Source organism: Oryx dammah, unplaced genomic scaffold (assembly GCF_014754425.2).
Source record: "Oryx dammah isolate SB20612 unplaced genomic scaffold, SCBI_Odam_1.1 HiC_scaffold_4, whole genome shotgun sequence".
In the NCBI taxonomy this organism is placed as follows: Eukaryota; Metazoa; Chordata; class Mammalia; order Artiodactyla; family Bovidae; genus Oryx; species Oryx dammah.
Window position 1 is genome coordinate 74,579,290 of NW_024070188.1, and position 144,179 is coordinate 74,723,468.

General features: G+C 42.4%; 2 protein-coding genes and 2 non-coding genes across 4 annotated transcripts in view; all 4 read left to right on the plus strand.

Annotated features, from left to right (window-relative positions):
• Positions 1-13,516: 13,516 nt before the first annotated feature.
• PLEKHG1 (pleckstrin homology and RhoGEF domain containing G1) lies at positions 13,517-119,376 on the plus strand. The gene is made up of 15 exons (XM_040238681.1): positions 13,517-14,313; positions 46,178-46,278; positions 64,748-64,817; positions 74,123-74,169; positions 78,371-78,521; positions 83,101-83,232; positions 85,647-85,829; positions 85,921-86,016; positions 86,200-86,286; positions 92,007-92,040; positions 95,111-95,197; positions 99,155-99,193; positions 100,610-100,632; positions 108,304-109,924; positions 115,965-119,376. Exons 1-15 carry the CDS (start codon positions 13,906-13,908, stop codon positions 117,026-117,028), a joined length of 4,143 nt encoding a protein of 1,380 aa, XP_040094615.1. The 5' UTR covers positions 13,517-13,905; the 3' UTR covers positions 117,029-119,376.
• Positions 111,799-111,870, plus strand: TRNAS-GGA. Its single transcript has one exon. It is a non-coding gene; the product is annotated as a tRNA-Ser (tRNA).
• Positions 119,377-124,653: 5,277 nt separating the features above from the next.
• Positions 124,654-144,179, plus strand: part of MTHFD1L (methylenetetrahydrofolate dehydrogenase (NADP+ dependent) 1 like) — a 177,148-nt gene continuing 157,622 nt past the window's right edge. The window contains exons 1-7 of the mRNA XM_040238682.1: positions 124,654-129,088; positions 134,048-134,132; positions 135,513-135,563; positions 135,658-135,711; positions 138,586-138,710; positions 141,329-141,429; positions 143,117-143,253. Coding sequence (XP_040094616.1) covers positions 128,868-129,088; positions 134,048-134,132; positions 135,513-135,563; positions 135,658-135,711; positions 138,586-138,710; positions 141,329-141,429; positions 143,117-143,253 — 774 coding nt within the window. The 5' untranslated portion in view covers positions 124,654-128,867. The remainder of the gene's footprint in view (positions 129,089-134,047; positions 134,133-135,512; positions 135,564-135,657; positions 135,712-138,585; positions 138,711-141,328; positions 141,430-143,116; positions 143,254-144,179) is intronic.
• LOC120863150 lies at positions 142,390-142,524 on the plus strand. The gene has a single exon (XR_005720947.1). It is a non-coding gene; the product is annotated as a small nucleolar RNA SNORA70 (small nucleolar RNA).

The following is a 144,179-nucleotide window of genomic DNA, read 5'->3' on the forward strand; positions in this document are numbered from 1 at the left end:
CCCTTCTCCTCCTGCCCTCAATCTTCCCAGCATCAGAGTCTTTCTCCAATGAGTTGGCTCTTTGCATCAGGTGGCTAAAGTATTAGAACTCTAGCTTCAGCACCAGTCCTTCCAATGAATATTCAGGTTGATTTCCTTTAGGATTGACTAGTTTTTATCTCCTTGCTGTCCGAGGGATTCTCAAGAGTCTTCTCCAGCACCACAGTTCTAGTATACTAGGATTCTAGTATTTGTGCCTTTTACTTGTCTTGGGATTAATTTTGTTGCACGGACAAAAGTCTAGTGGCAAGACAATAGGGCAAGGACTTCCCTGGTGGTCCAGTGGTTAAGAATCCATCTTCCAGTGTAAGGGACTAGGATTTGATCCCTGGTTAGGAAACTAAGATCCCACATGCTATATAGCATGGCCAAAAAGAAGAAGCCAAGAGCCTATGCATATACCATCCCATCCCATCCCATCCCATCCCATCCCATCCCTGAGTGTAGATTTCTGTGTCTCCCACGTGAATATCAAATCTACAGCATAGGAAGCTTCCTTTCTCTCTAAATTAATAATCCAGGGTAGGACAGAGATGATTAGAAAATAAACATAAGACCACGTGACTCTCTAAGTGTAATAAACAGTCATTTAACGGATGGAAAGAGCAGTGGACTGGAGTGGTTGTGGAAGGTGAGATGAGGCTCATAACATTTCAACTGATTCTTAATTAGGCAGAAAAAGAGAACTTGGGACACAGGTAGGGTGGACATCATTTTGGAGGGCAACAGAGGTCACCATGGAGGACAGACAGAGGGTTAAGAGAGTCCAAACAGCCCAGGGAGGACCCTTCCTCTCAAACTGCTCTTTTAGCATCAGTGATTTCCATCAAACTGGTAAATTTTGGCGGGGAGCGGATCATTCCAAGTTGTCTTCTGAACTGACTGATAAATTTCCATCAGAATGGCCCACTGAAGTAACCCTGTATATGTTCAGCTTTATTTGAGAGGAAACGGGCATTAAAACAAATTATCCTATTATGTTGTTAGTTTAAAATCACTTAATAGGTATGATAGAAATAACTGTATTAAAGATGATCAGCTAATGTTATTTTTCATAACCACAAATGAATGCTTTAAATGGAACTTCTATTTAAAGGATTTTGATGCTCTGAAGTAGTTTAGTTTTAGGTATCTATACATGGGCATAATCCAAACCTTGAGTTTTAGCTCCACAGTGCAGTGGTATCAGTTTTCAAGAACATTTTTGTACTTCTGAAGACCTTCATCTAAAGAACTCAATATCTTTCTCAAATATGAACTTTTGAATCTTGATATAAAAATAGATGTAGCATTTTGAGAAAGACGGGTAGCCTTAGGGAAATGGAAACCCAAAATAATTAGAAGTTCTTTCCTACTGAAGTGTGCAAGTTAGATCATTCTGTCTCTTCACTACTTAGTATTTATGAATATAAAATCACAGAACTAAACTGTTTGTCTAAGAAATGCCTGTAAGTTTACGTTTTAGCTATTTGTCTTCAGATAGATTTTTCAGTACTGTTTCTAAAATACTCGAGCTTAAATGTATTCTTGGGTAACCTTGCTTACTTGATACTGTATTTATTTTCTCCTTAAGAGAAACTAAGGATTCAAACTTCTGTCAACGGTGTTATTCTCTGCCCCACCCCCACCCCGAAACTTCACTTTAAAACTTATAGGAGACATGTGTCCACTTCCTTTGAAACAGCCTTAAAAGTCGGGGGATGCACTTGAAAATAGCAGAGCTCTGAGATCTTGCTGCTTTTGTGGAGCTTAAAGAGAACGGTGGCTGGAGCCAGGAAGGTAGAGCCTGAGCAGCTGTAGGCGAGTGTGGGTTGTATTTGATGTTGACAAAAGAATGTCAGTGGCAGGGTGTTGCTCAGCGAAGTGTGCATTTTCAAGTTACCCACAGTGGTGTCTATTGTCCTGTTTCTCAATTGAATGATGTCATGTTTCATTTAAGGCTCTTAGTGATGCTGAAGTCTGTGGTCTGCACACCAGGGGGAAAAAGGCAGGGAGAAAGTTGCCAATCAGGTTTTCGTAAAGCCTTTGTGTGTTGGGTTTTGAGAGATAAAAGCTGACTCATGCAATATTTCTGCGGAAGGAGCTGCACAGACTAGTAAAGGCTTCTGGTTTTACCTGACTGAGCTTCCAGTGAGGTCAGTGCATCAGCTGAAGTCAGACGGTGTGGCTCCGCCTGGGCAGAGCCCAGGTAGGTGCAAACGTGGATGTGTCTGGGGAACCGATGTTCAACACCCTTGGTCCCTCCTGCTGGAGCAGCTGAGCCCAACCGCCTCGGTGAGAAACTGTCGTGGAGATTTTCTCCACCACACTGTGCAGGACCAGCTGCTTGCTTGAACATATTACAAGTGTTCTGTTATTACTGCTATGGACTGAAAAGAGTTCTCCAATAATAGAATTAATCTAGAAGGTGATTTTTTTTTTTCCTCCCTCTGAACTGCATTCTGCCTTCAAAGGTTTTTGTCTTATTTTGGTTTGAATTTGATCTCCCCTTAAAGATAGGTTGAAATAATCGAGAGAGCTTGATGTTGGTGACTCTGGGGAGAAAAGTAAAACCTAAGTGTTTCGTGCAGTGACTGCTGAGTATTTTCATGTGCTTTCTTTATGAGGTTCACGCAGGTTAAGCGGGGGAACAAAATAAATGTTTGCAAGCTTTATACTTAGCAACTGTAGTGATGGAATCTAGTCTGAGTCTAGTGGTCACCAAAGTTGACGGAGTAAATGCAGTTTCCATGTTGAGTGCTTATTGGTAAGAAATTCTTTTGTTAGGAGGAATAATTGGAGAGAAAAAGGCATGGATTGTAGTCAATGCTTTTGCACAGTTGAGTCTGACTTTTATTTTGTTTTTTTTTAATTTTAATTTAGTGATACTAATATATTTGAGAGAAGATGTATGTATTTGGCATTCCTTTTCATTAATCATATGAATGTAGAAATTAATTCTTTTAATTGAAAATATTTAAATATTTGTTACACTGATGTTGTGATTTTTGGTTTCTTTAAATAACTTTTGCAGATTATAAAAGTGGTACACATTGAGGAAAAGTAGTATTAGGAGGTAAATATCAAAGGAAAAACCATCCATTCTCCTACTTTGTAAAACCAAGGTCAATATTGTATTCTGTGTCTTTTGGATCATTTTTCTAATGTGGATAATAAATAAGGGGCATTTTTATTTCAAATTTAGGATCACTTTCTACTTATGTTTTATAAACCACCCATTTTACTCAACTGTCTATTATGACCATTTTCTGCCCTTAAGGATTTGAAAGGGCATGACATTCAATAGTTTTATATGGTACTTTCTAGATGGATTTATTTACTCAGATCTCTATTGTTAGACGCTTTGAATTCTCTTCCTCCTCTTTTTTCCTCTGAGAAAATGTTTAGTGTACTTTATGGATGGTTTATTTTCTCAGAGTGCTATTGTTAGTTACTTGGGTTTCTCCTTCTCCTTCCTCCTCCTTTTTCTTTAAGAAATGTTATTTAACCTAATCCTGCCTCTCAAGTGAGCAGAGATGTTTTGGAAACTGAGCATGCTCAGTGCAGAGGGAACCTATGCATACAGCTATCATTGTTGCTTTACTGCCTTGAGACTGATATTTCCACAAAAACAAAAAAGAAGCCAGAGCATAGATTGTGATTTAGTCTAAGTGAAAAAAATAGACGTTTTTTAGCCTTTAGCAAAGTCAGTGATATATATATTTCATCATTGAAGACCTGGCATTAGTAGAATGTAGAAGAAAATTGCTCTTTTGTGGTTACTGCTTGTCTTGTGATTCCAGCTAGGAATGGACTATGCAGATGTGGCATCCATGCAACTTGGTGTTTATTTCAGGGTTGGGACTGCATCCCTGCAGTTGGATGGGACCTGGGGAGGTCAGCTAGTCCAGCTGCCCCACTAACCAGCGAGGAAACCAGAGACTCAAAGGCTGCAATACAGTGACTTCTCTGGTGGTCCAGTGGTTACGATTCCATGCTTCCACTGCAGGGGTGAGGATTCAGTCCCTGGTCAGGGAACTAAGATTCCAATGCCAAGCAGCAGTACAGCCAAAAAAAAAATAATAACAATTGCAATACAAACCGCCATGGTACAGAGCCAGGGCACAAGTGCAAATCCTCTATAGGAGAGACGCCTATAACTTGACTTTTGGCTGGTCCACTGAGCTCTTTCTGTACACACAGTTGGGCATGTATTCATTCATTCCTACACACACACACACACACACACACACACTATTGGCACATTGGTATTGTGCACTTTATACAAGTAGCTTACATTTAGTGCATCATTTCCTGATCTCTAAGCTCTTTTTCTGCCCTATTCTGTGAATCTATGCTATGTGTGTAATACTTAGCAGCTCAATCATCTGACTCTTTGTAACCCCATGACTGTAGCCTGCCAGGCTCCTCTGTCCATGGGGATTCTCCAGGCAAGAATATTGGAGTGGGTTGCCATGCCCTCCTCTAGGGGATCTTGCCAACCCAGGGATCGAACCCAGGTCTCCCACACTGCAGGCAGATTCTTTACCGTCTGAGCCACTAGTGAACCTATAACCAAGTATCAGAACTAACGGGCCAGAAATCAGAAACCATAGTCTCTGATTCACAGTTCAACTTTGAGCATGATGTAACCTAACCTATCTTTTTTTCCCATCCATAAAATGTTCCAAAAGTAATGACACATGTGAATGAACTGTGAGGCTTTGTGTGTAGGGTCAAGGGGAGGGACATGTGTGTTTTGTTTTGTTTTTAAAGGATAATTGTCATAGCGTTAAAGACCTGGCATATATGGTAAGGCTGATCTGTTATAATAGAGGCTGTTTGGGTTATCTCTTGCTGCATTACAAATCACTCCAGAGCCTAGTGGTTTGGAACAACAACAATCATTTCTAATCTTTCAAGGTTTATGTGAGTCAGGAGTTCAGGAGAAGCTCTGCCAGGTGGTTCTGGCTCAGGGTCTCCTGATGTTGCAGCCAGATATGACAGGGCTGGGGTCATCTCTAAGGCTGTTCTTTCATACCATCTGGTGCCTGGGCCAGAAACACCCAGTCTGTAGGGGCCAGATCAGCCAGGGTCCCTTCAGCTTCTCTCTGCATATCCATGTGGTCTCATTCCATGATTTCTCCAGCATGTCAGCGTCAGGATAACCAGACTTTTTTTATATGGTGGCTCAGGGCACATCCAGACGCATTTATTGCAAGGTCCTTCTGTCTTCATGCTCTGCCATATTCTAGGGCTTTGGGGTCATGTTCATGGCTTGGGCAAGGTCCCCTGCCACATCTGGGTCCCAGTGGGAAGGGGAAGGATGTGGAGGAATAATGTCTGATGCTGGAAAAATGGACCACCAGAGGGGCATGTATCTTTTCCATTGGTGAGAACTTGACCACAAGGCCACATCTAATGGCAGGGAGTCTGGAAAGTGTGCTCAGCAGAAATTTTGTTCACTAAGGAAGAAGGGGAGTGGGTTTTTGTGGACATCTGCCAGTCCCCCTGAAAGTGACAACAACATTTTAATCCTGCTTTAACCCTGCTCTGTCATCACCATCACCTCCCACACTAATTGATCTTCCAAAGCAGATAATAAAGATGAAAAAAAAAGCCTTAAGTTCCCCTAGGTCCTCTTTTTTTTTTAACTGTATGTTTTCTGTTGGGGTAAGGCAAAACGGTTGTCTGAGGAGGACTTACAAATAGCTGAGAAAAGAAGAGAAGCGAAAGGCAAAGGAGAAAAGGAAAGATATACCCATTTGAATGCAGAGTTCCAAAGAATAGCAAGGAGAAATAAGAAAGCATTCCTCAGTGACCAACATAAAGAAATAGAGGAAAACAATAGAATGGGAAAAACTAGTGATCTCATCAAGAAAATTAGAGATACCAAGGGAATATTCCATGCAAAGATGGGCACAATAAAGGACAGAAATGGTATGGACCTAACAGAAGGAGAAGATATTAAGAAGAGGAGGCAAGAATACACAAAAGAACTATACAAAAAAGATCCTCACGACCCATATAACCACGATAGTGTGATCACTACCTAGAGCCAGACATCCTGGAATGGGAAGTCAAGTGGGCCTTAGGGGAATCACTACGAACAAAGCTAGTGGAGATGATAGAATTCCAGTTGAGCTATTTCAAATCCTAAAAGATGATGCTATGAAAGTGCTGCACTCAATATGCTAGCAAATTTGGAAAACTCAGCAGTGGCCACAGGACTGGAAAAGGTCAGTTTTCATTCCAATCCCAAAGAAATGCAATGCCAAAGAATGTTCAAATTACTGAACAATTGCATTCATCTCACATGCTAGCAAAGTAGTGCTCAAAATTCTTCAAGCCAGGCTTCAACAGTACATGAACCATAAACTTCTAGATGTTCAAGCTGGATTTATCCCATCAGAGGAACCAGAGATCAAATTGCCAACATCTGCTGGATCATCAAAAAAGCAAGAGAGTTCCAGAAAGACATCTGCTGCTGCTGCTGCTAAGTCGCTTCAGTCGTGTCCAACTCTGTGCTACTTCTGCTTTATTGAATACGCCAAAGCATTTGACTGTGTGGATCACAACAAACTGTGGAAAATTCTTCAAGACCACCTTACCTCCCTCCTGAGAAATCTGTATGCAGGTCAAGAAGCAACAGTTAGAGCTGGATATGGAAAAACAGACTGGTTCCAAATCAGGAAAGGAGTACATAGAGGCTGTATATTGTTACCCGGCTTATTTAACTTACATGCAGAGTATATCATGCGAAATGCCAGGCTGGGAATCAAGATTGCTGGGAGAAATATCAATAACCTCAGATATGCAGATGACACCACCCTTATGGCAGAAAACGAAGAAGAACTAAAGAGTCTTGATGAAAGTGAACGAAGAGAGTGAAAAAGCTGGCTTAAAACTCAACATTCAGAAAACTAAGATCATGGCATCCGGTCCCATCACTTCATGGCAAATAGATGGAGAAACAATGCAAACAGTGACAGACTTTCTCAGGCTCCAAAATCACTGCAAATGGTGACTTCTGCCAAGAAACCTAGACAGCATACTAAAAAGCAGAGACATTACTTTGCCAACAAAGGTCTGTCTAGTCAAAGTGATGGTTTTCCAATAGTCATGTATGGATGTGAGAGTTGGACTATCAAGAAAGCTAAGTGCCAAAGAATTGATGCTTTTGAACTATGGTGTTGGAGAAGTCTCTTGAGAGTCCCTTGGACTGCAACAAGATCCAACCAGTCCATTCTAAAGAAAATCAGTCCAGAATATTCATTGGAAGGACTGGAGCTAAAGCTGAAACTCCAATACTTTGGCCACCTGATGCAAAGAACTGACTCATTAGAAAAGACCCTGAAGCTGGGAAAGATTGAGGGTGGGAGGAGAAGGGGATGACCGAGGATGAGATGGTTGGATGGCAACACTGGCTCAATGCACTTGAGTTTGAGCAAGCTCTGGGAGTTGGTGATGCACAGGGAAGCCTGGTGTGCTGCAGTCCATGGGGTCGCAAAGAGTTGGACACGACTGAGCAACTGAACTGAGCCGAACTGATAGCCAATTAACAAAGTTGTGATAGTTTCAGGTGAACAACAAAGGTACTCAGCCTTACAAATACATGTATCCATTCTTCCTCAAACTCCTCTCCCATCCAGGCTGCCATATGACATTGAGCAGAGTTCCCTGTGCTATACTGCATGGCCTTGTTGGTTATCCATTTTAAATATAGCAGTGTGTATCTGTTCAGCCAAAGCTCCCTAACTATCCCTTCTCCTCATTCTCCCTTAGGCCCTCATTTAACCAAACTGACATACCTGTGCCCTCAAATGTAGAAATTCTGGAGTCACCACTTAGCTAAGGCAATTTAGCCAATGCACTAGCTGCATTAATTAAGAGTATCTATTACAACTCAATTCTTGCCTAACTGCAGGAGCCATTGTGCTTCTCAGTTTTCACTAACATAGGAATCAGTTAGTAAATGATCTGAATATTTAGTAGCAGACTTTACAGCTCAAAGAATTTTTTGATCCTCTTTCAACCCCTCACCTCTTGTTTGAACAAGAACATTTTTGCAAAGCACCCCTTCCTATCTTTGACTTTCTTATCCAAACTTTAGTAATAAGATCTTTTTTAATTATTTATTTTAGAAAATGTTTAAACTTACAGAAAATTTGCTAAGCTAGTTTAGAGTTTCTATACACCCTTCATCCAGCTTCCCCCAGTCCTCACATCTTGCACTACCAGAGTACATTGGTCAAAACAGAAATTAACATGGTAAGAGATTTTTTTTTTTTTTACCTCTTTATTACCAGACAGCTACAAATAAGAATGAAAACCATGTTCCCTGGATTGAACACTCGGAGCAGCAAAGAACAGGTCTAATTGTAGTCCTGGATCTATTAATAATACAGAATCATGTTATTTTAGAAAACCAAGAGGTAGAAATTCACATTGAAATCCGGTGGCTTTTATCTATTGAGCCCTCCACTATTATCTCAGAGATGGGTAGAGGATGATTCCTCAAATACTTGGTACCATCTTTGAAACATATAAATGAGTACCTTTTATAACTTTGACTCTTAAAAATGTGTGTGTTTTTTGAATCATGAAATCAGCTTACAACTTTAGGCTATACTGAAGACTTGCTGGGTATTAAATGAATTTTTCTGGTTGATAGAATAATTTCCTGCTTTATTCCCTCTGTTTCCTCCTCTTCACAGACAGTATCATAAGGAACATAATTTTATTCATTGATCCTGAGCACTACACATTCTCTCAATGTCCATGACTGTCCTGCCAAGGAACTCCAATTAAGTATTTAAAGTCTAGAATAGCCATGAGCAGAATTTGAAAACCCTGATCACCCCTCCTCCCTCACTGTGCATATAGCCCTCCCTTGCCTTGTAAAGCTCTCCTGGGGGCTGGTGACAGGGCGTGGTCGGTTATGACCTGATGGGTTCCCCATGTAGCATGAAAACATGGTCAGAGAAGCCTGGACTTTTCCTGCCAATGAAAGTTCTGCTTCCCCCTTAAATCAGCCTCAGAGGCAAGTTAGAGCCAAGAAGTGCTACTTTTGATTCTGGCAGTGACATTCCAAAGGAGGGCAATTAAAATAATGGAGGTTTGAGGAGCAAACAAAGAAAGGCCAAGGAATTTGAGCTCTTTCTCCTAGAAAAAAAATTAGAGACTTGCCATGAAGCAAAACGTGTGGGAGCTGGACAGCCATATTGTTCATTTTTTTGAGGATGGCACAAGAAGGAATATTTTTATGTTGATGGCTTTAGACTACAGTACTGCTGGTTGTAAGCGTCAAGCCCCACCCCCACCCCTGCCCCCACCTCCATCTCCAGGTTTACCAAGGGTCAGATGAACCAAGGCCCTCGAGCTGGGAAAATCAGCTTATTTAGGGTTTTCATGGTCAAAAGAGCCACTGACATAGGCCATTAGCAACAACTGGCAAGTTCTCCTAAGTTGCTATATTATTAGCCCTGTGTTTGAGATTTGGTAAGAAAAACAGGTTTTGAGAAGGAAAGCAAAGCAAAGCAACAAATTACCCAAGTGTTAACACAGGTGCTAACATCTTTCACGCAGAGCAGAGGATAAAGCTTTCTTGCTCTTCAGTTTTCTCTGTGGGTGTTTCAGTTTATCATGGAAAACCAGCCACCCCAATATCCAGTACACAGCACTTGTCTCCAAATGCTGTTGCTGCTAACTCATAACAATATTGTCTCTAACCATATTTGTCTATTAACGAACAGAGTGAAAAAAGATACACTTCAAACTGTACATACCTTTTCATTCACTATTATTGGGACAAAGATTGATAAGGAAGTTAAGTTTAAGTATTAAATATATATAATATTTAAAATAGTGTTAGTTGCTCAGTCATGTCCCATTCTTTGCAACCCCATGGACTGTAGCCCGCCAGGCTCCTCTGTCCATGGAATTCTCCAGGCAGGAATACTGGAGTGGGTTGCCATTCCTTTCTCCAGGGGATCTTTCCGACCCAAGGATGGAATCCAGGTCTCCTACATTGCAGGCAGATTCTTTACTGTCTGGAAGTGAGCGTATATTTCACACTTGTAGCACATCTCAATTTGGATGAGCTGCAATTCAAGCACTCAATAGTCACATGTGGCTACTGGCTACTATGTTGAACAATGTAGCTCTGGAGATAAATATTAATAATTGATTAATTGTATTAGGAAGAATAAGCCAGAGAGGGTGGAAATCTGAAATTATTTTGAAGGAGGTGAGAGCAAGACTAGACAATTTTTATGAAGAACATTTCCTTATGTGAGAAAACTAATTATCTTCCAAGCAATGAATCAGCATAAAAATTGTTGTCCACCTGCAGTCTCCTATTATATGCCATTAAATGACCTAGCTTTAAAGGTTTCACTTCTGTCATTAGTAATTTTGGAAGGTATTTAATTTGGGGCAGTAAGTTTGGCTAAATACTAGCACTCCAAATACTTCATATATTCTATTTTACAAAATGTCTGCTTGGCAGTCTGAATAGGCTGATTCAGTGTCCTAGAGCACGTGGCCTGGTATTGAAACATATGAAGTCTTCCTTGCTAGGGTCCAATTCATGTTGCCATGTAAGATTCATCCATGAAGTGAACCCTGTTGACTTGAGTTTCTTGTCCCACTTTCTCCTGCCTTTAAAAGTATGAAAGACACTAGCAGCCCTAGTAGGCCAAAGTGGATTCTCAGTCCCAATATTGGCTGTCTAACTTGCAATGGAAGTAAGTAAAACAAAACATGAGTCTCTCTGTTGTGTTCATTTTTCACCATCCTGATAATGAATATTTCCCAAGAGTTATGTAACTATCAAATATGGTTTTCTCAAATGAGACTATGACTTAGGACCAAACAGAAGTTGGGGAGAGGGGTGGATACTACTCTATCTGAAAATCAGAGCATCTGGAAAGGGAGGATGAGATGGCTGGACAGCATCACTGATGCAATGAACATGAACGTGGGCAAACTCCGGGAGATGGTGAGGGGCAGGAGGGCTGCAGTCCATGGGGTTGCAAAGAGTCGGACACGACTGGGCAACTGAACAACAACAACAACACGGTCTCATTGCCCTTTTGGGACCGTAAAGAATCCTTATAGACTTCCCAAGTCAGCACCATTCCAGAAAGGGACATCAACCTCATGGTTATGGTTGTGATAGATGCCAGTGTGTGTCTGCTCCTAATCTTAACTACCCAGGACTTTCTTAAAAAAAAAAAGTTATTTGTTTGTTTATTTATGGCTGTGCTGGGTCTTTGTTGCTGTGCACAGGATTTTTGCTAGTTGCACAGAACTGGGACTACTCTCTAGTCGCCACGCTTGGGCTTCTCATTGCAATGACTTCTCTTGAGCACAGGCTCTAGGGTGTGCAGGCTTCAGTAGCTGTGGCTTGTGGGCTTAGCTGCCCAGCGCCATGTGGGATCTTCCCAGACCAGGAATCAAACCTGTGTCCCCTGCATTGGCAGGTGGATTCTTAAGCACTGACCCACCAGGAAAGCCCTGCCCAGGACTTTCTTAACACCAGTCCCAAACATAAGTAAGTATCCTTTGCTGCAAACACACCTAAATGCCTGGCTGTTTCTTGGATTTTCCAACATTCAAGTTGGACCAGGATTTTTCGCACAAGTACATTTTAACTACTATAACCAATCCAAGTTTTATAGGCCATAAAGTTGTTACAGAGAAAGCAGAAAGAATATCACAAAAACTTTTTAAAAATTGTGGGAAATATACCATGTGGTAGTGGTTATACTGATAATTTACTCATTTCCTACATGTTTCTTACCATTCCTTCTTATTGATCCAAGTTAGTTTCTTTATTTTATATTCATAGTTTTCCTATTTGCAGTACACTCTTAACGCTAATATTTGCCATGACTGTAAACCACCAAGAGGACTTCCCTGGTGACTCAGAAGATAAAGCGTCTGCCTACAATGCAGGAGATCTGGGTTTGATCCCTGGGTTGGAAAGATCCCCTGGAGAAGGAAATGGCAACCCACTCCAGTACTCTTGCCTGGAAAATCCCAAAGGACGTAGGATCCTGGTGGGCTACAGTCCATGGGGTTGCAAAGAATTGGACATGACTGAGTGACTTCACTTTCACTTTTCTAAACCACCAAGAAAAGTCTGAATGTTAAAGGATACAGACTTGATGAGTTCTTTTATATTCTAGAAATATTGGTACCAGCTGTTTGATGATCTTTATTATTGAGTCAAACCAAATTCACGTTCCTTTTGAAAAGACTGTCATTGATCTATATTCTTGTTATTGTGTTTGTCTTATTACAACCTTCCATACCTGAGTTTCACTCTCCTATTTTTCTAACAAGGTCTAGAAGCACGGATTTGGGGGGATTTTGAAATGAAGCAAACTTCTTTATTAGTCACACTATTGCAAGGCATTTTGCTTCTATAAACTTGGGATCACATTACTAGGGGGATAAAGTGCAGATCCTGCCTTACAAATGAAGAAGATTGGAACTTTGTGTTTTATCTGAATAGCTTCTGAAAGTTTAAATTCCATACCAGGCCTGTTTTGAACCCAAGATTTAAGTGCTACAGGCTTTGAATTTTCTCTTCTTATTCCCTTTTCTAAACACTAACAGCCCCATTTCTTTAGAAACAGTTCTGATGTTTATTATTTAATTGCATATGGTCACACTGCCATGTTATCTACCTGGACACATGGAAAGTAGTAGTTCATCAGATATACGCTGTAACAGTGTAACCCCATGTACACAGCAAATGGAAAGCCAGCTTTCGAGAAGCGATTTAGAGAAATGTTGTGATAGGATGATTATGTTTTAAAGAGGATGTGGGTCTCAATATTTTGAGTTTTCTTGTCCAGTACTGGAGAATTATTGTCCACGGAACACTTTCTTTAATGCTATATACAAGTAAAGTGTAAAATTGTCAGCGTCACTAGGTAGTGGTGTTTCCAGGTTGGTATTGTAAAGTTTTGTGGAATTGTAGCAGAATACTTAAAATCTAGAACAGTGGTTCTCAAAATACTCTAATATTTCAATAGTAATAAATATTTTATTAATCTAATAAAACATAGGATGTGGGGGGGTTTTGTTTGTTTGTTTTTTAAATACAGAAGCATCCCCTTGGTGCTTGTTGAAGCTGTAGATTCCTTGTGCCCTGAGCGCTGAGCCTTGATTTAGTAAATCTGGACTAATTGCTCTGTCCTCAGGTGCTCATACTTTGAGGCCAGGCGCAGTGCTTTTCAAGCTTTAAAGCACTTGCACATGGCATTTGCCTCTTGGTAAAAAGCAGACTGGGAAAAAAAAAAAAAAGCAGGTCTAAGGTAGCACAAAGGCTTTTAGTGAAGTCGCTCAGTCGTGCCCGACTCTTGGCGAGGCCATGGACTGTAGCCTAACAGGCTCCTCCGTCCATGGGATTTTCCAAGCAAGAGTGCTGGAGTGGATTGCCTTTTCCTTCTCCAGGAGACTTTCCCGACCCAGGAATCAAACCCGGGTCTCCCGCATTGCGGGCAGACGCTTTCCCATGGGAGCCATCAGGGAAGCCCAAAGGCTTTTAAGTCTGACGCAATTCCAGGCGACGCTTTAAAAACTCCGCCTTTGCCATTCAACGTCCCATGGGTATCTTTGCATTTCCGTCTATACCTAGCGTGCTTTTTGCTTTTGACCGTGTCCCTTGAGCTAGGTTTTAAGCACCTTCAAACCTTTTCTGTTAGCTCTAATTTTAAATACTTGCCTATCTTGCTTATCTTGTCCGTTTCTTTATTTTTCTTCACGTGTATAGATGCGCACCAGTTGCGTCGTGAAGTGCGGTCAACTGTAACACAAGCTCCTTATCTCAGAACCACAGCCAGGCACTCCTGCTCCGGGGACCTCGGGGCCATGGAGCTCTCCGACAGTGACCGCCCGGTCAGCTTCGGCTCCACGTCGTCCTCGGCTTCCTCCCGGGACAGCCATGGTTCCTTCGGCAGCAGAATGACCTTAGTTTCAAGCAGCCATCTGGGCTTGTTTCCTCAGGATAAGGAAGCAGGGGCCATAAAACTGGAGCTGATGCCAGCCAGGCCGTTTTCCAGCAGCGAGCTGCAGACGGACCGTGCGGCCGGGCAGCAGAGCACAGACGAGGGCGGTGAGAGGCAGCCCAGGGCACAACGCAGAGTGGAAGCCAACGGGACGACCAAAACGGGGGCCGAATCGGCCACCAGCCCCAAGCTGCTCTATGTGGACAGAGTTGTGCAGGAAATTCTGGAGACCGAACGGACTTACGTGCAAGATTTAAAGAGCATAGTAGAGGTAAGATGCACTGTGTGTGTGTTTCGGGGGGGGGAAGGGGGGGCGGGGGGAGGTAGTTTACAGTTTGTCCTGCAGGATCAATATCTTCCCGAAATAAAGGGCAAGGAAGGGCCTGCAACAAAGGGCTTCTTAGGAAGCCCGCTGTCTCCTGAGAGGCAGAGATGGTGTGAATGTTTAAACAGATCATCACTTAAGAGGAAACCCTAGGGCTATTATCACTGGGTTAAGATCCTCACTGTTTGCATTCGTGAATTGATACATGTTGGGAGTCAGCATGGTGATATCAGTGCCTACACTGGGGTGTTGTGCTAGCGTCTCCTGCCCCAAAGATCTGTGAGTCTCTGGCAGGCAGACAGACAGAATGCAAGCTTCCTGACTTGCAGGTGTCAGGGTGTGTTGACTGACCCCCTTGGGTCATCTTCAACTTAAACACAGTTGTCTCCTGGTGTCTGGGGCTTCCAAAGCTGCCAGTGTCTCACCTCCAGAGAAGGATTTCATTGGTTTGGGGTGTGGCCAGGAGGTGGGCGGAAGATCCCCAGGTGATTTCTTCTGCGCAAACAAGCATGGGAATTAGGTTTGATGCTGTTTTCTGTGTTGGTTGCTGTTTAGGGGAAGATGGTGAAAGGGAGAGAACCACCCTGGACTTGGTCTTAGGTGTTTACCTTTTACTTTTATACTAAACAAATTCACGTAAATTATTTGACTCTCTGCAAACTGAACTTAGCTCAGGTACCAGATCCAAGACTCTGGAAATTCATTTATTAATTTGTTATGATTGTTGTTTCCCTGTATTATTTCTTTTTTAATTTTTATTTTATGCTGGAGTATAGTTGACTTATCCAGTTATTAATTTGACTTTGATTATAGCTAGGTTTTTAAGGATAAAATGATAATTATCAGAACAGTTCAGGTGCTAATTCATTCTCAGTGATTTAAAATATTATCTTTCAAATTGATACATTATGAAGCTATACTCCCTACGCTGCTTGGTACTATCCCAGGTTCTTTCATGTGTTAGTGCTCATTTCCTGTTCTAGATTTTTAATCTAAAATGTGTTTCAGAATAAACTGGTGGAATATTTGCTGATGAGGACATTCTCCACCAAACACATACACTCTTATAGTTTTAGGGGAAAAAAAATTCTAGGAAACAAATTGTGTTTTCAGTTCCACAAATGATCAAACCAGACAGTCTTCTAAAAATAGTTATGACATAACTTCCCAGTAAAAATAGAAAAAAATCAATTGATGCTCAACCAAAACAATATGTGATACCAAATGTAGAGTAAACCAGGCCAATTGTTTCTTGAATTTCAACAATGATGTCATTTGTACTTGAGAAGAAATACCTGTGAAACTGCCAAAATTTGTGAAACCTCTCAGGAAATTTATGGTTGTCAAAGCTTTCTTTGGCCTTTTTTCTTTGTTTCTTATTTGGAAACTTTACCACTTCATCGAAAGTCACCATACCTACAGAGAAACCTTTAGTGTCTGAGCTGGAATTCTATGAACACTTATTTTTTTCTGAGGCCAGTTAACAAACTTCAGGTGAGAAGAAATACAATAAGAGATCTATGAAAGGAAATAGGTTAAAACAGGATTTTTTGCGTCAATAAAATACCTTAAAATTTTTTTATTTTCTAATAATTTCAGCAGAAATTTTATTCTAAACTGTACAAATATTCTTGCCTTATTTTTTCCACTTATCAAGGAATTAGCCAATGTTTTGCACTATGGGTTGGTGGACTTTTGCTATAAAGGACCAGATGGTAACTCTTTTCAGCTTTCTGGGCCCTAAACTGTCAATCCTAACTTCACTTCTGCCACTATAGCCCAAGAGCAGCCCCAGACTCTACATCAATGAAAGGGTGTGGAAGTTCAAGGAAAACTTTAGGGCCATTTTTGACCCAAGGACTATGGTTTGCCAAACCCCATATTTGCTTATAAATCTGTGCTTTCATTTCATCAACTGTGAAATGAGACTAATAAATGATCCTTGCCTAATAAGGTTGGTGTTACGATAATTAGATAATATATGAAAAGCTCATACAACAGTGCCTGGCATGTGGTAAGCAATTAATAAATGGAAACACTTATCATCTCAGGCCTCTTCTGAATTTGCTGGCGGAGACTGAGCACCATTTATAGCTATCTTCTGTCTTATCTGAAGTCTTTTACAAAAATAAATAGATTTAGTCATATACTACAGTAGAAATTTCATTAGGAAAGAGTAATTTTTAAGTGGGTGATTCCAACATTATTATTTTGAAGGCAATTGGATTATTTATAAAGAACCCAGGGAAAATCTAAGGTGACACATAATTAGGGAGAAGAAAGATGAAGAAGGGTGTTGGAAAGGAGGGTAGTTGGAAGAAAATGTCCCAAATAGAGAGGGAAGCACCTGGGCAGGAAGAAGATGCCGCTTTGTTCAGGAAGTCTCTGGAGTGCTTTGAGTCACTTCCCCTCCCCACCTAGAAAAGTGCAGAATCTCTTCAGATCACGATTGGTCGCTGCAGCCTCTTCTTCACACACTTTTGTATGTGACCACCTCTGTTTCTCAAGATCACAATTTTCACAGAATGGTTAGACTCGTTTTATGTAGTTCTTTGCTTTAGGGAGGCTTCCCAGGTGGCGTGAGTGGTAAAACTCCACCTACCAATCAACACAAGAGACTTGCAACATGAGTTCAATCCCGGGGTCAGGAAGATCCCTTGGAGTAGGAAAGGGCAACCCACTCCAGTATTCTTGCCTGGAAAATTCCATGGACAGAGGAGTCTGGCAGGATACAGTCCATGGGGTTACAAAGAGTCAGACAAGACTGAGCATGCACCCCTCCTTTATAGAGTATAACCAATTATTTTCCACCTTGCAGCAACTTTACCCAATAAGGACTGTTATGAGTATTCTTTTAAAACACAAGATGTCAACTCCTTTAAAAATCTGTTTTCCTTAATCCATTTCCAATCTGTTTTAAAAATTCTGTAGCTGATTGCTTCCGTATCTTTGATTTTTCAAGTGCAGAGTTAAATGGGGAAAAGGCTACTTAGTAACAGCCTACCATCATAAGTTCTTACCACACAGAGTTTGTTAGTTGACTTTCTAAGCAAGAATTATTTCTGAAGAAAAACCACCTAGTTTATAGAGCTAACTGGGAAGTTGTTTTCACTTACACAGTAGCATAGTTTCAAACTGTCTTAGTGACTGAGTGATAATCTCTCAGTCGTGTCCAACTCTTTGCAACCCCATGGACTTACAGCCTGCCAGGCTCCCCTCTCCATGGAATTCTCCAGGCAAGAGTACTGGAGTGGGTTGCCATTTCCTTTTGCAGGGTTCAGACTGTGCACTCTGCTTTATTGAGTTCCCACTAATGAATGGCCTTCAGTAGTCATTCTTGGTTGTATTTATTTCCCTTAGTTACATTTTATCTGTAGTGTATCTTATCCATACATATCCTCACCACTCAGGTTTATATTCTGTCCTTAGAATTTATAAACAAACATTTTTGTGAAAGGCCATTGATATATGCACTGATTTAAAAGATGTTAACACAGTATGCCTTGGTAGCTCAATACAGTACCACATAGTATCTGAGTAGCTTATTTCTGAGAAGAGATCCTGCTCACACATTATCTGGGCAATAGGATTCTCAGCTGTTGGTGATAATGCAAAGAAGAATGTACGTCTTTCACTACATAACGACATTGTATTAAAATTTTTCCCAAATATATTGGATTTTGTTTTCTTTCCCATGCCGTTTAGAAATTTAAAAATGAATTCTGAAGATTTAACTGAGAAATGTTATTGTTCTTATTGCTTCTGGTCTTCATCGAAGGCCCTTTTCTCTGTCCCTTCCGTTCCCTCCCCATGGCAACTCCCTCCTCTGCTCCTTTGCCTGACATCCTAGTCATTTGGTTTTGTACACTTGACATTTTAGAGAGAGGTGAGGTCTTGACTATCGACCATACTGAGAGAAACAAGAGAGCTGTTATTTCCATTTCTATATATGGGTCCTACTAGCATTCACAGATAAAATGAGATAATAAGTATGAAAGCTGGTTTTAAAAGTTAAAAGTAAAATCGCCAGTGATACAGTTTGTGGAGAGAGAGAAATTCATAGCTGGAAAGTAGGAAATAAGGGTTTCTTTCATGTTTAATAGGATCTTAGATTGACTGACCAGAGATTCTCATGGGCAGAGTGGGTTTCTTTAATCTTTCTAAATGATCTATAAAAGAGCCTTTGACAGCCTCATGAGACTTGGCCCTGGATATAGTTCATGGCCTGTTGTAACCTTTTATGAAGGGTTTTAAATAGTTTATAACATTATCTAATACTGTATAATTAGAAATTATATCCCTACTACAAAATAGGATCTTTGAAATATAACAAATCCTAAATTAAAACATATTTGGGGATGTTGAGGACATGTGCATTTAGTGAGGGGAAAGTAGGTAAAATATTAAAAGTAACATGTGAGTTTATTTTTTTCTATCATATTCTAGAAAGTTAAAATCCTTTTTCAAGCACCTTTATCCATACAGTGTGCTAAAAAGCTAAGAAGTTATTATTCTAGCCTTGCTGCATAAAATTTAAAGAACCAAAGCTTTAAGCAATCCTTGTTAAAAGCATTCAGCATTATTCAAAAGCTGTAGCTACACAAGGATTAGGCTGTTGATCTCCAACCTCCAGCTCTTGTATTTCTTGATCGGCGTGAACTCTTTGTTTATCGTGTGATAGTACAGATAGTTGGAGAAGGAAATGGCAACCCACTCAAGTAGTCTTGCCTAGAGAATCTCGTGGACAGGGGAGCCTGGTGGGCTGCTGTCCATGGGTCACACAGAGTTGGACACGGCTGAAGCAACTTTGCATGCATGCATGCATTGGAGAAGGAAATGGCAACCCACTCCAGTTTTCTTGCCTGGAGAATCCCAGGGACAGAGGAGCCTGGTGGGCTGCCGTCTATGGGGTCACACAGAGTTGGACATGACGGAAGCGACTTAGCAGCAGCAGTACAGACAATGTTAGGATAAGGTGGACGAGAGGAGAGATGCTTTTCACCCACTTAGTGACATAAAACACATTGAACACAATTCTTCCTGTTGCCATAGCTTAGAGAAGAGGCTGCCCTTAGCACCAGAGGTATCCACTAGCTGGAAGGTGAATTGTCTTACACTTGGGAAGTGAGCCTCTCCCAGATCTGTGCAGAGTGAATGAAGGAACCCAGTGATCCGGCCCAGGAAGTCTGTGCTGTGCTTAACTATGGACCCTGCCTAAAGACTTAGCTTTTAGGCTGGTGAGGTGACTAAGACTTGGATAACATGGAATCTGAGTGGGTTTTTGTCCTGCGCCACCTCTCAGAGACAACACCGTCGAACTTGGAGGTGTTTTCTCTTGAAGCCTGGTTTGATTCAGCTGGAGAGAGGAGATGATTGGTGTGGAAAGGTCAGTTCATAGCTCTGCTACTCCTCTCCCTTGGCCATGAAAGGATAGCTTTACATGGGTGTTCCCTGGACCAGCCACAGCTGCTTAGGATACTTGACAAAAAGAGAGAAGTTTTGAACCAAGGGAGGAGGCTGATGAGATGTCATTGCTTTTATTGTCTTTTTATTTGTACATGTCCTCACTCAATACTTTCCCTCCAGTTTAATAACATTTATTAAACTGACACTTTTTATGAGGTTCCTTCAGACTAACATTTCTTGAATACTGAGGGAATTATGTGTTCAGTGCTAGAGTGTAGGACTTGGCAGGGATTGTTTTTAAGGAAGGCTTGTTACGTGGGTGGATTTAATAAAGTGCTTACACTGTAGTACTTGGCACATTTTAATGTACTTTTTCTTTTACATGGCATTTGAGCACTTTTATTTGAATGTGTCTCTTTATTTTTCCTTCCAGGGGCTTTTCTCATATTGGGTGAATGAGATCTTTGCTAAAACCATTTGAGGTCTATGGTAATTTTGAAGCAAACCTGCTAAGTAGTTTCAGGCTTATGTATTGGGTTGGCCAAAAAGTTTGTCTAGGTTTTTCTGTAACATAGGAAACCTGAACGAACTTTTTGGCCAAGCTAATAGGAGTTGTTCGTCAAATAGCACATCTAACCACTGTATATGAGCCCCCCAAACTTCACTTTGACTATTCGTTTCCATGTCTCTTTGTTGCTCTTATGCCCCTCCTTCCTTGCTCTACCCTACTCTCACCTCTTGCCACCTTAACAATGACAGAAACTTAGAAGGTAAGAACATAGTGATTTAGAGTATTCATCTCCTCTACTGGTTGCAGCCTAATATTGGAGGCCAGGAGGGAGCGGGGGGGCTGGACTTTCATGTCTTTTAGAAGTCCATTCTGTTCATACCTTCTGATTAACTGCTGCTGCTGCTAAATCGCTTCAGTCATGTCCGACTCTGCTTGACCCCATAGATGGCAGCCCACCAGGCTCCCCTGTCCCTGGGATTCTCCAGGCAAGAACACTGGAGTAGGTTGCCATTTCCTTCTCCAATGCGTGAAAGTGAAAAGTGAAGGTGAGGTCGCTCAGTTGTGTCCTATTCAGCAACCCCATGGACTGCAGCCTACCAGGCTCCTCTGTCCATGGGATTTTCCAGACAAGAGTACTGGAGTGGGTTGCCATTGCCTTCTCTGGATTAACTGCTAGTGAACATCAAAACTAGCTAAACATGGGCAGCATTTAGTAAAAGCAAAGTGAGTGGAGGTCTGTAGGGTTGCTGCACAAAGGTTGTTGTTGACTGGTCACAAGAGTTCATGTATACTTAATAAATGATGTCAGTTTATTCCCTCCAAATGGTTCTAGCCAGATTTTGAGTCAAAACCTAGGAAGAGTATTCAAAATAATTATATTGGTCAGGTTCTCCTGGGAGCATGGTAGATAGAAACCATAAACTTGGTGACCACACCCACCACCTCAATGAATCCGAATAGCTGTAAACATACTACGTGGCTACTGCTTCTAAATTTTCTAGATATATACCCTAATAGCAACAAAAACACTAAAACATAACTTTAACAGCAGCTTGTATTTGACTGCTTACCAGATTTCAGGCACTGAATTAAGCAGTTACAGCCTCACCCACAGCCCCACTATGTGGGTACTATTATAATTTTCTTATTTTTAGCACAAGAATATTGCATGTACTGAGAGTAAAGGAATTTGTCCAAGGTTTGTAAATGGTTAGTGTTGAAACAGGAACTGGAATGTTAGGTTTCACTCCAAAGGCCTCATTTACCACTACATTGTTATTGCAAATCTCCCCTTAGAGTCTAGCAGAGAGCTCAGAGGTTTGGTCGTCGTCTTAAGCTCTCTGGAGCAGGGTGTTGCAACAGCAGCATGGTAGACATTCGGGACTGCATAGTGCTTGGTTATCAGGGATAGTCGTTCTTGGTTATGGGGTATGGTCGTGTGTGTTGTAGGATGTTAGCATCAAACCTTGGCCTCCGCTCACTAGATGTCAGTAGAACCACCACCATCCCCACTCATGACAACCAAAACTGTTTCTAGACATTGCCATATAACCCCCAAGGGACAAAATTCCCTTGGCTGAGAAACACTGTTTTAAAAATTTGGAAGGCATAGTGTATAAGTGTAAGTAAAGCCACAGTAACAAATCGGCCCCCCAGTTTAGTGATGTAATACAACAGGAGTTTCTCCTTTTGCAGTCGTGTATGTGTGTGTTCAGGTTAGTGGACGCTGTGCCATTCCGTGCACCAACTGACGGAAGGCAGGGGAAGGAGAGTTTTTGAGACAAGTGTAGAAATGGCTCACCTCTTCTCTCATTCCACATCAAGCTGTAAGTTTGGAGATATAGTCTGTGTGCCCGAAGAAGGAAGGAAACATTTTTGTGAACAACTGCCAGTGTCTACCTTGTATTATATTGGATTGGCCAAAAAGTTCATTCAAGTTTTTTCATAAGATGTTGTGGAAAAATCCAAATGAACGTTTTGGTCAACCCGATATGTAACTGCAATATTCTCTTTATAAAAACCTACACCTGGCATCCCACCACTAAAGGTAAAAAGAAATCAGGAAAGATCTTGATGGTGCTTACTGCCAAGTTTATAGTTAACTCTCTCTACTAAATAACCCTATAGAATGTTTTAAATGGAATTCTTCATTTAGGACTTAGACTAAGATGTACCTTCCCTTATTCTTCTAACTCCCTCCCCTCTTTTGTTTTTGTAGGTTTTCCTATCCATATGACCTGTCAATAGGGCTCTTTGGAATTTTTGAACACAGGTGGTACTGTCAATATTTCAGTTTAAGAAGAGGGCTGCTGGGTCTAGCCTAGTTCAAAGGCAGAAATTCTGCTTCTTTGCTTGTCTTCTGGAAACATTTTGAGTAGACTGGAATCAATGAGAATAATGGACTAATGCCAGCATACCCTTAACAAAATGATCATGCTCAGAAGCTTTAAGTTTATTGCCACACTGATAAAGTTTATAAGAAAATGGAATACCTTCCTTTTTACTGCCCTGCCTTTCTTTTAAACTCATTTCTGTAGTCTCTCTGAGAAGCCAAAATGAGAATTGTGAACACTTAAAGAACAAGTAAACAATGCAAAACCTAATGGTTAAAACTGTTTTAATACAGTTATACATACATAAGGCAATGGCACCCCACTCCAGTACTCTTGCCTGGAAAATCCCATGGACGGAGTAGCCTGGTAGGCTGCAGTCCATGGGGTCGCTGAGGATCAGACATGACTGAGCGACTTGACTTTCACTTTTCACTTTCATGCATTGGAGAAGGAAATGGCAACCCACTCCAGTGTTCTTGCCTGGAGAATCCCAGGGACGGGGGAGCCTGGTGGGCTGCCGTCTATGGGGTCGCACAGAGTCAGACACGAGTGAAGTGACTTAGCAGCAATAATCTTAGGCGTTGCACACTTGCACACTCTAAATCAGGTGACATCATTACAGATGGTTTCCATAAGACAGGGAAAGGGAAAGTTGCTCAGTTGTGTCCAACTCTTTGCGACTCCATGGACTATATAGTCCATGGAATTCTCCAGGCCAGAATACTGGAGTGGGTAGCCTTTCCCTTCTCCAGAGGATCTTCCCAACCCAGGGATCAAACCCAGGTCTCCTGCATTGCAGGTGGATTCTTTACCAGCTGAGCCACAGGGAAGCCTTGTAGAAGTCAACTTTCATCTTTCCAGAGGTGAACATGGAGAAAGTAAATTTGCCATTGATAAATAGTGGTCTATTTATGTCATTAACCTTTACACTTTTCAAATTACTAAAAACTTTATACAATAGCATAATGAACATCAGTTGGTATAATAGTAATAATTATGCATTTAGTGATGTTCTCATTGTCTCCTTGAGAAATACTAAACCTCAGGTAATAGTCACCCTTGAGTGCCTGACATTGTTGACTTATGACTTGCTTCCTTTTTTTTTCTTCTTTTTAGATTTTTTTGTGGCTTGCTTCTTTAAGCTTGGGTCTAGAATACTTCAGGTCAGTCTAAGGATTTCCAGGGTATTGGAGGCCCTGAGTCCAGCTTTGTAGGATATTCTTACCAGGTTTCAAGAGTTCATGATCAAAAAACAAAAAAAAAGTTCATGACCTCAGAATAGATTATAGTTATTTAATATAGTTAAATATATTTTAGTTTTTAGCTTCCATATCACATGTCTAAGACCCAAGAAAGAGAGTACAGTTGTTACAGAAAAAGAGCAATATTAATTTCAAGTGCCTATGATCAATTTTGCTATAATTTGACGTATGTGCTTTTAAAAATACTGAACTTGCAAAATCATATGAGGGGAAAATAGATTCCAAGTGCAACACTCAAAACACCAGTGACACGTCGAAAAAGAAACAAATGGAGGCAGTTTTATATGTGTTAAATGGTTAACAACCTAAATACTTACTATAGTAAATATGATACTTCAACTTAAAAAAAAAAACATGAAATTTCTTGTGGGAGCCACCTGGTACCCACAGCTGCCACCCCCTGTAGGAGGAAGAGAACAAAGGGAAGCACGGAACAGAGTGAGAAAAAGAATAATAAAGAGGAGAAAGAACACAGAGGGGAAAATATAAAATAGGCCAAGAAGAAGGAGAGAAAAATTAAAGAGAAGTTGTGTGCAGGGTTGTAGTCTGAGTTATAAAGTAGGGTTCAGTTCAGTTGCTCAGTCGTGTCCAACTCTTTGCGACCCCATGAATCACAGCACACCAGGCCTCCCTGTCCATCACCAACTCCCGGAGTTCACTCAGACTCACATCCATCGAGTCGGTGATGCCATCCACCCATTTCATCCTCTGTCATCCCCCTGTCCTCCTGCCCCGAATCCCTCGCAGCATCAGAGGCTTTTCTAATGAGTCAACTCTTCGCATGAGGTGGCCAAAGTACTGGAGTTTCAGCTTTAGCATCATTCCTTCCAAAGAGCACCCAGGGCTGATCTCCTTTAGAATGGACTGGTTGGATCTCCTTGCAGTCCAAGCGACTCTCAAGAGTCTCCTCCAACACCACAGTTCCTGACATCAATGCAAAATTGACACTCCTGGTGTGGATAGGTATGGCTTTAATGAGGTATGCAGGTGGACTGAGGTAGCTGGTAGGTGTTTGAGCTGTATGTGTGTGTGTATTTGTATTCCTCTGATGCTCTCTGGAAGTGGCTATGCTTTTGTGTGTTCACCTGGTTTTTTGTTTGTTTTGTTTTATTGTGAATGCAATCCTGCCTAAGCAAAATTCAGAACTTTGAATTAAGTTCAAGTTACTCCCTAGTATATTAATCATGTGGGAACAAATTCCTGCTTTCAAAGCAAATGTTAAAGCAGAACTAACTGTACTTACCTCTTGAGTGTTATGACTTGTTACAAATAGGTCTCACCTCTCCCCCGTCCCCTTTGTTCAGAAGATTAAAGAACACCATACCTGTTGTCAAAAAACATGATTTTCCATCCCTAAAGCACTTTTTACTTCCGTCCTATAAGAAAAAAATGGTTCAAAAGAATTTCAAGCTGTCTTAACAATTTGAGAGTTTATTTCTGAAAACTAACAAGTAGATTTTTTTTTCACCCAAATCTTGGACCAACAAATATGATTATTTGAAAAAGCAAATAGTTGTGGATTTTTCAAAACTTTCTGTCACTGAAAAGATTTTCACAGTTTGGGTCAAATACTCTTATACAAGTGATAACCCTTGCTATCTTGTTGTTATTCAGTCACTAAGTCATGCCGACTCTTTGGGACCCCATGGACTGCAGCACGCCAGGCTTCCCTGTCCTTCAGCGGCTCCTGGAGTTTGCTCAAATTCATGTCCATTGAGTCAGCGATGCCATCCAACCATCTCATCCTCTATTGTCCCCTTCTCCTCTTTCCCTCAACCTTTCCCAGCATTAGGGTCTTTTCCAATGTGTCAGCTCTTTGCATCAGTTGCCAAAGTACTGGAGCTTCAGCATCAGTCCTTCCAGTGAATATTCAGGGTTGATTTCCTTGAGGATTGAAACTTCTGTTACACCAAGGAGATTTAAGGGGTAAATATTTGTGTGTTTATGCCATTAAAATTAGAATATTTTCCATCTACATGTGCATATTCTGAGTTAGACAATGTATCAAAGGAAAGGATAGACTTACTTACAGACATAACTGAGGACATTCATTACTTTTGTGAGATCAAGCTCTTAGGGAAATACCTGCAACTAAAAAATCCCTTCCCATTCTTCCAGCTTTTCTTTTAAGGCAACATTTTGATTGCTAATGAAAAGGTATTTCAAAAACTTCAGTTAACTCAGGTGATTGAATAGCTAATATTACTCGTCTGCTAAAGAACTGCTAATATATTTCAAAGACTGCCTGTGGGCAGAACTCTATTGAAGATTTGCTAGAACAGGTTGTGTTCATTTAGGGGTAGAATTATGCTGCCTTTTGGGTGTATGCCATCTTGAATATGCAGTTATACTGAGTGGGTAGAAAATTATAGAATTCAGGAAATTGTGTTCTAAACAAACCAACCTTCAGTTGGGAGTAGTTTCCCATGGCTGAACGTTTCTTCCAAAGAAAAATGTTGCTTCCACCTTGTGAAACTAAACATCAAAGAAGCAACCTAGGTCATTTGATAAGCCTGAAGCAAGTTGATGTCAAAGCAACCCTGCTCTGTAACACCAAGAAAAAGAGGCAGCTTGAGCTGATGCAAGGTTTGCCAGCCTACATAGTTCAGTAGTTAACTATTTTCTGATCACTTATATTTGTAGTTTCTCCTCTGAGCACCAAGGCTACTCTGCCACTTAAGGCTGATAGCATTGTTCTCTACAGCAGTTCACATGGAATATTTTATATCTTTTTAAACCTGGTCAAATAGACATGACATGTATTAATTTTAACCATTTCAAGTATACAATTCAGTGGCATTAGGCACAGTGACATTGTTATACGCTGAACTACATAATCATTACCACTATCCATCCTGAGAATGTCCGACTCTTTGAGACCCCATGGACTGTAGCCCTGTCCGTGGGATTTCCCAGTTAAGAATACTGGAGTGGGTTGCCATTTCCTCCTCCAGGGGGATCTTCCCCACTGAGTTATCAAAGCCAGGTCTCTCCCATTGCAGGCAGATTCTTTACTGCTGAACCACTAGGGAAGCCCAAGATATACATGACATGTATTATTTTAGCCATTTTAAGTGAATGATTCAGTGATATCAAGCACACTGACACTGTTGTACATTGAACTGTATAACCATCACCACCATCCATCCTGAGAACTTGAGAACTTTTCTACCACCCCAATTGAAACTGTGTGCCCGTGAAGCAATAACTCTTCATACCCTCTTCCCTCAAGCAGTTCTTTTTTGTTTTTAAAAATTGTAGAATACACATAACATAAAATTTACTGTTTTAACCATTTTAAAAGGTACATTGTAGTGACATTAAGTACATTCACAGCGTTGGGCAACCAGTGTCTAGAATTCTTTTCATCTTGTGGAACTGAAACTTTGTCCCTGTTAAACAGTAACCCCTCCTTCTCCCCTTCCTTCAGCTGCTGGTAACCACCATTCTACTCTCTGCTCCTATAAATTTGACTCCTCCATACTTCACATGAGTGGAACCATACAATACTTGTCCTTTTGTGACTGCTTTTTTCACTGAGCACAGTGTCTTCAGCATTCATCCTTCTCATAGCACATGTCAGAATTTTCTTCCTTCTTAAGATTGAATAACATTCCATTGTATGTCTGTATAACATTTTGTTTCTCCATCATCTATTGGTGAATGCTTAGATTGCTCCAAGTAGCACAGGATTTTTGATTGAGTAGAAATCACAGAGTTTTGAACTGGAAAATAACTCAAAAGTCTTAACTGACTGGATTCTGAAAGGGTGAAGTGTTTTGGTGAGTTTTCTACTTCTAGCAGTCAGCATTGCCTTTGACACTTAAGAGGCCACTAGTAAGTATTGGCTGAATGAATTACCAAGTTCTACACAATCGTTCTTACTGGTGAGGAAATGGAGATGCAGAGAACCAAGCGATTTCTCCAACCGAATCCAAATCTTAGTTCTGGCTCCTACTACCTTTGATTTTGAACAATTATTTAATTTCTGTAACCTTCAGTTTCTTCTTCTTAAAATGAGATGAGAGCTATTGTGTACCTCATAGAATGTTGTGAGGACAAAAGGAAGTAATGCCTGTAAAAATAAGAAAGTCGCTCAGTCATATCCAACTCTTTGCGACCAGGCATGGAATCTCCAGGCCAGAATACTGAAGTGGGTAGCCTTTCCTACTGCAGGGTATCTTCCCAACCCAGGGATCGAACCCAGTCCTACACATTGCAGACAGATTCTTTACCAGCTGAGCCACAGGGGAAGCCCAAGAATACTGGAGTGGGTAACCTATCCCTTCTCCAGCAGATCTTCCCAACTCGGGGATCAAACCGGGATCGCCTGCATTGCAGGTGGATTCTTACCAGCTGAGCTATCAGGGAAGCCCAAAGTGCTTTGCTGGGCTCAATGCCTGTAAAGTGCTTTCCATAGACCTGGCATAGCATAAGCTCTCAGTGCAAGCTAGTCAAACCCCAGACCCTGCAGCTAAGTATTGGCAGTGCCAAGACTGTACCCATTATATTTAGAAACAATTGGAAAAAAAAAACATTTATTGGGTGCCCCTTACTGGGCCAAATAAGGAGAATTCTCATACATACTTGTTAATGAAAATTTCTGAAAACACATTACTTTCACTGTTCAGTTTTCTACATCTCAGTCACTGATGAGGATGAAATTGACATGGACACATGTGAAGGGCAGAGCTTGTCTCTCCTGCATCCAGCCACCGCATAGTGTAGACAAAACCAGAGCAGTGGTACAGAGGGGAAGTGGGAACAATTAAGATCACTTCCTGAGCAATTGCTTGGGACATGTCTAAAGCAAACTGTGCAATTATCTGTTTTTCCTCTAGCACAGATATAGGTAGCTTTTTGAGGATGAGAAATTGTCTCCTTTTAAAACCAGAGATTCAGGGCTAGTCCACTTATGATAAGTAAAAGACCAGCTGATGCTCTTGGACCCCTTCTTGTCAACTCCTGCTCTAAAGTTGGACCTGGCTCTGAAGTTCCAGGTCCTAGTTGGAAAGAAAGAAGGTAAAGATAGTTACTGACAATTGTGTAAATTTACTTAATATTCAAAATTACCTGGAATATTCTAGATACTAGTTTTGGCAAGAAAATTCACTAGAAAAGAATCCCCACTTCAAAGACAGGACAGAGTAAAACATCATAAAGATCCTTTATGAGAAACACACAATTAACTGGTCATCAGTGAGATTTATACCAAGGATAGTAAGCCCCCATAAACAGGTTCAAAGGGGCAGATAATAATATAATAATTTGAGCAATTAAAAGCTATCACCTAAGAAATCTGGTTAGGAAGAGCAATTTAAAAGTAGGATTTTTTTCAAAAGAGATGATATATTTATACATATAACTGCTTCACTTTGCTGTACAGCAGAAATTAACACAACACTGTAAAGCAACTATACTCCAATAAAAAAATTTTTTTTAATAAAGGAAAGAAAAAAATATATAAGTAATATTTTTCTAGGGACTTCCCTAGTGGTCCAGTGGTTAAAACTCTGTGCTTCCAATGCAGGGAGCATGGGTTCAATCCCTGATTGGGGAACTAAGATCCCACATGCCATGCAGCATGGCCAAAAGATTTTTTTTTAAAAAGAGGGTACACCCTGGATTAATAAAATCTGTCTGAAACTCTAAAAGTGACATCACTTTTTATTAAAGCTCTGTATATCCCAATAAGCAATCAACATGGGCCCACTGTCCAAAAGGCATTTTTTTCCTTTGTTATAAAGAGAATAATAGACATTGAAAGGCAACACAAATTACTCCACCCACCCCATCCCCTGTGACGAAATAATGAAAATGAAGAAAATCTAAAATCTGCTAGAACTGAATCTAAATCCTGACTCTGCCGTCTGCCTTTGTGATCTTGGATAAGTTACTAAACTTTTCTAAGTTTCAGGTTTTCACCTTAAAATGGGAATAATAGGATTGTTGCAAAATAAGACTATCCATGCAAAATGCTAGCACAGTGATAGGCATATAGTAAACTCTCAAAGGAGAATAATGATGGTTATTGTTAATATACTTAGTATTATTTGGAAAGGCCAGTAATTTCTGGTACATTAAAATATCATGGTATTGTTCTTGCTAATCTATGCTGAAACTGAAGCTCCAATATTTTGGCCACCTGGTGTGAAGAACCAACTCATTGGAAAAGACCCTGATTCTAGGAAAGATTGAAGGCAAAAGGAGAAGCGGGCAGCAGAGGATGAGATGGTTAGATAGCATCCAAAATCAATGGACATGAATTTGAGCAAGCTCAGGAGATAGTGAAGGACAGAGGAGCCTGGTGGGCTACAGTCCATGGGGTGGCAGAGTCAGACACAACTTAGCGACTAAACAACAGCAAAATCTATGTTAAGGTAGTTCTGAAAATTATTTAAATTTTGCAATTTAAAAAGGGTATAGCTTGCAATTTTTAGTTTATCTGATATGCTTCCGTGCAGTTGGAGTTCACAGGCCTGCTAGAGCTGCAACGGCAGAATGAAATTATTTTCAGAGTTTTGGTTCAAGGGAAGTTAAACTGAGATTGATTTAATGGACAGAGCACTGGTCTCAGTTCGGTCTCATGGTCATAGTCAGCCATGTGCCCATGGACCACCAACCGTGCTGACCTCCGCTTCATCCTCAGTAAATGACTCTAGTTCAACAAGCCAAAATCTAGAGATGACTTGAAGTCTCATCTTCTCCAGCCTCAGCTCTCAAGAATGTAACTAGGAAATAAGTGAGTCCTTTGAGCGGCCAAAACAGATATTTCAAACGCCAAACAGTAAATCCTGTGTCTTGACCCAAAGAGAGGCCCCTCTCACTGTGAGCCTATTTATTCTACATGTTTAAAATAAGCTTAATGAGAGCATTTCCTGGCAGTCCAGTGGTTAGGACTCCAAGCTTTCACTGCTGAGGGCCCAGTTCAGTGCCTGGTTGGGAAACTAAGATCCCACAAGCCTCACAGCCCAGCCAATAAATTAATTAATTAAATAAGCTTAATTATTTGGTTTCCTAACCCACAGCAAGAGGATGGAGGGGGCAGAAGGAGTGGATGTGATTGCACTGAGGAGCCAGAGTAAGAGCTCCTTAAAGTAAATGAATTAACATAGGACCGTTTAGAGTGGTGCAAACCCACCTTATCCCCCTGGTGAATTTCACTTGCGAATTATGCCCCAGGGCATAACCAGAGTCCTCACTGATGAACCTGAGTAGCAAGAACTTTTTTATTATGTTTATTATAGCATCTAAAATATATTGCCTGATTCCTGGTCTTCATAAGCAAAGTGATCTTTTAATTATGATAATTGACTTATTGAAATATAACTGATTTACAGTATTGTTTCAGGTATACAGCAAAGTGATATTTTTTTTCCAGATTATTTTTCATTATAAAATATTAACTGTAGTCTCCTGTGCTGTACGGCAGACTGTGTTGTTTTTTTGTATATAGTAGTATGCATTATGTTAATCCCAAACTCCTCATTTATCCCTCCCTGACAGCTCCTCCTACCCCCCTTTCTACTTCAGTAACCATAAATTTGTTTTCCATTTCTGTGAGTCTGTTTCTCTTTTGACTTAAATGTTTCCCACTGTTGTTAATTGTACATAACATAAAGTTTACCATGTGTAAATGTACAGTTCAGTGGCAGTAAACACATACACAGTGTTGTACAACCATCACCACTATCCACTTCATCCCAAAAAGAAACTCTGTGCCCATTGAACAATAACTCCCCATGCCCGTTTCCCCAGCCCCTGGCAACCTCCAATCTACTTTCTGCCTATGAATTTGCTAGAACCAAGCAATAGTTGTCCTCCTGCGTCTGGGTTCTTTCACTTAGCATAATGTTTCCAAGATTCATCCATGTTATAGCATGTGTCAGAATTTCATTAATTATAATTAACTTTTAATTCTTAGAGGAAATTTTCGATAACTGATCCCTTAACAAAAGTGAGATGACCCTTTATAAAAAGTGAGTCTTGTCCTTACTGTGTAAGGAGGGCCTGATGAGAAATTACAAGCATCTATCCAACCCAAAGCAAAATGGAGTACTTGTCCTAAATGTGAAGATTTTGTTTCGTTAAACTAATATGAAAGAATTCATAGTGATTTTTGTGCTTAAATCATGGGCACACACATACACACACAACGCAAAGTAGGCCACATAAAAAACTGGAACGAAGCCACAGTCTAAGTCTTTGGTTTCAAATGGCAGAATCACTTTGAGGCAAAATTATTCCTGTTTTCTCAGAATGCTGCTTGAGGACATTGTTGGGTGGGTGTGTGTGAGGGGGGGGGGTGTGGGTGGGGGGGTGTGTGTGTGGGGGTGTGGGTGTGGGGATGTGGGTGTGTGTGTGTGTGTCTGTGTCTGTGTGTGTGTCTGTGTGTGTGTCTGTGTGTGTGTGTGTGTGTGGCAGAGTGAGCCATTCTTTTAAAAGGACACTTTAAGATACTTTCTTCTGAAACAAGCCTTTTTTTTTTCCTCTTTGGACCAAGGAGGACTGCGACAAGTGTACCCTCAGTTTTATAATGGGGCTTAGAGTTAAGCTGTTAACCTTTAAGTGGGAGACGAGTCGAGGCGACCGCCACTCTGGCCATGGGGGCAGCCCACAATCAACACAGGATGGCTGAAAAGACTGCGCTTTTGTCCTGTTTTCCATAAAGCCCTGCATAAATCACTCAGTCCTTATACGGCCTTGTAAATGGGGTTCCCAATGCAAATGCATATAGAAAAAAAGAGTGAGAGTTAATCTACTTTTGATGAAGAAGCGTTTGGGAGGTAGGTGGGCGGGAAGATAGTCAAAAAGGAATGCAAGAGTTTAGGATCCTTTGTCATCCTTGAGCGGCCCTGCTGTATAAAGGCTGTCCCTGAGATCGAGGGGAGGGGAGGGAGAGAAAGAGGAGCTGGGTTGGGTTACATTCAGTACAACTCTTGCCACTTGGAGAGCTTGTGGGAGATCTGCCAGGGACTCAGTTAACCCTTTCTCTCCAAGCTCTGCTTTGCCCAAGTAGCAGATGGCCCAAGTTCACAGGAATTCACTCTGCAGCCATTTAGCTGGGAAAGCTTACAACAGAAACTCTGGCCATTGTTGACATCAGTTTTGTGGGACAGAGGGAGCTGCCAAGAGATTTTTAGAGCCCTAGGCATTGATTCCTCTGGCTTCCTTTATTATGGAATTATAAATGTGAATGCTCTGGCGAGCACCTGACCCAGACTGGGGATGGGAGGATCAGAGAAAGATTCCTGGAAGGAGGAGTCAGCCAGGTTAGCACAGCAGGGGCCAGTCTTGGCAGTAAGAAAGGAATGTGTAATGACGGTGACCCATAAGAAGACCGGGCACGTTGCCTCTCGCGCTCTCTCGGTTCTAAGTAACAAGACAGCCGTGGACATTGTGCTTGGATTGAAGAGAAGAGAAAAATTAGTTTTTTTTCCCAAATCACACGTCCTACTCTCTGGGCCCTGGAATCAGAACCAGGGTTCCAATAAAACAAAAGGAGGTGTTTGAATTTACCCCATTCAAGAGGCCCTGGTGGTTGAGAATCTGGCTGCAATGCAGGAGACCTGGGTTGGACGCCTGGGTCAGGGAGATCCCCTGGAGAAGGGAATGGCTACCCACTCTAGTATTCTGGCCTGGAGAATTTTATGGACAGAGGAGTCTGTACTTAAGGATCTACATCTGGACTTCCCCAATGGCTAAGCGGTAAAAAATCCACCTGCAATATAGGAAACGAGGGTTTAATCCCTGGGTCAGGAAGATTCCCCTGGAGGAGGAAATGGCAACCCACTCCAGTATTCTTGCCTGGAAAATCCCATGGACAGAGGAGCGTAGCAGGCTTCAGGCCAAAGGGTCACAAAGAGTCGGATGCAACTGAGCAAGAGGCCCAGAGCATTTCAGGAAAGTCAAGTTTCTGGGGCACATCCCATCATGCCGGCCCACCTGCACCCCATTTTACCCTCCACATAGCACCTCTTCCAGCTCCCCTGGAGGTCACTAAGCCCTTCGCTGTTTCTGTGTCAGTAAGTAACTGGTTAAGAGAGTGCTGTGATGAGATCAACAGTAGTCAGAGAAGCAATAAGATGCATCCTGAGGGCTGCTCATTGTTTTGGGTACAATGAACAGAGCAGTTTCCCCTGTGCATTTCCATAATTAGCAGTGAATTACCTAATGGTGCCAGGGTATAATCCCAGTCATCCTCATAGAAAAACTGCCCATAAAGAGATCAGTCTTTGTGTGAGTTCTTTGCTTTAAAATATCCACCCTCGTTGTACTGCAGTTTTCAAGTAGAATAGCTTGACCTCCAGGGTCATCATCAAACTGTGTGACTCAGTAGTGGGAGGAAAAGCAATGTCTTCCAGCTTTTTCCTCTTTCTATTAATATTGTCCAGGTACCCCTGTCTTGGGGGCTTGGTTGAATCTTTATTTTGTTCCAGAGTTAGAGTTCCAAGCAAATTAGCATAAATCTTACTAGGCTTCTGTGTCTAAGGCCTTGTTTTTTCTCCATCGAGTGAACGCTATTTGAACACCTACTATGTACAGACCAGTTGCTGTGGAAATTACCTGTATCACGGTTCCTGTCTCAGTACAAGACTGGAAAGTGCTCCAGCTCATTAAATAATAAGTCATCTGGTTAATTACTGCCCTGCACATCATTAGGTCAAGCATACACTTGCTGGTCACGTGTATGTGGCAAAACGGACTGTTTCTGTTTTAATGAGCCATTCTTTGGTGTCCTTATTTCCAAATGTCTGGTGCTCTAGAATTAAAAGCCCTTAGGGGAGGTATGGGTTTGTTTTTTTTTTTTTACTTGCAAATAGGAAATGTTTTGCTGACAAATCTATGGCCACCTTTTGATATTTAGTGAAAACCTTTAAGCCATCGGTGTACGAAGTGATGTGTAGAGCTCCATGGAGTTGGTCAGAGCACCGAGGACAAATATCCAGACTGACTGTTGTCAAAGGCTTGTTACTCTAATAAGCTGACTATGGTACAGGCTCCCTTGTGAAGCAGTAAAACCCCTTCCAGGGTCACTTACCCACATTCGTAAGGAAGCTATGCTACACGGATGCTGAACCTTGTATATTTCCTGTCAGCACGTCAACCCTTTCCTCTAAAAGCCATGCGTTTAGAGCTGCTGTTTGTCTCTTCATTGCTGATTGATCTTCATTTTGTAGTGATTCCTGACTCTGTAGCTTTTAAACTCTCTGCTTTCCAGGCTCTCCATTGTATACTTTTTTTTTCAATGTACTTAAAAGTAGCAGGGTGCTGGGAGAACAGGAAAAATTTATTTACAGCATTTCCACATGATTGACTTTGTAAAGGAGTGTGTTCCTAAGGGGAAAGCTAGCTGTGTAAAGTCATGCAAATAAAGAGCAGTGAAATGACCGACCCTGGGGGAGACTGGCAAGGGAAGCAGGATGCTTTGAAGGGGTAGAGAACCTTGCACTGAGGGGAGGGAGAGCACCTGTGAGCAAGACAGGGAAGCATGAATAAGGGAAGTTGCTCAGTCGTGTCCGACTTTTTTGCGACCCCATGGACTGTAGCCTGCCAGGCTCTTCTGTCCATGGGATTCTCCAGGCAAGAATACTGGAGTGGGTTGCCATTTCCTTCTCCAGGGGATCTTCCCGACTCAGGGATCGAACCCGGGTCTCCTGCATTGGAGGCAGATGCTTTTAACCTCTGAGCCACCAGGGAAGCCCCAGGCAGTGTTGAAAGTAAAATGGCACGTGGCTGAGAGCTGGTACACTTGGCTGATGGAAGCGCAGGCCTGGGGCGTGGACTGATGAACATGTGAAGCAAGTGGGTTCATCCTGTGAATGTGCTCAGGGCTCAGTCATGTCCAGCCCTTTTCCACCCTATGGACTGTAGCTTGCCAGGCTCCTCTGTCCATGGGATTGTTCAGGTGCAAATACTGGAGTGGGCTGCCATTTTCCTCCTCCAGGGGATCTTCCCGACCCAGGGATCAAAGCTGCGTCTCCTGTATCGCCTCTGTAGCAGGTGGATTCCTTACCTGCTGACCCCATCCTGTGAATGGACTAATATTAATTCAGATACAGTACCTGAGAGTCCTGGTGCACAGCATTCAGTGAAAGTTGTCATTTTGGTAGGCTCCTAACTCACCTAATAAAAACTGTATGTAGTCCTAAAGTTAACAGCAAACTTCTCCTACTTCTGAAGATACTGTGGGTTCGTGCTCAGTTTTGTCTGACTCTTTGCAACCCCTTGGACTGTTGCCCACCAGGCTTCTCTGTCCATGGGTTCTCCAGGCAAGAATACTGCAGTGGGTTGCCATGCCCTCCTCCAGGGGATCTTCCTGACCCAGGGATCGAACCCAGTCTCCTGTGTCTCCTTCACTGGGAGGTGGATTCTTTACACTGAGCCACCTGTTTAAGAACTAAAACCTTTAAAGCAGAGGTACAGGATTTGGGGGCCAAGCTGTAGTCAGCTGGTACTGGTTTGAAGGTTTGAATGCAGCTAAGTTACTCACTCTCTGGGGAGCAATTGAACACTTTTTTTTTTTTTTAATTATTTATCTGACTGCACCAGGTCTTAGTTGCAGCAATGGAACTCTTAGTGGGATCTAGTTCCCTGACCAGGAGTAGAACCTGGGCCCTCTGCATAGGGAGTGGAGTCTTAGCCACTGGACCCCAGGGAAATCCCAATTGAACCTTTCTAAGCATCCAGCAAAATGGGATTAATAATGGGGCTCACCTCCTGGGGTTGCTATGAAGACTAAATGAGATAATGCATATAAGGTAGTGAGCTCAGTACCTAGCCCCAAACCAGATAATAATAGTAATAATAATGATAATAATAGCAGGAGTAGTAAATAGCAATGAGGAGGAGTTAAACCTCAGATGATCTAATAATGTCCATTTATCTTACCGGTCTTTTATTTTCTTTCCCATACACAGAGCCCCTTGGGCTTTGTTTAATTTTTCTTAATTACCATGTTTCAAATTACAGCAGCAGTGCCAAGATTGTAATTGAGATGAATCAGGTTCTTATTTTCAGTACTTAAAGCTTTGCCAGGACACACATCCCTCTGTCACCTCATCAGCCTTTTCTTCATTTTTCCTCCTGAGGGATTACAGTCACAGCTAATTGCATCTTTCAGCTTTCTTACTTGGAGACTGAAAGGTGGGAGGAGCATTTTCTAAGGAAGGGGCTTCCAGGTGGCTCAGCAGTAAAGAACCCGCCTGCCAATGCAGGAGACATGAGACTCGGGTTTGATCCCTGTGTCGGGAAGATCTCCTGGAGTCGGAAACGGCAACCCACTCTGGTATTCTTGCCTGGGAAATCCCAAGGGCAGAGGAATCTGGTGGGCTACAGTCCATGGGGGTCACCAAGAGTTAGACATGACTTAGTGACTAAACAACAATGGTATTCCCTGGTGGCTTAGACGGTAAAGCATCTGTCTACAATGCAGGAGACCCAGGTTCGATCCCCTGGAGAAGGAAATGGCAATCCACTCCAGTACTATTGCCTGGAAAATCCCATGGACAGAGGAGCCTGGTGGGCTACAGTCCACGGGGTCGCAAATAGTCGGACATGACTGAGCAACTTCACTTTCACTTTAGTGACTAAACAACAATGCTAAGTCAAGTTAACCCAGTGAGAAGGAAAGCATGACAAGAGTCAGAAGAAACACACAAAAATAGGGTGACCAGAGGACTCAAGGGAGCGGTTAATAAACTTTCTGCCCTGTCTTGTCAGCACCCACTAGGACCCTGGTGCCATGCCCTACTGCAGGCAGCCTGGCAAACTCTCTGGTTGCCCATTTTAAAGACTTTGAACATATTTTGTATTTACGCTCATTCGGTAAGCACATAGATTATACCAGAAATGCTTTTCTCCTTTTTTTTGGTAGCTAGAAATGATGATCAAAGAGTACAGAGGAAAAAAAAGGAATGGTAGGTTTCAAATAAGTATGGAAAGATATCTCAGCATACAGCAGGACCTCTTCATGGGTGTGTGTCCATCTCTCTTGTTTTAAGAGCTTTAGCGTATGAGAACATTGTCAATGGAACTTGGAAACTCTAAGCACAATTTTTAGAATAAAGATTTAATGAAGCAATAGAAAATTAAAGAGTTTTTGTTTTTTGGGTTTTTTTAGCTGTGTTTATTACAGAAGGAACTCTTCTAAGAAATTTTCTTTTTTGTTATAACTAAAGGGTAATAGAAGAGATTAATTTTAGTGTTAAATTTGTACCCTGCTTCTTAATTGTAACATGTTTAGATTTGCTTACATTCATCAAATTCTTCATCCTGATAGCAATATGAAGTAAATAAAGACAATGGATTATGTTTAATTTTATTTGTTTATTTATTTTTGGCTGTGCTGGGTCTTCATGGCTGCATGGGCTTTTCTCTAGCTGCAGTGAGCAGGGGCGCCTCTGTTGTTGCAGAGAATGGGCTCTACGGCCCACGGGCTTCAGTGGTTGCAGCATGTGGGCTCAGGAGTTGCGGCTCCCAGGTGCTGGAGCATGGGCTCGATAGTTGCGGCACACAGGCTTAGCTGTTGAGAGGCGTGTGGGATCTTCCCAGATCAGGGATGGAACCCGCATCTCCTGCATTGGCAGGCAGATTCTTTACCACCTAGCCACCAAGGACGCCCTTACAATTTTTATAATGGTTGTCAGAAGTGAAGCCAAAGATGGGCCGCTATGTGCTTTAAGGACTTTGATATGTTAAGGGGAATCCTGCTTGTTGATATCTTGCTTCTATCATTAGATTACTGTCGGCTGCCAGTTCATAAATATTTTCTGCTAACAGTTCTAGAGGAAAACCAACCAAATATTTCCCAGTGCTGTATTTGCTCTTACTACTCAGTACTACTGTTTTTAACAGAACTCCTGCGTCCCCACCCCTCCCCCAAGTTTCTGTTCCTGGACAAACTGCCTGAGCCTCCCCCTTTGCAAGGCCAGCTGTCCTCCTCTCTCCTCTCCAGGGGCACCTCCTACTCCCCAGCTTCTTTCAGGAGGAAGAAGTGAAACAATAGAGGGGACTGAGCTGTCTCAGGTGTCATTTGTCACCGCTTAGCATGAAGGCCATTCCTGACATATTTTACTGATGTCTTAGGTATTGAAACTATTATAGAAGGTAAATGAGGCTGAAAGTTCCATGGTTTTTTAAATTCTTCTTTTACTCAAATATCTCAGAGCATTAATACTGACTTCCACATATGGCCAATTAAGATCAGCCTCTATACCATCAATTAGGAAAACGAATGAAAACTGGTATCAGCAACAGAAGCTCCTTTTAACTGGAAACTCATTTCGGTTTCAGTCCTGCATGTGCCTGTGTGTTTCTCTCTCTTCTTTCTCTTTTTTCCTCCCCTTTCACACTTTCTTCCCTCTTTATCTTCCGGCCTCATTTCTTTCCTCTTCTTTTTCTCTTCTCTTTCCCCCTGGTCCTCTGCCTTTCTCTTCCCTCCCCCATTCTCTGCAACAAAGTTGGCAGAAAGATTTGTCCTGTTGATGATATATTGTATTTTCAGTACAGTTCTGTAGGGGGAGGGGAGTTCTATAGATTCAGGAACAACACTGTTCCCACAGTTGGAGCTTTTGTTCCCAGTCTAACGGGGTGGCCAGGGACACACCCCCCATCCCCGACTCCCGTTTCTTTAGCTATATCTTCCTCCCTCGTGGATATCGATAGAGGAAGAAAAGAGATTAACGTGAAGATTAGCCTTCTGATGCTTTATCTGTAGGCTACAGCAGGAACTTTTACTGTAAACCCCATTTGGTGGTTTATTTGGAAGAAAGAGAAAAGGTTTCTTTCATTTGAAACTGTATTCTTCTATACTCTCACAGCCATTTGTAAATAATTCTTATAACACTTAAGTTGTTAGACTGAGATTTCTTTCTTTCTCTCTTACTCTCCTCTGAGCCCCTGGAGGGACAGGGGTCCTATCTCACTCATTTCTGAATGCCCTCTCACACAGTTACTACCACATAGGTCTGTGCCTCTCCCAAAATCTTTATTAACTAGGTACATTATAATAAAGCTATTGAGTGGAATACAATGCAGCTGTTATAAAGAATGAAAAGGAACTGAACTGTTTACGTATAGGAGTTATGTATGTTTACGTATACTGAATGGAGAAACAAAGCTGTGAATCAAGCATAGCATTTTTTCCAGATATAATTTTTTCAGATATAGTTATGCCCCAGAACATAACCCAGAAGCATGCACACCACATCTTTAATCAGAGTTATCTCTGGAGAGAGATGGGGAGGCCCTTGAGAAGGAAGAAGGAACTTTTTATTTCCTCTGCTCTGACTTGTTAGAATTTTGTTTTCTACAGCATAAAATAAAACTGAGCAGTGTTAGCTTGGTTAGATAGAGAGTGCCCCCTGCCCAGACTTCCTGGGAGAGGTGTTTATCTTCCTGTCCTCTGTCTTTCATCTTGTCCCCTCACCTTGGCTCTGTGATCACCTGCTATCTTCTCCTGTGCTCACCTTTGCCAGTTCTGCCCTCCTGTCATTCGAGGTTTCCTCCCTCTGTCTTCTCTTTTCCCTGCACCTCCCACCAGCCTGTTCCTGGATGCATGCAGGGACAGATGATAGATGGCAGGGACAGATGGGTGGTTATATGTGTGGCACTGGCAGTTTTGTAGCTAATGTTCCATTTTCTGATGCTGGAGTGACCTTTGGTCTCATGGCATCCTTCCTAGTTGCCTCTACCTACAGAGCATGGAAGGTTCTCCGTGATCAAGCCTGTCCTGACTCCAGCAGTTCCCACTTTGCAGCCCCACCTCCTGGGTCTGTGCATGTGCGCTGTTCATGCCCTGTTCGTTCAGCCCATCTGTGCTCCTTTCATTGATTTATTTATTTTTTTTGCAGGGGTGGGGGGGGGCGGCATTTCATGCGGCATAAAGGATCTTAGTTCCCTGACCAGGCATCCAACCCCGCGCTGCCTGCAGTGGAAGCGCAGAGTTTTAACTCCTAGAATTCCAGGGAAGTCCCTCAGCTCCTTTTAGTGTGCTTGCTGCGCCTGCATTTTGCTACCCTGTGCCCCTTTACTCTGCTCTATCTTCCTGGATATTGGGTCTCCTCCAACTTTCTCTCCATTCTAATTCTCAGTCATCCTTAAAGACTCAGCTCCACCATTATCACCTCCTCTAGAAATCTTCCCTGCCCTGGAACTGCCCACTTCTTCTTCTGCCCCCTGTCTCTCATGTGCTGAATATTTATCAGTCATGCTGCCTAAACAGGGTATTGTATTTACTTGTTTACATTTGTCTTTCAACTACACAGGGAGCTCCTTGCGGGGAGGGATCATGTTTTATTCATTTTATTTAATTCCTAACTTGTAAAACAGAATTTGACATGAATTCTTTTGACCTCGAAAAGAGGCAGGGGGTGGGGGTGGGGGTAGTATTTGTATGAATAACTGTGAATGTGCTTTTAAACTGTAAATTGACATACAAATGTAAGTTATTGTCATATCAACATCATCCCAAAGTAATACATGAAACTTGCAGGCAGGTTTTCTATAAACAAATCATTACTTTCTAGAAAAGGTGGAGGTGTTAGAAAAACTGAAAAAGATGCTTCCCCAAAGTAAAGACCAATAATCTTACATAGGCATTATATCAAAGGGCTTGGAATTTGGAAATGCTAACACAAAAACTAGACCAAAAAGAGTAAGCCAAAGAGATGAAATTTTGAAACCCCAGTAAAAGGGTTTATGAACAGAACTTTTTCTTCATTTTATTTCTACAATATGACTATCTTCAGGAGAGAGAAATAGTAGAAAAATTAGATGCTGATCTAAATAAATTTTTTCTTCTTGTGGTTTAATTTCATTTTCATGTTAAGTGTTTGTAATTTTTAAACATTTTAAGCATTATTTTAGAGGGAAAGGGGCGGGGGCTAGGTGCAGGGACATTAACTTAATTCTATCAGGGCATCTTAAATAAAGCGAGCTTCCGAGGACATTGAGTTTGAATTCTGTCCCAGTTCTGGAAACATCCTTTCTCCAGCATTTCTGCTGGACTGTTGTCTAGACCAGACCTTCTCAAACTGTCTGAGTGTGTGTGTGTGTTCCTATCCGCCACACACTGACATTTTTGTAAAACAGCACACACACAAAAAAAGAATTACTAGAAAAACAAAATAGAAGATATCAGATATGCAAAATACAAGCCTGAATTTTCATTAGATTCAAAAAACATCATGCTGTCAAAATGCTATAGAAGTCTACACAGGCTTACTCTCAACTTCTGCACTTACCTTGTTGTAGATCAGTAGTAATTTGCAAACTGATTGCTGTCCTGTTCAGTTCAGTTCAGTTCAGTCCAGCCGCTCAGTCATGTCCAACTCTTTGCGACCCCATGAATCGCAGCACGCCAGGCCTCCCTGTCCATCACCAACTCCCGGAGTTCACTCAAACTCACATCCATTGAGTCAGTGATGGCATCCAGCCATCTCATCCTCTGTCGTCCCCTTTTCCTCCTGCCCCCAATCCCTCCCAGCATCAGAGTCTTTTCCAGTGAGTCAACTCTTTGCATGAGGTGGCCAAAGTACTGGAGTTTCAGCTTTAGCATCATTCCTTCCAAAGAAATCTCAGGGCTGATCTCCTTCAGAATGGACTGGTTGGATCTCCTTGCAGTCCAAGGGACTCTCAAGAGTCTTCTCCAACACCACAGTTCAAAAGCATCAATTCTTCGGTGCTCAGCTTTCTTCACAGTCCAACTCTCACATCTATACATGACCACAGGAAAAACCATAGCCTTGACTAGATGGACCTTTGTTGGCAAAGTAATGTCTCTGCTTTTGAATATGTTATCTAGGTTGGTCATAACTTTGCTTCCAAGGAGTAAGCGTCTTTTAATTTCATGGCTGCAATCACCATCTGCAGTGACTTTGGAGCCCAAAAAATAAAGTCTGACACTGTTTCACTGTTTCCCCATCTATTTGCCATGAAATGATGGGACCAGATGCCATGATCTTCATTTTCTGAATGTTGAGCTTTAAGCCAACTTTTTCACTCTCCTCTTTCACTTTCATCAAGAGACTTTTTAGTTCCTCTTCACTTTCTGCCATAAGGGTGGTGTCATCTGCATATCTGAGGTTATTGATATTTCTCCCAGCAATCTTGATTCCAGCTTGTGCTTCTTCCAGCCCAGTGTTTCTCGTGATGTACTTTGCATGTAAGTCCCTTTACCACACTTCAAATAGCACTGAGTTCAACTTTACTTGGATATTTTCTATAACAGACATCACAGAAATGAAAAAGTTATCGAGAATAGGGCACACATGTACAAATCTTACAATAGTGGAACTGTCAATTAGAGAAGAAATACTTTAGGCAAAATTCATAGTGCTGTAATAAAACCTTTTTCGAATGGTGTAAAGCTGTTTTTTTTGTGTGTGTGTATCTCTTCCTACCCTCCTCAGCATTGAGTGACTTCTTTGATCCTCTTGGAGAATAATTATTTTCAGTGCAAAAGTTTTAAATTGATCATTGTTAACTGTAGGGTAACCATAGGTGCTGACATCAAGCCAATAAAACTAATAAGCAGCATGACAGGCTCTAATAAATTTCATTGGTGTCTCTACCCTGTCATTTGAGCACAGAATGAGCTATTATTATCACCGAGCTTCAAACCTCTCATTTTGGCTTCAGATGCTTACAGCTGCTAATGCAGTGCATGCTACAGTAGTTTCCAGTAACTGGTTTGGGGTTAAAGTATCACATTTAAAAGACTTAGTTATGATCAGTGAGGGAACATGTTGTGGCCCTATGGCTTTGATCTGTTTTCTGCAGTGGCCTGTGAAACTTTGGACTCCCTAACAATCTATTTCTCAATGAGTTCAGAAGGCAAGCAGCTTTTAAAATCTAGTTCCTCTACCAGGGACTCTGGGGTTTTGAAACTCTTTCATCTGGAGATGGGCCATCCCCTGTTTGAAGTGGGCCATGGTTCTTTGTCTCACCCCAGATGAAATTCTTCAACTCCCTCAGCTTGGTCCTTCCTTGACATGAAGAATTTAGTATCAGGTTTCTGCACAATGAGCCAGCTTCACACTTGAAGTGAGGAAAAAGGATTCTTCCTTTTCTCTTTAAACCCCATTGCAGCCATTCAGGTGAATCTGGCATCCCCGCACCATCTTTGTCCCAGCCTTCATGCTGCTGTTGGGTGTGGGTCATGCCTGCCAATATCTTCCATTTTACTTTTTAAATTTCATAATCATCTGCAGCCTTCTGTTTTACCTTCTTAATTTGCATATGTTGTGTCTTTTTATTTATTTTTTAAGGCTCATTTATTTTTTTTAATTTTTTGCACTCTGTGCAGTGTGTAGGATCCTGGTTCCCCGACCAGGGATGGAACCTTCACCGCTCCTACATTGGTGACACAAAGTCTTAACCACTGGACCACCTGATGTCCCCTTTTAAAATGTTAATCAAAGGATTAAAAAGCTATCAAATATAAGCATTCAATGCATTTAGCTATTAGCATCCTATCTCTTAGGACCACATGTAATTTTATGAAACTGTCAAGAAACATACATATTTGTTTTCTTGAAGACACCTCACTTTGATTCATACTTGCTCAAAATGCCCTCTTCCTTCAACTGTAGCCTTCTTTACAATTTTTTATTTGGGCATTATCTCTGGAGCCTGTACAGGTACTGAAGCTCCCTATAATCGTTCCAGTCATAAAAGTAAGGAGGCCGGGTCTTGCTCTTGTGGGTTTTTAATGGCAATTACACACTTAAACCTTGTGAGTCTAATTTCTTATTGAGATGACCACTTTCTGAAGAAGAAAAGATGTCACCATCAAGCTTGTTAAAACATAAAAAGACTTATGAACGTCAGTTCCTGCGTGACCATGATTTTAAGAACCAGAATGGTTAGTTGTCTGACGCAGCCTGTGAACCGTGCTAGGGAGACAGTTCCTGATGAAGCCCTGCCTGGCTTTCATTTGAGGAGTGTGAAGGGCATGAGAGGGTGGCTGTGGCTTATTAAAAGACAAAAGCAACAATTATCTGATGCTTCTCACATTTCAGCTTCTCCTTTCACTCCTTGCGCCTAAATATTTTTGAGTTTGTGACTGGCCATTGGAATGCAATCCAGGGCTGGGATTTTCAGGGTCTGGCTGACTTTGCCCCCCCTGCCGAGACTTCCCCAGGAGCTGCAGAGCTCCGGGTGACGTCTGGTAGAGAACCATCCTGCATTGTTCAGCCCAGGGTGGGGGACTATTTATTTTTGATTTTACGTTATTTCAGCTGTTTTCACTTTTTTCTTTATTGTTTTCTTGCCTCCTACAGAGTTCTCTTTTCAAGTCTGGGTGGGACAAGGGGGACACTCAGGGACTCAGCACACAGCATGGAGAACAGTTTTCCCCTCTCTCAGCAGTTCAAATAGCTTCTAAGCCACATCCATTTAACCCACTGTGGGCCTGAGCCCACACCACGCTAGCTTAGTTGGGAGTTGTTGCCGTGTTAAAATGGATAAAATCATTTCAATGCAGTCCATAGCTCCTTAACATGGTCTATTAGATAGTATGAGTGAATTATATGTTTATTTTAAAAAACATATAATGTTTAGAAACCATTTTTTAAACTAGCATTTGAGGATGCCTTTAGTTCTATAGTTTCACAACAGCTTTCTGACTTAAAAAGGTAATGTTTAAAACAATTTCTTTGCATTTCTTATTCCTGGCTTCCCACTGTATGAATTTTGCGGTATCTTTTTATCATATATTAATAAATCAGTTGAGGGGACAGCAGGCAATGTTGTCATGCCAGAAGTCTGACCTTATTGGTAACCATGGTCATTATGTTATCCATCTAGGGACGAGCTAATACATTTTAGGTGTAGATATGTTAATATAGGGCTTCCCTGGTGGCTCAGACAATAAAGACTCCGCCTGCAATGCAGGAGACCTGGGTTCCATCCCTAGGTCAGGAAGATCCCCTGGAGGAGGGCATAGCAACCCACTCCAGTATTCTTGCCTGGAGAATTCCATGGACAGAGGAGCCTGGTGGGCTACAGTCCATGGGGGTCACAAAGAGTCAGACACTACTGAGTGCGTGCGCACACACACACACACGTGCATTTTAATGTATGTACACCCTTTCTCCTTGCTCAAACTCCTGCTGTATAAGTAGGGAAATATTATCATTATTAATAAAAGAGATTCTGTATTCTCATCATAGAGTTAATGAGCACATTAGCATAATAATTACTTGAAACGGATATGAAAGGTTCATCACACATAACTAAAGATGCCTTGGAAAAGAACAGGAGTGTTTATGACATCTTTCTTCTTGATTTCACAGGATTACCTTGACTGTATCAGGGACCAAACAAAGCTTCCTCTGGGAACAGATGAAAGATCAGCCCTTTTTGGAAACATACAGGATATCTACCACTTTAATAGGTAAGTTAATACTCAGAAGATTGTTCTCACATAAGAACATTATGAGTTTTTCTCAAATGAAGGTGGCCTCAGAAAACTTATCAGAAATCCCTGATTCCACTTCATCAGTCTGTGAGCTATCATGCCGTGAAGTTTTCTACTTAGAAACATCCTTGTTTGTGTATGAGTCTTAGATTAATTCAGAATCCCATCCCATTCTGTCCTCTTGGCTCAGAGAAGAAACCTATTCGCCGTGACAGAACAGAGGCATCTTCGTTCCACAATGCAGGGTGAACAGGGCTTCCGAAAATATATGCTGCCTCAGTCCCCAGCATCTCCACTCCCACTGGATTTTCTAAAAATTTTTCTCTGCCTAAGGAGTGGGCAAGAGAGTAAGCACACAATAAATACTTTAATCATAACAGATATTAATGCAAATTAAGATTTATAGTACGTAATTTAATTCAGACATCTATTGAGTACCTACTGTGTAGCAGGCACAGGGCTTAGAAAAGTACCGTAGGAAACAAGACAGACAGGGAGCTGAAGGGGATGGAGTGAGCTTATTAGTTATTATATTCTTAGTACCTCTTGGAAGACCAGATAGTAGGCAGGTAAAGAGCACAGACTCTGGTTTCCAACATATCTGGGTTTGCATGCCAACTGGGTCACGTCTATATTCTTTGGGGAATTTTAGATAGGATACAGATGGTCCCCAACTTACAGTGTTTCAACTCGTGATTTTCTTTTTTTAACTTTACATTGGGGCAAAAACAAGATCTGTTCAGTAGAAACTGTATTTCAAATTTTGAATTTTTATTCCCCCGCCCCTGCCCAGGTAGTGAGCTACAGCTCTCAGGCAGGCACACTATCACAATGGTGAACAACCATTCTGTTTTCGCTTTTAGTACAGTATTCAATACATTGCATGAGACGGTCAACATTTTATTACCAAAGAGGCGCTGTGTTGGATAGTTTTGCCCAGCTGGAGGCTGATATAAGTGTTCTGAACACATTTAAGGTAGGTAAGGTGAGGCTCTTGTGTTCAGTTGATCAAGTGTATTTTTAAAGCATCTTTAAATGTGTTACTTATTTTTGGATTGGCTGCATCTTCACTGCTGCTTGCAGGCTTTCTCTAGTTGAGGTGATCAGGGGCTACTCTCTAGTTGCAGGGACTTCTCTTGATGCTGAGCACCGCCTCTAGAGCATGGCTTGGTTGTTGTGGTACACAGGCTTAGTTTCCCCGTGGCATGTGAAATCTTCCCAGACCAGGAATCAAAGCTGTGTCCCTGAAATCGGCAGGCAGATTCTTAACCACTGGACCACTAGGGAAGTCATTAATGCATTTCTGAGTTCGGACATTTTCAACGTATAGTGGGTGTGTTGGGACATAATGCCCTCCCTCATCTCAAGTCCTGCTCACATCTTCCCATCTCTCTCAGGTTCATTGCTTGCCTTTGTGCTAAGTCGCTTCAGTCGTGTCCGAGTCTGTGCGACCCCATGGACTGTAGCCCCCAGGCTCCTCTGTCCATGGGAATTCTCCAGGCAAGAATACTGGAGTGGGTTGCCATGCCCTCCTTCAGGGGATCTTCCCAACCTAGGGATCAAACCTGTATCTTTTGTGTCCCCTGCATTGGCAGGCAGATTCTTTGCCACTGGTACCACCTGGGAAGTGCAGAGTTACTGTAAAACCTCCTTAGAGAGTTCTATAATGCCCCATCATGGGGTCAGTCAACCAGAGTGTAAATTATAATACTGAAGTTAGTATATGTGAGGTCCTTAAGGGTAGGATCCACATCTGCTTGGCTTTCCCTAACATCCATGTGGATCCCGAACACCTAGCTCAAGCCTGGCCTCTGGGAGACATGTTTAAATGATCAACCTATCCCTTAATTTTGAAAGCCTGGGATATGAAAAAAGCCAGTGTTGCAACTTCTCTTTCCTTGGACTCAGTAGACTTTGAAAACCAATTTGTATGTTCCAAGACAGTGGTTCTGAAGCCCGGCTACACATTGGAATCCCCTGGGAAGGATTGTGCTTTGTTTTGTTTTTAATATGATGACTTCTGCCCCCAAAAGTTCTAATTAATGGGTCTGTGGTGGGACCAGGGCATCAAGATTTTTTAAAAGGTCTTCAGATGCCGGGAAAGATTGAAGACAAAAGGAGAAGGTGACAACAGAGGATGAGATAGTTAGATAGCATCACCAACTCAATGGACATGAATTTGAGGAAACTGTGGGAGACAGTGGAGGGCAGAGGAGCCAGGCATGCTACTGGAGTCCGTGGGGTCACAAAGAGTTGGACAAGATTTAGCAGCTGAACAACAACAAGAGATGTGCAGCCAGGGTTGAGAACCACTGTCTAGATAAAATAAATACAGTAATAAGAAAATAGAAGAATGGCATTAGAAAATGGAATTAGGGAATTTGGAATCTGCATGTGCATTAGTAACGTGCTGATGTTGGAGCAGGCTTCATTTAGCAGCTCTGAGGATAATAGTCCAAGGAACCTTGAGTGGCTTCTCCACCCAGAGCTCCCTGATGGTACAGTAACCCGGGAAGAGGAATCAGGCCTAGTGTTGGGAGGCCCTGGCCTCAGCTTTCTAGTGGTTTGGCTGTGTGTCGACTATAATGACTGTTTATCTAGTGCTTGTCTATGCCAGAGGCTGTAGAGCTTTCTGTGCATTATCGCTTTATGTAAGTCTGGGCTCCTCTGACTCCAAGCCCCAGGCATTTAGCCACATTCCCTCCTGCCAGAACAGAGCCCTGCTTTTCGGGTGTTGATTTGTGGCATTGTAGCACAGTCCAGGCAGGAAGGGTTTTCTGCTCCTTGGAGTTTAAAGCTTCCTGTGTCTCCTAATGTAAAGGAAGACAAGACAGTAGTAGCCACCAGTGTCAACAAGAAGGGACCTCAGCTGCAAAAGATGGAAGACAGGTCTTTATATGCCTGAACTGTTCTCTGTGCTTCTCTCTTTGGCGTTTGCTGAACAAGGAAATCAGACATGACTAAAGTAAACCTGAGTCAGGGTGATGATGACAGGTGAGCCATCAGAGGTGGCATGATTCTAGCTGGTGGTGCTCGAGCCTGTCCCTTTGGTAGATCACGTTTGTAAATCTCCTGCACACGCATTGTCTCCTTTCATCCTCTCAGCAGCCCTGAGGCAGATAAGATACAAAATGTATGCACGTTGTTTGGACAGAGGAAATAGTATAGAAAGCCCTTTGCTCAAGGACATAGAGCCAGAAAACCAACCTAGCCTATTTCGATTTTTTTATTTTGGTTTTTTTTTAACTTTTTATTTTATACTGGAGTATAGTTGGTTAACAATGTTGTGTTAGTTTCAGGTGTACAACAAAGTGATTCAGTTTTATGTGTATATATATGTATATACATATATATATTTATATACACACACATATGAATCTGTTCTTTTTCAAATTCTTTCCCCAGTTAGATTGTTACAGTATATTGAGCAGAGTTCCCAGTACTATACAGTAGATCTGTGTTGGTTATCCATTTTAAATATAGCGGCCTGTACATGTCAATCCCAAACTGCCCAAATGCCCCTTCAGTTCAATTCAGTTCAGTCGCTCAGTTGTGTCCGACTCTGAGACCCCATGAATCGCAGCACTCCAGGCCTCCCTGTCCATCACCAACTCCCGGAGTTCACTCAGACTCACGTCCATCGAGTCGGTGATGCCATCCAGCCATCTCATCCTCTGTCGTCCCCTTCTCCTCCTGCCCCCAATCCCTCCCAGCATCAGGGTCTTTTCCAATGAGTCAACTCTTCGCATGAGGTGGCCAAAGTACTGCAGTTTCACACTCTAGTAAACATCAGTTTGTTCTCTAAGTCTGTGAGTCTGTTTCTGTTTTGTAAATCAGTTCATTTGTTTCATTTGTTTTAGATTCCACTTGTTGTGTGGATAAGATATCATATGAGATGTTCCTATCTCTATCTGATTTAATTCACTCAGTATGATAATCACTGGGTTCATCCATGTTGCTGAAAATGGCCTTATTTTATTCCTTTTAATGACTGAGTAATATTCCATAGTATATATGTACCACATCTTCTTGATCCATTCTTCTATTGATGGGAGCCTATTTTAAACACCTGGTTTTGTTGAATCTCAACTAATATTTCTTATTTTTTTTATTATTTCCAGGAATATTTTTCTGTTTAATTTTTACAGTTAATTGTCTGTATTATTTTGTCCCTATTTACTTTTATTTCCTTTCTCTAAACTCTGGACTAAATTTAGAGCTTAAATGTCTTTACTATTATATTTCATTAACAGTATCAATGTGACCTTTTATGTTAATGCTGCTTATGAACCCTCTGTTCTATACCCTACATCAATTGATTTCAAAGATACAACTATCTGGCAAATCTATGGTTAAGGCTTGAAATGATTTTAAAGTTTTTACTAGTTCAGGTACAGATTTCTCAATATAATACTATTGCACCAACTCAGCAAGATTTAAATCTCTAAAACTAAAGAGGGCAAAAAGAAAATGGTTTTATGCTGTCCTGAAAATTTTTCTCTGGTGGCTCAGACAGGAAAGAATCTGCCTGCAATCCAGGAGACCTGGGTTGGGAAAATCCCCTGGAGAAGAAAATGGCTGCCCACTCCAGTATTCTTGCCTGGAGAATCCCATGGACAGATAAGCCTGGTGAGCTACAGTCCACGGGATCCCAGAGAGTTGAATATGACTGAGCAATTAACACTTTAGAAAATTTTAGCTGATTAGATTGTTTTTCAGGAAGTATTTCCAAAATACGGGAAAGCATATGATAAACACTTATGAAGCACCCCTATTCCATCAGGGCCTTCCTTTATGCCATATTTGCTTTAGAAATGCTTGAAAGTGTAAAGCTTTTACCAGTAATGCTGAGCCCCCGATATGCCACTCTGATTTGCATTCCACACTGTGGAGAATGGCACAGTGGTGTGCCGGTGTGCCAGTTCTCCAGGGTGAGGACAAGGGAGGAGGAATCTGAGATTTATGCCTGCCAATTTCTATGGTATAAACACACCTACAGCAGATTTCAGGCTACTAAGAAGGCCTTACTGAACAAGGAATTAGGAAGAGATGTACAGAATTGGCTCAGAAAAGCCAGCATAAACTGGCGCAAAATACCACCATCACTGTAACCATCATCCAAGACTTGGTGTTTCACCCCCAAGTATGATCTTTTGTTGCCATGACTCCAAGTATATACACATAGTGTGCTTTAACTTACTTCAAACATGGCATGTACTGTCTCAGTCTTTTATAAGTTTTTTCACGCCACGGTGCTTTTGAGATTTATAGTTTTACTTTGCTTACTTTAACTGCAGTGTAATATTCCATTATGGGCTGTATTACCTTGCATTTTGCTGATTGCAATAAGACTAAGCCTCTTCTCTTGTTTTTTGGCCACTTTGATTTCTTCTCTGAATTTCTGGCTCCTACTCATTGTCCAGTTTTCTGTCAAGATGTTTCTTTTTCTTATGATTGTTTAGGAGTACTTGATGAGTCTGTCTGGAGATCTTTGTGGATTATGCAAATTGTAGTCCTCCATTAGTATGAGATTTGTCTTTTAATTATGGCTTCTTTGAAAAGTTACAAAATTTGTGATTTTAACTACTCTAAGTAAATGTAATTTTTATAGGATGAGAATTTTGTGTCTGTTTAAAAACTTATCTCTTTAACAAGTATGCTCAGTTCATAAATATGCTCTATATTTTTTCCTAGTCCTAAAATTTTTGCTTTTCACTTACATCTTTAATCTAAAATTGATAGAAATGTAGGTATGTGATAGGAAATCGAAATCCTTATTTTCAGGGAATTCCTGAAAGTCCACTGGATTAGGACTGTGTGCTTTCACTGCTGAGGGTATGTTTTGTCTACGGTCATACCACCCTGAACATGCCTAGTCTCATCTGGGTGTGTTTTCAATCCCTGGTTGGGGAACTTATTAACATAAGATATGCGAGCTATGCAGTACAGCCAAAAAAGAAAAGAAAAAGAAAAAAAAAACAAACCCTCTTTTCATATAACCAGCCCATAGTCCCGTCACCAGAGTGAAAAATACATCTTTTCTATGCTGATTTGTAGTTCTGCCTTTCTCCGAGGTGAAGCGTACGTGTATGGACGCTTCTGTTTCTGGGCTCTGTTGTGTTGTGTTGGTCTCTTTGTCCATCCTTACTCCATACCACACCACTTTAAATATTAAACCCCTGTTGCTCTTCTTCTACAGTGACTTAGCGTTTCTTAACTCTTTGCACTGTTAAGTGATTTTTTCATTTCTTTTTGCTTTAGTTTGTCAAGTTCCATGAAGGGAGCTCTCTTGGGAATTTTATTGGAATTTGATTTAATTTACAGATTAATTTCAGCAGCAGTGATATCTTTATAATATTGGGTCCTCCAACCCAATAATATCTCATTAATCAAGCTTTTTAAAAATACCCTATAATAGCATTTTATAATTTCTCCATCACATTCATACATGTCACTTTTAAACACTTATTCTTTTTAATGTTATTTTTGACTAGAATATTTTCCTATTTTTTAATTCACCATTATTGTCATGTAAGAATGCTTTCAATTTTTATATGTTGACACTATATTCAACCAACTTTTTAAACTGTCCCATCAGTTCTAATTGCTTACAGACCCTTTTAGGTTTTCTATGTAGACAGTGGTGTTTGAAAAGGAGAATTTTTTGCTTTCCTTTACAGTTCTTCTGCCCCTTATATATATATGTTTTTTTTTTTCTTGTCTTACTGCTTGCAGTAAGTCTTCTCAAACAGTGCTAATTAGATTCTTGCATTCCTAATTTCTGACATTAGCAGGAATTCTTTAACATTTTCACCATTAATTATGATGTTTGTTCTGAGATTTAGACACTTCCATTTTGCTGAGATTTTAGCGTGAATGAATATTGACTTTTATTGAATGTGTAATCATCCTTTAAGAAAATTAGTATATGATTTTTCTCCTGTTCATAACGTGTCAAATTATGTTAATAGGCCTTCTAATTTGAATCATATGTACACTACTAGAATAAACTGGATTTCCCAGGTGGCAGTAGTGGTAAAAAACCTGCCTGCCAGTCCAGGAGACATAAGAGATGTGGGTTCAGTCCCTGGGTTGGGAAGATCCCCTGGAGAAGGGAATGGCAACCCACTCCAGTATTCTTACTTGGAGAATCCCATGGACAGAGGATCCTGGCAGGCTACAGTCCATGGGGTTACAAAGAGTTGGACACGACTGAAGCAACTGAGCCATATAGCACCAAGTGGCTTAGCACACGTGCACTCATAAGCCCTGCCTGGCCATGATGTTTCATATATTTGTGCACGATGAGTTTAATTTGTGTTTTTTAAAGAACTTTTTCATGCATGTTCATAAATGACAGTAATGTATAATTTATTTCCTTGTAATGTCTTTGTTCAGTTTGGCATATTACTAGATTCAAATTGCTATCTCATGAAATCTTCCAACATTAACTGTTTTGAAATACAATTGAGATTTCATTTTTGTTGTCTTTTTTCTAGCCAAATCTTTCTCTCATAATCCCTATGATAGCCTAGAAATTTAAGACTCTGTTTTAGTGTCTGGAAGAAATTCCCAAATGGTCAGGAAACTAGCTCAGGCCAAAGAAACCACTTTCCCCAGTTTAACTTGTTACCTATACTTCCAAAACTTTTTTTTCTTAACTGCATGTTAAAGAGATGTCAGTTGTTTCTACACAGTGTCCCTCTCTCGAAACACAGAAGAGTTATCTAGACTGTAATTTGAATCTTTGAGGAAGTAGAGACCGTTTCTCTACGTCAGAATTTTACTTTTTAATTATTTTTTAGCAAGTTACTATCATCCGAGCTCTCTTCTTTCCTTAAAAGATGAGAGGAGAATTTTCCTATTTCCTTCAACTCTCTCTCTTTTTTTTAAAACTTTATTTATTTATTTGACTACGCTGGGTTACTGTGTGCAGACTTTCTCTAGTTGCGGCGAGTGGGGGACTACTCTTTAGTTGCAGTGCACGGGTTCCTCTTTGTGGTGACTTTTCTTGTTGCAGAGCACGGGCTCTTGAGTGGGCTTCAGTAGCTGTGGCACATGAGCTTGGTTGCCCTGCAGCATATGGGATCGTCCCAGACCAGGATCTTCCCGAGATCAAACCTGTGTCCCCTGCATTGGCAGGTGGATTATTATTAACTACTGGACCACCAGGAAAGTACTACCCTTTCTTTTTATTTGGTATACCTAAACCCACTCCAGTGTTCTTGCCTGGAGAATCCCAGGGACGGGGGAGCCTGGTGGGCTGCCGTCTATGGGGTCGCACAGAGTCGGACACAACTGAAGCGACTTAGCAGCATATTGAGTCACCGTAGCATGTCAGACAGTGCTGCTGCTGCTGCTGCTGCTAAGTTGCTTCAGTCATGTCCAACTCTGTGTGACCCCATGGACGGCAGCCCATGAGGCTCCCCCGTCCATGGGATTTTCCAGGCAAGAGTGCTGGAGTAGGGTGCCATTGCCTTCTCCGATGTCAGACACTAGGCTAAATCTATTAGTCTAGAGGTGGATGACATTGTTGTGTAGCAGAGGCAGTAAGTCATACACTCAAGGAGTGAACAAAACTTTACTTCGAGAACTCTGAGGAGCAAGGAATTGATTTTATCTGAGGGATCAGTGAAAGCATCCCAGAGCAAGTAACTTACGTCTTAAGAAAATATTTATTTGGGTCATGCTTCTTTTCTCCTTTGAAATGTTGTTTAGAAAGCAAATCATGGGGTCAGTTCAGTTCAGTTACTCAGTTGTGTCTGACTCTTTGTGACCCAATGCACTGTAACACCTCCTGTCCATCACCAACTCCCAGAGCTTACTCAAACTCATGTCCATTGAGTCAGTGATGCAATTCAACTGTCTCATCTCTGTCATCCCCTTCTCCTCCCACCCTCAGTCTTTCCCAGCATCAGAGTCTGTTCCAATGAGTCTGCTCTTTGCATCAGGTGGCCAGAGTATTGGAGCTTCAGCATCAGTCATTCCAATGAATATTCAGGACTGATCTTCTTTAGGATGGACTGGTTGGATCTCCTTGCAGTCCAAGGGACTCTCAAGAGTCTTCTCTAACACCACAGTTCAAAAACATCAAATCTTCAGCACTCAGACTTCTTTATAGTCCAACTCTCACATCCATGCATGACCACTGGAAAAATCATAGCTTTGACTAGACAGACTTTGGTCAGCAAAGTCACGTCTCTGCTTTTTAATATGCTGTCTGGGTTGATCATAACTTTTCTTCCAAGAATCAAACATCTTTTAATTTCATGGCAGAAGTCACCATCTACAATGATTTTGGAGCCCCCCAAAATAAAGTCTGTCACTGTTTCCATTGTTTCCCCATCTGTTTGCCATGAAGTGATAGGACCAGATGCTGTGATCTTAGTTTTCTGAATGTTGAGTTTTAAGCCAACTTTTTCATTCTCCTCTTTCACTTTCATCAAGAGGCTCTTTAGTTCTTCACTTTCTGCTGTAAGGGCGGTGTCATCTGCATATCCGAGGTTATTGATATTTCTCCCAGCAATCTTGATTCCAGCTTGTGCTTCTTCCAGCCCAGCATTTCTCATGATGTACTCTGCATATAAGTTAAATAAGCAGGGTGACAATATACAGCCTTGATGTACTCCTTTCCTGATTTGGAACCAGTCTGCTGTTCCATGTCCAGTACTAACTGTTGCTTCCTGACCTGCATACAGATTTCTCAGGAGGCAGATCAGGTGGTCTGGGATTCCCATCTCTTTCAGAATTTTCCACAGTTTACTGTGATCCACACAGTCAAAGGCTTTGCCATAGTCAATAAGGCAGAAGTAGATGTTCTTCTGGAACCCTTTGTGTTTTCCTATGAGCCAAAGAATGTTGGCAATTTGATCTCTGGTTCCTCTGCCTTTTCTAAATCCAGCTTGAACATTCCAAGTCATGAGATACATACAACAATAAGCCAGAGCAAGGTGGGAGCAGTTATCTTTTATGTTAATGCATTTTCAAACCATCAAAATGTCTTCAACTATTGCCCAGTGGTAGAAATATATTTTTACCCATAGACTTTTTTCAAGTAGACTTTTCAAGACCAGTGTTAGTGTATCAGTGAATTTAATGGAGCATTTGATACTATTAACCTCACTCCATTTCTGTTTCCTAATCCATATGTGCCTCTGTAAATACCAACTGACCTACTTGGTTGGGTGGGAAAAGGAAATGGACCTTAGAGTCTATTGCAGACCAGAAGAGGAGAGGCCCCTTCGTGAATCTTGTTCAGTGGAAGGCAGTAGAATCTTCAAGGTCTTATTACAATTCCTGAATTCAAGTACACATCAGTGGTCAGAGAAAATCTTACATAGAATATGTTCTGTGAAAGAGAACTGTGTTTCCTTTAACTGTCCATCCAAACAAGGAATATGAACTCTAGTAAGAAATAATATTTTCTTTTTTCATAATGCTACACAAAAGGGAGGAAATATTTGGAACAATTGCTGCAGGAAAAGGGAAAATACCCCAAATCTGAAGGTAGAATGACTCTAATTTTAGCTCTGAGTACAAAACACAATCTATGAGTCACTTCTTCCTGCTAATGTACTTGCAAAGTTGTTCATTAGTTTCACTGATGCAATGAAAAAGCTAGTCTCCACCCCATTAGGCTGTAACTCTAGAAGGACAGCCTGTTTCTGGTCTTTATGGAGTCCTTGATATCCCTCTTTCTATGGCCCCATCTCTGTTCCCATAGTACATGGTGTATTATTTTCTAGTTAGTTGTCTTCCATATCTCCTACACTCCCTGTTGTTCACCAAACAGCAGCTGGTGGGTTCCTTTCTATACTACCCACAAAAACACACTATGTTCATTCTGTCCTCAGACTCATGACCAATTTCTTAAATGACTTTCTCTTCCAACCCTCCCCAAACTTAGATATCACCTCCTCAGAGAACATTCTGTGATTGCTCCAATTCTCCTTCACCCACCCACCCAGCCTCAGGCAGATTCTGCTACACTGTCTTTATTTCCTTCATAACATGTTGTTGTTATTTAGTTGCTGAATCATTTTTGACTCTTTTGTGACCCCATGGACTGTAGCCCACCAGGCTCCTCTGTCCATGGGATCCCAGGCAAGAATACTGGAGTGGGTTGCCATTTCCTTCTCCAGGGATCTTCCTGACCCAGGGATCGAACCCACGTCTCCTGCACTGGCAGGAAGATTCTTTACCACTGAGCTACCAGCCCTTCATAACACGTAGTACAGTATTATATTCTGTTGTGTTTGTTTTACTTTTCAGTAAAACCAACCCTTTGCTATTTTTCACATAAGCATTCTTAGTAAGCAATATTGTACTATGGTGTATGAGTTTCTACTGGTAAAGGAATAAAATTTTTTCTTAATTTTTATTTTATTATAATAACAGCACTTAACATGAGATCTACCCTCTTAAATTTTTAAGTGTTCAATACTTCCCTTGTGGCTCAGACAGTAAAGAATCTGCGTGAAATGCAGGAGAGCTGGGTTCGATCCCTGAGTGGGGAAGATTCCCTGGAGAAAGGAATGGCTACACACCTCAATATTCTTGCCTGGAGAATCCCATGGTCAGAGGAGCCTGGAGGGCTATAGTCCCAGGGGTTTCAGAGAGTCAGACATGACTGAGGCACTTTCACACACATGTTACTGTTAACTTAGATACTATGTTACAGCAGATCTACAGAACCTATTCATCTGGTTTAGCTGAAACTTGATGCATCTTAGGTAATAGTTCATCCATTTACTCTTACCCCTAGCCCCTGGTAACCACCATTATACTATCTGATACTATGGGTGTGACTATTTTAGATTTCTAATGTAAATGGAATCATGCAGGATTTGTCCTTCTGTGACTTTTTTTTTATTTTTTCACTTGGCATAATGTCAAGGTTCATCCATGTTGTCACAGAATTCCTTCTTTTTTAAGACTGGTATTTCACTGTATACATACACACACACACACATGCACACACACACACACATATATATACACACACAAATACATATACATACATACCACATTTTCCTTATTCATCTTCATTCATTCACAGACATTTAAGTTGTAGCCACGTTTTGACTGCTGTAAATACTTCTGCAACAAATGTGGTAGTGTTAACAGCTCTTCAAGATCCTGATTTCAATTTTTTATGTAAATATGCCAAGATTGGGCTTCCCTGGTGGCTCAGTTGGTGAAGAATCCTCCTGCAATGCAGGAGACCCAGGTTTGGTCCCTGGGTGGGGATGATCCCCTGGAGAATGAAATGGCAGCCCATTCCACTATTATTGCCTAGAAAATCCCATGTACAGAGGAGCCTGGTGGGCTATAGTCCACAGGGTCGCAAAGAGTAGGACACAGCTGACCATCTGAGCATAGCATAGCATACCACAGGGCTGGATTGCTGGACCTATGTTAGTTCTACTCTTAATTTTTTTTGGAGAACCTCCATACTGCTTTCCATGGAGGCTGCACCATTTTGCACTCCTATCACCAATGTATGAGGGTTCCAGTTCTTCACATCCTTGCTGACATTTGCTGTCTTTTGTTTTACATTGTGTTCTTTATTTCTTCACTTGTTAACATTTATCACCCCTGATCAGAACATAAGTACCGTAGGACAGAGCTTTTGTCCATGTTCTTTACCCCATCCCCTCCTGCCTGTAACAGTCCCGACAAATGAGGCTTTCAGTAATGACTGTGTTGAATGGAGAGCTAACAGGGTGGTCAGCCAGCTGTATCAGGATGGTTGCTCTGATGACAGGTGTGTGAAGGAAATCAGGCCTGACTCCTCACTGTTTCCATTATTTTATAAAAGGGTTGTAAAGGAAAGCTTCCCATGATGACTCACACAAGGCCTCCCAGGTAGGCGCTAGCAGGTTGAAGACACCATGATGTGGAGACTAGCCCTCAGCTTTCTTGAGTCAATCTGAAGAATAAATTTTTCCATAGGTGTGTTTATAATAATGCGGGACTGGGATTCACAAGCCCTGATACTAAGCCCAGCTATGCCTATTAATTACTTACTGTGTAACCTAAGGTAAGCCACCTCCCTTTTATGAGCCCTGGTTTCCTCATCTTAAAATTTGGGAGTAGGACTGGAAGGCATCTGAGCTCCCTCCCAGTTCTGGTTCTTGAGCAATGAATGCCATTCATTTTCAGGTGAGCTATACTAGAGCCTGGGTGAGTCCTCAAGACACTTTGTCCTACCAGGAGATCCAAGCTGGAGTTGAAATTAAAGCTCCGAGAGGAGCTTGATGAGCACAACACTGAGAACAGAGGGAGTTAAATATTGTCAAGGAGTATTTCTGTTAAGCCTTGGAAGTATGAAAAATACAATGGATTCTGCTCAAAATTCTTCTCTCCTTAGAAACAGAAGAATATTGAAAGACCTGGTTACATAACCTACATCCAGAGCACTCCCTCCTCCAACAGTGGAAAACGCTGGTCCAGATATGTTGCCTTTTTAGCTATTCTTTTTGTTTGACCTTTTATTTTACTTCATCCAGTATTTAGATCCCAGTGATGAAATTTCAGCTATCTTTAATTTAATCACAGCCATCCTTCTATAAAGGGCTTCCCTGGTGGTTCATGTGGTAAAGAATCTGCCTGCAATGCGGGAGACCTGGGTTTGATCCCTGGATTGGGAAGATCCCCTGGAGGAAGGCATGGCAACCCACTCCAGTATTCTTGTCTGGAGAATCCAGATGGACAGAGGAGCCTGGTGGGCTACAGTCCATGGGGTCACAAAGAGTCAGACACAACTGAGCAACTAAGCACATCCTTCCATAAAGGATATTGATAAAATGATCAGAACTATAATTCCAAACAAAAATAATCTTACAAATGGTATGTTTTGTGGAATAGTAGGGAAGAATGTTGAAATTGGGTCTGTCCTGAAATCATACATTGGTAAAAGTTCCTTTCAAAGTGCAAGCTAGATCAGTGGATTTCAGTGTAGCAGGTATAGGATTATATGGTTTCAGACCCCAGCAAACCTCTAAGAAACTACCACTTGTTGAGTTTCAGTGTATTATCAAAGAAAGATATCCATAGAGGCTACTAAAATACTCCTTCCTTTTCCAATGATATATTTGTGTGAGGCTGTTGAATGCCAAGCAGACATGAGCAGCCATCTGTGTTCTATTAAGGTAGGCATTAGAGATTTGAAAAGTATAAAACAGTACTACTCTTCTCACTAAATTTTGTTTTATAAAATCTATTTTTCACAAAAAAGTTACTTGTATTAACTTGTACTAAATATATAATTACATTAATTGATCTTTTAAAAATTATATAGCAACCTTAATTTTGAATAAGTATTGATATAATCCACATAAAGAATTTTTATAAGGTAAGAAGGTCTTCACACCAAAATGTTTGAGAATCACTGGCTTGACTAAGAAGCATGCTATGTAAAACTACACTTCTGTGCAGACCTTATGGCTGGCTGGTGGTATCTTACCTTCAAAACTAGACTCTTCCTTCATTGGCAGGCAGATTCTTTAACTGAGCCACCAGGGAAGCCCTACCTTCCAATAAGAAAGAACAAATGAAAATCCCCAGATATTTGAGGTGAACCACTAACATGAATGACAGAAGCCAGAATGATTAAAATGATCGTGGAGCAGAAAGCAAAGAGCAGGAAAGTTAAGTCCCAAATAACAATAGTTGTCATTATCACCTCCTTATAAATATGAGAACATTTTTGCATCCATAAAATAATAATAGAAACATAAGTACCCAAAGAACATGTAAACACACACACACACTTCGGAGCTGAAGATGAGATAGTAGACATGAAAAAATTCAATAGAAGCGATAGAAAAGAAAAGATGAAATCTGAGAACACAGAACAATAAACAAGAAGATGGAAAATAGAGTAAAAATGAGATAGTTTAGAGTATCTAATCTAATGGAGGGGAGGAAATATTAAAACTAATTCAAGAACAGAGGTTCCTTAGCTTTTTGGCCCCAGGATCTGACTTCCCTAGTGGCTCAGACAGTAAAATATCTGCCTACAATGTGGGAGACCTGGGTTCCATCTCTGGGTTGAAAAGATCCTCTGGAGAAAGAAATGGCAACCCACTCCAGTACTCTTGTCTGGAAAATCCCATGAACGGAGGAGCCTGGTGAGCTATAGTCCGTGAGGTCGAAAAGAGTAGGACACAACTGAACAACTAAACTTTCACTTTCAGGATCTATATATGCTTAAAAACTGCTGAGTGCCCCAAAAGCTTTTTTTGTTTATGATTTATGATGTTTTTATCTACCATAATAGAAATTAAAACTGTGTTGTTCAGTCGCTCAGTCATGTCTGACTCTTTGCTACCCCATGGACTGCAGCATGCCAGGCTTCCCTGTTCTTCACCATCTCTCAGAGCTTGTTCAAACTCATGTCCATTTAGTCAATGATGCCATCCAACCATCTTGTCCTCTGTCGTCCCCTTCTCCCACCTTCAATCTTTCCCAGCATCAGGGTCTGTTCCAATGAGTATGCTCTTCGCATCAGGTTCAAAAGCATCAATTCCTTCAGAATGGACTGGTTGGATCTCCTTGCAGTCCAAGGGACCCTCAAGAGTCTTCTCCAACACCACAGTTCAAAAGCATCAATTCTTCGGTGCTCAGCCTTCTTCACAGTCCAACTCTCACATCCATACATGACCACAGGGAAAACCATAGCCTTGACTAGACAGACCTTAGTCAGCAAAGTAATGTCTCTGCTTTTGAATATGTTATCTAGGTTGGTCATAACTTTTCTTCCAAGGAGTAAGCGTCTTTTAATTTCATGGCTGCAGTCACCATCTGCAGTGATTTTGGAGCCCAAAAAAATAAAGTCTGACACTGTTTCCATTGTTTCCCCATCTATTTGCCATGAAGTGATGGGACCAGATGCCATGATCTTCGTTTTCTGAATGTTGAGCTTTAAGCCAACTTTTTCACTCTCCTCTTTCACCTTCATCAAGAGGTTCTTATATTAAAACTGTGAAGTTATTAAAATATCAATGTGTTCAATAATAATAATAAATCCACAGATTTCTAGAAAAACTTACTACTCTTCCCATTAACATTTTTTGCATTTTGGAATTGTTTTACATTTTTAAAAATCTCTTTACTGTTTGACTTACTGGAAGACAGCTGGATTCTCGTATCTGCTTCTGCTTTCCATCTGTGATATCACAGGTCATACAGCCTCTGGAAAGGCCACTGTACTCTCACGAGAGAATGAAGATAAAAAATCTGATAGAGTCAAAGTATTTTTATAAAATATATTGGCCTTTTGGACTTCTGAAGGGATCTTAAGAACCCAGACAGCATTTTGAGAACTGATGATCAAGAACCCTTCCCAATATTCAAATTGTTTCTGTGTATGAAAAAAAGACTCACCTCAAAACCAACCATCACAAAATTTCAGATCTAATTACCAAAGAGAAAACTCTAAAAGCTTCCAGAATAGAAAAACAGGTCATTTGTAACCTGGATCATGAATCAGAATGATGTTGGACTTCTCAATAGTAGCATTAGAATCCATACAACAGCAGATATCTCCCTGAATACTCAGAAAATAATTTCCAATCAAGAATTCTATATCCTTGGTCAAGTGTGAAGGGAGAACATTTTGAAGCAGAAAGAGTCTCAGAAAATTGGCTGCCTATTACCCCTACTCAGAAAGCTGCTGGAGGGTAGACTCTCCCAAAAGAGAGATTATAGCTTAAATGGTATCTGAGAAACAGGGCATCCAACACAAGAGCTAAGGGAAGGACATCATAAGGATGGTGTTGAAGAGAGGACCCAGCAGACCCAGAGAGCACCTGTCCAGATGGAACTGGAAGGACAGATGGCTCTAGGAAGGAGGTCACTAAGAGAGAATGCAGCCCATAATGATCCAATGTTTGAACTTGGTGAGACATGAGTTATACTTCTGGCGCAAAGTTTGAAGGTGAATTAGTAGACTGTACTTAGGAAATCAACCCTGAATAGTCATTAGAGTGATTGATGCTGAAGCTCCAATACTTTGGCCACATGATGTGAAGAGCCAACTCATTGGAAGAGACCCAGATGCTGGGAAGTGTTGAAGGCAAAAGGAGAAGAGGGCAGCAGAGGATGAGATGGTTAGATAGCATCATCAACTCAATGGACAGGAATCTGAGCAAACTCTGGGAGATAGTGAAGGACGGGAACGCCTGGTGTGCTGCAGTCCATAGGGTCGCAAGAAGTTGGATACAACTTAGCAACTGAACAATAACAACTTTGAAAACCAACCAAACAAACGGAAAGAAAAAAAAAAAAATGAGACCATTTCAACTCCAGGGAAAACATGGTTGTACAAGAAAGGCAATGTAGCTATGGTATACTCCAAGGCTTAGCTGAGCATAATATTTACGTAGTCTTTAAAACGTAAGCTCTCACTTTTAATCTAATTAAATTTCCTAATAGGGTTTGTTGAGAAAGATGAGAAGAAAGGAAGCTAGGGGAAATTATGAAGTAAATACCTAAGACTGAAAAATAATGAAAATTCATTGCCGGCATGTTTGGAAACCCAGATACCTACAGCCGAAATGGCTAAAAGTTGAGAGTGTTTCCTGGGGGTGGTAGTCGAGAATGGGAAACAGAAAGCAAGGAACTGTTGTTGTAAAAATACAACTATTTTTATCATAATTCCTGAAGAACTAACTTTTTATTAACTATGTAATACACCAGTAATTAAAATAAACACTTAACATAATAAAATACACATTAATACAACTTCCATGGAATATAATTTGGGAATGTATTAACGTTTGGAATGGGAATGCTCCGTGACCCAGCAACCCCATTCGTAGAACTGTATGCGGCCATGGGTGATTAGTTACACTAATGATGCTACAGCCACACAGTGCAATGTCATTCAGTTAGTTACTTAATGAATCATTAAAAATAAATAATATAGATTTTCATCTGAGGAAAGAGATTTCCTCCCCTGGCATATTTTTCCTTTAGAGCACTCTCTCGGTTTATAATTTTCTGTTTATCAGTGTGATTTTTCACTGCATGTCTGACTCTACAGTGGATTTCAAGCTCCAAGAGACCATAATCTCACTCGGCTCATTGGTGTATTTGTTCTTAGTGCCTTGTGTGCTCTCTGGTACCTGGAAAGCTATGGGATGAATGAGTAAGTGTGTGTGAGCACGCGTGCAGATTTTGACAAATGTCAGGCAGACTGAAATGTTGAGTGGGACTTATCTCTGGGTGGGAAGTTGCAGGTCAGACCTTTGTTTACCCCTGTGCTCCTCCATGACCTCAGGCAAGTCACTTATCTAAGCCTTGGATGTAGTGACAAGACCTCAGATATCCAATTAAATGGTTCCTTATATGCCATGTAAATGTTTAAACTTCTAAGTTATTTAAAATGTCCTCAACCCTCAGACCACAGCCTAATACGTTCTTTTTTCTCTTTTTTTAGTGAACTTCTGCAAGACTTGGAAAACTGTGAAAATGATCCTGTGGCCATAGCAGAGTGCTTTGTGTCCAAGGTAAGCAGGGTTCATCTCTCTGAGCCAACCGAGACAGAGACACACTGTTTTCATTGTAAAGTTAAGATGACCGACGTGTTCCATATTGGATGAAGTTCACCACTGATCTCTCTCACTCTGAGGGTTTTTTCTCCCCACTAGCCAGGAGAAAAAATTCAGTTCCCAGTAAGTTGTGCGCGTGCTTGTGTAGTCACTTCAGTTGTGTCCAACTCTTTGCAGCCCCATGGACCGTAGTCCCCAGGCTCTTCTGTTCATGGGATTCTCCAGGCAAGAACACTGGAGTGGGTTGCCATGCCCTTCTCTGGAGGGTCTTCCCGACCCAGGGACGGAACCCACATCTCTTACGTCTCCTGCGTTGCCAGGCGGGTTCTTTACCACTAGAGCCACCTGGGAACCCCAATAACTTAGCAGTTGTTTTAGAACTTGTGTAATAAATATTTAAGTGATGCTACATATCTGTTCTAAGAAAGACTTTAAGCTTGGGAAGAGGAGAGTCCAGAATAGAAGAATGTTAGGAAAATAAGTACATATAAAATATGACTAGATCAGTTACAAAAATCTGTAAGAATAGAAATACTTTACACATATATAAATATATATATTTACTATACTGCCATATACATATATATGTATACATAGATATATATAGATAAACATATATATACATATATATGGCTCTAGCTTACTCATTTAGTGGAAAAACAGACCAGAATTAATATCCTGCCTCTTAAATATGCCCTTTAATTCTCCTGCTTTCTTCTTAAGTTGCACTGATGGCTTAGAAAAAATGCAAGGAGAGGATTTGAATTTTAAAGCTTAAATGACAGTCAGTTTATATTCTGTACCCAGGTAAGAGAATTCTGAAACATATAAGGGAATCCTTTACAACATTACTTTCTTGATGTCCTACTGTAAATAGAATCTTATCTTACGTTTCTCTAAAAATTCAGCAGCTTTTGTTTGGAAAACCTCTAGCAGAAATTGTTTTTCCAGCAAAACTTCATGTGATTTTTACAGTTGTGGTTTCAAATGCACAAAGGTTGAAGCAAAGTTCATGATGGCGCTTTTGGGTCAACTGAGTGTTAGCACCTCATTTACAGTCTCGGAGGCCAATGTGAACTTGGAGACGTCCTCCCAGCCTGACTGGGTTCCGGGGTTATTCCATAAGGTTATTTCTGATGATCCAATGGTTTTGAATCCAAACATAACACTCTTGGTTCTACTCAAGTGGGGCTCCTTAAAGGCAGTTGACGGACTTATATATAAAACACTCGTGACTTTGTGGGTGGCAGTGTATGTGTTAACATACAAAATGTTTGTGCACACATGCTTACACACGCAATTCTTCTCACAAATGGCCTGTGTCACAGGGAAGGGTAAGAATTTGGAAAAGAGAAGGAAAATTAAAGAGGGAGAAATGGGTGAAAGATAAGGCTGAGTATATCAAAGAAGCTGTGTTAGAATAACCACATTGAATAAACAACATAGAAGCTTTCGGAAACATTGGGGCTTTTCTGGTAACTGTAATCACAAGTTGATTAAAGACGGTCCAGCATATGCTTAGCTCTGGCTTAATTATTCACATAAAAGTTTGTTTATGCACCAGGTTGCCAACTCCCAAATCTGATTTCTTGTTGCGATATTGCCAAGTTTAATTGGAAGACTGATTGCAGCACTCCACACTCCTGTGTGTGAGCAGAGAATAGCGAGGGTGTGTGTGTGGGTCTGGCACAGCCTGCTTCTCACTCAGCACCCTGAAATTTAGAAGATGTTACACTTTGTGAAACACAAGCAGCTGCTCACCTCTGGGAAGGAGTGGAAAATTGCTTTAATTGAGGGCCGTTAATGAAAGAGGTGAAGCTGGCGGTTGCCGTCTGCTTTTATCTGAGTCACTGGGGCTTACACGGAGAGTCAACTTTGACCTTGCTTTTGTGGTATGGCTAGGCGACAGAAATCCCTCCTGACAAGAGAACACAGCCCTTCTTACCTGCTGCCTAGAAAAGAACTACACAGCGCTGCACAAGCCACTCTCAGGAGGGGTGAGCGTCCCCGCCAGGCAGGCCAGGCCCACTGAGCACTCGCCTGCTCTTAGGGCTCTGGAAACACCTGGAGCGGGTTTCCGTGGCTTCCTGCCTTCACCTCCACTCTCATTTCCGTCACTCAGCTTGACTGTCAGCCAGGCTGACCCTGGGTGACATTTAGGAGGGAAGTTTGTCTTCAGAGACCCAACTTCCCTTAACCACCTCCTTTCATCTGATCCGTGGCCCCCTCCTCATTGGAGTCTGTCTCCTTTCAGTGTCCAGGCGTGTGTGTGTGCACGCACGCACGCAAACACACACACATATGCACACACACACAGGAGCCACTTGTTGAAATTATCCTCAGGAAACTGCTGGTATCAGATTAATAAGTATGATTGGAGTCTATTCAAGTCAATGTCGTGGGCTTCCCGAATGGCACTAGGGATAAAGAGCCCCCTACCAATGCAGCAGGCATAAGAGACACAGGTTCAATCCCTGGGTCCGGGAGATCCCCTGGAGGAGGGCAAGGCAACCCACTCCAGTACTCTTGCCTGGAGAATCCCATGGACGCAGGAGCCCGGTGGGCTATAGTCCATAGGGTCACAAAGAGTCAGACATGACTGAACAACTTAGCAAGCACACACACAAATCAATGTCTCCTTACAGAGTAAGCCTTTCTCAGTAGTGTCCTGTGAAAACTGCTCAGGCATCAGTGAGTGTGTGTGTGTGCGTGTGTGTGTGCATGTGTGTGTGTGTGAAAAGTAGAGGGAGGAAGAAAGATGGAGTGGGGAGACATTAACATTATGGCAGAAGAAACCCTAAAATCATACAGATTTCTGTTCTCTGATTATTCAGGAAACGTTCAAACACCCTTTGTGTTCAGTTGGGCCTGATGGCTATATTTTGGTTCTTTCACAATTAAATGTCTTATTTTGACATCATCACTAATTGCAACTTGAAAATGTTAAATAACCAGAAGAAGATATCTGTTTTTATATAATTTTCTCTCATTGCCTTCTTTCTCCCTAAATACTTCTGAAAAGGATTTGAGTGCGTATATCATAAGAAATAGTTATTCAGGGATTAACTAAATAGGAGTTATTGACTTTTGCATAAAGCCATTATTTGAACTGTCCACAGGGCTTATAAATTCAAGATCAAATATGCATTTGGTTCTATATTAATATATCAGTGATTTAAATCGAAACTGCCTAATTTAAGACAGAACAGAGCCATGATGTCACAGAATGCCCCAAAATTCAGTTGTGCAGAGAAGCCTTGAGGTATTTTTAGGGGAGCTCATGTAGATGGTGTAATTTAGAATGTTTTTATTGAGGCCATTATGTTTGGTATTTCATATGATGCTGCTGCTGCTGCTAAGCCACTTCAGCCGTGTCCAACTCTGTGCGACCCCATAGATGGCAGCCCACCAGGCTCCCCCATCCCTGGAATTCTCCAGGCAAGAACACTGGAGTGGGTTGCCATTTCCTTCTCCAATGCATGAAAGTGAAAAGTGAAAGGGAAGTCGCTTAGTCGTGTCTGACTACTAGTGACCCCATGAACTGCAGCCCTCTAGGCCCCTCCGTCCATGGGATTTTCCAGGCAAGAGTACTGGAGTAGGTTGCCATTGCCTTCTCCGTCATGATGCTAAGTTTAAGGAAATCAGCCAGATAGCTGTTCAACCCCATACTGAGTGCGGCAGGAGGCAGGAACAAAGCAAGAAAGTGTGAGAGTGTGAGTACACCCAGAGAAGGGCTCCAGGGACTTCCCTGGTGGTCCAGTGGTTAAGACTCTGCACTCTGTGCTTCCACGGTGGGGGAATACAGCTCAATCCCAGACGAAAGAATAGAGAGAGGGGCACTCCATTCTGATGTTAATTTCCTGGAAGACGTTTGAGCAAGTCACTGTGCCTTTCTTATCCCTGGGGAAAGTGCCTTCAGAAGCTAAGCTGATGAACACAGAGCGTGAATCGGCCCAGGGAGAGGCCAGAGTGTCAAAGTACTTATGTCTTGGGGACAGAAGTATTATGTGAAACTGTAGGCCTAGGGTCTATGGATCTAATACTTTTTCAAGAGAAGCCAGAAATCAAAAAATTTGTATCTTCTAATTTTTAGAATTTGGCAACTTAGTGTTTTTTTAAATATTATGCTTAAAACTTTGGCAGCATACTATGTTGGCAAGGCCATGGGGAAATAGACACTCCTTTAACTGTGGGAAAACAAAATAGACCCTGTGGAGGGGAATTTGGCTATGTCTAGGAAAAGTACATCTGAATTCACCCTTCATTCCAGCAATCCGACTTCCAGAAATCTATTCTAAAGATATAGTGACAAAAAAAAAAAAAAAAAAAAGATATAGTGACAAAATCTCAACAAAGGTGATGTTATACTTTATAGTACTAATTGTTACAATTTATAAATCTATATAAGGTACATGCGTGCATGTGTGCGTGCTCAATTGTGTCTCACTCTTTGAGACCCCATGGACTGTAGCCCACCAGGCTGCTCAGTGGGGTTTTTCAGGCAAGAGTACTGGAGTAGGTTGCCATTTCCTTCTCCAGGTAACCTTGCTGACCCAGCATCAAACCTGCATCTCCTGCACTGGCAGGCAGATTCTTTACCACTGAGCCACCCACAGAAATATGCAATGCATGGAAACAGCCCAAATGTTCATGAACAAAACCTGGTTGAATAAACTGTGGCATATCCACATAATAGAGTAGTACAAAGCAGTAAAAGCAAATAAAGAATATTGCTATATACTACTAGAAAGGGGATGGGGTGGGGAGTCTAGCACTGTGGTTCTCAGAGTGTGGTCTCTGGGCCACATCATATAGGAACTTGTTAGAAAGCAGATTCTCAGGCCCTACCCAGACCTACCAAATCAGAAACTGTGGGGGTGCAACCCAGTAATCTGTGTTTTAATAAGCTCTCAAGTTAATTCTAATGCTCAAGTTTGAGAATCACTGACATAACTTGCTTTTATTTATCTAGAAATGGGGAAAGTTATACTTATATTTCAATGTGTATGTTTAAAAAAATTTTTTTAAGATAAACTGTAAGATTAGAAGTTGGTTCCTGAGGGGAGAGGCAGGGAATGGACTAGAATGAGAAGACATAGAATCCAGACTTCTCTGAGTGTGCATTTCTTTGGAGAGTTGACTTTGAAACCATGTATTTATTTTACATAATTATAAGACAAAGTTAAAGTTTAAAACAGCCTTCAAAAAATGAAAGCAGATTGTAACAGTGAACCTAACTGTGAATCCAGTTTGTAGCTTGACCACACAGAGGAAAATGCCAATCAATCAAAAAATATGCTATGGGCAAAATACAGCAAATACATCCTTAACCATTTTCAGTAATGATATCATATATGATGGTTTCAGTATTGTTACTCCAAAAGTGTGTGTATTGTGGGATAAAGCAAATGAATATTCACAATTGTGTCATTCAGAACTGGAATTGGCAAGAGAAGGAAAATACAGATTAAGAATGAGGCTAATTAGAAACACTCTAGTCCTGAATCTGAATTGCAAGAATTAGCATGAACTAAGCGTGTGTTTCTGTTAGGTCCAGACCATTTCTGTCCTTTATCGAGCCCATCTTTGCATGAAATGTTCCCTTGGTATCTCTAATTTTCTTGAAGAAATCTCTAGTCTTTCCCATTCTATTGTTTTCCTCTATTTCTCTGCATTGATTGCTGAGGAAGGCTTTCTTATCTCTTCTTGCTATTCTTTGGAACTCTGCATTCAGATGCTTATATGTTTCCTTCTCTCCTTTGCTTTTCGCTTCTCTTCTTTTCACAGCTATTTGTAAGGCCTCCCCAGACAGCCATTTTGCTTTTTTGCTTTTCTTTTCCATGGGGATGGTCTTGATCCCTGTCTCCTGTACAATGTCACGAACCTCATTCCATAGTTCATCAGGCACTCTATCTATCAGATCTAGTCCCTTAAATCTATTTCTCACTTCTACTGTGTAATCATAAGGGATTTGATTTAGGTCATACCTGAATGGTCTAGTGGTTTTCCCTACTTTCTTCAATTTAAGTCTGAATTTGGTAATAAGGAATTCATGATCTGAGCCACAGTCAGGTCCCGGTCTTGTTTTTCCTGACTGTATAGAGCTTCTCCACCTTTGGCTGCAAAGAATATAATCAACCTGATTTCGGTGTTGACCATCTGGTGATGTCCATGTGTAGAGTCTTCTCTTGTGTTGTTGGAAGAGGGTGTTTGCAGAGACATTACTTTGCCAACAAAGATCTGTCTAGTCAAGGCTATGGTTTTTCCAGTGGTCATGTATGGATGTGAGAATTGGACTGTGAAGAAAGCTGAGCTCCAAAGAATTGATACTTTTGAACTGTGGTGTTGGAGAAGACTCTTGAGAGTCCCTTGGACTTCAAGGAGATCCAACCAGTCCATTCTGAAGGAGATCAGCCCTGGGTGTTCTTTGGAAGGAATGATGGTGAAGCTGAAACTCCAATATTTTGGCCACCTCATGTGAAAAGTTGACTCATTGGAAAAGACTCTGATGCTGGGAGGGATTGGGGCAGGAGGAAAAGGGGACAGCAGAGGATGAGATGGCTGGATGGCATCACTGACTCGATGGACGTGGGTTTGGGTGAACTCTGGGAGATGGTGATGGACAGGGAGGCCTGGCGTGCTGCGATTCATGGGGTTGCAAAAAGTCAGACACGACTGAGCAACTGAACTGAAGCATGTGTTTTAGCTTTAGAAACACCATCTATCTAACTCTGTCCACTGAAAAGGGCTAGAAATAATAATTAACCTGGTAGCAAGAGCATCGCTAATGCTCAGATTGTGGTTTCCACATACTGTTGCCTACGTGAAGGAATCCGGGCTCCAGGAGAACGAGTGTGGGAGGGAAATGTGCAAGAGGATCTGAAACATCTTGTCACCCAGAAAGCAAGGAGCTATTGGAGGCTGTAGGTCAGGTCACAGACACTCAAGAAGAGGCTCCTGTTGGCCAAAGGTGGGATCGTTTGAGCATCGATAAAAAGATAGCTAACTGAAAACAACTGAAAGTCATGAAATATGTTTATATTCATGAAATCCACAGTGATGTTAAAAAACCCAAGTCCTTTACAGGATGTTAGAGCACCGATGCATTATTTTGAAAATTAAGGAAAGGAATCAAGCATTTATCCTGTCTTTCCCATACAAACCACAAACTGCAGGGTAACTAATCTAAGGCAGTTCCTTTCTTGGAAAAAAAATCTGGCTAATCAGAGAAGGTAATGGCACCCCACTCCAGTACTTTTGCCTGGAAAATCCCATGGATGGAGGAGCCTGGTGGGTTGCAGTCCATGGGGTCACTAAGAGTCGGACACAGCTGGGCGACTTCACTTTCACTTTTCACTTTCATGCATTGGAGAAGGAAATGGCAACCCACTCCAGTGTTCTTGCCTGGATAATCCCAGGGACAGGGGAGCCTGGTGGGCTGCCGTCTATGGGGTCGCACAGAGTTGGACACAACTGAAGCGACTTAGCAGCAGCAATGAATGAAGAAAGAATAGTAGAATTGGAAATATCACCATTTTGCAGCCCTTCTTGAATTAAAAGACCTAAGCAGTAATTGCCAGTGATTATTAACATCATAGAAAGAAACAACCAGTTCCTATGCCTCTCAATTTAAGTACAATCCAGTCTATGATGTACTTGGGCCAAATTATGGAACCTAAATCCAGTCAAGCCTCTTCTAAACCACAAGAAGCGTGGAAGACAGAGAAACGTAGTAAAGAAAGCCTTAGGGATGTGATCAGCAAAACTGAGACTGCAGGAGACTGCAGGAGAAATCATCTGGCTTCTCCAGCTTAATTGCAGGGGGGAAATAAGAGGGGAAATTTATAGATTAGAAGGGACTTAGATATCAACAATATCAAGTTGCTGTGTGTGGATGTTATTTGGAATACAGAGCAAACAGAAAACTATAATTTTTAAAAAGAAAAGAAAAAATAGTAATAGTGATAATGAACCTTCATGATATTATGGAATTATTTATTTTCATTTTCTTTAAGTAAAGTTGGTTTATAATGTGTTTAATTTTAAGTGACTCAGCTTTTTTATACGTATATATATATTTCCTTCCATGTTCTTTTCCATTATGGTACATCACAGGATATTGAATCTAGTCCCCTATGCTATACAGTAGATATACACTACTATATATATTGCTGTTTATCCATCCTATATGTATAATAGTTGGCATCTGCTAATCCCAACCTCCCAGTCCTTCCCATGGAATTATTTAAAGATGATAATAGCATTGTGGTGATGTTTCTCTTTTAAAGTTCTCTTGTGAAAGATATATACTAAAGTATTTACAAGTAAGTGAAGTGATATTATGTCTAGAATTTGTTGGTAAGGGAACCTGGAATCAATTTGCTGATAAGGGAACTATAGCAAAAGGCAAGAAGCCCCCATTAGTTAGCCAAACATTTAATGTGTTTGAGGCATTGCTGCTGTGCTACATGTACAAATGAGTAGACTTAGATCCTGCTCTCAAATAATTTTCAGCTTCCTAGGAGAGAGGGGCATTCATTAGTTCAAAAAACATGTGCCAGGCAACACACTATGGCCCCTCTCCTGCAGGAACTCACAGTGTAGAGTGGCAGAAGATGCCCAAAAAATGTCATGCTCATTTGGCAAATGCTGTAAGAGAGGTTGGTACTGAGTATTGTGGGACCCCAGAGTAGGAGCAATTGGCTCAGTCCAAGAACTCAAGAAAGTCCCCTGAGAGGAAATAAAGCCTCAGTTCAATGTCAAAAGGTGCCTAGTGGCTGTCCAGTGAAAAAGGTGGGAAAGAGCGTGGGCAGAGGAAGCTGCACACACACGGATTGAAAGTATTCCCTTGCACATACTTCCAACATGTTCTGACCACATAATATTTAAATTATCTGCTTATATTTCTCTCTCACCCTGCAAATGCCCCAGAGGACCATGAGCACCTGGGAACAAAAACCCTGTTGTCTTCCTCTTCCTATTGGCCTTCAGATTCATCTAACATAGCAGATGCTCAATAAGTATTTAATGATCTCCAATGAGTTCAAGTGCATGTGGATTCTAGGTATAAATCAAGGTAGTTAAAATGGCACAAATGATTGCCACAGGGACTCAGAAGACAGGCCAAGGTGGTTAGAGAAACAACTTATAAAACAACACCTTTCAAAGGATGAATGATATATCTTTTATTTTTCATTGAATGTTGTTGTCTCTACTTTTTTCTTTTTTTTTTAGCCTATTACATCTCTTTTGTTTCCTTGCAGAGTGAAGAGTTCCACATTTATACCCAGTATTGCACGAACTATCCAAGGTACGCCTGGTGAATGTGTGGAAATAACTTTTGCTTACCTTCTTCTTGTTGCTTGAGGTCGGTCAACGCAGTATATGTAGTCAGTGGGCACTGTGTGCCTGGCGCTGTGCTGAATACTGTGGGAAAACTGCAGAAATGCTGAGAACGGATCACAGGGGTATCCTGATACTGATCCATTCAGGCCTAGGGACTACCCAGCAGAGCCAGCACAGGGGAAAATTGTGAATGACCTTGGAGGAGACCAAAAAGATTGTTAGGTGTCCTCCACTGGACTCCTAGAAGTGTTTGGCTAGAAGAAGGCTTATCTATTAACCCTTTTGTATGTGTGCTGTGTTTTTAAGAATGTGGGATGCCCTGCTAATGAGTTTATATAATCTATCTGGGGATAAAATAGGTTATATTTTTGCTATGTAAGTTTTAGAAGCTACACAAGTCTTATGGAGCTCAGAGAAGGGAATGATCATGATAAGCTTCCTACCTGGACCATCAATTCAGGTTCACTTACCCCAGAGGTGCTGGCAGGAGGGTCGTTGAAGGAGCAGCCTCAGTGATCATTCAGTAAGGGAATCAGGTCTAAGACCATGACTCACTCTGCTGGAAATCTTTTTTTCTGCAAAAGACATTTATTGAGCACTTAGTAATTTCAAGTGCTACTCTTGATGCTATAAATACAAAATGTGGTTGAATTTCATTTTCCCAATAATCTAGAGATGTTAAGGGATTAAAGAAAGGCAGAATGCACAGATAGCACCGGGCCTGGCCCTGATAAGTCCTCCAGAAGTGCTTGTTTATCACCATCCCTGCCCCATCCCCACTGCATGGATGAAATCATCGAGCCTCCAGTAGGTTTATTGAATTTACAAGAGTCACACAGCTGACATGTGCGCGAACCCAGCTGAGATTTAAACCAAGATTGGTCTGGCCTCAGACCTCGTGCTGCCACATCCTTGTAGAATTTCTGAAGCTTTGTGATTCCCTCTGCCCCGTACCTTTCTACTGTCTGTCTGCCCATGACTAGCAGGACTAGCGTTGTTATGTTAGGCATGAACCAGGAAGAGAGCTCAGAGAACTTTTATCTGCTCTGTAGCCAGTCTTGGTATGGACGTGTCAGTAAGGATAAAGTGGGTGCTCGGGTCCACCTTGAAGAGAAGCCAGCAGGCTGAGCCCCTCATGCCACTGTGGTCAGGAAGAGCAAGTGGGTCATTCCTGCCTGGTGGTAGAAAGCCAGTGTGGATTAAAGGATGTGAAGCCAGAGGCTTGGGCTTACCGTGGCAAAACTCTTTCCATTGGTTTTCACATCCTCCTCTAAATACTGGTCGGCATATTGTGCTGTGGTGATTTATTTGGTTGGTGGCCAGGCATGTTTTTCCCAGGTTTCTCTGAAAACAAAACAAAACCCCACATGCAGATTAGTACATTTATCCATCTCCTTATCTGTAGACCCACCCACACTTTACACAGTTTCACTTACACAATGCTGTCTCCTAAAACATTTGTTGCCACCTCTCTGCTAAAGATAATCAGGAAATTGTAGGATGCCCCAGCTAAATCTGTGGGCCTTATGCCAAAAGCCAGCATTATACCACACCCTGATGCAGAGAAATCACAGAATCAGGCCTCAACTTCTCCATAGACCTTCCTCCTGAGAGAAATGGAAAACCTTTCCAACTCTGAAGAATCAGCAGAGCCCTGGACCCAGTTATCGGGAGCCAGATGCTAGAGTGGCTTGTGTGGAGGATTATGTCTGTGTAAATTTCATTATAAACATGTCATTGGAAGAAATACCTTCTGAATATTTAGTTTTGGAGGTTTATATTAAGAAGATTTTTCTAACTTCGTAATAAGAATGGAGAGTGCAAAATGAAAGCAACTTTTATAAACTAGGCTGCTTCAGGGTGGGGACAGGCACAGTCATTTGTGCAAGGACATATCTGAGGGCCTGTCCTTCATGGCGCACAAGTCCACATTCTGGGTACACTGGCGGGAGATAGGAGCTAATATCCCATGCCTTCAAGAAGTTCATTTTCTTTTGAGGGTCAACACTGAACCAAATGCAATAGTGGAACAGCCATTCGGAAAGATCAAATCAGTGAATATAAGTCAGCGCAGCACCACCTCAGTCATGTGTACCACAGGCTAAAGATGTATGAGATAAGGGAGGAGAAGTCAGGACAGTTTCCTGGAGATCCGACTTTAAAGAAGGAAAGAAACATGTTAGCAGGGAGATGCTCCCAGGCCCTCTCAGTGAAGTGGGTACATCCAAGTCTTGCCCAGCTGTGTGGTTTTCATGTTCATAAGAAAAGATTTTCTCTCATCCGCCTCCTAATCATTTGCTCTCTGAGGCCCGAGCTTTCCCTCCCCTCCCCCGTCTTCACAAGCCCTGAGAGCCAGGTGTTTCAGCCCATCTGACAACGTGTCTTCCCCCTCTGGACCAGGGCCGGTGATATTAAGTGTCTCCTGCACGCCTTGACAGATGTCCTTCTTCATAGCAGTAACGCCCCAGTGACTTCCCTGGGAAGAGGCTCAAGCCCTCCCTCTTGTCCCCAGGGAGAGGGCCAGACCCACTCAGGTCATTGTCCTCGAATGTCCCCCTGTGGCCTCAATCTGGAGTTCAGTGTGCTTAGTAGGTGTCTTATCCTTGTGCAAGAACTCAAGACTTCAGAGGGTTAGACAGCCAGCGAGCAGCTAATTCTGACTCTAAAGAGCCTTAGAAAAGTCCCTGAGTTCCATGGTAAAGAATTGTTTTGAAATCTTGACTTGAAGGGAAAAATAAATCTGTTTGAATAGATATTTCTCCAAGCAGTCAGACACAGAAGGGATTCTGATCATTTCGTCAGGAGACCACCATCCATGTCACTTCCTTCCAAGGAGTTTTATTTTGTTGTTTGGCTCCAATTTTCTGAATTAATTCTGAAAACTTATTAAGACTAGGGGAGAAAGGGGCTGAAATCACTTCCACCTGCTTCTAACTTATGAGACCATGAGATTTTAATTTACGTGTGTGTGTGACCTCTCAAGACCACCAGCTTACTTCATGTATAAGATGTGAGCGTTGTTTCAGCCATCTCTCTAGGATGTTTGGGGGCCATACTTCTTGCCTTTGGAGTAGAGAAGGAATCCTGAGCCATTTTTCTAATACACTCTGTAAAGCACGGTCCTTGAGGACCAAGGTTAACCAGCTGTTTCAAAAACTGAATTTAGAATGAGGATAGAGATACCTGGAGGTGGACAGAAAGGTCTGTTCAGAGATTCTCAAAGGGAAGTTCCCTGGGGGACGAGGTCTCCAAAGACCTGCATGTAACATCACACACGTTGTGCACTTACACAAACACAACCAGCAAAGCAGGTAACAAATGCCTGGCAGGGGGCGGGGTCTGCTGGAAAGAAGCCACTCCTTTTTCTTAGTACAGTGGTGACTGCTCCTTGCAGTATAACTTGTGAAAACTGAATGCAGATGTGAAGTTGAACAGCGAACAAAGATGCTCATGTGTGTGCGCTCACTCGCTCCACGTGTCTAACTCTTTGCAAGCCCATGGACCGTAGCCCACCAGGCTCCTCTGCCTATGGAATTTTCTAGGCAAGAATACTGGCGTGAGTTGCCATTTCCTATTCCAGGGGATCTTCCCGACCCAGGGCTCAGCCCCGTGCCTTTTGCGTTTCCTGTATTGGCAGGCAGATTCTTTAAATTGGGGTTCCATCCAATTTGAATCCCCTTTGGCAAGTCCTGTGTCCTGAGAGGGGCTTCATCTCCCTGAAGGACAGAGCTGGCAGCTTAGATGTCATGTGTCCATGTTTCACTGCCCTCTTATAGTGTCTTTTTCTAATTCACCCAGAGGTGAATCGGGACCAGACTCACCCAGTTCAACCAGAGGGACACCTTTTCCTCACCTGCCCAGAGGCCTTCTAGTCTACCTATTGCTCTATTGCCACTTTATCTGCTTTAAGCCTTGATACGCTGGCATTTAAAGGACTTGCCTGGTGGCTCAGATGGTAAAGAATCCAGCTGCAATGCAGGAGACCTGGGTTCGATCCCCGAGTCAGGAAGATGGCCCAAAGGAGGGCATGGCAACCCACGCCAGTATTCTTGCCTGGAAAATTCCATGGACAGACGGGCTACAGTACACGGAGTCGCCAAGTTGGACATGACTGAGCAGCTAACATTTTCACTTTCACCAGCATTTATTTTAAAATATTCTTGCAGATCCGTGGCCGTGCTAACCGAGTGTATGAGGAACAAGATGCTGGCCAAATTCTTCAGGGAACGGCAGGAAACTTTGAAACACTCACTGCCTCTGGGGTCCTATCTCTTGAAGCCAGTTCAGCGGATTCTCAAGTATCATCTCCTTTTGCATGTAAGTTTCTGCCTGCACTGGAAGGACTTTCTAGAGGCTAAGGGTTTTATGTGTATATATTAAGTTTAGGAGAAAAAAAAATCAAAAGTGGCTGTGGACATATGGAAACATTTTCCACACTCATACTTTACAACTGACTAATCTGCTTTGAGGAATTAGAGATATTTATATGGTAGCCCTGCAGCCTCATTGATAACAGCCAAGTAGAAAGATTCATTTTAGCTCTAATGGTGAAAGGGCTTACAAGTCCTTCACTCCAGGCAGTGACAGTTTCAAGCAAGGAGCTGTCTTCTTAATGAACAACAGATTTTTTTATGTATGCTTTATTTTACTTCCATGAGCCTGGATTCGGTAGGCACTTGGGAGTAAGAGCTGTTTGTCAAAGACTGGCTTTCGTAGGAGCAAAGAGAAAGGGCTGAAAGGAGAGAAGACAGATGAGCAGTGTGATAAATGTCTTTGAGCTGGGCTTCACCTCACTTTGGGTTCTGTTCTCTTTATATCATTTCCCATTATTTGTACAAAATTTAAGGAGGCTTTAGAAACAAAAGTAGACATAGCTCTCATACATTCTCATTTCTTATCCTCTAAGGAAGCTGATAAAAATGGAAAATAGTGTTCTCGAAAGTACTTTCATTCCGTAAGGAGGGTGAATTGCCTTGGCAATTTGACAAAGACCAGATAGCCCAATGGTTAGGTTGGGAGCAGGGCTGTGGTCAAGACACTACCTGGGTTCCAGTCCTGTGCACTTCCCACATTCATGGTGCCTCACAGGCAGTCAATACAGAAAAACTGTTATTTTTATTTTGTTACTTTATTTTATTATTTGGAGTATAATTGCTTTCAATGGGGCTTCCCTGATGTAAAAAATCTGCCTGCAATACTGGAGACCCAGGTTTAATCCCTGGGTTGGGAAGATCCCCTGGAGAAGAGAATGGCTACCCACTCCAGTATTCTTGCCTGGAGAATCCCACGGACAGAGGAGCCTGGTGGGCTGCGATGTTGTGTTAGTTTCTGGTGTACAGCAAAGTGAATCAGCTACGTGTTTACATATATCCCCTTCCCTCTTGAGCCTTCCTCCCACACCCCTACTTTATTATTTTTAATGCTACATTAAAAATCTTTTCATAAAAGATTTAAATCCAGAGTTAGTATCTATATCAGCATGCCTGCAGTATACATGTATCTCTTTTTAAATGATCCCAGGCTTCTAACTTGGTTAAGCATTCCAAGGTTGCCTAGTTCACACGCATTTAAAACTGAAAGCACTCTTTATGGTCCATCTTTACCAAAAATTTCTCAGCTTTGTCTGTTTGCCTGTGTGGCCCATCTTGGGAGAGTCTTGTGTCCTGTGAAACCACATTGTGGATATTACTTTAGTTGTTCGATTGGCTTTAATGACCTCTAAATTTAGTGGGATTAATTTACTAAATCAGTGCCAAATAATTCTTTAAAAAATACTGGCTTTCCCACGATAGATCTTTGCTGGACTCTGCTAATATGGTATAGACTGTAGCCTGCAAGGCTCCTCTGTCCATAGAATTCTACAGGCAAGAATACTGGAGTGGGCTGCCATTCCCTTCTCCAGGGGATCTTCCTGACCCAGGGATCGAACTCGAGTCTCCTGCATCACAGGCAGATTCTTTACCATCTAAGCCATCAGGGAAGCCCATCTGAGTCCAGTGTGTCCCAGTAATATCTACCTAATGGCTTTCTAGACAGTAAGTCAATCAAAAGAAAAGTCTCAGATCTCTGTCGCTTAAACAAGACTCCACTTGAGATTCTTACAAAGAGTTAACTGCTAGGAAGAACAGCCCTCACCCTCTAAATTAAAAGCTGGGATATTAGTACATGCTGCTGTAACAAAATGCGATAGCCTGGGTGACTTGGACAACAAACGTTTATTTCTCAGTGTTGGAGGCTGAAAGCCAAAGATTAGGGGGCGAGCATGGCTGAGTTCTCGTTTGCAGCCTGCCTTCTCCTCTTCATTTCCTGGCGTGGTAGAAAGAGGCAAGACTGCTCTCTGGAGTCTCTTTATGAGAGCACTAACCCCTTTTATGATGGCACCACTCTCATGGCTGCTTGTTTGGTCGCTAAGTCCTATTCAGTTCTCTGCAGTCCCTCGACTGCAGCATACCAGGCTCCTCTGTCCTCCACTGTCTCCCAGAGTTTGCTCAAATTCATGTCCATTGGATTAGTGATGCCATCCAACCATCTCATCCTCTGCCACCCCTTTCTCCTTTGGGTTCAGTCTTTCCCAGCATCAGGGTCTTTTCCAATGAGTTGACTCTTCGCATGAGGTAGCCAAAGTATTGGCGCTTCAGGATCAGTCCTTCCAATGAATATACAGTTGATTTCCTTTAGAACTGAGTGGCTTAATCTCCTTGCAGTCCAAAGGACTCTCAAGAGTCTTCTCAAGCACCACAATTCAAAATCATCAATCCTTTGATGCTCAGCCTTCTTTATGGTCCAAATCTCACATCTGTACATGACTACTGGAAAAACCATACGGACCTTTGTCAGCAAAGGGATGAATCTGCTTTTTACTATACTGTCTAGGTTTGTCATAGCTTTCCTTCCAAGAAGCAAGCTTCTTCTAATTTCATGGCTGCAGTCACCATTTGCATGGCCTGCTACTGCTACTGCTAAGTCACTTCAGTTGTGTCCAACTCTTGGCGACCCCATGGACTGCAGCCTACCAGGCTCCTCTGTCCATGGGATTTTCCAGGCAAGAGTACTGGAGTGGGGTGCCATTGCCTTCTCCATTGCGTGGCCTAGTCACCTCCAAAAGCCCCCATCCTACTCCCAGCACATTAAAGGAAAGGATTTCAACATACTAATTTGTGGAAGATACAACCACTAGGTCTGTAACATCTGACAGTAAAGAAAAAAAGGAAGAGCAGTAGTTAGATGAATTTAAAACTAACTTCCAGTTTCCTGGAGTATTTTTGCTTTCATACTTGGTTTAAAGTGTTCCTTCTGTGTCTTTCACATCACTTCAAAGTTGTGTAGTCACCCCTGAAGATCCCCACAGGAATACACTCTGTACTTCTGAGTCTGTTTATGATCAACAGGAGTGCCTCTCAGGCTAAAAGAAGAAATGATTATTTTTTAAAGTTTGCTCTTGATCTTGCTGCTGCTGCTGCTAAGTTGCTTCAGTCGTGTCTAACTCTGTGCGACCCCATAGACGGCAGCCGACCAGGCTCCCCTATCCCTGCGATTCTCCAGGCAAGAACACTGGAGTGGGTTGCCATTTCCTCCTCCAATGCATGAAAGTGAAAAGTGAAAATGAAGTCGCTCAGTCGTGTCCGACTCTTAGCGACCCCATGGACTGCAGCCCACCAGGCTCCTCCGTCCACGGGATTTTCCAGGCAAGAGTACTGGAGTAGGGTGCCGCTCTTGATCTTACCTGGAAGTTATTAGTGATATGGTTTCATAGGACCTTTCTAACAGCTGAGTCTGAGTGTAGAAAGAAAATGTAGATTCCTTGCCAGTTTCTAGCTGGATGGAAAGTTTGAGGATTCAGTAAAAGTGAACAAAGTGACTATAAAACAATGGAATTTTCATAATTTATACCATGAGATTCAACCCCTATCCTTGAGCTTAACATGTGTGCATGATAAGGATCATAGGAACAATCTAATTGATCATAATATCTTCTTACTGTTTTAGATATTTACATTGGAATTTAGATACCTATAAGGTATTGCTGCTCTTTTAACAAGATACAGCTTCAATTAAATAACCATTTACTTACCACCTAGTTCTCTCATGGGCACTTTTGAGAAGATAAAGGATTAAAGGGACTTTGCAATAGTCCCTATCCTTAGACTCAGAAGTCTAGGGACCTGTGTCTTGTGTACTTGAAAGAATTGGAAAAGAACCCTGTCCCTTTCTCATCTGCCTGGGATTGTGGAATTCCAACGCTTAGCTAAGTGCTGGCGTTACATTCTTCTGAGCATCAGAGAGTGAATACTTGAACTGTAAGCTCTCTCTCAACACTCAGAAGGAGTATCTTTAGTGAATTTCATTTGGGCTTTAAAGCCTTGACTACATGAAAATACACTTTCTACATAGGTGTTTTTTTTTTTGAAACATAATGTCCACTATTTTCTTTTTCTTCTTTAGTTTGTTATGTACTAAGCCCTGTGTGTGGTGTTTTGCTTCCTCTGGGAGAAAAAAAAAAAATCAGTATATTTTCTGTATTTTAAGGGAGAGAACTATAATTGGCCACCAGGAATTTCAGAAATCTCCAACTGCAATATCAACTCTCCTATCTCCTACAATCACCCTGATGCCTCTGTGAGACTTAATGGCCTGTATACTTATTTCATCATCCTTGTCAAATTCCTCCTTGTAAAATTCTAATCAACTTCTATCTTTCCTAACTCCATTTTTATTCATTCTTATCATTTCTTTGCCGGTTTTTCTGGTAGTTATCTCAAGATCTTAAGGAAAGATAGTAGTGTGTAAATAAATGAGCGAAAATAAAATGAGAAACTCATTTTAGAAGTACCATTTGTTTCAGTGAATATATGGAAAAAAAATTAGAGTGGTTTTTTGTTGTTTGTTTTTGTTTTAGGAAATAGAAAATCACCTTGACAAGGACACAGAGGGCTACGATGTGGTGCTTGATGCCATAGACACGATGCAGAGAGTAGCCTGGCACATCAACGACATGAAGCGGAAGCATGAACACGCCGTCCGCCTACAGGTGAGGCCTCGGGGTGGCTGTGTCTGGTGAGGCCATGGGCCTACTGCTTGTTACCATTTCCCAAATCAGATGTTAAGCCTGCTCAGTCTTGCAGGCCACCCAGGGTCTTCATCATAGATCTCGCTAAGAAACATCAGGACCAAAAAAGAAAGAAAAGAGTAGGCCATCAATAATACTGATCATTGTTGAATGTAGTTATTATGACTCAGGGAACTCAAACTGGGGCTCTGTGACAACCTCAAGGGGTGGGATGGAGTGGCAGGTGGGAGGAGGTTCAAGAGGGAGGGGTCATACATACACCTATGGCTAATTCATGTTGATGTATGGCAGAAACCAACACAATATTGCAAAGTTGTTATCCTTCAATTAAAAATAAATCAATCCCTGGGTCAGGAAGATCCCCTGGAGAATGGAATGGCAACCCACTCCAGTATTCTTGCCTGGAGAATTCCATGGACAGTGGAGCCTGACAGGCTACAGTCCATGCGGTTGCAAAGAGTCCGACACAACTGAGTGTCCAAACTGTGTAAAAGGGTTTTAAGCCTCTGTTCCTCTGTCACTAGTTCACAAAGTCATGAGACGGTGAACATGTGGTGATGCAGCGGGGACTCAGGAAGGAGGACTAAGTCCAGAACCAGGTCCTTGGCAGCTTTCCTGGGGAGGGGACGTACCGCGGCATTTTAGACCCCTCACTTTTAAAACAAGACACGTTTGCTAATGTCCCTTCCATCATCACCATATTTAGCTCTAAATTCCTGGGAACTTCGGATGGATGCTAAGTCAGTGACCATGTCCTAGGCACCTTAGAAGATGCGCTATTTAAAAACTGAAGGTTGTGTCTGCTCAGAGACTAGGCCGAGGCTCTTGGTTGTCCCCACAGTAAAAGAAAAGCCCAATGTGACTCCATGCTGTGCAGAGCACCTGCGTTCACCTTGGGAGAAAACCATGTCCTTTGGCCCATACATTCGAACAGAGCTCTAGGTTTCATCTACATGCAGCCAGAGGACAGTAATTGACTATCAAAAATCAAAGGAAGAGGACATTCTGATCTTCCAGGCCATATCTGCTTTGTGTAAGCAATAATAAAGGTTTTAATGCTTCATCATTGAAGTGTTCTGTGGACATAATGTCAGCTAGATATCCAGAAATGGCTCAGTAACTGTTTTTTCATAGCTTAGGAGTCTATCTGGCAGTCTGAAGACACCACTAAATCAGTCTCTGGCTCTGAATCACCTCCATTTGTACCTTTAGCTTAAGAATTTTCGAGTGGTTTTGTGGGCTGCTTAATTCAGTGCTGTTTTTTTAATATTTTCATTTTTACAAAGTAACAAAATCCATTTTCTTTAAAAAGTTAATATGGATATACAGTATATCCCAAAGAAACTTCAAAGTCCAGTTATCCATTTCTATTTATCAAGTTCCATTAAAAATGCAATGGGGGACTTCCCTGGTGGTCCAGTGGTTAAGAATCTGCTTCCAATGCAGAGGACATGAGTTCAATCCCTGACCGGGAAACTAAGATCCCATATGCCAAGGGGCCACTAAGCCCACACATGGGAACTACTGAACCCGTGAGCCACAACTAAGATCCGATGCAGCCAAAAAAACAAAAACAAACAAAAAACACACTGGTGAAGAAACATCCATTTCCTTTCCCCCAATGAATGGGATTAATGTCAGAAAATTTCTGAGACGATATATCTTGTGTGATCTTCTACCAGTTTTCCTTATGGGTTACTTGTATCTGGTGTGACTTCAGTTTCTGAAAGAAGGTTTTTAGGTCAGTAGCTCTGAAGGTTTTTGTCCAAGATAAGGGATGAGCATATCTTGGGAAGGATGGTGAGAAGGTCACATACTGGCAGCCTCTGTTCCTGGCTTTTGAAAGACAACCTCACTGCCTTAGTAGAGGGATTATTGCAGGAGGGGAAGAAATAATTAGCAACCTGTCAAATAACACCTTGGTTAAGTTCTATTAGCCCTGAAGTGACACCAGCCCTAAATGTAGATTTATGTCGTGGACATCAGACACCACTCAGGACCCTGAGACCCTGCCGCAGGTATTTGGACCCCATTCCTGAGGCTCAGTGGGCTTCCCAGGTGGCACTAGTGGTAAAGAACCCACCTCCCAAAGCCCGAAACATAAGAGGCACTTTCGACCTCTGGGTCAGGAAGATCCCTGGAGGTGGGCATGGCAACCCACTCCAGTACTCTTGCCTGGAGAATCCTATGGACAGCGGAACCTGGCAGGCTACCATCCATAGGGTTGTAGAGAGTCGGACATGATTGAAGGAACTCAGCATGCACGCACCCATCAAAGCTCAACAAACGGGTCCCTGGAACAGGGCCTTCCCAAGGTCCTCCCCACCTTGCCCTCCCACCTCCTGTTTAATCACAGGGCATGTTCATTCTTTCAGGAGATACAGAGTTTGCTCACCAACTGGAAGGGGCCAGACCTGACCAGCTATGGGGAGCTGGTGCTCGAAGGGACCTTTCGCCTCCAGCGGGCCAAGAATGAGCGGACCCTCTTCCTCTTTGACAAGCTGCTGCTCATCACCAAGAAGAGAGATGACACGTTTACATACAAAGCCCACATCCTGGTAGGTCTGAGTGGGTGTCCCGGGTGCGGACTGGGGGCGCTGGTTCCACCCACTTGCGAGCCTGCCTCGCCCTCTCTGCTTGCCTCTCCAGTGCGGCAACCTCATGCTGGTGGAAGTGATCCCAAAGGAGCCCCTCAGCTTCAGCGTCTTCCACTACAAGAACCCCAAGCTGCAGCACACGGTTCAGGTACCAGCGTCCCTTTGCCTCCCTGTGAGGCTCACCCTCGTGCATGATGAGCGTCACGTGCCTGACGGCCTTTCCACGGCTTGCTGGCCACCCTGCATGTGTCCCGTCTGGTCAGAGGTCCTAGGGGTGGCCGTGTCTCGTGAGAGGTAGGATTGCATGACTGTCTACCTCTCCTCCTGGTAGGCGAAGTCTCAGCAAGACAAACGCCTGTGGGTTCTGCACCTGAAGAGGCTGATCCTGGAGAACCATGCGGCAAAGATTCCAGCTAAGGTAAGACCATGAGGGCAACGAACAATAAAATGGAAGGGAATTCAGGTCTCAGGAAGACAGCCTGATGGGAATAAATGTACACTTTCAAAATGAAGACTGTTGAAAGAGAAGCTACATCAGGGAACAACTGCCCTAGCCATTCATACTGGAAAGATTCATATTCAGAGAGACTCTGCAGAGAGTTTTTTGTTCATTAATGTCATTGTTGTTTGAAAGAAGAAAAATAAGGGAAAGATTGTAAAAAAAAATTTTCTAGAGCACTAGTACAAAATAAGGGAGTTATGAGAATTATTCAATACTGTGCTAAGCACCTAGGGTAAATAAAGCTGGCTTAGGTTCTGTGGGAAGCAAGACCCAGACTTGGCTGCGAAGGAATCTGCAGACAAGGGAGCTAGTCATATAAATGAGGAACTGTTTGCTAAATATGATGAATTAATAGAGAGATAAGCCAAGTATTGTGGACGAGTAAAGTATTCAAGTTTATGGTCGAGTGAGGAGAGGAAAGAAAATGCCTTTTACCTCAGTCTTGGAGGATGAGGAATATTTTTATTAAATGGGGAAAAGAACAAGGGAAACCAAGCTGAGAGAACAGCATAAACAAAAATCAAAATGGTGTGAAAAGGGGTCCTGTGTTCAACAGCACACAGACTGTGCTCAAATGGAAGTCCTCAGATTGAATGGTCGAGTTCTCAGGAGATGGAATAGGAGGTAAGATTAGAGAAGTGGAAAGCAGTCAGCTGACCTTTGAAGGCTTTGAACACATACACTGAGGAAACTGGATTATTGTAGGGGGAAGCTCCTGAAGCTTGTGGAGGGAGGGGATGGTCTGTGCTGTGTTCTGAGACTGTCATTTTGGGGGCAATGTGATGGATAAGCTGGTAGAGCATCACTGGCAGCAGGAAAAGAATTGGCAGATCTCCGTGGTGGGCTGGAAAGGAGAAGAGGGGCACTGCCAGGTAGCAGAAGAGGAGGAGGAGAGGCAGTATAGAAGAGGGGAGGGAGAAGTAAGTCAAGGATGAGTCAGGTGTTGGGCCAAGAGGCTGGTGTCATAAGTTCCAAGACAGGCTGCCAGGGAGAGGAACCGGTTGGATGGGCCTGAGAGGGAAGCGTGGTGGCCTGTGTGCAGGGGCAGTTCAGCTGCAGGAGAGACGCAGGTCTGTCCACCCTGGCAGTCACCAAAGCCCGGAGATCTGATAGAAGGGCCCACACAAATGCATAACGGGAAGACAGACCCTTGGGAATCCAACATCTAAGTGCTTGGCAAGGGGCGGAGGATTTGGAGAAGAACCAAAGAAAAAGCGGCCAAATGAGGCAGTAAGAAAACCGAAGGAGAAAGGATGGTAAGAAAGGAAGGAAAGAACCTCCCTGAGAAAGAGCGGAGTAACTGTCTCAAAGGCCGAAGAGATGACAACAGATTCAAACAAAAGCAGATATTAGGTTTGGCAACTAAGAGATAAGGGAGAGAGAGAGCAGTGGGTTGAAGAGAAATAAGGAACAGACTTGGTGTGGCCTTCTTTTTTTAAGCAAAGTTCAGAAGGGACAAACAGTAGTAGTTTGATGAGAGTTAAGAGCAAAGGAAGACACTTTGCCCTCATGAAGAATGTCGTGAGCATGGAGGCTGAGAGGATGAGGAAAGGAAGCAGGAGACAGGAAAGATAAGAGGTGGGACACTCCTCGGAATGTGACCCTGGGGAGATGGAAGGATAGGGACATCTTTAATCCAAAATTTGGGGTGGGGGTGTGTACTGCAAATATAGTTTAATAAAAACATTAGATTATGAATATAATGATGGGAACTCAAAACTTACTATTTACTGAAAAAATACGCAGGAACTGCTAATGCACACCTCCATATATAAAAACATGGCTTTTTCAAGCTTTTAAAAGCTAGAACTAATTCCCTTGGTCTTAGGAACCAAAAATTGGTGCAACTCTATATAAAATTAAGAAATCCATTCACCTTCTCTATACTAATTACACTTTTTATATTAACTTTACCAGTAGGTGTAGGGGTTAGTCTTGTCAAGAGTCAGAAACATCTTCCCTGAGCTAGGGGAAGAAGAAAAATAAAGAGAGGATAAACTTTAAGGTGGACTTGAGAGAGCTTAAAGGGGGTGCCTTCACTAAAGTTGCTGGAAATAGCATCTGCTAGGTGAATGGAAGCAAAGATGGGGCTAGGTGTCCAAGGGCAAATGGAGAGATTCAGAGCACGTGCTAAAGAACATAGACCAGGGACTTTCCTTGTAGTCCAGGGGCTAAGACTCTGTGCTCCCAATGCTGGGGGCCTGGGTTTGATCCTTGGTCAGGGAAATAGATCCCACATGCCGCAATTAAGAGTTCCCATGCCACAACTAAAGATCTTGGATTCAGCAGTGGAGATCAGAGATACCATGTGCCATAGCTAAGACCTAGTGCAACCAAATAAATAAATATTTTTTAAAAAACCACGGGCTAGAGAGTCAGTGGGGATGACTACAGCCATCTGTGAAAGGAATCCTGGACCCCACTGAGGCTGACCACCACGAACCAATGTGATTACTCAGCAACTTTGAAACTAGTATGAAGAACCCTGGCACACATGGGTTGCCCAAGGTTGGGGACCAGCAGAGCAGTGAGGGGAAAGGTCAACAGGGAAGGCAGAGTGCTAACCAGTATCCAACCTGCAGTAATTGAGCATAATTCCCAGGCTGAGTGGAGCATGAAACCAACCAGGAAAACAGGTGCATGAAGGATGAGTCAGAGAACTGGTTTAGCAAGAGTCTGGGTGGAGAGATGGAAATACAGAGATCTGTCACTGAAGAAGGGACTTCTGGAGTCCTACCTGCAAGGGAGGGCACTTCTGGGTGATGATAGGCTCTGGGGGCTGTGATTATGCGTTGCTTGCTGTTCTAAAGTGAAGGGAAAGGTTAGATGTCCTAAAGGATATGAAGATCCACGTGTATGGGGAAGGGGTCTATGCTGGGGCAGGGAGGAGGCAAGTAGAGCAGTAAATGGGATGATGCTCATGAGAGTAGAACTGGGTGGGAAATGACACGATCTGAGATTTCTGAGAAAGAAAGTCTGTTTGCTCTTTGCATACTTTTTGAAAAGTCTTTGAAGCTTGTCCTCAGGGGCTGTCAGCAGCGCTTCTGTGCCCAGGAAATGAATGTGCATGGGTGTGGGCTTTGACTGAGGCATGAGTCTCAGCTCATCAGGACCTTCCAAGGGGTCAGGTAACTCACGCAGAGAGGTGAATGCATTTTCTTCATACTTAATCATTTGTTTGCTGGCCTCGTCTCTTGGAATGCCCTTCTGAGCAATGGCAGGTGCCATTCATAAGCCCCACCTGTTGTTCACCTGTCCCTGGGAAGATCAAAACTGCCAAAGGGGTTCTGAAAGGCAGTTATTGGCCATTACAAAATGAAGCTAGCTTACAGAACTTCCTCTTTCTCCCACACTAGGGGGTGTATATTCCAAGCAGTGTTCCCTTTATATTTTATAAGGGTTAATAGAGTCATGGTAGAATTGTACTTTTTTGTCCCTGACCCTTTTAGGATGTAAAATCTATTTTTTCACCTACAAATGCTTGAGCACAATACAGTTTGCTGAGTACTTTGTATGCTTATTTCTTCCTTTTAGCAAAATGCCTTCTGCTAAAGGTCTTGTTCTCCCCATTCTAGAGAAATAAAAACAGAGGCTCAGAGATGGAAAGTAAACTGCCCTAGTTTATGCAATTAGGACTAGTTTATACAATCTGGACTGAGTCCAGATTCAAACCCAGTTCTGCCTGGCCCCAAAGATGGTTTTAACTACATTGTTCCCAGGGAAAATGAAAGCACTCTTATTTACTGTATTATATCCACTATAAGGTTATGATAATTTTCTATCTTATTTAAGCAGGATTACTACTAATTTGAATTTTTCACTTTCCTCAAGACTATTTCGTAAATTATTTTCTTAAAGCTTTCAAAAGATATTTACTCTTATTAAATAAAATGCATAACGGGAAAAATATTTAAAAATGTATCATTGTTCTACCATTTAACACCTTAAGAAGTTAGGTTCCTCCGAAAGAGTCAACACAACTTAGCAACTAAACAAACGACAAAGAACAAAACCTCCTTCTGGTCCTTTAATTCTGTGATGGTCCTTGACTGCCCTCTAGTGGAAAAGTTGGGAATAGTACTTTCTGATATTAAATGTCAAGGCAAGGAAAAAAAAAATACTAAGTTCTTAAAGTCAAGCTTATAAATATCAAGAACCTTCCTGGAAGTTAGCCATATGGTCTATCTATATATGTTGTATATAGACTAACTTTTGGCCAGATTAATTGGGAATAATGTGCAGATAGAAACTGTTGGATTTTCTGTATACACATGGTTCTGCAAATGTCCTTCACAGAAATTGAGCTAACATTTGTGTCTAAAATTAACTTGACTAGTAACCTCAAACTCTAAATGTATGGTAAAAATATCAGTGTTATAAAAAAAAGAATAAACATTTGTTTTCTCAAAGTGACTGCATCAAGGCATTTTTTTTAATTGCCACTTAGCCCAGACATTTTTACTGTGATGTCACATACTGCAACAAAGTAAAATTATTCCGTAAGTTATTCTTAGCATAATATAGGCTCAGTCACACTACCTTGAAAAAATGAAAATGACATTCAAGATGCAAGAAAGCCTACCTTATTTTTTTTTCTTCTTTGAATCCTCGGGCAAAATAATTCATGTTAAGGCGTTAACTTATCTTTTTATAGTTCCCTAAACATTGATAAATATGACAACAATCATAACCAGAAGAAGCCTCAAAGCAATAAACTTCAGAAGCTCAGGGTTGAGATGGGGAGAAGGATGTATGTATAGGAAGCAAGAGTCAAGGTTATCGGGGTCAGTCCCCTGCGGGAGTAAATGGTAACTAACTGGGTTAAATGGCTGTCATTTGCTACCAGTAGCAAGTATGAAAGGTGGATCCTATCTGACGATCTTCAGGTTGAGGGACCTTATGCAGAAATGTGAAAGCACTTGCCTAGTTAAGAGCTAGAGCTGGATCATGGACCGTGTCCTCCAGGGTTCCTCTCCCACACTGCAGCTCTTTCTACCCCTGGGGATATTCCAGGGCACACAAAAGAGATGGTGGTGCAGGCATGCTGCGGGGAGCTGGGAGAGTGAGCTGATAAGTGCATCATATTTGGAGGGAGGAAAACATAGGAACTGTTTTGCATTCAGCTCAAAAGAGTTATCATGCCCCCGTGATAGGAGGAGGGCTGATGGTGTAGGCTCTTGAACCTTTGATTGCATAGATTGAGATTGGAGTCAATAGATCAGGGTTGCATAGGAGTCTAGATTGTGTGATAAGCTGCTCAGCCAAGGTATGGATCCTTTGGTGAAAGTGTCTTTCTCTCTCTCCCTCTTCTTTTCCCTTCCTCCTCCTCCCTCTGTCTTCTCCCTGCTACCCCTACCTTCCCTCCTTTCTTCCTTCCCTTTTTTCTTGCCTGGTGGAGGCTGTAAGCTTAGCCCCGGGGCACCAAAGGGACAGCATCCACCACCCCATGAGGATGCTCAACTGTTTGAATCCCTTGAAATCTGTGTTAGTGCCTAAAAGAAAGGAGTGTTAGTTCTATAAAAACTTTCAAAAACCATTCATCCCAGTGGGATAAAACATGTCTTGGGATTGGTAGTTTAAAAAAGGAACAAACAAAACAGGTCTTTGTAATTATAACTCCATCTTCTTTATTTCAGGCCAAGCAAGCAATACTTGAAATGGATGCCATTCGTAAGTTCTGTTTTCTTACACAATTTGAAATCTCATTGTCCACTTGTCTCTATCACATTTTCTGTCTTCAGGTTTACAGATGTCAGTTGTCAATTATGAGATGTCAAAACCCAATTGTAAGAAAGTAGCAGCTCTCTGTTCACTGTTGTAACAGACAGAGCCAGTTGGACAGTATATCTCTTTTTAACCCATTGGCTTCTTTCTCCATTGATTTCTCCTGGTTCATCTGTGAGCCCGCCAATGGCTCACCATGTCTCCACATCAGCTCACAGCAAGCTATGCTTCCAGGATCGCCTCTTCCCCACCTCCATCGCCACCAAAACCATGACGGTCTCTCAATGCATTTCCCACATCTCCCCATGAGCGAAAAATATGTTGATTATCTGTAAGAATCACACTAACTCGATAGGTGTTGGTTCCTGATACAGCTCACATTTCAAGTTAAAACTGCCCCACACATGTGACTGTGTCTTACACTTCTCATAGCAGGCAGAGAATACATACAAGTGAGGTCTTTCCAATAAAATAAGACCTGTTCAAAGCACTTACCACATCCTTGTTACTGCCCAGGTTAAACAGACTTTAAAAAGAAGCAATAGCTTCAAAGACTTACAGCCAAGTCTGACAGAAACTTTTACTGAAAACTTCCTACTTTTGAGGAATCTTTCCCCAAGTACAAACACTAATTCACTTACACAACACCCTCTCTTCCTCCTAGCCTGCTGACTGATGGGGTCATCTTGCATCATTTCCTGGTAGGGTCCTGCTGGAAAAGAAATGAAACGTTACTGACATAAAGAAATGAGCACCAGCACTGAGATTCCCCATTGCATGCCCACTGGACCCCACCAGAAAATGATGCAAGATGACCCCATCAGAGAGCTAGGCTGGGGATCACTGCTCTGTGTGCTCTGAAGCCACTTATTTTATTCAGTAAAAATCTCTTTAAGATTCTTTTTTTTTTTAGGGGGGGCGGGGTACAGTTGATTGGTGGTTTAGACAGTTAAGAATCTGCCTGCAGTGTGGGAGACCCAGGTTTGATCCCTGGCTTGGGAAGATCCCCTGGAGAAGGGAATGGCAACCCACTCCAGTATCCTTGCCTGGAGAATCCCATGGACAGAGGAGCTTGGCAGGCACAGTCCATGGAGTCACAAAGAGTCGGACACAGCTGAGCAACTAACACACTTCCATAATTGAATTTCAGTATATCATTCCCAGGTATACAACAGTGATTCACAGTTTTAAAAGATTTTACTTTATTTGTAGTTATAAAATATTATCTGTATTCCCTGTACTGTACAATATATTCATATAGCTGATTTATTTTATCAATATGTGTATAATACAATGGACACTCTGTAGAGAAGGTGAGGTCAAGAGACCCAGGTTTGACCCCTGGCTCAGGAAGATCCCCTGGAGGAGGGTATGGCAACCCACGCCAGTATTCTTGCCTGGAGAATCCCACGGACAGAGGAGCCTGGAGGGCTACAGTCCATAGGGTCACAGAGTCAGACAGGACTAAAGTGACTTAGCACGCACAGCTGTTCAGCATGAGCCGCAACATTTGACAACATTGTTTGTTTATTGCCAGGCTCTGGGTTAGCTCTTGGACACCAACAAGGATGCACGGCATAGCACGGGGAGCTCTGCTCAGTGTTGTGTGGCAGCCTGGATGGGAACGGGGCTGGGGGAAGGGATACAGGGTGTGTAGAGGAGCAGCTGTGCTGTGCACCTGAAACTATAGCATGGTTAACCAGTTATACTCCAATGTAAAAAAAGTTTAAATTACAGATAAATTACCCAGATAGTAATTACACATTCTTTATTTTTTAAAAAATATGAGGCTTAAGATCTGAGTATAACTAACAAAGAAGAAATAAATAACACAGAAAAATAATAAAGATTCTCTGAGCACACAGAATGCTGGCAAGGCTCTAATTGGCGTCCTGTGCCTCTCTTCCAGGCCAGGTCTATCCACAGCATCCCAGCCTAGGAAAATTACCCTACTTGCTGTACCCTGACTTTGGTCTCAGCTGGCTGTGAACAGAATAGGCCAGTCCATTGGACCAAATGACCTCATTTGGATACCTTTGACTCTGACATTGAAGTCTATGTGGTCTTTATAATCCTCAGACCTTTCTCACACTTCAGACGGACCTAAAGATGCTTAACCTCAATTTGAAGAATACCCGTCTATAGCTATGTCCTAAAACTGTTTATCCTCAAGTTTCAGGGTACAGATGGTCACTGAATATGCTGCAATACTTTAGGCTTAGACCAGATTTTCTTAATCCAAAATCTGTGTACCCCTTAGATGAAATGAAATGAAAATCCCTTTTCTGAGACGAGAACTTAAACCATTTAAAGCGTGTCTAAAAAAACGTGGAGGGCAGCTTCCACAGGGTCAGGAGGGCTTGGCACCCTCCACAACCATGCCAGGCAGAAATGCCTCTTGAAATTGCTCCCCAGATGGAATTCTCCAGGCAGTTGTACCTTGACAGGGTCTCTGATGTGACCCTTTCCTGCAGTTTCTCAGGGGCCTTTTTTTTTTATTCTAATGGAATTGTCTGACCTCTGTGGGTCTGAGTTGCTGATGAGTCTGAATGGGTGCCAGAAGTTACCACACCTTATACATTTGAACTAACTTTTTAAGAAGGGAAAAGCCAAAGGTTGTAGCTCTTTCTGCCAGAGAGTGAAAAAAGTAGTAGTAAGAATACTTGTGAGTGCCTGGGGGTGTGGGAGGGGGTGGAAGTGAAGAATGTGGTTTGCCTTGCTAACACATTCCTGCGGGTCCCACAGTAACCACAAAGTCTTGAGATGAATATTCAACCCCGGTGATGGAAGGAGGGATTCTACCATGTCTGATGAAAAAGAAATCCACAGATACCCAGGACGAGTCTTACCCGTTTTCCGAAAAGTCACGGAACACTGCATTCTTTTTTTTTTTTTTTGATGTATTTATTTTAATTGGAGGCTAATTACTTTACAGTATTGTGGTGGGTTTTGCCATACATCGAAGTGGCTCAGCATGGAGCTCTGCATTCTTATAGACATCTGTGGTTCTTTACAGATTACCCAGGCTTCTGTTACAGTCCCGAGGGAGAGACTTGTGGCTCTCGAAATGGCTCTGCTCCGTATCGGCTGAGAAGGAAATCTGGTAAATAAAATATAATCAGATAGAATAAAAATTAAATAATTTGGGGGCACTAGTAATGAAAGTCCCTTTCAGTTAGACCAAAAAGTATTTTCTTTCTGGGTTTTGAACATATCGCCAGTTGATTATCTTTGACGCTCTCAAGCTTTGGTTCTAAAAGTCTTTCTACTTAACTCTCAATTTTTCAATTACTATAAAACATGTCAATCAACTAAGTTCATTTTGTATAGCATTTTCCACTGGCATGCAGGTGTTTAAATCCTACTTACTGGCGCTGGTGAAAAATTGTATCCTGTAAATGCCATATACCAAAGCTACTTCAAATCTAAAATTTTAATACACATCTGCTAAACTAGACTTCTTGTGGTATCCCCTTAGCCCTCAGATTTTTCTTCATTTAAGTCAGCGTTTACTAAGTTCCTGATTTCCTACACTGTGCTAAGAAAATGTAAGAATAATGCCCATGATTTCTGCTTGCAAGGAGTTTGTAGCCTAGTGGGAGAGTCAAAAAAGGTTGAGCAAATAGCAGTTCATACAGTGGAGTTTGTAGAGGTTGAATGTAAGTTTTGAAAAGGGGGGAGACGGAGAGGTGAGCCCTCTAGGAAGGACAGAAGACCACACAGAGCAGAGGACCAGGACCCCAGGTAGAATCTGGAGAGCCTGATGATATGGGGCAACACATTGCAGAGGCCCTGAGACTTGAGCCAGCGCACCTTAAGTCAGACAGCTATTGCCACTTATGTGGCTTTGGCTGCAAGGTAGGCTGGAGGTGCTGGTGAGCAAGGTAAATGGAAGGAGATGTGACTAGACTTGCAAATCAGGGCCTGATCATTAAAGGCCAAGTAGATCAGGCAGAGGGTTTGAACTTGACCTGCAAGCTATGGAAGGATTTTAAACAATGAGATGTTTTCCTGTTAAAAAGAGAATTCTGGCTCGAGGTGGAAAATGAAGTAGGCAGGGACACTGGGCAGGAGGCTGTTCCTCTTGTCTGGGTGAGAGATGCTCAAAGTTTGGAATAAAAGAATGGTAACTGGGATGGAATGTCAATAGGATCCTGCAAGATGGATGAAAATGGGAAAAACTTAAAATGATGTCCTGGTCACTAAGTAGAGAAGATAATGTGAATGATAAACAAGATAAGAAATACAGATGGAGGAGCAGCTGTGGGGGAGACTGGTGAGCTGAGACTGGGATATGCTGAGTTTGCTGGGTCTGTGGGCATGCTGGGGACATATCAGATGAACAGTTGGCCTGTGAGGTCTGAGGCTTGGCATAGGACTCTAGCAGAAGGAGATTGAACATAATCCTCTTATCAGTTCGGTTCAGTCGCTCAGTCGTGTCCAACTCTTTGTGACCCCATGAATTGCAGCACGCCAGGCCTCCCTGTCCATCACCAACTACCGGAGTTCACTGTCCATCGAGTCGGTGATACCATCCAGCCATCTCATCCTCTGTCGCCCCTCTTCTCCTACCCCCAATCCCTCCCAGCATCAGAGTCTTTTCCAATGAGTCAGTTCTTCACATGAGGTGGCCAAAATGTTGGAGTTTCAGCTTTAGCATCAGTCCTTCCAAAGAACACCCAGGACTGATCTCCTTTAGAATGGACTGGTTGGATCTCCTTGAAGTCCAAGGGACTCTAAAGAGTCTTCTCCAACATCACAGTTCAAAAGCGTCAGTTCTTTGGTGCTCACTTTCTTCACAGTCCAATTCTCACATCCATACATGACCACAGGAAAAACCGTAGCCTTGACTAGATGGACCTTTGTTGACAAAGTAATGTCTCTGCTTTTCAATATGCTATCTAGGTTGGTCATAACTTTCCTTCCAAGGAGTAAGCATCTTTTAATTTTATGGCTGCAATCACCATCTGCAGTGATTTTGGAGCCCCCAAAAATAAAGTCAACCACTTTTTCCACTGTTTCCCCATCTATTTCCCACGAAGTGATGGGACCAGATGCCATGATCTTCGTTTTCTGAATGTTGAGCTTTAGGCCAACTTTTTCACTTTCATCAAGAAGCTTTTTAGTTCCTCTTCAGTTTCTGCCATAAGGGTAGTGTCATCTGCATAGATGAAGTTATTAATATTGCTCCCGGCAATCTTGATTCCAGCTTGTGCTTCTTCCAGCCCATCGTTTCTCATGATGTACTCTGCATAGAAGTTAAATAAGCAGGGTGACAATATACAGCCTTGACATACTCCTTTTCCTATTTGGAACCAGTCTGTTGTTCCATGTCCAGTTCTAACTGTTGCTTCCTGACCGGCATACAGGTTTCTCAAGAGGCAGGTCAGGTGGTCTGGTATTTCTATCTGTTTCAGAATTTTCCACAGTTTCTTGTGATCCACACAGTCAAAGGCTTTGGCATAGTCAAGAAAGCAGAAATAGATGTTTTTCTGGAACTCTCTTGCTTTTTCGATGATCCAGCAGATGTTGGCAATTTGATCTCTGGTTCCTCTGCCTTTTCTAAAACCAGCTTGAACATCTGGAAGTTCACGCTTCACATATTGCTGAAGCCTGGCTTGGAGAATTTTGAGCATTACTTTACTAGCGTGTGAGATGAGTGCAATTGTGTGGTAGTTTGAACATTCTTTGAGATTGGAATGAAAACTGACCTTTGGGATTGGAATGAAACCTGACCTTTTCCAGTCCTGTGGCCACTGCTGAGTTTTCCAAATTTGCTGGCACATTGACTGCAGCACTTTCACAGCATCATCTTTTAGGATTTGAAATACCTCAACTGGAATTCCATCACCTCCACTAGCTTTGTTCATAGTGATGCTTTCTAAGGCCCACCTGACTTCACATTCCAGGATGTCTGGCTCTAGGTGAGTGATCACACCATCGTGATTATCTTGGTCATGAAGATCTTTTTTGTACAGTTCTTCTGTGTATTCTTGCCACCTCTTCTTAATATCTTTTGCTTCTGTTAGGTCCATACCATTTCTGTCCTTTATTGTGCCCATCTTTGCATGAAATGTTCCCTTGGTATCTCTAATTTTCTTGAAGAGATCTCTAGTCTTTCCCATTCTGTTGTTTTCCTCTATTTCTTTGCATTGATTGCTGAGGAAGGCTTTCTTATCTCTCCTTGTTATTCTCCGGAACTCTGCATTCAGATGCTTATATCTTTCCTACTCTCCTTTGCTTTTCACTTCTCTTCTTTTCACAGCTATTTGTAAGGCCTCCCCAGACAGCCATTTTGCTTTTTTGCATTTCTTTTCCACGGGGATGGTCTTGATCCCTGTCTCCTGTACAAGTCACAAACCTCCATCCATAGTTCATCAGGCACTCTATCTATCAGATCTAGTCCCTTAAATCTATTTCTCACTTCCACTGTATGATCATAAGGGATTTGATTTAGGTCATACCTGAATGGTCTAGTGGTTTTCCCCACTTTCTTCAATTTAAGTCTGAATTTGGCAATAAGGAGTTCATGATCTGAGCCACAGTCAGCTCCTGGTCTTGTTTTTGCTGACTGTACAGAGCTTCTCCATCTTTGGCTGCAAAGAATAAAATCAATCTGATTTCGGTGTTGACCGTCTGGTGATGTCTGTGTGTAGAGTCTTCTCTTGTGTTGTTGGAAGAGAGTAGTACTTAAAGCTGAGAACATTGTGCTACTATGGGTTGGGTTGGTTTTCTGTTAGGTGACTCCAGATTGCATAGCTTAGTGTTCATCCTACAATTTTGATAGAGTGAATGTCTTGCCAAGTGTCTCTAAGCAATCAGGATTTAGGTGAATTTGGGTGGCAGAGAATGAGATGGGTAGCTAGCATCTCTGACTCAATAGACATGAATTTGAGCTAACTCCGGGAGATAGCGGAAGACAGAGGAACCTGGCTTGCTGCAGTCTGTGAAGTCACAAAGAGTTGAATACGACTTTGTGACTGAACAATAATAATTACTTATAAAGAAAAAAATCTTGATTTGGTTTGACAAATGATACTGGTCTTATTTTTCCTCCCAGAACCTTCCTCAAGATCACATAAAGTTTTGAAGACCAGCGGTAAGTCCTAGATTACTTTTTTTTTCCCATTCCTGTTGATATCCACAAAGTCACACAATATACAGAAAAATCAACACCAGATGAATTACAAATTAGGAGGTTTGATTAACGTCTGTAAGTAATACTGTCCCATTATAAAATGTAAAGCTGAATGACCTAAAATGTTTGTAGTATAGATAAAGTGGACATAAAAAGATTAATGCTTGTGAATATTGATGTAAGAAATCCCATTAATAAAAAAGACAAAGGACTTCTATTCTGAAGGCAGATAATATAATCCGGCAGAAACACAAACTGCCAATAAAATTTACAAATGATCGCTTACATTAGTAATCAGAAAATCATACACATACATGAGATAAACAGAGGTGAGAGAGCTGTGGGCTTGGCCAAAAGAAGAGAAAAACAGGCACACTGAAGCTATTGGTGTATAAATTTCTGCAGGGATTTTGGAGCAAAATTTGTTAATGCCCACTTAAATTTTAAATGTGCATTTTCCCTTGAACCAACAGTTTCATATTTTTCACTTGTATATGTTTCACAATGTACACTTCCTATATAGACATACTCACCCAGGGTTCACACATTTATGAGTATTTGTGTTCTTTTGTTTTTAACAAGTTACGACATAATAAATATATCCATCTAGTGAAAAATGATTTGAAAAGGTATAAATCCCAGAACACTACATGGAATATTCTGCAGCTGTTAAAAAGAATGACGTACACATCTGTCTACTGATAGGCTTGTGCACATATATTTAGCAGGAAATGGGGGTGGGGTGGGCACAGGACCTGGAAAAATGGACATCAAACTTTTTTGATTGGGGTTGCCTCTGTGGGGTAGAATTTGTGGAGAGGGTTCAATCGCTTTTTACTTTACATGCTTCTGTAATTAACGTATAAAGATGAGACACAGATTATTAGGGTATCAGAAGGGTATCTGTGAGGATGCAGCTAGTAAGTCTTTCCCCACAATTCCTCTTGCACCATCCTTAGCACTGAGCCAAGGTGACCCTTTTGATCAATGCCATACCTTTCTGTTACAACCGATAAAATGTTTAAAATTAACAAGTATAATCTTATGTTTAAATGATTTTCATGTGTATTTTTTTCAGGTTATATATATTTCGAGGGGAAGCTTTTGAAACTTAATATGAATTAGTCCATTGCTCTCTCAGGGATTAAGGAAGGTACTTAACACTCAGATGTATGTCAAGTTGTTATAGTACAGGATATGTAACTTGGGTAACTGAGTGGTATTTTCTGAAAATTAGGTCAAAAGAGCCTTGAAACTCTTGGGTTTCAGTGATTAACAATAAGTTTAAAAGTTCTATAAAATATCAGTGCTTAGCTATGTATGAGATACATTTTTAATCCTCAAACTTCAAAATGTTTTAAATCTTTTGTTTTTCAGAAACAGCACAAGACATTCAAAAGGTAAGTGTTACTACATTCCTTATTTTGAAATGTTTACTTTAGGCAGCCTTTATACCTACCTATCTTCTCCCTAAAAATCTAACCTCCAGTTTATCTTCCAAGTGTTAACAATTACATGTTGAAGTAGATTTAAGTTAGGCCTCTTCTTCTCAACCCTCCCCCCACCTCCCCACCCCCAGCTTCATCTCTCAGAACCAAGGCGATGATTTTTTCATCTTTCTGCCCTACCTCTTTGCTCAGAAGCTGGAAAGATACCTTAGGATGTAACACCAGCACAGGCTGTGGTCCACTCCACGTTGCCCTGTGCCTGTGTGCATATAAGACCAAGGTTCTTGCATCCGAGTATTTGCTCCTTTTTCAAAGCAACAGCCTTCAATCACAAACATCCCCTTCTAAGAATGCAATCCTGCTGCTGGTGTGAGAGGTGTGATCATATGTGGTATAATAAAACTTCCCTATATCAAGTTTTGATTTTTCTTCCTCCAATGAAAGGTTAGGCGAAGGGGGAATAAAAATGGTATGTTTTATTGGAAAATGTATATTCATATTTATTACCTATGAACAATAAATATTGTATCCTGACCAGAGTGAACCATGTCCAAAATGCCTGCTGATAGATTGGCTTAACTAACAATACTTAGAGAACTGATCTTGGCTTCTTGCTTTGTGTTCTGTAACGATGTGGCTGTGAACATCTCCCCCACAGCTCCGCTTTGCCCCGCTCCTTGGCACAGGGCCAGAGTGACAATGTTAATAAATGATGGATCTTCCAGTCAGGTTGTCTAAACATCTAAAAATCGATAGTTTTTATCTTTAAATGATTTGCTTAAAATTGGGGCAGGTGGGTTTTTTTCAGGTGGTGCATATTTCTGTTTGGAAACTTTTGAAAATTTATTAACATGAATTGAATCACTGTCCTGAAATATGACATAAGAGATTTTGATTTTTTTTTTTAGTGTACTTTGTTTTCATAAGCCAACAGCAGAAGGTGGCTCTGCGAGAGCAGCCAAACTATGATCACAGAGCAAGCCTGGCTTAGTACCAGGTGGGGGAATTGCTCTATTAGTCCTAAGATACAATCTCAGGAGCTTCTTGGAAACTTTTCATGATAATGATCAAACCAAGTCTCCATATGGGAACTAACTAAACCTTATGAAACCTGAAGACAAGAAAGAAATAAAGCACCAATGTGCTTTTTTCTTAGTGGTAAAATTCCATCCCCTAACAAAAATGAATGTATACTAAATGAAGAAAGAGACTCAAGAGATAAAGAGATTAACCTTTCTCCCAGAATATATACAGAATATGCATTCCAAAGCTCTGTGTGTGTGTGTGTGTGTGTGTGTGTGTGTGTGTAGAAAAGGAAAGAGATTTAGCTCATATGTAAACTGAGGATTAAAACATGGATACAAATCCATTTCTGCCATTTGTAAGCTGTGTGACTATAGGCAAGTTGTTAAACCTTGCCAAGACTTCGTTTCCTAACTTACAGAATTGTTATAAAGATTAATATCTCATGTTTTTTTAAAATGTGATTAGTACAGTACTTGACCCAAATCAAGTGCCCCCAAAATTATGGCTGTTATCTTATTGCTAAATAGCTATAATGCTGAGAATGTGGGAAAATGGGAAGGCGGCTGGTCATCATGAGGGATCTACACTACCTGCTTCTGTGTTATATCAAGTCCATATACTGATTCTTTCTTTTTTGTGTGCTTTATTAATGAGTTTTTTATTTTTTAAATTTGATGCTTATAGGTGTTTTTCTCATTCCCTAGCTTTTCAATTTTTATTGAAATATAGTTGATTTACAAAGTTTAGTTTCCAATGTAGAACAATGTGATTCAGTTATGCATATATATGTATATATACATACTCTCCTTTTAATTTTTATTTTATATTGGAGAATAGTATATTAACAATGTTTAGTTTCAGGTCTACAACAAAGTGATTCAGTTATACATTTACATGTATCTGTTCTTTTTCAAATTCTTCATATATATTCTCTTTTTATATTCTCTTCCATTACAAGTTATGATAAGATACTGAGTATAGTTCCCTGTGCTATACAGTAGGTCCTTGATGGTTAGCTATTTTCTATATGGCAGTCTGTATATTTTAATCCCAGACTACTAATTTATCCCTCCCCCTCTTCCCCTTTGGTAACCATAAGCTCGTTTTCTAAGTCCCTGAGTCTATTTTAGTTTTGTAAATAAGTTCTTCAGTATCATTTTTTTAAGATTCCACACATAAGTGATATCATATGATATTTGTCTTTCTATGATTATTTCTTAATCTAAGAGCTCCTTCCAGTCTCCTGATGATTTATTTGAAATAAAATTTCACATTCCACCATATTCCTAACTTCAAGTGTAGTTACCTTGAAAATATACTTTGATATTAACCATTCAGGTTTACTAATTTTCTAAAATTTCTGGAAATTTTTTTGGAATGAAAGACTTTAAGAAGGTATTACTTCTGGCTGTTCACAAAATTGTTTTGTTACAATTCCACAATATTTTGTCATGATTTAACTAGCTAATACTGACATTTTTTTTTATAAAATATAGTTACTGGGTGCCTATATTATACCAGTGCAGTCTGAGTAAGAGGAGAAGAGAGAGAGATTAAAGGGCAAAGAAAAAAAAACCAGAAAAGGCATAAATATAACACAATTTATGTATTTGTGTATGTTTACATATCCATGTGTGCGTGTATTTGTTTATTCCTAGTCCTCAACTGGCCACAGTTTTACTATTTTAAAAAAAAAAGTGAACAAAGGATTAAATGACTAATAAGACTTTTTATTGTTAAATCTTTAATAGAAAAATAACATTCAGGATAAAATTTTATTCTTTCCCTCCCTGATAGGCAGACAGGCAGGTCGATAGGCAGACAGACATATTAGTAGGTGGATACTCCAAGCTTCCATAGGCAGACAGAATATTAGTAGGTGGCTATTCCAAGCTTCCATAAGCCTCTTATCCTTATCCATCAGAGGGCAGACAGGATGAAAACCACAATCACAGAAAATTAACCAAACTGATCACATGGACCACAGCCTTGTCTAACTCAATGAAACTATGAGCCATGCTGTGTAGGGCCACCCAAGATGGATGGGTCATGGTGGAGAGTTCTGATAAAACGTGGTCCACTGGAGAAGGGAATGGCAAACCACATTAGTATTCTTGTCTTGAGAACTCCATGAACAGAATGAAAAGGCAAAAAGATAGGACACTGAAAGATGAACTCCCCAGGTCAGTAGGTGCCCAATATGCTACTGGAGATCAGTAGAGAAATAACTCCAGAAAGAATGAAGGGATGGAGCCAAAGCAAAAAGAAAAACACCCAGTTGTGGATGTGCCTGGTGATGGAAGTAAAGTACGATGCTGTAAAGTGCAATATCACATAAGAACCTGAAATGTTAGGTCCATGAATCAAGGCATATTCAAAATGGTCAAACAGGATGTGGCAAAAGTGAATATCAACATTTTAGCAATCAGTGAACTAAAATGGACTGAAACAGATGAATTTAACTCAGATGACCATTATATCTACTACTGTGGGCAAAAATACCTTAGAAGAAATGGAGTAGCCATCATAGTCAACAAAAGAGTCCGAAATGAAGTATTTGGATGCAATCTCAAAATGATCTCTGTTCATTTCCAAGGCAAGTCATTCAATATCACAGTAATCCAAGTCTGTGTTCTAACCAATAATGCTGAAGAAGCTGAAGTTGAACAGTTCTATGAAGACCCACAAAACCTTCTAGAACTAACACCCCCCCAAAAAATGTCCTTTACATTATAGAGACTGGAATGCAAAAGTCAGAAGTCAAGATATACCTGGAGTAACAGGCAAATTTGGCCTTGGAGTACAAAATGAAGCACGTCAAAGGCTAACAGAGTTTTGCCAAGAGAACGAACTGGTCATAGTAAACACCTTCTTCCAACAACACAAGAGAAGACTCTGCACATGGACATCACCAGATGGTCAATACTGAAATCAGATTGATTTTATTCTTTGCAGCCAAAGATGGAGAAGCTCCATACAGTCAGCAAAAACAAGACCAGGAGCTGTCTGTGGCTCAGATCATGAACTCTGTATTACAAAATTCAGACTTAAATTGACGAAGGTAGGGAAAACCACTAGACCATTCAGGTATTACCTAAATCAAATCCATTACTATTATACAGTGAAAGTGACAAATCGATTCAAGGGATTAGATCTGATAGACAGAGTGCCTGAAGAACTATGGATGGAGGTTCATGCCATTGTACAGGAGGCAGTGATAGAGACCATCCCCAAGAAAAAGAAATGCAAAAAGGCAAACTGGTTGTCTGAGGAGGACTTACAAATAGCTGAGAAAAGAAGAGAAGTGAAAAGACAAAGGAGAAAAGGAAAGATATACTCATTTGAATGCAGAGTTCCAAAGAATAGCAAGGAGAGATAAGAAAGCCTTCCTCAGCAATCAATGCAAAGAAATAGAGGAAAACAATAGAATGGGGAAAACCAGATATCTCTTCAAGAAAATTAGAGATACCAAGGGAACATTTCATGCAAGGATGAGCACAATAAAGGACAGAAATGGTATGGACCTAATAGAAGCAGAAGATACTAAGAAGAGGTGGCAAGAATACACAGAATTATACAAAAAAGATCTTCATGACCCAGATAACCACGATGGTGTGATCACTCACCTAGAGCCAGACATCATGGAATGTGAAGTCAAGTGGGCCTTAGGAAGCATCACTACGAACAAAGCTAGTGGAGGTGATAGAAGTCCAGTTGAGCTATCAAATCCTTAAAGATGATATTGTGAAAGTGCTGTGCTCATATGCCAGCAAATTTGAAAAACTCAGCAGTGGCCACAAGACTGGAAAAGGTCAGTTTTCATTCCAATCCCAAAGAAAGGCAATGCCAAAGAATGTTCAAACTACCACACAATTGCACTCATCTCATACGCTAGTAAAGTAATGCTCAAAATTCTCCAAGCCAGGCTTCAACAGTACATGAACCGTGAACTTCTAGATGTTCAAGCTGGATTTATCCCATCAGAGGAGCCAGAGATCAAATTGCCAGCATCCACTGGATCATCAAAAAAAGCAAGTGAGTTCCAGAAAAACATCTACTACTGCTTTATTGACTATGCCCAAGCCTGTGACTGTGTGGATCACAAAAAACTGTGGAAAAGTCTTCAAGAGATGGGAATACCAGACCACCTGACTTGCCTCCTGAGAAATCTGTATGCAGGTCAAGAAGCAACAGCTGAATTGGACATAGAACAACAGACTGGTTCCAGTCGGGAAAGGAGTACGTCGAGGCTATATATTGTCACCCTGCTATCTAACTTATATACAGAGTACATCATGCGAAATGCCAGGCTGGATGAAGCACAAGCTGGAATCAAGATTTCCAGGAGAAATATCAATAACCTCAGATATGCAGATGACATCACCCTTATGGCAGAAAGCAAAGAAGAACTAAAGAGACTCTTGATGAAAGTGAAAGAAGAGAGTGAAAAAGTCGGCTTAAAACTCAACATTCAGAAAACTAAGATCATAGCATCTGGTCCCATCATATCATGGCAAATAGATGGGGAAACAGTGAAAACAATGACAGACTTTATTTTGGGGGGCACAGGAGGAGAAGGGGACGACAGAGGATGAGATGACTGGATGGCATCTCGGACTCAATGAACGTGAGTCTGAGTGAACTCCGGGAGTTGGTGATGGACAAGGAGGCCTGGCGTGCTGTGATTCATGGGGTCGCAAAGAGTCGGACACGACTGAGCGACTGAACTGAACTGAAAACCACTGCAGATGGTGACTGCAGCCATGAAATTAAAAAACACTTGCTCCTTGGAAGAAAAGCTATGACCAACCTAGACAGCATATTAAAAAGCAGAGGCATGACTTTGTCAACAAAGGTCTGTCTAGTCAAAGCTATGGTTTCCAGTAGTCATGTATGGATGTGAGAGTTGGACTGTGAAGAGAGCTGAGCACCGAAGAATTGATTCTTTTGAACTGTGGTGTTGGAGAAGACTCTTCAGAGTCCCTTGGACTGCAAGGAGATCCAACCAGTCCATCCTAAAGGAAATCAGTCCTTAATGTTCATTGGAAGGACTGATGGTGAAGCTGAAGCTCCAGTACTTTAGTCAACTGATGTGAAGAACTGACTCATTGGAAAAGACCCTGATGCTGGGAAAAATTGAGGGCAGGAAAAGAAGGGGACGACAGAGGATGAGATGGTTGGATGACATCACCAATTCAATGGACATGAGTTTGAGTAAGCTCCGAGAGTTGGTGAAGGACAGGGAAGCCTGGCGTGCTGCAGTCCATGGAATTGCAAAGAGTCAGACATGACTGAGCGACTGAACTGAACTGAGTTCCAAGGTAATAGGTATCCCAGTTTCATTGATCAGTGATGAAAAGTTCTTGTTAATTTGACATTTCCAATAGGTTATGCTAGTGTTTTGACCAGAAAATATGTCCCTGGTAATAATTAGGTTGAACCTATCCTAACGCTTTCAACTCTTTGAAGTTAATCCCAATACCCACAGAGGATATCAGAGGGCAGTCCACTCCCTGCCTGTACAGTTGGGCTCCATCAGAAAAGGTTCCAAGTTATAAGAGACCCATTGTTCTCTCTAATTAAAAGTCATTAGTGTCACTCATATTTACTTCCTAACAGGCATATAAATATTAATTAAATGTATTCTGAAAGAAAGTAAAAATTTCATTAGTTCAATAGTGGATTAAATTAACTTCCTGAAACAAAGACTCTTTTGCCTAGAATCTATAAACCAAGGCAGTGCAAGTCAGGGTCATGCAGTTTCAGAGATTTAAAAGAAACTCTCAGAGGGCATAGTCAGATCACTGACAGGGGTGTTTCTGGTACACCAGTAACCAGGATGAGACTGCTAAGGATCAAGCCCCAAAAAGAAACCAGATACCATGGCCCTTGACACCTATATATGTTCATTTGTATAATATTATTTTCCAAGAGCATATCAAAATGATTTGAAGTATCTGACAGCTTTCTGTATTTAGCTGATTCCCTGCAGTGGGGTAAGGTGACCTGGGTTTGCATCCTAGCCTTTCCACTGACGAGGGAGAGTTAAGTTACTGAACCCTAAGAGCCTAAATGTGCTTACTGTGAAAATGGTACGTGCATGCCTGTTTGCTACATTGCTTCAGTCGTGTGCAACTCTTTGCAGCGCTATCGACTGTAGCCCACCAGGCTCCTCTGTCCATGGGATTCTCCAGGCAAGAATACTGGAGTGGGTTGCCATGCCCTGCTCCAGAGAATCTTCCCAGCCCAGGGACTGAACCTGCATCTCCTGCACTCCTGCACTGCAGGCAGATTCTTTACCACTGAAACTGGTACAATCATATCCACTTCAAAGAGTGATTATGAACATGCAGTTTGGAGAACACCTTCAAATAGCTGAGCCTATTTCTCAGTAAACATCAGTTCCTGTCCTTTCTGCCCCTACTGCAAAATATCCGATGTCCTTTCAATTCAGTTAAAAATCAACCGAGTGTCCTGATGATTTTCTTTAAGAATATCACATGTAGGGGGAAAGACAATGTGTAAATACAGGAGAATATTCTGAATTACGTGACCTGTGGGGTGTAATTCAATGGGTTATGTTTCTCTCCTCCTCAGGTTTCCAGAGAGGAAGGGTCTCCCCAGTTGACTTCAGCAGGGCCCTCTCCTGCCCAGCGGAACAGTCAGCCAAGCAGTTCTACCATCCTGAGTGTGCTTCGTGGGGGCGGGGCCATCAGAAACATCTGGACCGACCACCAGATCCGCCAAGCCCTGTTTCCCAGCCGAAGGTCGCAGGAGAACGAGGAGGATGAAGATGACTATCAGATGTTCCTGCCATCCTTCTCCTCCTCGGATCTGAACTCAGCCCAGCTATGTGAAGATGGCACTTCTAGTCGACCTTGCAGTTGGCACATGGGACAAATCGAGTCCGCAGAGACCCCCAACTCTGGCCACAGGATTGTGCGGCGGGCCAGCAGTGCTGGCGAGAGCAACACGTGTCCCCCTGACATAAGGACTAGGGACAGTGGTGGTTCTCAGTACAGCTCCCAGAGGGAACTTCAGGGTGACCCTAAAACAGAGGGGCAGGACGGGACAACTCCCTACGGGTCCTCTATAGAGTTGACTATAGATGACATAGACCATGTCTATGACAACATAAGTTACGAGGACTTGAAACTGATGGTTGCTAAACGCGAAGATGCTGAAGTCACTCCCCACAAACCAGTCAGGGACTCTGTTCGCCCCAAGAGCACCCCCGAGCTGGCCTTCTCCAAGAGGCCAGTGGGACCTGAGGAGGAGAGCGCATCACATCCCAGGAGAGATGGAGCCTTCCCAGCCGGGGAGGCCTGGAATCAAAGCGTGCACGACCTCCAAGTGATGGAGGAGAATGTCTATGACACCATTACACTCCCGGAGGCGCCCTCCCGGGACTTCAAGGGCAGCAGCCCGAAGCGTCCTGCAAGGAGCACCTTCCTGGGCTTGGAGGCCGACTTGGGGTGCTGTGATAGTCTGCGGGCCTCTGCTTCCCAGGACAGCCTCCAGTTCAGCGAGGACGAGGCGCCCTACCCGCCAGGCCCCTCCGATAACGATTATCTGAGTTTGCTCTATAATTCCTTCGGCTGCAACTTGGCCCTAGCAGATCGGTCCATCTCCGATAAACTGTCTGAAGAAGTAGACGAAATTTGGAATGACTTGGAAAATTACATCAAGAAAAACGAAGTCAAAGCCAGGGACCGGCTCCTGGCCGCGTTTCCGGTTAGCAAAGATGACGTGCAGGAGCGGCCCCTGGCGGGCAGCGCCCCGGAGCTGAGCGCGCGCTCACAGCTCTCGCTGCCCACGGGCCGGGCTCTCCTGGCGCCTCCCGGAGACAGGCCCAGGCCGGCCCCCTGTGCCCTGGACCGAGCCACGGCCGCCAAAGACAGCTCCTGCCTGAGTCTCCACCGGCTGTCGCTGGCCAGTGACCTGCTGCCCGCAGAGAGTCCCTATGATGTGACCGGCGGCAGCCTGTCCCCAGTGGACCTAGAGAACCCTGAGCCCGGGATGGACAATGTAGACAAGACCAGGAGCAGGGTTTTCCTGATGGCCAGGCAGTACAGTCAGAAGATCAAGAAGGCAAATCAGCTGCTAAAGGTGAAAAGCCCAGAGCTGGAACAGACGCTCAGTAGCCAGCCCCAGAAGCCCACGCCCAAGGACCTGGCAGCCATCCTAGAAGAGAAGAGGCAGGGCGGGCCTGCCATCGGTAGGTGCCAAGCAGCCCTTCTCTTTCTGAGGACTGGCAGAGAGGCGCGCTCAGGTTCTAAATGCCCCTAGCGCTGTGAGGATGCTGCCACCCTGAGGTTCATTCTCACAGCGAGATCGCAGGCTCACTGACAGGCAGACGAAGCACCCACCCCATCACACCAGTGGGTCTGGAGGGTTTCCTGGTGTCTGTGACGTCATCACTCCAGATACACTGTTTGAAGCGGCTTTCTCTAATTTAATCTAAGGTTGAAAAATAGCCTTCAGTTTCACTGGTGGCATCTAGAGCTTTCCCCCTGTGCATCAGTGTGTTAGAAGGAGTAGCTGGGTAGCGGAGTGAAGAGTTTAAGGTTTGGACACACACGGAATAGGATTGCTTTTTGCTTCAGAATCCCAACAATAATGCCTGCTCATCCTAACAAAGACAAAAAGGAGTCCCTTCTGCAGTTTTTTTTTAAACTGTTCATACTAACCCAGCTGTTTCCATGTGTTACTTTTTCTTTTTTTAATAGCTGCTATAATCCATTTGATACTGTCATTTGGTATTCTCAGGTATGCTTCCAAGGAATTTAATTCTTTTAGTCAAGCCTCCTTTGGGGTCAGAACTAAAGCAGGATCACAGGTGTGATATTGGTACCATTAGGGTTGAAAGAATGACATGATCATGTTTGATTTTTTCTCTGTTATAAAGAAGTACAGGGAATTCCCTGGTGGTCCTGTGGTTAGGAGTTGATACTACAGGGTCCCAAATTCAGTCCCTGGTCGCGGAACTAAAATCCTGCACGCCTCAGAACATGGGAAAAAATATACATATCCCCTGGCTAAATTACACAGTGTTCTCGGTGGAACCCAGGCATCTATGTGAATAAAGCACAGGATTGTCATGGAAAGAAAAAAACCTGAGGGTGCTGTCACCTGAGGAGTTTTTCACCTCCAGACTCAGAGATTTCTGGGGTTAGGCTCAGAAATCTGAGTTTTGTAAACTGTGGACTTTCCATCCTATTTTAGGAATCCCTGCCCTAGATCTTCTGACTGACTAAGAATTGCCTCTGTATCAAATGAGAGGAGACAGTTCTCCAATTAGAAGTAAAAACCAGATGGCTCATTATCTGGGCATGTCTTGTTAATTAGCTTGATGGCAACATGGCTCATCTGGCCAGGTTGATGCCACTGACTTCCTGTCTTTGGGACTGCTTTCTTAGGTGGGAACCAGAGAATAAGAAGCAGGTATCAGAGTCCTAAGTGAACTCAACAAGTTGCATGACCAGAATCTGTAGGGAAAAAAATTTTTAAGTTTAGGAATGTTTAAGAATTATCATACAGTAAGATTTCTTAACATTTAGGGATGTTAAGCCCTGGAAATGTTACCTGAAGGATTTTACAAACTCTTTGACTTGTTCTTCTTTTTAAGTAAAATAAAGGTTAAAAGTGATCTTTATACAAATATGACAAAGGCTGGATTGCATATATTTTTCTCTTTGAATAACATGCTTGAATTAATTCACATCCCTTTTCCAACTCTAGTGTTGCTACACTGGTTTGTTGTTACACGTAGAACAAGTGACTGAATTCCAGCTGCAGGCAGACTGTTTTAGAGCATAAGTGACTTATTGGCAATGCAACCACTGACTGAATCCAGGCTAGGGCACCTCAGAATGAGAGCAAATACAATAGTGAGGTTTTCCTTGAGGACAGATTGATTAGGCCAGCACATTGTCCTTTAAAAAGAGGTAACTGCTTGAGGCACATTGTTTGGAATATGGACCATCCATTAACCATACAAAGTTCTAACCCTGGTAGCAGCCAGGTCTCAATACTGAATCATGAGGACTCAGGACAACTTTGAATATTTCTTTTTACCCACCTTTGAGGGCTTCCCTGGTGGCTCAGAGGTTAAAGCGTCTGCCTGGAATGCAGGAGACCCAGGTTTGATCCCTGGGTTGGGAATATCCCCCTGGAGAAGGAAATGGCAACCCACTCCAGTACTCTTGCCTGGAGAATCCCATGAAGGGAGGAGCCTACAGGCTACAGTCCATGGGGTCACAAAGAGTCGGACACGACTGAGCGACTTCACTTTCACTTTCACCCACCTTTTAAATATTAAGTAGATTTCCCTTTGGGGTTTTCTTTTGCCTTTTTTTTTTTTTTTTGGTTCTTTTTGTTTTGCCTACTGGTGACACGACTGAGCAACTTCACTTTCACCCATCTTTTAAATATTAAGTAGATTTCCCTTTGGGGTTTTCTTTTGCTTTTTGGGGGGGTTTGTTCTTTTTGTTTTGCCTACTGGTGTCTTCCTGGGCTCCTGTAGGATCTTTTTATTTTTCAGCTCTCTGTCTGGGCCCTTTCTCCACCTGGTGGGCTACCATCAACGTTCTCTCTGAGAGATCTTTCCAGAGTCACCTTCTGAGAGTGATATCTCCCCCTGCTGGCTGGCGGGAGTAGGTCCCTAGGGCCGGCCTCCTCTCAGACCTGAGGACTCTTCCATCTGGGTGGATCGAGACCACTTCCTGTGCCCACCAGGCTTTCAATCAGTTGACATGATGACTCCTTTTCTCTCTCTTGTTTATCTGGGCACAGGGCATCGTAATCGAATGGACCGATTCTCCAGACTTCTCCGTATGGGCCTTGCCACTTTGCCAGGAGCTTGCTCTCGGTGTTGTGCGGAAGGAGGAACACCCTATTCACCTGCTGAAACTCTCCAGCACCTTTATTGAACTCTCTAGCCGGGGTCTAGAGGCCCCGGGCCGGGCCACACTTCCGCCTATAAGTCACCCAACCAGGTCTAGTCCCTCCCACCTTTTGGAGCGTGTTGTAGCATGACGGCCATCTTGTCCCATCAGGCCTTCCTCCTGACAGTCTTAGAGACCAAAGAAGCTTTGGGTTCCCTCCCCGCCCCCAACACACACTTTTTTTTTTTTTTTTAATGATATTTTACATGGGAGAAGACTCCATACAGGTTTGAGGAATTTTCCTCCTTGTATAAAGTAAGAAAGGCAAAATAACATTTTGTTCTCTATACCCAAGCAACATCAGAAGCGCTGATTTTAATCCTATCTTGAAAATATTCTATTTCATACTTCTATCAATAAGAATCACTTCAAATTTTTATCTAGAATGACAAGAATTTTCCCTTCTAAACTTACAAAAAAGAAATAAACCTGGGGTTGTAGAATAGTAATAATGTACTTGGTCTATAAGGACTATTAATGCCAGAACTAAGAAAGAGGAAGCATGTTGATCCTGCTGACTTCTACTAAGTTTTCTAGGCTAGAGGTGTCATCTTGAGCTGGCTATTTCCTGTATATCTGACTAAGGGAATCTATTTCATGACAGCCTGTTGCTCTGAAAGCTTGTCTCACATTCTTGTTAGCATCAGGCAAGTTATAGACTCTCTCAGAAAGTCAAGCTGAGACCAAAAAGACACACACACTTAGACAGTCACAGAAAATTGTCTACTTATGAGATACTTTTTATTCCAAATTTATAAATGGTCAGCTTTCTATTATCTGAAGATAAATTGTGCCCATTGTGAGTTGTATATATATGTTATGTAGCATTTTACTAACACCTGTCTTTCTGCTTCTCCTTTTCCTGCTAAACCTGAATTCTTGGCTGCCTTTCCAGTCTTAGTGGTATAGTCTTAAGGAAGGCACCTTTATGTTTAACATATTTAGAATGAACGGAGGCTGTCCAAAAATTATCTGAGTAATTGAGTAGTTCTTGAGACCAGTTTCTATCCAGAACTATGCTTGGATTTCCGTGGGGATTGTTCTGTGGCAGAGTAGATGGAATAATAAACCAGCTTAGATAAAACAGCTAGCCACACAAGGTTGTGTGCACGAATGCATATATACATACACAAGCGACAGCTAAATATTATGGTGCATACTAGTATATAAGACTTCAGAGAAATAAGTTAGAAAAGGATCTATAGAAGTGATAGGGCTTATAGAGGGTCTTAAGAGGAAAATTGATTAAGGACTTGATTAAGCAAAGGAAGAAGAAAGTGTGATGAAGAAAAAAGCATGAGAAATACTGTGACAATTTGAATAATATACATGGTTTGAGATTTTTCTGGGGTTTTTTTTGAGATGTTCTGAAAATCAAGAGCTAACAGTTCTTATAAGGCTTTGGAGTTAAATTTTGGTGCTGCAGCAGTTTAACTGAATTTTTTAAATTAGCCCTCACTGCTCTCTCCCAAATTGTCATTTTCTTGGAAGCTTGTGAAAGTACAGAGCCTTCCTGATTCAGCTGTGGCACCAGGCTCAGAGCCATGGTGTAGGTGAGAATGGCTCAGGAAGAACCATCTTGACTTCAGGTGGGACTGTTAACCAAAGACAGGCCTAAAGTTCCAGCTGACATTGGCTGGGTTTCATAGTTGACTAGACGTTGTATATTTCAGGATGGCTAAGTCCATGTAGGTTTTCAGTCTCTTAAGGGGTTACCAAATCTTAATTGGTATCAAGAGTCTTTACTATGCCCTTTAAGGAGTAATGGTTCAAGTTTTTGTTACTAGATATTCTAAGCTAATAATCTCTGTCCTTCAAAGGAATTTGGACTCAAAAGCCTAAAGGATCTGAATGAATGCAGGGTCTAGGATGAGAAGATAAACACTATTTATCCTGATTCCGGGGCCTAAGGGGCAAGTAGTTTTGAGGAAGACGCAGTTAAAGGGCACACAGAATATCAGCAGCTTGTTGTCTGTCCTCACGGAAGACAAACTTGAAAGAAATGGCAGGAACTCAACTAAATGTTTAGTTTAACTTCAAGGAATGATTTACTAGAAATAGCAATAGCTGCAAGTAGGAGATATGCTGTCACCTGCTGGTCCTTATATACAGGATAGAGAGCTTCCTTTCATGGAGACTTTCTAGATGTGGTCTGAGCGATTTATAGGATTCATGGAATTCTTGGATGCTACAGTGGTCATGTGGGTCCTTGGACCGGGAGGTGGGGGGAGACAACTTTTGAAACTGATGTCTCTGGGCTCTCTCTTCTAAATCATTCCTGGCCCAAGAGAATTCTCTATCCATATCTTGGTTCTGTTAATGTCTTTAGAAATGTCTGTCCTCTGGGACTTCCCTGGTTAAGGCTTCTACTTCAGGGAACAGGGGTTTGGTCTTCAGGCTAGGAAACTAAGATCCCACATGCCACCTGGCAGAGCCAAAAAGCAAAAATTGATAAATGGAGACGTCTGCACTCAGAAGTGGAGTAGAGAGGATAGTGGCCTCATAGCTTAATCTGAAGTGGCAATAGCTTTCATGGAAATAGTGGTAAAATCCTGTCCTGTAACCAGTACTAGAGAGCATTAGATTATGGATTATATGTACAGGATGATTCATTCTTAATGTCTCGAAAGCCAAGACATTAAGACTTGGAAGACTTGTCTTGGAAAACTTCAGTGGCCTGCTTCTCGATGATGGGAAAGGAGACGTGGGTCAGTCGGGACGTGTGGTCTTGAAGTCCTGGAAGTAAGGACCTCCTGTCAACATGCCCAGACAGTGGTAGTGGGGGGCTGCCTGGAAACAGAAAGTACAGAAACAGCTGCTAGAAGCATACTCTTTTGGGAGGAGTTGTCTGAGAGCAGCCAAGCCTGGTGAGGCAGGGTTAGTAGCCATTGCATGGTGGATGTGCTTCTTTTAATGACTACTTCAGTTATTTTTTTGTTGACCAGGATTTAAGTGCTGACTTTCTTATTTTTATGATGCCTGTTTTTAGCACTGACACTATTCCATGCTTTTAAAAACACTAGAAATTTTCATTACAAACAGGGAACCCTTGCAGACCTGTTGTTGAAATAAAATAATCCAGAATTAGGTCAAATTAAATGAAGTTTTAGGTGGCTTTTTTTTGCTTAAACTGTGTTAGTTTACTTAATTTAATGTGTTGCTTAGCATTTGATGATTTCTCATCCTCAAACTTTAAAGTCCTGTCTACTGTTTAAATATTTAAAATATGTTATTAGAATGTTCTTAGTTTTTAAATCTTCACATGCAGAAATGATTTGGTGTATATTTATTGTTTTAATACTTGCCTTCCAGGTGCCAGGATTGCTGAGTATTCCCAACTGTATGACCAGATTGTATTCAGAGAGACCCCCTTTAAGACTCAGAAGGATGGCTGGGCCAGCCCTCAAGACCCATCCAACCTCAGTTCTGCATCACCTTCCCACACCCAGCAAGGTAGCGAGGACTGGCTTTTGCATTCAACCTATAGTAACGGAGAGTTAGCTGACTTCTGTCCCTGGCCAGAGCAAGACTTAAAGTCAAAATATCCCACCTTAGAGATCAGTACAAGAAGTACCCCAAGACAACTGTCTGCAGCTTGCTCCGTGCCTTCTCTTCAAACCTCTGACCCTCTGCTGGGCTCCGTGCAGAGACACAGCGTGGTGGTTAGCCAGCCAAACAAAGAGAACTCCTGCCAGGGCCATCTTTACAACTCTCTGGGTCGGAAAGGAATCAGTGCTAAATCTCAGCCTTATAACAGGTCCCAGTCATCTTCTTCCATCCTGATAAACAAGTCTGCAGACTCCATCAACTACCCTAGTGAAGTGGCAAAGCAGCAGCCTGTCTCTCTACACAGAAGTTCAAGGTGGGAGAGTCACCAGGGCTTGCTGCCAAGTATTGCTGACTCAGGTCAACCGGGCCTTGAAAAACGCTCAGATCTCACACTCCAGGACTCGCAGAAAGTTCTAGTAGTGAATAGAAACGTACCTTTAAGTGCTCAAATAGCTACCCAGAACTATTTTTCCAATTTCAAAGAGACTGAAGGAGACGAAGACGACTATGTGGAGATCAAGTCAGAAGAAGATGGGTCAGAGTTAGAACTGTCTCACAGTCGGAGGAGGAAATCTGACCCAAAGATTACAGACGCTGACTTTACGGATAACGTCTGCAGCCACACGACTTCTTACTCTTTGAATAGTCCGTGCACTCCAAAAAAGCCAGTAAGTGGCAAACTTGGGATTTCGCCATATCTGATGCCATACAATGATCCCGACAAACTGAATGACTATCTCTGGAAGGGCCCATCTCCCAATCAGCAAAATATTGTCCAGTCTCTAAGGGAAAAATTCCAGTGTCTTAGTTCAAGCAGCTTTGCCTAAAGGTTCTTAAGAGTAGCTGTCTCAATTAACTTCTTACTATGATCATGAGTTACAGATTCTGAGAGGTGTTTTGTATGCACCAGATTAAAACAACTTTGTAATAACCAGAGATGTAAAATGTACTTTCTTTAATAGCACAATTTTTTGAAACGGCTGGCGATCAGCCAGGATTGTACTGTAGCGAATGTCAGCACATAACAGTTTTCTGATGCTGATGATCTTCATGTTTCATGTAAGTCAATCTTCCTTGAAAATTTTTAGACTTTTTTTTTTATTTTAACATGATGGCCATGCTATTTTTTTCTCCCCTCTCCTGACAATTAGTACTAAGACTTTAAGAAATGCAATAATCCTCTCCTATTATCTGGAAGCCACTAGTTAGCTTTATCCCAGGACTCAGAGGCGACAAGGAAGGAAAAAGAAAGGAAACTAAAGCTGTTTAAAGGATTATGCTTACCTGTGACATTTCTGTTAAATTCATGACAAGACCCTAGAAAACCTCAAATGAGGGATCTCTAATCAGAATATTGTCAGATACCCATTTTAGGGTTTCTATGCTGACTTCCTTACATCAGTTCATTATAGTACAGAAAGTGTGTAACTATTGGAAATTAGAATGTAATATGACCAGTCTTCTATAAGCAAAAATTCTTACCTGTATTCTTGAACAAAGCCTGAAGAATGTGCTGCTCATCATGTATTTTATGTTCCATGGGGTTAAATGAATGATTCCCTTAATGGTTTAAAACCAAGTACAAGAAAATGCAAATCGACTTTTTAGAAAAAATGGGTTGACATCTGGGTACAACCTGATTATCTCATCATGGGACAGTTGGGGATAGGGAGCAGATAGAAACCTCCACTGCTTTTTATGCCTGTTTTTAATCAACACGAAGTAAACCATAAGCTAAAACAATGTTCTTTAGACCTAGTCTTCCCAGAGCAGTTGTGCAAATGTCCTTTCATGAGTTTTGTGCTCATCCCGATAACCTGAACCCAGCCTTGACGATTTTATTGAGGGCCCTGAAATTTATTTTCTAATCCAGACATAATATGGCAGTCTTTTTCCATTGTTTGGGGGCATACAGAAGAGCAGAATCTTTGGTCTCTAAGTTCTGACCAGTCATATCTTACTTTCATGTTGTAACTGTGGCCTTTAAATAGCAGTTCATTGTGGTATTATATACTGATACCACTCTTTACAGAAGGGAACAGAAAAACAAAGTGAAACACAAAGAAGCTGAAGAGAAAAATGATAGCGGATTTATTGCTGCTTTCGAAAAATATTTTATTGAAGATTCCAATCAATGAAAAAAGAATATTTTCTCACACAGTGGCCTTTGCATTCTCATTTTAGCTACATTCTGTGGTCCCTTCCCCACCCTCAGTTTTCGTCTTAAAAGATATGATAATCTGTATAGGGAAATGGGATCTGGGCTTTTCATTTAAAGATAAGCAATGATGTTGATTTGAATCAGTAATTTGAGTCATCTTAGCATAATTCTTTTTTTCTCTTTAAGTGCTATGCCTCTTGTACTTAAGAACATAAAATGTGACCATCCTTATACACAGGAACCTAACGCATTCCTTTTCTAAATAACAAAAAAATAACCCATTTCTTCTTTTTCCATACTGTACTTCTTGCAGCTTATAAAACAAAGTCCATATTGACGAACAGTTTTCTGGAAACAATTCTTCTTTCGTTGCCTTTCTTTAAACATAACATGAGTTTTCAAGATGAAGCAGTATCAGGAAAGAGAAGCATTGTAACAGAGTGTGGATTCTCAGACTTGCTGAATATATTTGTAAATGTGTTTACAAACCTTTCTTGTCCCAGGAACAGTTTCCCAGTTCTGCTTTTTAGTTTGTAAGACCCAAATTCTGTATCATCCATATACTCTGGTGTCTTACTCTCAGAAATTATTAATTCTCCACACCAGTCCTGTTGCACGACTTTGATATTACTTATAGGAATACACCCTGCTGCACGAAGGCTGCTGTCTTACTGTATAAAATGTCTGTATGATTGTCTTTAGGTTCTAGGACAAATCTGTAGTTCTGTACACCCCTTTTGTCAGCCAGGATGCAGATTTTGAGATCTGTACATATATCTTCAGGTTCATATTTTCCCTCAAAGTTATCCATTGAGTGCTCTTGTTTAAAATAGTTTCAAAAAAATAAAATAGTTTCTTTGGGAGGTGGGGTAGGGATGTATATAATTGCAGGGAAAGAGTTATATGTACTTAAGTGTATGTCAAGTTCTTATTAGGTCTCTGTACTGAAGATTTAATTGTTTTTATAAGTTCACTTTTCACCTACTTTGTTCTTTGTGCAAAAAAAAAAAAAAAACCCATGCATCTTGGAAAACAGTTTAAATACTGTATATAGATTATGAAAGTTAGTAATGCTCATTATTTAATAAAGTTTGTAAAGTGCAAAGCAAAATACAGTGTGAATTAGTGTGTTGATTCTAGAAAGATCAAGATTTGTCTGAATTATACTACTGTACTAGTTCACCTCGTCTTAGATACTGGGTAGAAAATAATTCAGGGTGGAATTCCCTGGTGAATCAGAGGCTAGGACTCCGTGCTTCTGCTGCACGTGGGGCACAGATCTGATCCCTGGTCAGAGAAATAAGATCACACATGCCTCTCAGTGTGGCCAAAAAAAAAGAGAGAGAGAAGAAAAGAAGTGTTATGATGATCTAACAGCAGCCCGCGACAGACCATTTTCTGTATCTTTTGATTACTTTTCTAATAGTAAATTTAGCCTGAGGTTATCATACCTTTCTCTGAAATTCCTTTTAGGCCAAGTGCCTTTTCTAATGACTGGCTTTCAGGGTAAGAGAAGATCCTAGAACAGCCTAGCAGGCAGTGGTGGGGTTGAAGGCAGGTGAGAAAGAAGAGATGGGCCCAGAATGCTGAGATATTTTCAGTGCCAACAGGCAAACTTCCCTACTTTACTCCGGTGATGCAAGCCCATAGGCAAAGTCCACTTTGTGTATCTGTGATAAACAACAAATCTTGATTTTCCTGACCATGGCTTATTCACGATGCGTCATACGATAGGAAAGGAAGAGAAGCAAGCAGTTTCACTTCATTATTTCTAAAACCATGTTTATTCAGCTCAAATGTAAAAGAACAGGGTGGGGATAACAAGTAAACCATCCACTGTATGGGGCAAACACAAGCCTTCAGGTGTCTTACTGCTTTTATGGAAAGGTGTGCATTTGTGTTAAGTCACACTTCAGCTATGTCTGACTCTCTGTGACCCCGTGGACTGTAGCCCATCAAGTTCCTCTGTCCCTGAGATTCTCCAGGCAAGAATACTGGAGTGGGTTGCCATGCCCTCCTTCAGGGGATCTTCCCAACTCAGGGATGGAATCCATGCCTCTTAAGTCTCCCACATTGGCAGCTGGATTCTTTACCACTAGCATACCTTGGGAAGCCCCAAGGCAAGGTATGGCTGTCCATACAAGCATCCCAAGACCACGGGTAAGCAAATTCCTTCTTGTATATACTAGTGAAATCAGAGGCTATAAACTGGTGACCCGGAGTCTAAAACTGGTTTTCACAATTTTAAAAAGTTTTAACATAAAAATCCAAATTTTTACCTTCTTTAAAATAAAAAAAAAAATAGATCAAGTCTCTTTGGGCCTGGATTCTGATGAGGTGACTCTGAGATCTGAGGATGGAATTTAAAGGTGAGTATCATCCTAAAAGGTGGTGACATAAGCAGAAAAGGTAGCGTGTCCCCAGAGAAAGAGAAACAGATGTGGCTTTCTTGATATAAGAGAAGCCATTTTTGGCCTAAGCCATTTTGGGATCTGAGCCCAGCCAAACTGCTTGCCCTTTAACAGGTCTCAGTAACTAATGCTCTCCAGGGAACAAAAGCGGGGCTTTCCAAGTGGCACAGTGCTAAAGAATCCGCCTGCCAATGCAGAAGACAGAAAAGACTCTAGTTCGACCCCTGGGTTGAAAAGAACCCGTGGAGTAGGAAATAGCAGCCCACTCCAGTATTCTTGCCTGGAGAATCCCACGGACAGAGGAGCCTGGCAGGCTACAGTCCACAGGGTCACAAAGTGTCAGACACGACTGAGCAAACACACAACAGGGAACAAAAGTACAGATTGTTATTAGGCAGGAGAAGTAACACTATCAAAGACAGTATGTGAGTTGTGTAAGGACTGCCAGTTCTCTTTCCATGGTAAAGATCAGCCTGAAGCACTCAACCACCAAAGCAGATCAACCAGAACGTAAGGGGTGATGATGTTGACCTAGCTTCTTATCAGATTGTCTTGCTAGTCTTCCCCATTTTCAGACTTGTTCACCTCTATCCTCCTAAGTCTTAGCCAGCATAATACTTCTAAACACAGACAGAACCAAATCTTGCACAAACGCCTCTAAATCTGTCTCAGCCTTTCCTTTTGCATGCATGGCCTTTCCACTACCATTCAGGACAGAACCTGCCCAGTCCTCAACATTCAGCTCAGAAATCACTATTAAGAGCTGTGGAAGGTCTGGGATTTTACTCAGCTTGCACACTAACAAGTTAGCCTGCCTCTGCATCAGAGGTCATGACCACTTTCAGCAGGACAGGCAGCATGAGCTTCTCATTTGCATTTGTTCCCCTTGCTTCTCCAAGGCCCAGAGGGGCCTGCAGAGAAGCTACACTCTGCCCAGATACGCACAGTGGGGTAGTTAGACATTAACAAGGAGGTGACAGAGGCAAAAAAGAAATGCAAGAAGGGAATAATCAAGCTAAGCCCCAACAATCTGGGGACCCTCCCCAGACAGTAGTAGCAAAGAAGTGATGGTGGCTAAAGAAGGGAGCGAAGCAGTCCAGCTAGTCCCCACCTTAGAGACCCTCCCACCTCACCCAGGACAACAGAAACTGTGATCAGCTGGTGGGCAATTTATCCTGATAAAGACGGAGCACAGTAACAGGAGAGAACCTCCCTGGGCTCCACATGCTGCGTGTGTCTGTGTTCTCAGTCATGATGTCTAACTCTTTGTGACTCCGTGGACTGTAGCCCGCCAGGCTCCTCTGTCCATGGGATTTTCCAGGCAAGAATACTGGAGCGGGTTGCCGTTTCCTTCTCCAGAGGAATCTTCCCGATCCAGGAATCGAACTTGCATCTCTTGCATCTCCTGTGTTGGCAAGCAGATTCTTTAGCATTGCGCTACCTGGATAGCCCCATATACACTCTGGATCGAGCCCAGGTCCCCCACATTGCAGGCGGATTCTTTACCAGGTGAGCCACAAGGGAAGTCCCATATGGTTTGGTGGTGGTTTTAGTCACTAAGTCGTGTCTGACTCTTGTGACCCCATGGACTGCAACCTCCCAGGCTCCTCTGTCCATGGGATTCTCTGGGCAAGAATACTGGAGTCTCATATAAACTCTAGTAAACACAAACTCATTATACCAACATCATAATAAAATCTACATGTGGTTTTGCCCTCCCTTAGGTGGGTTTCTCCTAGTGAATCAAGAGTAGGGGCATATGCAATAATGAACTTGTTACAGAACTTGGGACAGTCAATCAAACAGCAATCATCACCCATGATGGCAACCCAGCTCCTCTCCCTATCACTCACCCATGACCTGTCAGTCACCCATAAGTACCTTCTGCCTCCTGGCAGAATAACTCCTTATAAACATACTTAAGCCTGTATGGGAGGGCTGGTTTCACTTTGCAGAAACAGCCGGATCTCCCTCTGAGAGTGTATCTATGCTTTAATAAACTTTGCTTTGTGCTGAAGGCTGAAGAGGTAGTTTGCAAATTTTTGCTTGCTATCTCTAGGACTGAGATAGCTGCTCTGGGTCTCCCAGTGACTTCCTTGGTTAAAGCTCTCTGACACAATGCATGCCTACCCAACTAACATCTCCACAGCTGAGAAATGCTGGATTTAGGAATCCTTTATCTTTAAGAGTTACTGGCCAACTTGTCCAAACTTTGACCTTGTTGGGAGGTATTATCTTAACTCTGGAGGCAGCAAACATATTTGCCTTCTGCCCTGGAGGGAGACACTATCTTCCAAGGTTGTTTACTCTACAAATATCCTTGCTGCAGTAGCCTAGAACAAGACTGACATAAGACAGAGATGCAAAATGCAGAGTGTCTCAGAGCAATCATATTGTTACCCCAAAATTGGTTTGCCTCTTGGTGGCTGTCAAGTCCAAAGACACAACCAGGCCAAAAATGGGGAGAAGGATTTATTACTTGCAGCAAGTAAGGAGAACACTGGAGATGTTTCCCAAAGCAGTGTCTCCCCAACAGCAAAGTTGGGGAACATTTTAAGGTAAGGGTACATGCCTATTTATGAAGGGGTTTGGGTGGGATAACTCAGCATAAAATCTGGGTAAAGGTTGACACAGTCCAAGCTTTAGTTGACTGAAGTTGGAAAGGTTATCATCATCCTTTAGGTTCCAGTTGATCTGATGGAAGCTTCTTATGACCCTCCAGGTCTGGGAAGGTGCCTCTTCTTAACACTTATAACACTAAACCTTCCTGCTTTATAGCTTTCCATTAAATGCTTGTTTTTTTGTGCCAGTTATGCACAGAAAACTGACACCTGAGCTTGTGTCTATCTTATTAAGTGTTGATTCCTTCACTCTAGGATAGAGGCTGGTATAGGAATATTCACTCTAGGAATACTGGATTTAGTCTTTAGTCTTAAAGACTTACTGGCCAACTTGCCCAATCTTTGACCCTGGAGGGAGGGGTTATATTAACTCTGGAAATAAACTTTGTTTGATCTATGTGCAAATGTTATTTATTGCAAAGTGTTGCAGGAAAGAGAGTGGGGTGAGAAAAAAGGATGGTCACATCCCAAATCATGTCTGAGTCCCTGGGACAGCCGCCAAAAGGGAGTTCTTGGCTTTGTGCAGAAAAGAATTCAAAATCAACCCATAGTAAAGTGAAAGGTTTATTCAGGGAGGAAATATACTCTGGGTGTGGGCCATCTCAGAAGGCAAGAGAGGCCCCAGGCAATGGTGGGCCATCTCAGAGGCAAGAGAGGCCCCAGGCAATGGGGGTTGTCAGTTTTTATGCATGCGGGCTTTCTCAGCTGCTCAGTCACGTCCCACTCTTTGGGACCCCATGGACTGTAGCCTGCAAAACTCCTCTGCCCATGGAATTATGTAGGCAACAATACTGGAGTGGATTGCCATTTCCTTCTCCAGGGGATCTTCCTGCCCCAGTGACTGAGCTTGCATCTCCTGCATTGGCAGGTGGATTCTCTACCTCTGAGCCTCCTAGGAAGCCAGATTATGAGTATATAAGAACCCAAATAGCTCTCATCTGAAAGGTAAGCACCTTATACTCAGGCCCTCCTGTTGACTTCAGGGTGGGGCTGGAGGAGAGTTAAAGGTGAGCAGAGGACAGAGGCCTCCATGGTCAGCCGCATGAGGATTTGAAGAGGTTGAGTAAAATACATTAACTAGCTTGATCAGCCCAGGCATTTGTTGTTCTAGACCTTCAAGTGATTTTTAAAAATTATATCTAAAATCACAGTTAATCATATTATGAGACAGACCTGAGTACAGTGTCAAACACCTAAAATTTTTTAAGATTAGAAAGTAATAACTTTAATACAGTTTAAAAAAAAAAAACCAACAAGGCCTCTAGGTAAACTTTAATATTATACTTTAACGTGAGATCTAATTTAAAGATAGAAAGTATCACTTTAAAGGTATGGATCATCATATGGTTTTGGTGATGACTGAAAACATTCTCCAAAGTGCCTTCCTCAAGGCGGCTTTGTAGCACAATATATGGCCTGAGTCGTTTCCGTAATAGGGATTACAGTAACAAGTTAAGTTTTTTGGCTCACAGTTCCCAATCAGTTTAGCTTAGGAGTACTAGTTTTAACTTGTTCTCTATTCAAATTTTTCTTCCATATAGCATATTTCATTAAGTGCTGGGAAGTTGTCTTTGGGACCTGCTGTGCCGTGCTGAACCATGCAGTTCAAAAACTGCAATTCAATATGATCAGGAGGGTTGCTTTTTTCTATGAAGATGTGGCTATGCTGTTTATCCTCCACTTCCCTGTGCTGTTTCTTTTCCACTTAACATTTTCAGCAGTTATACATTTTCTGAGAACTGCATCTGCAAAGGAAGATGGGTAAATATTGCCACCACAGGTGTGACTCCAATTCAGCTTCCCACCCCTCCCCTGACACATAGAAAGCCTTCAACGCACAGCTACGGAACAAGCAAATGAATGTTATTTTTCACATCAGAACTGGAAACAATATAAACAACGTGAGGAAAAGGTAAAATAAATTATGGTCTATCCACAAAATAGGTTATAATATATAACCATTAGAGGTCATGATTTTGAATATTATCCTTTCCCAATTTCATGAAAACAAATACAGCAAGTGAAGAAGAGGCCTATGGTTGCAATTTTATAAAACAATTTCAAATAAAATTAAGAGATTAAAATTAACAGTTATGACTTGGCAATAGTATTGTGGGTGATTTTATTTTTTCCTTTAGGTTTTTCTATATATATGTTACTAATAATAGTACATATATTGGAAAAACACATTCATTTCCAGCTTCAGATCCTCTGGTGTTTTCTCTTGATTCTCCTCCAGAAACAGCGATGCATTTCACTTTCATTATCTCAGAAAACAACCGTTCCCATCAGCTCTCACCTCCAGTTCCTCCATTTCCCCTGCTCTCAGTTCAGTTCAGTTCAGTTGCTCAGTCATGTCCGACTCTTTGCAACCCCATGAATCGCAGCACGCCAGGCCTCCCTGTCCATCACCAACTCCCGGAGTTCACTCAGACTCATGTCCATCGAGTCAGTGATGCCATCCAGCCGTAAGCAAACCCTGGCATTTTATGTCTCTATAGATTTGTCTATCCTGGACATTTCCTGTAAACAAGATTGTACAATATGTGGTCTCACAAAGACAAAGACAGTTCACAGTCTTTGTAAATATCACAGTAGTCAGCACTCATCAGATGGACTGGCAAACTGTCACCACAGTTGTAGAGTTACTGTTGGAAACTCCTGAGGGTAGATTAGATAAGTTTCAAAAAAAAAAAGGCTTTTTTCTTTTAAGGACAATTTGCTGCTCACAGCAAATTTAAGAGGAAGGTACAGAGATTTCCCATAAATTCCCTGTGAACTGGGTGATTTTCATTTTCATGGCCAGTAACCCACGTTCAGCAGCATCCAATGAATGTCCATTAAATGAAAGTGTTAAAGTCGTTCGGTCGTGTACAACTCTGTGACCCCATGGACTGTAGCCCATCAGGCTCCTCTACCCGTGGGATTCTCCGGGCAAGAATACTGGAGTGGGTTGCCATTTCCTTCTCCAAGGGATCTTCCCCACCCAAGGATCAGACTCACTGCAGGCGGATTTTTTACCTTCTGGTAAAGAATATGCCTGCAACGTGGGAGACCTGGGTTCGATCCCTGAGTGGGGAAGATCCCCTGAAGAAGGGAACAGCTACCCACTCCAGTATTCTAGTCTGGAGAAGTCCAGACTGTAGAGTACATGGAGTTGCAAAGAGTTGGACACAACTGAGTGACTTTCACTTTCGTGCTTTACCATCTGAACCACCAGGGCAACCTGTGTTTCTATGGACAATGTGAGTTATGACGTGGTGACTTTGATTGTGTTTCTTCAGCTGTAACAACAGCATTGTCTAGTGGTACTGTCAGTGTCTGGAGGACTTGTTCTGGTTTGCAGTGTCCTGACAGGTTATTTGACCTTGGGTCATTCTTTGGTTGTTCTGGATCACAGTTGCCTCATCAATAAAATAAAGGACAGGATCATTTTCCAGATCCTTTCTCAGGCTAACTTTGTGTGAATCTTTAAGTGGTGTTTTGGGGCAGCTGATAAAAAAAAACAACCACAGGTTCTTTCACTGCTATTTCCATTAAGTGATTGGTCCACTATTTATAATGACACACATAAGCCTCTGAGGGTTTTAAGACTTGCCCAGGATTATCAGGACAGTAGCTGAACAGGCCATTCAGGTCTCCTTTCTGATGTTTATGTTTGCGTAATGGAGCAGGACGCTATGGCGCATTCCTGGAACAGACCACCCCCCACCACCCCTATGTCCTCCACCTGCCTCTTGTTTGTAGAAAAACTTTAGCCTCCCAGACTTTCCCCAAGTTCCAAAGAATAAACTTAATCAGAGAAGTGAGAAAGTGCAGAAACAAAGCAAAACAGCCAAGGAAGACCAAAATAATTATTAAGAGTTTAGTCCTTGGACAAAGTCAAGGACCTTTTGTTCCTCCTCAAAGGCTATAGATAATATTCTGAGACATACCCTTTGAGCTGTTCTATGGAGAGTGAAACCCCCACTAGATCAAAGCAGTTAGTTTATGTTGCCCACAAGAACATAGACCCAGGACCAGTTGAACCAGTAGGTTGATGATATTGACTCAGAATTACCTCACCACCAATCAATCAGAAGAATGTCCACGAGCTGATCATACATTTTGAAACCCTCTTCTTCACCCTATCTTTAAAAACCTTTCCCTGAAAACTACTGGGGAATTTGAATCTTTTGCACCATTAGCTGCCAGTTCTCCTTGTTTGGCACCTGCATAAATCCTTGCACTTTTCCTTCATCACAACCTGATGCCAGTAGGTTGGCTTTAATGCACCCTTGCGAGTGGACCTCGGTTTAGTTTGGTAATACTCGTACAAGACACAACTTCTATATTTTGTTTCCGCTTTGTGTTAGAAGGTGGTAATACCTACCTCACCGGTTTGTGAAATGTTAGCTATTGCTGTGGGCTTCCCAGGTAGCTCAGTGATAAACAATCTGTCCGTCAATGTGGGTTTGATCCCTGGTTCCAGAAGATGCCCTGGAGAAGGAAATGGCAACCCACTCCAGTATACTAGGTGGAAAATCCCATGGACAGAGGAGCCTGGTGTGCTACAGCCCATAGGGTTTGACACTACTTAGCGACTAAACAAACAAAAAGCTATTGGTATACCCCTCAAATGTCAGATGTGGCAATTAGCCTTGCAATAAAGAAAATATAGACAGCAGTATAAGATTAAGACATGATCACTGAAGGCCTGCAAACCAAACTGATCTTTCTGGATCCCAACTTTCTCCAGGTTGAAAATCAGAACAAAACACATTAACCTTTTTTTTAGGACTAAATGCCATGTCTCTCCAGCATCTCCTACAGATTTTAGCTGCTGGAAAAACCAGTGTCCATAACTTGTCCCTTTATTTCTCTTTTACCTGGGATTTATAAGATTTTAAACCGTCTCATTTTTGAGGCAGTTAAGCTTCTCAGAGGTTGTCACCTGCCTAAGGCTGCAAAGTCACCTTGTGAACTACAAGGCCCACACACCCTTCACTGGTCTCCAGCCTGATAAATACCATCAGCATCTAAACCAACTGCTCTCCTAGGAAGCAAACTGCCACCCGCGGGCAGGATGTTATCAGCACCCTAGGCGGAGGAAGAACGCACGGTCTCCAGGCAGGGCGGGAGGCCCATCCTCACGCCCCACTCTCCTCTGATTTTTATCCCTAATCAAATTTCGCCTGCGACTCAAAAGTGCCAGAAAGCCAGGCGTCCAGGCAGCTCGAACAGCAGCCCCGCGCCCCGCCGGCCCCCGCCTTCCCCACATCACGGCCATCGAGCGCAGTGCCCCCTAGGGGGCCCCGTTCGCCGAGGAAGGCAGGCCAGGTCCTTCCAGCCTCTGGCCCGCTACCGGCCCGCCCAGCCACCCCTAGCAGAGACGTGAGCCGCTGCCTCTCCGAGATCTGCAGCCGCATCTTCGCGTCGCGAGAGGACCCGCGCGACCTCCTGTTCTCGCAGCCGCCACCGCTCGAGCCTCGCCATGAGCGCGCTCCTGCCGCTCGTCCTGCGCCGGCTCGCGCGCCCGCAGCACCCCGGCCCGCCGCGCCGCCTCCCATCCCTTTGTCGCCCTAGCAGCGGCGGGGGCAGCGGATGTGGCAGCGGGGAGGGTCTCCTCGGGCAGCAGCGGTTGCCGGATACCCAGGGCGGGAGCAGCCGGGGCCCGGGCAGCCCGGAGCCCGCAGCGCGGGACTCGATCGTCCGGTGAATGTCCGGCGCTAGCCGCCGCCCAGGTTTCTGGCAGTGTTGGGGTTTGGGGGAGGTTAGGAGGAATCCAGGAGGCGGGGCGGCTGCAGCGCTCGAGTCTTGGCCGACCCCCGGGAACCTCCGTTGAGGATTCGCCGAGCATGGGCTGTAGTATTTAGTGCCAACTTTTCGGGGTGATGGCGGCTAGTCGGGGTTTGGCTGGGGGGGTGGCGGGTAGCGCGGGCATCCGGAGAATGGGCTGGGCAAGCGCGAGAACGGAGATTCCCCGAGCCGGCCTAGGTCCGGGGGCGGGGGATCCGGAGGGCGTGAACCTCCCCCAGAGGGTGCTGCGTAGCCCAGACCGAGTGCTGCGTAACCCACACCGCGTGCCGCGGTCCACGTGCGCCTCCGGCCGCCGGCTCTGATGCAACTGCGCGGGGCGCGGCCAGGGCAGGAAAGGGGCGGTGCGGCGAGGGTGGGCGCCTCCTCCACCTTCTGCTCCGCCCTTCAGCTGGTCGATTCCCGGGTTGGGGGCTGGACCGTTGCGGGGCTAGGATGGGGGGAGTAGGGGAGCGCAGCCAGGACCCGGCGATCCGTGCCCATCGGCGCAGCGGCTCCGCCTTCTGGACGCTATCTGGGCGCGGTGGACTGTGACTGCCGTTGAAGTCCGCGCTCATCACCGCAGCCTCCGGAGCCTGGGAGGACTGCGGCCCGGCGCACCAGTCGACTCACTGGAGGCGGCCGAAGTCGGGGCCGTCTGGTTCCAGGCGTCGCTGCACCGTGGGCACGGCATCCCCAGCGCAACCTGTTTCCAGAGTTATCTCTCGAGCCAGAGGCGAACTCTGGGAGCCCCGGGTCAGGCCTTCCGCTGTCCCCACCCGGAGATGTTCGCGGGTCCCCCTCCATCCACCGCCCCCCGCCGACCCCGGCCCCCGATCCCTCACACACATCCTAGCTGCTCCTCTTCGCCCTTCGGCGGGAGAAGGGGGAAGTAGATTTCTGTCTGGAGAAGTCTGTTAGCTGGGGACCCAGACGGTGTAGAGCAAAGCGCTCCGGACGTTCCTGGGGGCCAGGATTCCAGTCAGCAAGCTGTTCACCTCCATCCATAGACATCCTTTTCTGTTTTCCTTCTGTCCTTTATTTTGAGAATGGATATGCCTGTTTCCAAAGCACTTCTTCCGAGAAGGCAATGGCACCCCACTCCAGTACTCTTGCCTGGAAAATCCCATGGACGGAGGAGCCTGGTAGGCTGCAGTCCATGGGGTTGCTAGGAGTCAGACACGACTGAGCGACTTCACTTTCACTTTTCACTTTCATGCATCGAAGAAGGAAATGGCAACTCACTCCAGTATTCTTGCCTGGAGAATCCCAGGGACGGGGGAGCCTGGTGGGCTGCGGTCTGTGGGGTCGCACAGAGTCTGACACGACTGAAGCGACTTAGCAGCAGCAGCAAAGCACTTCTTGAGGTGGCCTGCGACTCCAAGGACCCTTTTGTTTAGCTTACCCTGTCTCTCTGAAAGTTGAGGTTTCATCTCTCTCTGTCATTAGGTTTTAAGCAATGAGCTCACCTTAAGGGGTTGTTACCAAACCTAACTGGGAACGCTGGCCAAATGTGCAGCAAAGCCAATCTGGACATGGGGTTGTGATGTAGGCAAGTACAAGGTTTGTTGTAGGTTACCAAGCAGGCGAGTCCAGGACAAGCCTCAGATCCACTCCAGCTTGGTCTCTGAGTTAGCCTTTTGTTTGTTTTTCTTTTTTTTTAAGGGGAAGAACTGAAAGGCTGGAATTAGTTATCTTGTGACGTTTCTGTGACATTTCATTTCTTAATTGTAGCTTTGGCATTTGGCATGTCTTTGGTTTACGCTTCTCTGGCTGGCTGGTCCTTGAGCGGGAGTCTGTTAGCTCCTCACCTGAGTGTATAGTTAATGAGATCTATGATAGCAATCTTATTTATTTTTATGATAGCAATTTTAACACGCTAATGAGATTACCAATAACAATTGTAGTCATCTGGCTCTGGTTGATTGTTGTTTATTTAGCACAGAATTAAAGTCACAGGGCACAGGAAACCAGACAAAAATTTTAGATAGGTTAATCATAAGTTGAATAAGAGGTTTTAGGGGAATTTGGTTTCAAGGTAAGAGTCTGAAGACAGTATAGGAGGCAAAAATCTCCTTCCAACTAGAAGTTGACATGACAACTTTTCTCACCAGGGCAAAAAAAAACATATCTTGATTAGAACCATTTATGCCACTTTTTAGACTTATTGAACCTGATAACTCCTCCTCGTTTGCTTTGTTTGGCACTGTAGGAATAATGAGTAACCCCAAAGAATGATACATTACACATGTAACAAGTTGTGGGGAGTTTAGTCAAGGTTTAGTCAAGGGTTGGTGACAGATCTGAGCTTCTGTAGTCATGTGTCCTTCATTTATTGGAATGGTAGGAACTGCAGGTGTTTTCTGGGGAAAGTGCTTTTGGAAGGCATGTTTTCAGTGTTGAAGGGTAGATTAGAGGTGCAGAAGAACATTTTACAATTATAAGAACAAAGGTAGAGCTCTTGTAGTGCTCCTGCCCTACATTGAGAAAAGGGGTTTGTTACGGTTCAGGGAATTGTCCACTCTGGTCAACCAAAGGCTGAGCTTGGGTCCAAGGCTATTTCCTCTCAGAGCTTTAGAGCCACCCAGACACTCCTTTTTGAGAACACACATTCCAGGCCCCACCCAGACTTAGGGAGTCCAACTTGATTGGCTGAGGCACAAAGCCTTTCTCTTTCCCAGGCTCTCTGGCTGATCCTTCTCATTGCCAAGAACCACTTGGGACCCACACTCCAGTGCCTTCCCACACTACGCAGAAATGAGGACGCAATACAGCCCAGATTTGTAGTCAAGAAAGGTGGGGAGGGACTTCTCTAGTGGCCCAGTGGTTAAGACTCAGCGTTTCCAGTGCAGGGTGCCTGGATTCCATCTAAGATCCTGCACACCGAGCAGTGTGGCCAAAATAATCCTAAACATAAGAAAAGCGTGGAATCTGCATAGAGCACATGGTCCTCAGCCACGTCTTGCTGCAAAGAAGATTCTGGCTCATTTATAAGGTGATCTGTGAATTTTCATATATAGTTCAACAGAACAATACAATCATTTCACTGGGAATCCAGTTGCTTTATCCCAGGTGATTAAAAACAAACAAAAACTTGCCTGGTTTATAGACAGCTACATGCTCATCTATTTCGTTTCTTTTGGCTCAGCTGACAGTAGAAAGGCTCATCTGGTTAAGTTTTGAAGCCTTTAAACATTTTCCGAGCACCGTTCTTTCCTCTTCCACGTAATAGGAGCTGTGCCCGCCAGTTACGTTTGTCAGTTTCTTCTCTGAAAACTCGGAGGAGTTTTGCGTCTGGCCATTTTGCCCAGTCCGTTTGTCTGTGGCCACTTACTGCTGATGGGACCTGGCTGAGAGTTCACCCTGCAATTTTTGAAAACTGTTATGTGTGCAAGACTCTGGTGGAGATGGGAGATAAAACTTAAAGATGGTCGTAAGCCCTGAAGCTTGGGTACCGCCTCAGCTAAGCCTCTTGTTTATTACTGTGAGAGGAAAATGAGCCAACTTTTTTTTTTTAATTTTTTTAATTAAAAAATTTTAATTGAAACGTAATTGATTTACAGTGTTGTCGTGTTAGTTTCAGTTATACGGCAAAGTGACTCAGCTACATATATATGTCTGTGTATATATAGATATACATATGTGCCCAGTTGCTCAGTTGTGTCTGACTCTTTGCAACTCCACGGACTGTAGCCTGCCAGGCACCTCTGTCCATGGGGATTCTCCAGGCAAGAATACTGTAGTGGGTTGCCATGCCCTCCTTAAGGGGATCTTCCCCACCCAGGGATCAAACCCAGGTCTCCTGCATTGCAGGCAGATTCTTTATTGTCTGAGCCACGAGGGAAGCCCAGATATATGTATAGATCTAACTTTTTTTTTCAGATTCCTTAGTTATTTCAAGATACTGAATGTATTTCCCTGTGCTATATTGTAGGTCCTTGTTCTTTGTCTATTTCACATATAGTAAAGTCTGTTAATTCCAGACTCCCGATTTATCCCTCCCCCTGCCCTTCTTCCCCTTTGGTAACCATAAGATTGTTTTCTATGTCTGAGGGTCTTTTTCTGTTCTGTAAATAAATTCATCCGAAAGAGCCGACTTTCTTGATTGTGTATAAGTAAGGAACATTTCATGTGGATGGTGGTGAAAAGTGGTCTCTGAAATGGCTCATCCCAGGAAGCTACAGAAAGAGAGCCTGCCTTGTACCACGTTTATCTTGGTCTGCCCCGTCCCTGGAAGCTGACACCTGGGGGATGCTAAGGGGAAGGTGGCCCCTGCTATTTTTCAGGGGGTTCCAGTGCAGACTTCCCAGAGGAGTGAGAGGCTCCTTCTGTGAGAGGCCTCGGGAGAATATCAGATCCCTGCACCTCCCCAGTGTTTCTGCAGTGTTTGCTTCCCATCCCTTCTGTAAACTCTGTAAAAAGAGCTTAAAGTGTATCCTGACCCATCACTTCTTACTCCCTCCACAATCCCCTGTGTTAGTACCCCACTCCCCGCCAAGTTTGCTTTCCCCCTGGACCCAGACTCTTCTGGAGTGGAAGGACTGTGGTAGAGAAAGGGATTATTGAACCAAGAAACCCAAACTTCTTACTACAGTAAACTTAGAAAATGCAAGAGAAAAAGTCACCCATAGAAAATTACCATTCGTATCCAGCTCGTTTACCTCCGCTTATTTTGAAAATTAAGAGGTTGTCGCATTTTATGCCTGGTTAAGTAGTTCATGATTGCTCTCCTGGGCACCCCTTGACCCTGTGCATACCTGGAGGAGCACTCTTTTGCTGTCTAGTTAGATAGTAAGAGAACTTCTAAGAAAATGTGTGGTACCTACCCTTTCTTGTCAAACCTAGATCTGACTGTGTTGTTTCTCTTTGCCAATGTAGAGAAATCATTCAGAATTCGAAAGAAGTTCTGAGTTTATTGCAAGAAAAGACCCCTACCTTTAAGCCCGTTCTTGCTATTATTCAGGTAAGCTGAGAATGTGGTTCTGTTTTGCTATTTTATGATGTCTTTTTTTTGGCCGTTTTGGGTCTTCGCTTCCACGCATGGACTTTCTCTAGTTGGGGTGTGTGGGCATCTCACTGTACTGGCTTGTCTTGTTGCGGAGCACGGGCTCTTGATGCATGGGTTCAATCAGTAATTGTGGCCCATGGGCTTAGTTGCTCTGCGGCATGTGGAATCTTCCAGCCCGGGGATTGAACTTGCGTCCCCTGCATTGGCAGACAGACTCTTAACCACTGGACTACCAGGGAAGTCCTGGTATCTTTCTATCTAGACTGTACACAGACAACCACCTGCCTTTCTCGTCACAGACATCCCACTGGGGCTTAGGGGAGGAAGGAGAAGCCTCAGCTGGAAGTGCTATTGTTTCCCCCTTTATCTGGTCATTTTGCTGCTTCAGGGTTACAGGTCAGGTACCGCTCTGTTTGTGTCTTTTGGTGTGGATAACTTCCAGAGATCGGGATGTAGATGCTCCCATAACTTATGCAGGATATACTGTGGCCAAGTATAAATTCTTATCAGATGTGATCTGAGGGGAAAGGGGAAACACATGCCTCTTTGTTTCCACGGAATACAGACGCTTGCTGAGACACAGTATTTGGTGATCTTGCTACTTAGTCTCTAAAGCCTGCCTTGAGTCTGAAGGGCCAAAAGCCATGGCATGTCAGAAGGACTTCAAGTTCCACATCTGTCTTCTGACTTCAGACCCTTTGTTGCCAGCTGCGGTTGGCACTATTTGCCACCTGTGTTGGCACACCCAGGTGATGCCAGGTGCGGGCAAGTGATGAGCTGAGCCAAGCCTATAAGCTAACACAGCCCAACAGTGGAGCTGCCACTGTTGTTCTTGGCATGGCGTTTAATGCATCAGAAGAGCTGCCTCATCAGCGCTGTGATTTCAAGACCAGAGAGCTATGCCCAAGTCACTTGCGTTCTTTGGAGTCTGTTCCTGCAAAGATAGGCAGGTGAGAAGAGTGGAAAGAGAAGTGAACCAAGGGCCTAGCCTCCTGGAATTGATAGCTTTTCACTGAAGGGCAAGTCACCTAAATCTCCCTGTTTGGCATTCCTCACTTAGAAGTGGATTCTGGTTGTGGCTATATATGCCCTGTGAGGATTCTTATTTTAAAAAGAAACATAACTTGAAAGCCTGAGGAATTGCCATGTTAATGAAGACCAGCCATTAGCTCCCTTTTATGAGCAATAAGATTCTTGTTCTGCATTCCCGTTTGATCGTCTTTGTTGTTAGATAATGCATAATCACAGAATTAGTGTTTGGATTGTTCTGTGCCTATTCAGGATCTTTTTATGTTGATCTTTAATACAGTCTCCTTCTGTCTCCCCTCTCCCAAGGCAGGTGATGAAAACCTGATGCAAGAAGTAAACCAGAATTTGGCTGAGGAGGTAAGGATTCTTGATTTTCAAAAATGCATTTTAATTTTTGGGTGGTACATTCATCCCCTCTCAGTGACAAACTCGCCCTGTGTACTCTTTGCAGGCTGGTCTGAACATCACCCACATCTGCCTTCCTGCGGAGAGCGGGGAGGATGAGGTAAGACGGCAGGGCTCGTGACTTCTTTTGTGCTCCTCCCCCTCGGTCCTAGTAGACCTCTTAGCATCTCTTGTTGTGGGCGGAACTGACCAAGCCTTTTCTCAGGGCTGAACTTTTGGAGGGAAGAATTCACTTTTCTCACTAGTGTAAATACTCTGTGATCTGTCCCTTACCATGTTTCTTTCTTTTTTCTTTAAAGTAGAGTTGATTTACAATGTTTTGTTAGTTTCTGGTCTTTAGCAAAGTGATTTGGTTATACATATATGCTTGTATATTCTTTTTCATATTCTTTTCCATTATGGTTTATTACAGGCTATTGAATGTAGTTCCCTGTGCTATATAGTAGTACCTTTTTAAAAAAAATATATTTATTTATTTGACTGCACCAGGCCTCAAATGTGGGAAGTCAGATCTTTGATCATAGTTGCAGCATTTGGGATATTTAGCTGTGACATAAGAACTCTTATTTGTGGCATATGGGATCTAGTTCCCTGACCAGGGATCAAACCCAGACCCCCTGCATTGGGAGCTCGGAGTCTTAGCCATTGGACTATTAGGGAAGTCCCCAGTACCTTGTTTGTTATCTCCTTACCAGATGTTTCTGCTCCGTAAGGCCTCCCCTCCTGGGCACTCGTGGTAAAGAACCTGCCTGCCAGTACAGGAGACTTAGGAGATGTGAGTTCGATCCCTGGGCCAGGAAGATCCCCTAAAGAAGAAATTGGCAGCCCACTCCAGTATTCTTGCCTGGAGAATCCCATGCACAGAGGAGCCTGGTGGGCCTCCACCCATGGGGTCACGAAGGGTTGGACACGCCTGAAGCGACTGTCACACACCGTATGTTTCTGTTGACAGCATGAGCTATGACATGGCTACTTTGGTGCTTCTTCAGCTGTTGCAACAGCATTGTCTCGCGGAAACTGTCAGTGTCTGGAGGACTAGTTCTGGCTTGCGATGTCCTGACCTGAGTTGTTTGACCTTGGGCCATTCTTTGGTGCTTCCGGGTCACAGTTGCCTCATCAGTAAAGTAAAGGACAGGATCATTTTCCAGATGCTTTTCCAGGCTAACTTTGTGTGAATCTTTTAAGTGGTGTTTTGGGGCAGCTGATGACCATCATAGGTTCTTTCAGTGCTACTGTGTGTGCTATAGGTGTTTCCACCAGCAGGGATACCAACCCTCCTGTGTGTCATCTCAAGCCTGGGAGAAGCTGCACTGCATTCATAGGGCCTCAGACACTAAACCAGGGGCCATCCTGGTATCTGACCCTTCTGTGGCTAGATTTTCTTCAGACTGGCTGTGGCAGTGATGAAAACTGTAAATAATCAGGAATAGCACTGAAGTCTTTTGTAGGTGCATAAAGTTCAGAAGTAGGGAATCTCTGGCTAGTGTGGTGGCATCACAAAGTCCTCAGATACTCAGGTTCCCAGGATCTTGCTGTGCTGCCTCATATCCAGGATGGCCCATTCAACTCTACAGATCACACCCACATTCTATTGTGGTGTTGTTTGGTTGCTCAGTCGACTTTTGGTGACCCCACGGACTGCAGCACGCCAGGCTTCTCTGTCCTTCACTATCTCCCTGAGCTTGCTCAAATTCATGTCCATTGAGTCAATGATGCTGTCTAACCATCTCATCCTCTATCGCCCCCCTTCTCCTGCCCTCAGTGTTTCCCAGCATCAGGGTCTTTTCCAGTAAGTCAGCTCTTTGCATCAGGTGGCTCAAGTATTGGAGCCTCAGCCTCAGCATCAGTCCTTCCAGTGAATATTCAGCATTGATTTCCTTTAGGATTGACTGGTTTGATCTCCTTGCAGTCCAAGGGATTCTCAAGAGTCCACATTCTAGCCAGCATCAGAGAGAAAATAAATCCAGACTCAGTGAGAAGTGATATAATCCAAAAGAATTACTGCAAGGTGAGGAAGGTACATTAAGGAAATGTACTCTGCCCATAACTTCTACATACCTTTGAGAGGTAGGCAGAAGGCTTGTCTTTTATAGGTAGGGGGAGAGAAGGCTTGAAAGAAGCCAGTGTGATGAAAGAAAGGGTGGCTTGATGTGATAGCAGATGAGAGAATGTTTTACCCTGGAGCCAGCCTGTTCTCATGAGTGGAGGGAGGAGAGTGCCGTCTGCAGTCAAACTGAGGCTAGGTCAAAGTTTGGGCTTCCCTGGTGGCTCAGGTGGTAAAGATGTGTCTACAGTGCGGGACTGGGTTCAATCCCTGTGTTGGAAAGATCCCCTGGAGCGGAGCATGGCAACCCACTCCAGTATTCTTGCCTGGAAAGTCTCCATGGACAGAGGAGCCTAGCGGGCTACACTCATGGGGTCACAAACAGCTGGACATAGCTGAGCGACTAAGCGCAGCACAGCACAGGTCAAAGTTTAAGAACCACGGGAAGGAAAGAAGCTTACCTAAGTTCGATTTACAAGCAGTTTTATTCTGATGGATCAGTGGGGACAAGCGGTTCAGCTAAATTACTCTTGGACAAAAAATGGGAATTTGTGGGGTCTGTATCTGGCCTTATTCCCAGGTAGGCAAGAGAGCATCAGATGGGCTCAAATCTGACTGTGAACAGGGAATTATCTTTTACGGCTCTCATTTGTAGCATCTCATGTCTTTATTAATTGCTGAGCTTTGGTTTTGTTTTGTCCTGTTCTGGTAGAGAAGAGTGATAAGAAAGACTTAAAGACACCAGAAATTCAGCCAAGCTTTTATACATAGTGAGAAGGGAATATAGATTTCTTCTTTCTGCTCTACACCAGGCCTTCAACAAGGACAAAAAGAAACTAGAACACATACATTTTTATGAATCCATGTTTAATATAATATGCTTTTTGTTGGGTCTTATTTTTGCACAACTGACTATAGTTTTCCCCTTAGATTATAGATGAGATCCTGAAGATTAATGAAGACGGCAGAGTACATGGCCTTGCCCTTCAGATCGCTGAGACTTCATTTAGCAGCAAAATCCTCAATGCTTTGAAACCAGAAAAAGATGTGGATGGGTAAGAACATATAAAAGAAAACAATCAACTCATTGCTAGTTTGTTTACAGTGAATTTTTGAAAACACTGCTCTTTCAACTATGTCAGTAATTAAGACTTGAAAGGAATAATTTTAAATATTTCAGGAGTTGGAGGGTCTGTTAAATTCTGCTTAAGAAAGTGCATGTTTGGGAAAATACACTTGCCCTTTTGTAGTGCTTGTGTGCCATTTTGGAATTAAACCAGTCATGTTCATTTGAGAAGTTCCTGTCTGACTTACAGAGTCCTTAGCCAGCTCTCCTCTTCTAATAACTTTTCCTTGATAATTCTACCAGACTAGAGAAAAAGCCCAGACACCTGCTTCACCAGCAATAGAGTATTCTTCCTCAGTTCCAGGCCAGTAGAGAAGAACAAAGCAAGCCCTTACATTCATAATGCAGGGTTTTGTTTGAAGGGAAAAACTTTGAATAGCAGGTGCTTCGATATTGGTCTTGGATTTGTGTCACGTCACGATATAAGCTTCAAGGGACAAGGAATACTACCCATGCATATGGAAGTTCCCGATGTTTCCTAAAAGTTGAAAACCTCATTTTCCGACATGGAAACAAGAAATTTATGTACTGTGACCTAAAAGAACATACTTAGCATTACAGCTGCTAAGTCGCTTCAGTCGCGTCTGACTCTGTGTGACCCCATAGATGGCAGCCCACCAGGCTCCCCTGTCCCTGGGATTCTCCAGGCAAGAATACTGGAGCAGGTTGCCATTTCCTTCTCCAGTGTATGAAAGTGAAAAGTGAAAGGGAAGTCGCTCAGTCATGTCTGACTCTTCACGACCCCACGGACTGCAGCCCGCCAGGCTCCTCTGTCCGTGGGATTTTCGAGGCAAGAGTACTGGAGTGGGGTGCCATTGCCTTCTCCGTACCATTACAGGGTGGTAAGCACATGTATAACATTATTCTTGTAGGAGCTGGATTGAGTGGATCACCACCTCATTGACACATTCAGATTCTGCCATTATCCAGGCCTTCTGTTGGGACTTACGGCAGACTCAAACAGGGAGAAAAGTTGTCATGAAAATCTCTGATCCTGTAGCAGACAAACCACAAAGAGAGAAGAAGCTCTAATTAGTTAGGAAATCTCCAGAACCTCCAGGTATCAAGGTGTAGTTTTCAACCTTTCATAAAAAGAGGAGTATGAAACCTTTCCCAAGTATCCTCATTTTGTTGCTAACCTGTATTGAGACCATCAGTTTAAGCTGAACAGTTAGGGACTATGCTGTCCTGGATTTGACAAGAAAGGACACAAGGCATTGAAAGGACATGGTTCCTCCTTTTTTCCCTTCATTTCTGCAGGAGATGAGTACTGATGTCAAGTGGGCATCAGACCTTGAATCCAAATCTTGTGAGGTCACTCCCTGATTTCTAGGATTGATTCTGGACTTTGATATTGATGGAGATGTAAATTCCCTCAGGGTAAAGTGGGCTTGGCTTCAGGACCATGGTGATGTACACATCCAGGACCACCCTTCTCCACAGTCCACTGAAATGAGCTTCCTGGAGCTGTGCAGTGAAGCCCTACATGGCTTCAAGCTGTAGACGTGCTGTCCAAGCAAGATCAGAACACCCATAGGGACCATATTAGCACTGCCTGAAGGGCCGCTCTAAAAAGCTGATGGCCTCTATTCCTGCCCTCTCTTTATTTTATATTTGTTTTTCTTGGCCACTCTTTAATTTCTATTTAATTATTTAATATATCCTATCTGTCAACAAAAATTCAGTGAACTATCAAGGTAAAAAAGGAATAAAAGAGAATTTTATTTGAGCCAAAACAAGGATTATAACCCAGCAAACAGATTCTCAGGAAGCTCTGAGAACTGTTCCTCTGTTAGAAGTCAGAGATAGTCATATAGTCATATAGATAGAAGTCAGGTAGTCACAGGGATAGAAGTCAGATAATCATACACATTGTTGAGAGAAAGGATACACATCACAATGACACACTGATGCTTTACATAAAATTCACAAAGGGTGCAGAGTCCCGATGAGAAGAAAGTGAAAGTGTTAGTTGTTCAGTTGTGTCTGACTCTTTGAGACCCCATGGACTGTAGCCCCCTACCAGGCTCCTCTGGCCCTGGAATTCTCCAGGCAAGAATACGGGAGTGGGTTGCCATGCCCTTCTCCAGAGGATCTTCCTGAGCCAAGGACTGAACCCGGGTCTCCTGCATTACAGGCAGATTCTTTACATCTGAGCCACCAGGGAAGCCCCATGGTCCAGATGAATCCCAAGTCACTCTGATCCCCTACAGAGCTGGGAAACAACACTGTTCTTTTAAGAAGTTATATGACTAGTGTCGGAATTTTAAAAAGTTATCTTTTCAGTTGAGCAGGCAGTCTTGTCTTTGAGGAGCTCTGGTTAATGTGTCATGCAGGTACCCACTGCAGAGCTGGGAGGGAGGGAGGCCCAAACGAGTACAGAGAGATTTTATAGTTAATTTTTTCTTGACCTGCTTTAAAAAATAAACTTCTTTTCATTATATCAAATATTGACTTGGCTGTTATTTGGGATTAATACATGTACTTTACAGATGAGTGAGTTTGGGCCAAGTTTTAACTCACTTGTTCCCTTGCTTTTGGATTCAGATTAACGGATGTCAACCTGGGGAGGTTGGTCCGAGGAGATGCCCATGAGTGTTTTATTTCACCTGTGGCCAGAGCTGTAATCGAACTTCTTGAAAAGTCAGGTATAATGCTCCTTCAGAAATGTTGCCGTTCTGTGTTCTTTGGTATTCACGTGAGTTTTAGTAAAGATTTGTTTCTGGAAGATTCTTATTGAAACACTGAAGTGATATTCAATGTCAGCTTTTTTTGTTTCTCATCAGATACATACGACTATGGCAGATTTTCTAATAAGACTATTATAATTTTAAAGAGAAATTGGTAAAGGTAAATGATTAACCTTGTTAAACATTAAATAACACATTAACACATTACATGTTAAACATTTTCTCAGTGTCTCTCATGAAACTCTCAAAATAACCACCGTGAAAGACGCTTCAAGTTTCAACTCCTCAAATCTGTCAGTGTGTAGACCTAGATAAGATTTTTATTTAAGGCTTAAATGACTGTTAGATATAGACTGTTAGATATATAGTTTAAATGACTGTTAGATATAGTTTAGGGTATAGAAACCTAGATTAGGATTTATCAGTGAATAGTATCACTTTCAGTATCAGTATTTAATTTCCACCTTTCTCTCCTTTCATGTCAGTGATATAGAAATGAATAATCTCTTAGTTATCACATTTAACAAGTAAATTATTACTGAGTCTTTCCTATATTTAAGGATTTTATAACTGAATACATAAAAATTTAATAAACTGAATTTTTCTTTGCACTAGCTTGAGTAAAAAAGAGACCAGTGTCCTCCCCTATGCCCAAACGTGCAATGAGTAAACAAAAATTCTAAAATATATACCAAAGCTTTGTTAGAAGATTAACTTTCAAGATACACCTTTAGGACAATAGTCATTAACCTCAAATCTCTGAGATAATCTGAATAGACTGTGTCTTTCCATCATATGAATAATTAGATGATGATTCTGCATCACCCCACCATAAAATTTGCACAGAAAGAATAAATTACGGCTTTTAGTTATTGTAAGTATGGTGCCCAGAGAGCCAAGTTTTAAAAGGCTATTTTTTTGCAGCCAATTAAGCTGACGATGCTATTTTCGATGGGGAGTGCTGTTGTGCAGTGGCTGCAAACAGCAGGCTCCTGGGTAGTGTATGAAGCCTGTTGCCTGCATGGGTTGCCCTAAGGGACCTTGAAGTGAAAGTGTCAGTCATTCAGTCGTGTCTGACTCTTCGTGACCCCGTGGACTGACTGTAGCCTGCTGGGCTCCTCTGTCCATAGAATTCTCCAGGCAAGAATATTGGAGTGAGTTGCCATTTGGAGACAGCCCTTTCCAGGGGACATTCGTGTCTGGCATGCTGTCCCCAGTCTAGGCTCCAGACAGGTATGCATGGTGCCTTTGGAAAGCACCAGGGCGCAATGGCCAGAGTCCACATTGGCCAGGTCATATTGTCCATCTGCACCAAGCTGCAGAACATGGAGCAGGTGACGTTCAAGTTCCCTGGCTGCTGGGAGGTCCACAGAAGTGAGGATTTACTAAGTTTAATGTGGATGAAATTGAAAACGTGGCAGAAAAGCAGCTTGTCCCAGAGAACTGTGGGGTTGAATACATCCCTATTCCCAGCCCCCTGGACAAATGGTGGGCCCTGCGCTCCTGAGAGCCCAGACACGGTCCCCTCCTTAACACCCACCAGTAAATCCTACTTTAAAGGCTTTTTTCCCCCTTGCATTAAAGCTGAATGGGACAAAGACATTGATGTTTTGATTATAACACTGAATTTTCATTTGGTGGGTAGGTGTCAGCTTAGATGGAAAGAAGATCTTGGTAATAGGAGCCCATGGGTCTTTGGAAGCCACCCTACAATGTCTGTTCCAGAGAAAAGGGTCCATGACAATGAGCTCCCAGTGGAAAACACCTCAGCTTCAAGGCAAGGTAAGCATCTTTCATGTTGGAAACGTATCTTCAAATGCTTATATTAGAAAAGGAGGACTGGAAATGCACAGACCAAGCATTTTAACATAAGAGATTAGAGAAAGAACAGCGGAAAAATCTCAAAGGATGAAAGCAAAAAACAGAGATTTCTATTGCAAAGCCAAAATCAGTTCTTGGAAAAGTCTAGTAATAGAGACACATCACTAGCCAATATAACTGAGAGGAAAAGAGAACACCAGCAATGTTAGGAATGAACAAGGATAATGAACAATGAACAGAAGCAAAAACTATTCTTTTAAAAAGGTGAGTATGAGCAACTTTATGCTGATAAATCTGAAAACTTGTAAAAATGGATTCACGTAAATAGTATATAACGTTGAAGACATTGAATCAGTCTAGCAGACAAAAATCAAACAAGCAGACAAAAAGACAATAGTTTTATAAATGAGCTACCACAGTCAAAAAAGATAGGAGAAGACAGAACATTTTGTAACTCATGAGTTCCCAATGCAGATAGTAACAAGATGCTAATGGACAATTACAGGCCAATTTCACCTGTGAACATAGATGCAGTTACCACTAGAAAAACAGAAAATAAAATCCAGGTTGAGGTTATCCTGAGATTGTAAAGAGGGTTAATATGGATCAAAATGTATTGATGTAATTCATTACATTATCAGATTAAAATCTATACTTTCACCATAGTAGACACAGAAGAGTTATTAGATAAATTCTAATATTCACTATGAGATTTTTCTAAAAAGTCATCTTAGACTAGGAATTTAAAGAAATTCCTTAATCAGATAAAATGTCTATAAAAACAGAGTGAAAATATCATTTAACAATGAAATATGAAAAACTTTTTGAGGGGACTGCACTGCACAGCATCTTCTTATTAATAGTTCTTAGTTCTCTGACCAGAGATC

Coding starts and splice junctions, on each gene's coding strand:
- PLEKHG1 (XM_040238681.1), top strand. CDS start 13,906: ATGGAGCTCTCCGACAGTGACCGCCCGGTCAGCTTCGGCTCCACGTCG. Junction 95,198..99,154: donor TCGGCTGAGAAGGAAATCTG/GTAAATAAAATA, acceptor TTTTCCTCCCAG/AACCTTCCTCAAGATCACAT. Junction 100,633..108,303: donor CAGCACAAGACATTCAAAAG/GTAAGTGTTACT, acceptor TCTCCTCCTCAG/GTTTCCAGAGAGGAAGGGTC.